We start from the raw sequence: 106,626 nt of genomic DNA, 5'->3' as shown, positions 1-106,626 counted from the left end.
TTAGAGGCGGTGTCTGTTTCAATGGGTCTGCAGTGTGTGTATATGATCTCCATCCTCACACCCTCTCCATGTAACACCATCACATTTAGACATGGGTAACATATCAGTAATTGGTGATGCAACTCCTTTGCCATTATTTCCCAATTCCCTAGTCTGTGTCATCATGTTTTACACTTTGGCCATGACATCATTTATAAATTATAGTTTATATCAGAATCAGAAAAGTTTGTATTGCCACAATAAGTACACTTATGTGGTGCATACATAAACAAACAAACATTAAAATAAAAGTAACAATAAATACAGAAAAACAAATATATACATACAAAGTTACTGTTGCATAAGAAAAAGGCTGAATGGGTTAAGTGCAAAATTTGCAAAAAATATATATAAACATTTTTTTTTTTAAAACAGGGCAAACTCCTGCAAAAGTCTGCACCAAGGTTCATATTTTTGTAACATTGTGTACATTTGATCCAGCTAGTTTGTGTTTCACATTGCAATGATTCGAGTGCACTAAAGAACTATACATGACATACTTACTTCTTGTCTTCATCACTTACCCTGAAATTCCACCAGGCGCAGATGCGTTGCATTCCGGCTGTGCCGTGGATTTGTTCCATCGTCCTGCACGCATCATACCACACTGGGAGCGTCTGCGTTTTGCCTGCCCGACATGCAGATTTCGTTGTCTTTGTCATTTTTTCTAGATATTTGTGCTTGTACTGTAGCACTTCTATTTAGTCCAGTTATGAACGACACAGATTAAAGACTTGTGACTGTGTTTCTTGATTGTCCGTGGTTGCTAATTTCTCCAATTTCAGATTTTTTTAGGGCCCGAGCACTGATGTCGGCTGGCGAAGGCCCTATTGGAATCGCTCGTGTGTTACGTGTGAATGATAATCTCAACCCAAATGCAGGCAGACGCAGAGCCAGCAGTGGGAATGAAACAGGGTTTATTGAAAAGTACTCAAGTGGCCTGTGTTGGTTCCGGATGGGTGTCTGGCAGGAGTGGAGTGGTAGCAGGAGTCAGGTTCCAATGGCAGCTTGAGGCACAAGAAACAGGATCAGAATTGGCAAACATACATGTATACTAGCAGGTAAGGTTTTGTCTGGAGCAAGACTAACTGTGGCAGTATCGTCTACGATCTGACGCAGAGTGGAGGAAGTACCAGGTATATGAAGCAGAGGTTGATTATGGCAGATGAGAGGCAGCTGGAGCGAGCTTAACATCGTGATCTTAACACCCGAGCACTGACATCGTCGGGGGCGAAGGCCCTATTGAATTCCAAATGTTTCTTCTTTCTTTCTTTCATGTTATTAGGGCATCATCGAGGGTGAAGGCCCTATTGAAATTCAAATGTTTTTTCTTCTTTCTTCTAATTATTCTACGTCTTTCAGCGCAGAAATGAAGTGCTTGGGCTACTCATAAAGTTGTGAAAATTGGTACGCATATCAGACCTTGCAATCTGATATGGGTCTCAGCCTTGGCTGTGGAAAATTGGCTCAATAGCGCCCCCTAACAGTTTTCAAAGTTGAAGCCCCATCCTTTAACTTTCACACAGATGCATGAAATTTGCTAGGTATATGTATCACATCCAGACATACAATAAAGCCTCTTGGGGCCATAACCTGAACCCAACAGGAAGTCAGCTATATTAAAATGAATGTGCAAATTATAGATTATTTGACTATTTGCAGACTACTTTAACATACTCCTACAGATGTAACCCAATCGATTTCAACATTGGTCAGTACAATATAAAGACCTTGCCAAAGCTAAATTGCGAAGCTTTTGTGCTTTTATCCAATGGTGTTGGTGTGGCTAGGTGTCAAATTACCATGTAACTCCAGTGTACGTTGTTCAATTGTGTACATTGTTAAATCTGCCCCAAAAGAGAACAGTCCTAAGGACATCTTTGAGCCAATATTGAGTTATAGACATAGCGCCACCTACTGGAAATGGGAAGTCAGCCTTGTGTGATGAAGATCATCCGATTTCCCTGACATTTACATGGTGTAGTGTAAACATGATATACAGCAACGTTACATATAATATGTGTTCTCTAGCGCCCCATAGTGGACACAGATAGTGGTACAAAATGTGAAATATGTCATTTCCAACGCTGTGCTCTCAATGGAGGGAATCAAGTCTAATTCTTGCGTGCAGTGTCTGACTGTCATGGAAATGTATGGCTGCGTCGACCGGCGACCCATTGGTACCCCCATCGTGTGCAAAGTGCGAGGGCCCATTCATCGCTCCTTGCAGCTTTAATTAGGGCCTGAGCACGAAACTTCAGAATTGGTCAGTATAATCTAAAGACCTTGCCAAAGCTAAGTTGCAAAGCTTTTGCGGTTATGTCCAACTGTGTGGGCGTTGGATTTTCATGTTTCGCCATTAAACAAGAAGCTGTTGTAACTTTACTTTACATTGTCCAATCTGCCTGAAACTTCACATGCTGTTTAAGAGTCCAGACCTGGAGACATTCACATTCCCATCTTCAGTCATGGTCATAGCCCCACCTGTTGGCAACAGGAAGTCACCCTTATGTGGCAAGCATCATCCAATCATCCGATCATCCCATCAGTACCCCCGACATGCTGGGAGGGGCAAGGGCCCGTTTATCCCTGGTTACAGCCTTGCAGCATTGTTGAGAAGCTAGGCACAGGAACTTTACTAAGGTCTTGAGGAGCTGCAGCATTTATTCAGAGACAAGCCTACACATTTAATACCTTAACTCTTTTGTGCTCCGATCACCGACAGCTAGAGTGACATTGAGATCAAAAAGTGACTGATGGTATGCCACAATGGCATAAACCGGTCACCTATCGGTTTATGCCTCTCACTACAGCGGTCGTCAGAGTGGTATACTGCTTTGTGTTCCACCGCCAGATACGGTTCCTAACAGCAGGTGGAACTGGTAAGCCACTTTCAGTGATAAATAGAAAAGTAATTTCATATATCCTTGAGGATGTACCCAACGTTAATATTAGAGCTAGCTTTAGCTAACATGGCTATAATTAACCTAGCCAATTGTAATCCAGCACGTGGCTCATATGCTGGATTTCAGGCTTTGCCCCTCCTCTCTGTGTTTTGGCGTTCTGAAAATTGGGGAAAAAAAACTTTGCAGCTTGCAAGCTAAAAAATGGCAAGTTTTAAAGAAAATTTGGATTGTGCAATAATGCAGGCCTGCTTGGTTCCTCCGGAAAATAATTGTAAACTTTTTACCAAGAATATGTTTACGGGATTTACTCTCTAACTGGAATGTTTTGAGAATGATGGGTTTGCTCTGGACAAAGTACACACTGGTAAGAGCAAATTACATTTAAACACGTATCCAGCTAAATTAAATCACTCACGCTACTGTATTGTGTGAAAAGTTAATTTCATATTTTATCTGGCCTTTTTTTGAAGGGACCAAAACAAGTTCCTAGGGCAGCTTCTGAAGCTTAGCGCCGCCAAAGACGATTGTGATTGGTTTAAAGAAATGCTAAACAATCTTGAGCATTTTTTCTTCTATCCCAGAATGCATCTGTGGTGTAGCCAGACCTTACTCCACAGCACTGTATATATATATATATATATATATATATTATATAGATACATTTGTGAGTCATACAGCACTCTCACAAGCTGCATTGGCCCCTGAAAGTTAATTTTTGTTTTGACAGAGTAAAATCAGAATTCAAAATCCACAATTTTTTGGGGGCTTTATTTTGATAGTAGAGATGAAGACAGGAAAGGGGGTCGAGAAGGGGGGCAACATGCAGCAAATGGCCAAAGATAAGAATTGACCCTTGGTACATGGGGTGCATGCTTAACAAGCTGAGCTACCAGCTTCTCTGAAGCTTTCAGCAGCATCTCACCATCATCAGTGGATGAGATTGTTCAGTTGTCATTATTTTACCTAAGGACTAGTAGACTACGCTTATAAAACAACGTGGTTACAACTTTTGATATCATCATTTTCTAAATGTATATTAAATTGGGGAACAGCCCTTTTCCTCTACTAGAAAATAATATGTAAGTTTTATAAGACATACATTTTTGAAAGAGGTATGTGTGAGGCTAAAATGAAGACAAAAATGATCGCCATCCACACAAGAATTTTAGCTGCAGTGGCAGAACCAATCTCTGTCCATATAAACCCTTGTGTTATCTTCCCATCGATCATGCATGCTTGTAAAGCATGTAAAGCTTAAAACATAACTTATCACCCAATTCTGTGTTACACCTTCTAGCTAACTTCATTCCAACTTATTCCCACTAGTTTTACACTTATGTTTGGAATTCATGGTCAATGAACCTCATTTATGTGAAATTCTACCTAATTTTTGAGTTAAAAAAGCACTAAGTTATGAATTATTTTGACTAATTAAAATCAGAGAAACGTTCATTTTGAAACCATTTCATTATTTCTAAACGCAGCAAATAATCACATCTGTGGTCTGGGAAGGAAATGGATTCTATTAAATTAAACACCCAAAATTCATTTATTTAAGAATGTAGTATGGAACCATCCTTGTTATTTTTGGGCAATTTGGTTTAAAAAAAAACAACATATTTATATATGGAGAAGTTTTGAATAATGGTCAAATTTGACTGGACAACATGAGGGTTAACACGTCTGACACATATCGCATGATCAGTCACAAACACTGGGCAAGTAAATGTAGGAAAAAAATATTTGTTTTTCAACCAAAACACAGTGTAGATATAGCCTCAGGTGAAAAATGTTTTAGAAGGGGTCAAATAGACCCCTCAGTACTTTCCTACGGGGCACTGCACTATAAAAGGGGGGCAATAAAACCCAGAATGGAAACATTTTTATTCTTGGTTCAAATTTTATTATCAGAAACTGCTGTTTTCAGCATCAACACTTTGTTGCTGCTAATAATATATGAAAAGAATAGAAATCCAAATCTGTAATTTGTTCATACGCTTTCCATAAAACACAAATAAGTATATGCAAGTGTATACTAAACACAAATGTTAAACATGTTCAAAACAGTAAAACATGTAAATATAATAACTAATTTCTGTACAGAACTTGTTTACATGCAGCTGTAATCAGTTCATTTGATTTTTGACTTCACTTCAATTAAAATAGCTGAAGAGGCTAAATGTTTAAATATTCACTACTATTATTATATTTCCGGATTTACTTGAAACAATTTATCAGAAAGCAATGATTAAATGAACTGTTCTCCAATTGCTGTAAATCAATAAATACACTTACTTCGTTGTCAACTCATACTGACAAGTTTTTAAACCCCAAAGCCCTCTCATACAGTAGTTAAAGGTACTCCAGTGTGGCACCTGATTTTGAATTAAAAGGAGATTTTAAAGCCTCTTGGCTTTCAAGATATTTTACAGTAAAGTCTTAAAAGTGTTTGTGTGTGTGTGTGTGTGTGTGTGTGGGGGGGGCAGGGGGGGGGGGGTTGGAATAATCTGAACAAATCAATCAATCAAAGTGTACATATGTTACAATTTAAAAAAAAGTTCAAAAGATTTATTTTTTAAAAGTAGGTGAGGAGGTGAGGGAGGATAGTAAAAATCACAGTGATTTTAATGCTGCTAGTTTTGTTGTTGTTTGTTCCCTATCTTAATAAGTAAGATGTGAATTGGAGTAATATTTTTGCATTGTTTAAAATGGTCTGTTAGATTTATCTTATTTGACTGTTGTTGTGAGTAGGACCTGATAAGCTTATAGCTTCTGCCTATCACTTTTCAAAACGGGACATGTGTTATGTTGAAAATGTATTATTGTTTTATTGTTGTACTATTTCTTTTTTTTTGTTATTCATTTACACATTGAATATATATTCTTTTAATTGTTCAAAATAAAGATTTCATTTCATTCAGAAAACAGATACATTTTAGAGATAATAACACATTTCTTTATATACTTCAGATAGAAAAGTGGAGTTTGTATTGAAAAGCATTCATCTCAAACTGTCACCGGCTCTTGTTGGGGAAAACTGAGCCTTTCCACCCACAGCACAGATTATGCATGAGGACGGGTCTAATGGTTTGATCCCTGAGTCCATAGATGAGAGCACTCAGACACCTTGGAAGGATACTCAAGAACACAAAACAAACATTGTAAATACGTAAAACGGTTAATCTCCCCACTGTTCTAGCAATGACTATAATAATGGTGGAGAACATGGAAGAAGTTAGAACCAGGCATAGCTGAATCAGGTGAAGCAGAAGCGTTTGAAGAACCTTTCTGGCTGATGCTTTGTCTGTTGAGGCAGACGTGGCTACAAGTGCTACACCAATATAGGAGCCGATGATTGCTAAACCCACTGACACAAAGAGAGTGCTGGCATACACTTTTTCAAAATCATTAAAGATTGGTGCAAAAAACAAGGCTTCTTTAGAGCAAAAGTCATTCATATGCGAATCAAAATGGAATTTTGTGAACACATGTACCAGCATAAAAACTCGAATGAGGATATTGATAAAACTGAAGGCCCACACCATAGCAATGGCCATGCCTGTGCTTCTCATGGTGAAGATGGTAGCATGCCTCATAGGATGGCATACAGCTACATATCTCTCAACTGACATCACAGCCAGGGTGAGAGGAGAGATTGACTCTGTGACAACACAGAGCAGAACAAGGAAACCACATGCATCAAAGGGAATTTTCATATCAAAACAAGCCAGTATGTAAAGCAGAAGGTTTGGTACCTGCTGAAAAGTGTCTGCAAAGAGCAAATTAAACAGCAGAATAAATCTGGATGTCTCACAAAACACCGGCTTACTCCTCAGGGTGAACAGCAAAACACAGTTAATGTAGAAAAAAGAGCAGATTGAGCTTACGATAAACAAGCCAAACAACATTACTTCTTGTGCATCTTGACCTGGATCCAGATTTTCAGTGACATTGGCCTTAGGCTGCACCAAATACACCATTATGGGACGATATCTGAAGAAAAGCTGTTTTAGCTTGCTGTAATTATACTACTATGCTACAAAGTATCATGTTCATCATGCAAAATAGGACAAACTTCTCCATCACCACAAATAGCTCCTCAGTGCAGAATCCCAAATTATCCATCGATGTTGAGCAGTCAAGTCAGGAGGTTAGAGTCCATGTTCATTTTCAAAAGAGCGAAGCTGATCTGGTGCTGTTTTTTCCTGCAGCGTACGGTATATATGCTTTGTCCTCAAGCCACCCCTTACAGGACATCATTACATCAGCATGGTCATTAGATTAGAAATGAATGATGTAATCTCTATAACACTGTCACATTTCCACTGCTTTCAATACTTTAAGTGTTTATTTTTGGCTTTTTCATTAATTTAACTTAACTCAAGTAGCTTTGTTAAAAAATAGTAAGTGATTAGAATTCACTATCGACTCTAAAGGTAGTTTTGTGTGGAGACATTTACAAACCATTCATGATATAATAACTAGATAATGCCACACAATTGTTTGACATTACAGGAAGTACTTATAAGTCTGTAATTTTTTAACAAAGGTAGCAGTAAATTGTGTTGCACCAGAACGTATTATGAAACTTAAAAACTGTACTTTTACTCTACACCCAATGCAGTTTGATTTATAATGGATCAATTTACTGCATTTCTACACACTTTAATAATATTCCCAGCTATTTAAAAGCAACACATTGTGATTAGGATGGCAAAGATGGGAGCAAGTGTGCATGCTAAGAAGTGTAGATGTGTTTGATCGGTGCTCCTCTTCACAAAATTGACAAAATTATTATTATACTGTGTTTTATTCAATTATAGGCCTAGACTGTGAGTTCACTTCTTTTATTGAAACTAAGTGCATGGAAAAGTCTGTAAATTCAGAAGGCCTTAGACAAAGCTAAATCTGCAGATTGTCAAGTCACCAAAGCTAATGCTAATGTTAGCAAAAGCTCACGTAACAATTCTCTCACCGTGTCAGAGAAACCAGACAACACTTATGCTATGTGCAAAGAATTATGCAAGATGTATGAGTATTTCTGCGCAGCATTCAGAAACACTTTGACATTATTGAAACCAACTTTCAGTTGCTCATGGCCTCACAAGCTGACTTTTGTGAGGCCATGAGCAACTGAAAGCTCCTGGCACCTATTGGAACTTGCTTTTTACAGCGTAGCCAACTAACCCAGGCTCCTAACTATCTTTTTTGTGATCTTTCATTTTGCTCTGTAAAGCGACTCTGAGTACCTAGGAATGTGCTATATACATTGTATGTATTATTATTTAAAATAAACTGGCTGATGAATTGCTGTGACTAGTGGTCAAAGGAGCGGCTCTCAAACATGGATAAACACATTCAATCTCCTATAAAGTCCTTACAATAAAAAGTCCCTCGTTATTTAATTTAAAAGCGTTTATTATGAGGCAGCAAAATTATAGAAAATTTGGGTTTTCATCAGCAGAAACAACACGACTTTTATACAGCTGAAAGACAACATGAAACAGTAAATTAAAGTTGATATATGAAAATACAAACGTCTTTCTTTGTGGTTCTGCAAAGACATGTTGAGTCTCGCAACAAATGCTTATTTGTGGAGGAGAAGCAGGGTCTGTCATTGCCACGGGTTGGCCGCAGTCAGCAAGATGTCAACGCAACCCACTTGTAGATGGTCCATCTCGGGCTAGACTTGGCACCACTCGGTTACATTACATAAGGACTGTCACATTATAACAGTTATAATAGGTAATTGTATCCCCTGTAACCCATCTATGATTTAAGATGGCCTCTGGCATCAGATTTGATCTTTCTCTGGATCTCCTCTGATGCCTGGTTGATAACTTTGACCCCTTACAAGTCAATGTGACTGTGTGTGTGTTATGGTTGAGTGTTAGGCAGTGCTTGAAGTGGGCCAGTATTCCCCAGTATGCAGTACTGTCACCTGTATATTTTACTGCCCTCTCCATATCAGGTTCTCTGGGTGATTCATTATGGCCTAAATAAACTGCATCACCCAGGGAGCACTAGGGGCACTACGTACCCAGGGAGCAGTATGTGATGCTCACCTGTTGCCGTTCTCCCCTGCCTGCTTTTCTATAATGGAGGCTAACCTTAGTTACAGGTTATGTTGGCCTGGCTCCAAAGAAGCAAAATAATAGAACAGAAATAGGAATAGTCAGGAGATGACACAACAGAGCTTTGAAAGTCAAATCCTATGTTACTAAATGCAGGCCGGGAGCAGCAAGCTAATGTTAGCGCCACTCCTAGCAGCAAATAACCTGTTGTTGTAACGTTAGCATCAGCAAAACCACCTGGGGCTACCTCCACCGCTAACGTAGCCAACTACGACATTAACAATAATGTAAGTCAAGATGAATAGCCCCACTATTTGTCAAAGGATCAAATGCTCCCAGACCAACTGGCTCATTGTCAAAGACAAAAATATTGCCATCAACTTGGAACTATAAGTTTCTATCTGACATTTTTGTCAAAATTGAGTTATTCACACATTTTTATTCTTAAACAACTCATTATCATTATGTGAGGTGTTTTTATAAGTTATATGGGTTTTGGACTTTTTATTGAAAAAACAAAAAAGGTTGTATTTTCAAATTCAAACTCTAACTTGGTTCTGCAAGCTTCTATTTGAGAACAAATCAGCACTTTAAATGCACACAAAAGAACCAATCAGGTTCTTCTTTGTCATGTGGCTGCACTGCTTAGGGACAGCGGCAAAAAAACATCAAATTGTGAGTGCTGACATAATTGTCTCATACAACACTAATTTTATGTTTAACACAAATTATGACTAAACTGTGTTCCTTCAAAAGCATTGCTTCTTTTCCTGTTTTGCAAGATAGAACCTGATAATTCTAAGATGAAAGTGATTTTTTAGGATTAAAAGGTTCTGCAATTGACCTTTTTCAAAATAACCCACTTACATATTTAATAGGAATTAGATATTGTACATTTAGGGTCATTTCTATGTATGAAAGAGATTTGTTTCACATGTCATTTTGCTGTTTAAAAACAAATATTTTGTAACTGGCTTTGTACATGTCATATAGAAAACCGGAGTGTGTCCTGAAATGCAATCACTTCAAACTGTCACCGGCTCTTGTTGGGGAAAACTGAGCTTTTCCACCCACAGCACAGATTTTGCATGAGGACGGGTCTAATGGTTTGATCCCTGAGTCCATAGATGAGAGCACTCAGACACCTTGGAAGGATACTCAAGAACACAAAACAAACATTGTAAATACGTACAATGGTTAATCTCCCCACTGTTCTAGCAATTACTATAATAATATTGGAGAACATGGAAGAAGTTAGAACCAGGCATAGCTGAATCAGGTGAAGCAGAAGCGTTTGAAGAACCTTTCTGGCTGATGCTTTGTCTTTTGTGGCAGACGTGGCTACAAGTGCTACACCAATATAGGAGCCGATGATTGCTAAACCCACTGACACAAAGAGAATGCTGGCATACACTTTTTCAAAATCATTAAAGATTGGTGCAAAAAACAAGGCTTCTTTAGAGCAAAAGTCATTCATATGTGAAACAAAGGGGAATTTTGTGAACACATGTACCAGCATAAAAACTCGAATGAGGGTATAGATAAAACTGAAGGCCCACACCATAGCAATGGCCATGCCTGTGCTTCTCACAGTGAAGATGGTAGCATGCCTCAGAGGCAGGCATACAGCTACATATCTCTCAACTGACATCACAGCCAGGGTGAGAGGAGAGATTGACTCTGCGACAACACAGAGCAGAACAAGGAAACCACATGCATAATATTGAATTTTCATACGAAAACAAGCCAGTATGTAAAGCAGAAGGTTTGGTACCTGCTGAAAAGTGTCTGCGAAGAGTAAATTAAACAGCAGAATAAATCTGGATGTCTCACAAAACACTGGCTTACTCCTCAGGGTGAACAGCAAAACACAGTCAATGTAGAAAAAAGAGCAGATTGAGCTTACGATAAACAAGCCAAACAACATTACTTCTTGTGCTTCTTGACCTGGATCCAGATTAGCAGTGACATTGGCCTTAGGCTGCAGCAAATACACCATTATGATATGATATCTGAAGAAAAGCTCTTTTGGCTTGCTGTAATTGTACTACTATGCTACAAAGTATCATGTTCATCATGCAAAATAAGGACAAACTTCTCCATCACCACAAATAGCTCCTCAGTGCAGAATCCCAAATTATCCATCGATGTTGAGCAGTCAAATCAGGAGGTTAGAGTCCATGTTCATTTTCAAAAGAGCGAAGCTGATCTGGTGCTTTTTTCATGCAGCGTACGGTATATATGCTTTGTCCTCAAGCCACCCCTTACAGGACATCATTACATCAGCATGGTCATTAGATTAAAAATGAATGATGTAATCTCTCTACTATATCTCTAATTTTTAACTGTTTTAATTGCTCTTCAATGTTTCATTTCTTATACTGCACTGTAACTTTTATTCTTGTATTTTATCTGTTTTAAATTTTTTTATCTGTTTTCATGTAAAGCACTTTGAATTGCCCTGTTGCTGAAATGTGCTATACAAATAAAGCTGCCTTGCCTTGCCTTGCCTCTATAACACTGTCACATTTCCACTGCTTTCAATACTTTATTATAAGATTATTATAATGTGTTTTATTCAATTATAGGCCTAGACTACGAGTTCACTTCTCTTATTGAAACTAATAAAATGTTCTAAAATAAATTATAAAATGTTCTAAATAAATTATAACATGTTCTAAGTAAATTATAACATGTTCTAAGTAACTTATAAAATGTTCTAAATAAATAGGATAAATAGGTCTGGTATTATTTTTACAACTGAAATTTTTTTTGTTATTACATTTGAAAAGTACCGAAAAAAGGTACCATTGGGTACCGAAACCAAATTTCAGGTACAGGTATCGGTACCGATAACAATGTAAACAGTACCCAACCCTAAAGATGAATAGCTTCACTGTTTGTCAAAGGATCAAATGTTGTATTTTTTGCTCCCAGAACAACTGGCGTATTTTAAAAGACAAAAATCTCGTCACCTTTAAATTGAAAGGTTCTATCTTACTTTGTCATCAATATTGTCAAAATGTAGTTATTCACAGATTCATATTCTGTATTAACTGTATATAATATTGTACGTATTAACCCTACCAACGCTGTAGCCTGTAACAGGAGAAACACGTTCTTTATACGTCTTATTTAATATCTCCAGATCAATACAGCGTAGAGACTTTTGTTTTTGTTTAGAAGCAGAGACATTTGCTGTTTCAACGAAGTCATTTGACAACTGTTGGCCATCCAGAAGCTTTTTTAATCCATCATGGAATTACAGTGACTTTGTAACATCAATAAATAACTAGAACTGCAAGCAGTTATGACGGGGTCCAAGCCTCCGATGCCAGTTGCCCCTGACGCCCCTGGAAGCTGCGCCACTCGCCCCCGATGACCCGGGGAGCTGCGCCAAAGCGGGACCTAATGCATTACGTGAGGGGGGCAAACATTGGTGAATACTGAGAGGTTTAATCCGCAAGGTCTGCGGTACGGTGTGAGCCGCAATGTCTGCGGTACATTGCTGTTGCAAATGTAGTGTAAAGGCAGATCTTCGCCAAATTTGGTACAGAGCATCGTAGTGGGATGTTGAACAATGATCTCAAGTTCTTTGTTGATAACATTTAATTTGGCCGAGATATGATATGATACGTGTGTGGTAGCTAGCTAGGAAAATTTGTTTGGTCGTCAAATGCGCATACTTTAACGTAGCAAAATTCCTTGAGTAACTTTTGGTCAGGTCCATCTGGAGATGCTACCTACCAGGTTTCGTGCTGATCCATCGCACGGTCTAGGACAAGTTCGAAAAAGTTGGTTTTGCGCATTGCGCGATGTTGCGAAAAAGATTTTAAGCAGAAATGGGTGTCGCCTATATCATGTGATTCAGCTTGATTCAAGGAACACGTGGATGTAAGGATTTCTAATGTGTGATGTGGGAGTTAAACGCAAAAAAAATTTATAGCGCCACCTAGTGGTCCACATGTGTAATTTTTGGTAGGTGTGGTCCATGACCCATTGTCCATCTACCCTGTAAATTTAAAGTTGTTCCCATTAGTGTAAGAGGTGAATCTAGATTTGGGTCCCGTAGGCCATGCCCACTTTGAGCCCTCAGTACCCCACTCTAGGGTTGGCCTCAGAAGTGTCCCTAGATGGTACCCATCAAATTTTGTAAAAATCGGATGAGCCGTTCATGAGATATAAACTTTTGGTACTTGTAGGGCCCCCTAGTGACCAATTCTCGTAAAATGCGTGGTGGACCTCCAGAGGTTCATGGCAAACAACAATCTAATGACTGTCGTTGATATAATTTATTTTGGCCGAGATATGGCAAAGTTGATGTTTTCATAGTTAGCTACACAAATTTGTTCGTGCGTAATATGCGCAATTTTTATCCTATTAAAATTCGTTTTATTAACTTTTTGTCAGGTCGGTCTGGAGATGCTACGGTCCAAGTTTCGTGCAGATTGGTCGCACAGTCTAGGAGGAGATCGAAAAAATAGGTTTTTGATAAATCACGATTTTTCACGCATACAAGTCTAGGCGGAAATGGGCGGGGCCTATATCACATGATTCAGTTGGATCCAGGGAACGCGTGGATATATGGTTTTTAAATGTCCGGTGTACGGTGTGGGAGTTATAGGGCCAAATGCATTTTTTCTGCTATAGCGCCACCTAGTGGTGGAAGTGGGTCAATTTTTGCTCCTGAGGTCCTTGCGGAAAAACGGCAACCCCCTACCATGTACGGTTTAGGCTGTAGTCGGAGTTTTAGGCGGAGAAGAAAAATAATGGAGGAGGAAAATCAGTAGAAAAACAATAGGGTTCCACAGCTCCACTGGAACCGCGTTGCCTTGCATACGCGGTTCCCATGCCCCCTCGGGCTTGGACCCCTAATTATTATTAAAAAAATCAACTTGCGTATGTTCGTCTCGCCATAGCTGTAGCTCATTAGCTGACAGCTAGCCCTTTCTATAGAGTCCTTCGGTGTTTTTGTATCCCTTCCAGAAGCTTAGTAATCTGGCCGGGAAGACAGGGACATTTCGGAGACTTTGCACAATAATTCCAGAGTGATACATCCATGTTTGAGAGGCTGTTTACTGTATTCAGTCATCTTTTTGTACAAGAACCGATGTAATCAAGTTAGCCGGGTTCTATCTTGGATAGTAATGTCTTGACTGACTCTATAGTCATATAACAATTATATATACATATAATATTATATATATCAATCTCATATCCTTCTTGACCTGGATCCAGAAAGGCTGTGACATTGGCCTTAAGCTGCAGCAAATACAACTTTATGGAATGACTACTAGCAAGCTATCATCCTTACAAACCAAAGTCGACACAATTCATCTTCCACCACCCTCCTGGCCCCTTCCCACCCACTTATTTACTTTGTTCAGAGTAATCCCTGATACCACTAGTGATACAGTGGCATAAACCGATCCCCTGCGTTTTATGCTGCTCGCTACAGCGGTCCGCTTGTGTTCTACCGGCACATACGGTTCGCTAGGCCACTGTCAGGGACAACCAGTAAAGTTATCTCATATATTCTTGCAGATGTACCCAATGTAGCTCAGCGCAAATTCTTTCAGGAAGACCTATCAAATAATCAGTCTCTCCTAAAGCGAATCAGCGCTTGAGGCGCTCTCCTTCTGATAATCCAATCAGGAAAGGCCAAAGATTCCATAGGCCAATCACAGCGTCACAACACTGTTTTAAAAGCGCTTTCTCTCCCTGTGCTATCAGCTGTCATTTCAGAAAGGCGTCGTGTTGTCAGTCGGACGGCTGTATGGCGCTCGTTCCCTTGCTGTTTTGTACCGTGCTCTGCTGTCTCGCTATGTCAGATTTCGAGTCTGATCCCGCATCGGACCCAGGTCCGGATCTCTTCTCATTGCCGGCGGCAAATCCAGCTTCTTTGGACGGCGTCCGCAGGAGCTCTCACCTGGCCTCTCTGCCCGTTCCTGTTTCAGCCGGCGCGGCGTCGGAAAGGATCATCCTGCAGCTTCAGGATCGAGGCATCGCGGCGGCTCCGGGCTTATCTTCTCCGGAGCTCCGAGAGCTGGCTGCTCCAAGAACTGGCTGCTCCAAGAGCTGGCTGCTCCAAGAGCTGGCTGCTCCGCGGCGGCTCACGGTTGGAAGCGATCTGCGAAGGCGGACGCCCCTCCTCGTGCCCCGCCGAAGAGGCGCAGTGCGGGTTCCCTCAGCCTGGCGGCTGCTGCGGCCATGCCAAGTGGGTCATCTGACACGGCTCTGATTCTCGGTTCTCTTCAATCCCTGGCCGGCTCTCTTCAGTCCATGGATGCAAGGCTGCAGTCCATTGAACGCTCACCCGCTTTCCTCGGGTCCTCAACCGCCGCCACCGCTGTGGCCTCCATGTCTTTGCCGGCGCACGGTTTTTCTCAGCCAGCCCCTACAGCCCCCGGAGAAGGCGACTTTTCCCTGGCCACCTCTGCTCCGGCCCCGTTCATAGGTAGGCCATATATTCCCGCTGCTGCCAACATTTCTGGGCGCTTGCGGGCGAAAAGGAAAAAATCATTACCTTAGATTCTGCATGCATGAAAGCGTCTCTCCCGCACGATTAATTGATGCGCGTTCGCAGCATCGCTGCGTCCCACTCTTCCGCTGTCTCCATCTCTAAACGTGAGTTGCTCTCCCTTCTCGGGCATCTCAATTTTGCCATGCACGTAATCCCACAGGGGCGCTCGTTTATTTCCCGGTTGCTGGACACAGCATCCTCCATCTCCCAATTGCACGATCGCGTGTCCCTAGATGACGGGTGCTGCTCCGATTTGCGTTTTTGGTCTCACCTTTTGGAGCATTGGAATGGGGTTTCCTTATTTTATGATGAGTTGGTGCATTCTTCTGACTCTCTGCGGTTTTTCACTGACGCTGCCCCTTCCGCGGGCTTTGGGGGATTTTTTCAGGAGCAGTGGTTCGCAGGCCACTGGCCTCCCAAATTTTTCCCAGTCCGATTCATCAGCCCTGCATGAGATCTACCCCATTCTACCCCAGCCTGCCGCGTCTAGGGGCATCACTGGAAGCGCAAACGCATCTCAGTCATGTGTGATAACCAAGCAGTTGTCGGTATAATCAATAGAGGGCGCTCATCGTATAGCAAAATCATGCCGTTCATGAGAAGCATCACATGGTCCGCGGTTATGAATAATTTCATCATCACCACCCGTCATGTCCCCAGCATTTTAACAATGTGGCTGATGCACTGTCTCGTTTTCACTTTCAGACCTTTCGAAGCCTCTGCCCATCAGCCAGCCCCGTCCCGGTAGAGCTTCCCTCTCTTCTAGAGCTAGCGCTGCATTAAATCTAAACCCCTTGCAACATTATCTAGATTCTTCTAGGATGTACATGAGGAAAGGACTAGCGGCTTCCACTCTTAAAACCTATGATTTTGCCTGGCATACTTTTTCTTTATTTTGTGTAATAATTTGTGTACCTCTCAGACCAGTTCTTGTTAAAAGCATTTGTGCCTTCATATGTTATTGTACCGATACTCGCGACTTCAAGGTGCAGTATACTTGTGGGTTGATTGCAGGTATCCAGTTTCACATAAAATGTTACGATCCATCGTTTCCAAGCCTCCTTTCTAATCAGTCTATAAATTGCTGTTGAAAGGCATCTCTAAAGCTCACCCTTCTTCCCCTGACTTCAGGCAGCCTATCACTCTCGGTATTCTACATAAACTAGTGTCGACACTCAGGATAGGGTTTTAGTTAGCTTTCTACGCATTTCTCAGAGGCGGTGAATTTGCTACTCCTTTTAAATCCTTCAACCCCGATAGTGATATCACTTTCTCTGATCTGGCCTTTCACGCTAATCATTACTGCTTACATCTTAAGCATTCTAAACGCGGAGGAGCTTTCTCAGTAGTTGTCGCCCGCACAGATACAGTATTTTGCCCATTTAAATCCATGTTGAATTATCTTACAGCAAGGCCTTCTACTAACTCCCTCGCGCCTCTGTTCATTATTTCGGGGGATTGTCCCTTGTCTAAAGGGTGGTTTAAGCAACATCTGGAAGCAGTTCTCCTCAAATCTGGCATTTCACCGCAGCATTATTCATCGCATTCATTCAGGATAGGGGCTGCAACCACGGCGGCCAGTCAAGGAATGTCTCGGACCTCGCTGCAAAGGCTGGGTCGGTGGTCTTCTTCGGCTTACTCTGCATACATTCGTCCTGACGTCGACGTTGTCCTCAACAATCAACGATCCCTAAAGCCGAAAACCCGGTAAGCTTGGTATAACCTGTGGCGGTGTTTTGGCATGTCTCACATCCATGAGCAATCCCGTTCATGTCGAACTAGAGATATAAGTGTAATGGTAAAAAGAAGATGGGTTATGTTTACTGCTACATTGCGTAAATGGTACGGTTTACGGGCCGAGTTGCCGTAACAGCATATAACCGGTGGTGGTGTAATTCTTCAGCTAGCTTTCACTTCGACCGGGAATTTTCTGTTCATATTGTACTTAAATTGATAGCCTAAATCAATAGATTTAATTAAAACTATACGGGAGCTATGTGTCATTCTATGTACCGGGCTGAGTTGCGTACCGGCGGAGATGCCGCGTATGCCGCCCCTAAGTGCCATACCGGCGGAGATGCCGTGTTGCCGGCCTGAGTTGCCGTACCGGCGGAGATGCCGTGTTGCCGGCTTGAGTTGCCGTACCGGCGGAGATGCCGTGTTTGCCGGCCTGAGTTGCCGTACCGGCGGAGATGCCGTGTTGCCGGCTTGAGTTGCCGTACCGGCGGAGATGCCGTGTTTGCCGGCCTGAATTGCCGTACCGGCGGAGATGCCGTGTTTGCCGGCCTGAATTGCCGTACCGGCGGAGATGCCATGTTTTACCGGCCTGAGTCGCCGATGACCGAAATACGGGAAGTATTTCGCATGCTGTTTCGGTACGGATCACTGTTTTTGCTTTTCTGTTTCAGATCCGTGCCACACAGAGGTAAGCTACATATTTTATAAATAAAATCGTATTTCATTTTTGTGTGTTTCCTTCATGTTCCAATTTCAGTCATGTTTTGGGGGTTACATCATGGTTCCCTACCCCTATATTAAATGTATTAATATATCAAATGTATTAATACAAATGTATTAATATAACGATGGAGTTCAATCTCCAATACTATGTTCAAATTATGCTCTTGTTCAATAAAACATTTTGCATATCTGCAAACAGTCTCTCCTGATTGAAATGTAGCTCAGCGCAAATTCTTTCAGGAAGACCTAAAGCGTCTCTCCTAAAGCGAATCAGCGCTTGAGGCGCTCTCCTTCTGATAATCCAATCAGGAACGGGCAAAGATTCCATAGGCCAATCACAGCGTCACAACACTGTTTTTAAAGCGCTTTCTCTCCCTGTGCTATCAGCTGTCATTTCAGAAAGGCATCGTCCCTCCTCCTCCCCTTCCACCTCCCGTTCTAGTGATTCTACAGGTGTCGCTCCAGTGCCTCCTCGGTCTGGTCTTCCGGCCTTCCCCACCGCCACCGGTGTCTGGATTCCATTGGGGGGTTACATCATGGTTCCCTACCCCTATATTAAATGTATTAATATATCAAATGTATTAATACAAATGTATTAATATAACGATGGAGTTCAATCTCCAATACTATGTTCAAATTATGCTCTTGTTCAATAAAACATTTTGCATGAAATGTTAATACTAGCGTTATACTTAGCTAACATGGCTATAGTTAGCCTAGCCTAGGTTTCATGAGACATACATTCTTTGGAAGAGGTATAATATGTGAGGTCTGAGGCTACATCTACAGTACTAGCTCCAGTAGCAGAACTCATCTCCATCCATATTAACACGTCTGACAATGCATATCACATGGCCATTTTCATACACTGGCATGTACAGTGTAAATAGGAAGCAGATTGTCTGATGTTACTCTGCGGTTGAAAATACAGAAAGTACTTCGGAGAAAGAACGACAACTGTGAAAAGTAGGACCAGGGAATTATTTGCTTCGACCGACAACAAGGTGGAATGTAGAGAAATACATATATTTGATTTTCAACCAAAGTATAGCGTAGATGCAGCCTGAGGTGAGGAATGTTTTAGAAGGGGTCTATGGGGTCACTGCACTGTAACAGGGGGGCAATAAAATCCACAATGGAAACATTTTGGTTCTTGGTTCAAACTTTATTATCAGAAACTGCTGTTTCCAGCATAAACACTTTGTTGTCGCTAATAATATATGTAGAGAACAGAAATCCAAATCTGTCATATTTGTTCATATGCTTTCCATAAAACACAAACAAGAAGATGCAAGTGTATACTAAACAAATGTTGGACATATTCAAAAAAGTAAAACATGGAAATATAATACCTTATTTCTGTACAGACCTTGTTTACATGCAGCTGTCATCAGTTCATTTGATTTCTGCCTTCACTCAAAAAAGAGGCAAAATGTTTAACAATAAGTTATTATCATTATATTTCCAGATTTACTTGAAACTATCAGAAAGCAATGACTAAATGAACTGTTTTTTAAACCCCAAAGCCCTCTCATAGTTAAAGGTACTCCAGTGTGGCACCTGATTTTGAATTAAAAGGAGATTTTAAAGCCTCTTGGCTTTCAAGTGATTTTACAGGCTTAAAAACGGTTCTGAGCAGTGAAGCCTCTTTCAATATCTTAAGTATGTAGGCCCTCAGATAGGACAACTGCAATGGATGCCAATTTCAGAAATTAATCGATTCAAAATCTGAAAATATTTGATTGTTGTTTGTACATACTTCTTACCAAATGAGAAAAAAGAGCCATTCAGATAGTAAACAATGTTGGATATCACGAGCACACCAATATACTGTATTTAACATTACACACACACAAGATCTGGTAGAATTTAAGACTGCACAAATAATCCATGAAGCAAAACATAAACAGCTGCCTGGAAACATAGAACTGTTCACATATAGAGAGGGAGCCTATGTCTTAAGAGGGGATTTAAATTTAAAACAGCAGTATGCCCGGATAAAGTTCAAAAGTATGTGTGTTTTATGGAATAGTGTGAACTATTCGATTAATCAAAGTGTAGATATGTTGCAATTTGAAAAAGGTACTAAAGACTTATTTTTGAAAAGTAGAGAGGTGAGGAAGGATAGTGAAAGTCACGCAGATGTTAATGCTGCTTGTTTTTTTTGTTGTTTTTTTAAATGGTCTGTTTGATTTATCTTATTTGACTGTTGTTGTGAGTAGGACCTGATAAGCCGATAGCTTCTGACTATCCCTTTACAAACGGGTCAAGTGTTACGTTGAAAATTAGTTTTTGTCATAGTTACATTTTCTTTTTTATTTGTTTAGACATTTAATATATATTCTTTTAATCGTTCAAAATAAAGATTTCATTTAATTCAGAAAACATATTCTTAGAGATAATAACACATTTCTTTATATATTTCAGATAGAAAAGTGGAGTTTGTATTGAAAGCATTCATCTCAAACTGTCACCGGCTCTTGTTGGGGAAAACTGAGCTTTTCCACCCACAGCACAGATTTTGCATGAGGACGGGTCTAATGGTTTGATCCCTGAGTCCATAGATGAGAGCACTCAGACACCTTGGAAGGATACTCAAGAACACAAAACAAACATTGTAAATACGTAAAACGGTTAATCTCCCCGCTGTTCTAGCAATGACTATAATAATGGTGGAGAACATGGAAGAAGTTAGAACCAGGCATAGCTGAATCAGGTGAAGCAGAAGCGTTTGAAGAACCTTTCTGGCTGATGCTTTGTCTGTTGAGGCAGACGTGGCTACAAGTGCTACACCAACATAGGAGCCGATGATTGCTAAACCCACTGACACAAAGAGAGTGCTGGCATACACTTTTTCAAAATCATTAAAGATTGGTGCAAAAAACAAGGCTTCTTTAGAGCAGAACTCATTCATATGCGGATTAAAGGGGATTATTGTGAACACACGTACCAGCATAAAAACTCGAATGAGGATATTGATAAAACTAAGGGCCCACACCACAGCAATGGCCATGCCTGTGCTTCTCACAGTGAAGATAGTAGCATGCCTCAGAGGCAGGCATACAGCCACATATCTCTCAACTGACATCACAGCCAGGGTGAGAGGAGAGATTGAGTCTGCGACAACACTGACCACAACAAGGAAACCACATGCATAATATGGAATTTTCAAATTAATCCAAGCCAGTATGTAAAGCAGAAGGTTTGGTACCTGCTGAAAAGTGTCTGCAAAGAGCAAATTAAACAGCAGAATAAATCGGGATGTCTCACAAAACACCGGCTTACTCCTCAGGGTGAACAGCAAAACACAGTTAATGTAGAAAAAAGAGCAGATTGAGATTACGATAAACAAGCCCAACAACATTATCTCGTATGCATCTTGACCTGGATCCAGATTTTCAGTGACATTGGCCTTAGGCTGCAGCAAATACACCATTATGATATGATATCTGAAGAAAAGCTCTTTTGGCTTGCTGTAATTGTACTAGTACGCTACAAAGTAATGCTCATCATGCCAAAAAAGGACAAACTTCTCCATCACCACAAATACCTCCTCAGTGCAGAATCCCAAATTATCCATCGATATTGAGCAGTCAAGTCAGGAGGTTAGAGGCCATGTTCATTTTCAAAAGAGCGAAGCTGATCTGGTGCTTTTTTTTCATGCAGCGTACGGTATATATGCTTTGTCCTCAAGCCACCCCTTACAGGACATCATTACATCAGCATGGTCATTAGATTAGAAATGAATGATGTAATCTCTATAACACTGTCACATTTCCACTGCTTTCAATACTTTAATTGTCTTTATTCTTGGCTTTGTCATTAATTTAACTTAACTCAAGTAGCTTTGTTAAAAAAATAGTAAGTCATTAGAATTCACTATCAACTCCAAAGGTAGTTTTATTTGGCGACAACATTTACAAACCATTCATGATATAATAACTAGATCATGCCACACAATTGTTTGACATTAAAGGAAGTACTCATGACACTGTAATTATTGACAAAGATAACAGAAAATTGTGTAGCACCAGAACGTATTAGGCAACTTAAAAACAGTCCTTTTACTCTACACCCAATGCAGTTTGATTTATAATGAATTCATTTTCTGCATTTCAACACGCTTTAATGATATTCCCAGCTACTTAAAAGCAACACATTGTGATTAGGATGGCAAAGATGGGAGCTAGTGTGCATGCTAAGAAGTGTAGATGTGTTTGGTCCGTGCTCCTCTTCACAAAATTGACAACATGATTATTATACTGTGTTTTATTCAATTATAGGCCTAGACTGCGAGTTCACTTCTTTTATTGAAACTAAGTGCAAAATTTTGTTTGTTATTCACAGATTCATATTCTGTATTAACTGTATATAATATTGTACGTATTAACCCTACTAAGTCAACGCTGTAGCCTACAACAGGAGAAACACGTACTTTATATGTCGTATTTAATATCTCCAGATTAATACAGTGTAGGTGCTTTTGTTTTTGTTTAGAAGCAGAGACATTTGCAGTTTCAACGAGGTCCTTTGACAATTGTTGGCCATCCAGAAGCTTTTTCAATCCATCGTGGAATTACAGTGAATTTGTAACATCAATAAATAAATATTTTAAATAAATTATTATTATTCCAAAAATCAACTTGCGTATGTTCGTCTTGATGTAGCTGTAGCTCGTCAACCGACAGCTAGCCCTTTCTATAGAGTCCTTCGGTGTTTTTGTATCCCTTCCAGAAGTTTAGTAATCTGGCCGGGAAGACAGAGACATTTCAGAGACCTTGCATAATCATTCCATACTGATAAATCCATGTTTGAGAGGCTATTTACTGTATTCAGTCATCTTATTGTACAAAGAACCGATCTAATGACGATCTAATGCCGGGTTCCATCTTGGATCGTAAAGTCTTGACTGACAGCTGGCTCGACCAATCACATCAAGTCATTCGGGGGCTCGAGTTTGTTCAGCCAATAGAGAGGCCTTACAGGAGGGCCTTATTTACTGTGTGTGTATTGGAAGGCAGAGGAGTGGAAGAAAAGAGACGCTAAAATGAAGCCAAATCACAGACAGATAATGCATTAGAGGTGACACAACTAACCTTTTTGGATAAAATCGTACGGTCTTTTCTGGAGAAAAAAATGAAAGAGTTTAGTTTTGTTTCCCCTGATTGCCAACACTTGGGAGAACAATTTTCAAAAGCCAAGAGGTTTAGTCATTATTGTTCTCTGTGTGATTTCAATACATTTCTGTGAGATTTCTTTTCTTTTGTCTCTATAGTCATATAACAATTATATATACATATAATATTATATATAACAATCTCATATGCTACTTGACCCAGACCCAGACAAGCAATGACATTGGCCTTAGGCTGCAGCAAATACAACTTTATGGAAGGATGTTGTACTAGCAAGCTATCATCCTTTCAAACCAAAATCGACACAATTCACAATCAGCCAGCCACCTCATCTTCCACAACCCTCCCAGCCCCTTCCCACCCACTTATTTACTTTGTTCAGAGTAATATCTGATACCACTAGTGATACAGTGGCATAAACCGATCCACTGGCGTTTTATGCTGCTCGCTACAGCGGTCCGCTTGTGTTCCACCGGCACATACTGCTAGGCCACTGTCAGGGACAAACATTAAAGTAATTAGGGCCCGAGCGCCGACAGCGGCGAAGGCCCTATTGAAACTGAAGGAATTATTATTATTATTATTTTCCCGGCAAATGAATTGGCTTTTTGAGGGGCTTAACATATTCAAAAACTCACCAAATTTGGCGGTCGCATCAAGTCTGGTGAAAATTTACGTATTTTAAGGGTTTCGGGAATAGGCGCGCAAAAATGGCTCGCTAGCGCCCCCTACAATGTTAAAAAAATTGAGCCCCTGCAGTGCGTTTAACGTAGACTCACGAAACTTGGTACACATATGTATCATGTCAAGATGTACAAAAAACGTCATTGAAGCCATACCCTAAGCACAACAGGAAGTCCGCCATTTTGATTTCAAAGTTCGAAATTAGTGCGATTTTGGCCATTTCCACATGTCGTACTTTAACGAACTCCTCCTAGAGATTTCATCCGTTCAACTTCAAATTCGGTCTGTGCCATCTTAAGACATTAAAGATGAAAAGTTGTTAAAAGAAAAACTTTTCGTCATAGGGCGTGGCTGTGGCAGGGCGGCCATTTTGTGCGTTTTGCCGCCGAAACAGGAAGTGGGTGTAACTCAAGTGTACGTTGTCCGATTGGCTCGAAACTTTTCAGGATTCATAAGAGTCCAACCCTGAGGACAAATAAAGGCCGATATTTACTTAAAGTCATAGCGCCCCCTAGTGGCAACAGGAAGTAGGCCCAAAAGACAAGGTGCTATACTTTAACGAACTCCTCCTAGAGATTTCATCCGATGTACTTCAAACTTGGTCTGTATCAATCCAACACCTTAAAGATGAAAAGTTATTAAAAGAAAAACTTTTCGTCTGACGGTGTGGGCGTGGCGTGGCGGCCATTTTGAGTGTTTAGCGATGAACAAAGAAGTTGTTGTAACTTGAGTGTACGTTGTCGTATCTGACCGAAATTTCTCACGATTGACAAGGGTCCAGGCCTGAGGACACCTACAGGCCAAATTTGACTTTTGGTCATAGCGCCCCCTGCTGGCAACAGGAAATGCGCCTTATATGACAAACATCATCCGATTTACATGAAACTTAGAATGTGTGGTCTAAATGTGATAATGAGCCGGCCCCTATAATATAACCACTTACTCAGGCCACGCCCCCTTTCATAACATTTGAACCGTTTAAGGTAGAGTCTTGTGTGAGGTGTCATTGAACTCAGCAGAGTTGCTTCTTCATTGGTGATGGTTTGGCCCGCCCCCTGTGCGTAAGCCACGCCCCCTTTCACAGCTAATAAACTGTATGGCGTAGAGTCTTGTGTGAGGTGTCATTGAACTCAGCAGAGAGTTGCTTCTTCATTGGTGATGGTTTGGCCCGCCCCCTATGCTTAAGCCACGCCCCCTTTCATAACAATTGAACGATTTAAGGTTGACCATTGTGTGAGGTATCAATGAACTCAGCAGAGAGTTACTTCTTCATTGGTGATGGTTTGGCCCGCCCCCTATGTTCAAGTCACGCCCCCTTTCATAAATGCTGACCCATCTAAGGTAGAGTCTTGTGTGAGGTATCATTGAACGCAGCAGGGAGTTCCCTTTTCATTGGTGACGATTTGCGGTGTCTGAGTGCCGCGCAAATGCACGGTCGCAAGGAGCGCGCGCAGGGGAGCGAGGGCCCGTCCATCGCTGCTTGCAGCTTTAATTTCATATATTCTTGCAGATGTACCCAATGTTAATACTAGAGTTATACGTAGCTAACATGGCTATAGTTAGCCTAGCCTATTGTAATCCGGCGTGTGGCTGGATTTGAGGCTTTGCTCCTTAGCTTCCGCTCTCTGTATGTTGGCATTCTCAAAATCCCTTTGCTATGGGAAACACCTTCGAGCTTGCGAGCTGCACACTAAAAATGGCAAGTTTTGAAGAAAATTTAGATCAAGCAAGAAGGAAGGCCTGCTGGTTTCTTTCAGGGAATAATTGTGAAGATTTAAGAAGAATATGTTTACGGCATTTACTATGTTACTGGGACGTTTTGGGACCGATTGGTGGGATTGCTGTGAAAGAAGTACACACGACGATACGCTGGTAAGAGAAAATTACGTTCAACCATGTATCCAGCTAATTTAAATCACTCACATTACTGTATTGTGTGAACAGTTAACTTTATTTAATATTTTATGTGGCGTTTTCTTTTGCGGGGTGCAAATGTTCCACCAAAACAAGTTCCTGCCACCATCGCTGCGTCCGGAGCTTAGCACCACCCAAGACGATTGGTTTGAAGAATTGCGAAACAACCTAGAGCATTTTTTTGTCCTATCCGAGAATACACCTGTGTTGTAGCCAGACCTTACTCCGCAGTGCTGTTAAGATAGGACTGGGCTCTCACAAGTTGCATGGGCCCCTGAAAGTATTTTTTTTGTTATACATAGTAAAATCAGAACTAAAGATCCACCAGTTTTCTCTGAAGCTTTTTGGGGTTTCATCAATATAGGGGTTACCTCTATTGGAAAATAATCTCTAGGTTTCATAAGACATACATTCTTTGGAAGAGGTATAATATGTGAGGTCTGAGGCTACATCTACAGTACTTTTCATTTGTAAGCAGTGTTTTGAGACAAAAATGATCTCCGTCCACACAATACTTTTAGCTTCAGTAGCAGAACTCATCTCCATCCATATTAACACGTCTGACAATGCATATCACATGACCATTTTCATACACTGGCATGTGCGTGCCAGTTTAAACAGGAAGCAGATTGTCTGATGCTACTCTGTGGTTGAAAATCATAGATTTATGAGTTGAAAATACAGATACCTATTCTATACCTAACGGATAAGATTAACTGAAGTGTGACGTCGTTTCTAAAGGACTCCGTTTGTGTCCGTCCACACCACAATGCAACCCCAGAGTTTTCAAACCAAAACGGGGGGAGCGGTGTTTCCAAATGTCTCCGTTTTAGAGGCTTGGAAACGAGGGAGTACTGTGGACACACTGTATAAGGGGGGCAATAAAACCAACAATGGAAACGTTATGGTTTTTGGTTCAAACTTTATTATCAGAAACTGCCAATCTGCCAATCCAAATCTGTTATTTGTTCATATGCTTTCATTTAATTTTCATTTATTTCATTTCATTTATTTTATTTATCTCGAACAATCAACAATGTTGCAAAACTAAACAAAAAAATAAAAACAATCAGAATTTAACAAAAAAATAAAAAAAATATATAAAAGGATTAGTTTGAGACGGAGCAGGCGGAAGCAAATAGCTTATTTGGTCCTGGCACTATTTCACAAAATCATATTAATACAAAGTACATAGGTATGCAAATACAGCATACAATTTGTCAGGTCTTACAATAATTTACAACAATACAACAATATACAACAATACCTTTACATTACAATTCCATTCCTGTGTTTCGGTCTATTCTTTTCTGTATCTGTATTCGCACAAGAGGTTGTTTGAACATACAATGTCCTCTTAGATGATATCCCCCATCTCTTTCATTAAAGATTGCGCATATGTTACCAAATAAATTATTTTCATTAACTATAAACATAAATTGTGCAGTTTTGAATGTAACAATGTCCATAAATTTCAGCAAATGTGAATTATGTGCAAATATGTTGTACGTTGCTTTTGTAGGTATTTCCCCATACTTCCACACAATATAACATATATATTAAAATAAGAGTGCAGTACAGAGTATGCAATGTATTTTGGTTCAATATGTATCTAGTTTTGCTCAATACACCAATACTCCTGGCCATCTTCATGCGCAGATATTTAATGTGGGGCTTCCAGCACAGTTTGTGGTTAAGTACAACACCCAGAAATTTACTTTCATAAACTCTTTCAATTGTTTCTTTATCAATTACTATTTTAACATCTGTATTTATAGTGTGATTTCCAAATGTCATGAATTTAGTTTTGTTCAAGTTTAAAGATAACTTATTTGAATCAAACCAAAGTTTTAATTTACTCATTTCATTTGTGACCATTTCCAGCATCTGCTGCAAGTTATCCCCACAACAACAACAAACTTCTGTCATCTGCAAAAACAATGAATTTTAGTGCCTTTGATACTAAATGTCATTTAGGTAAAGGCTAAACAGTTTCGGGCCTAAAACTGACCCCTGTGGAACGCCACAGGAAATACTAAGGCTCACTGATCGGTGATTACCCATTAGAACAAACTGACTCCTGTTTTCAGTATAGTCCTGTTTTTTATCCAGTTATGGGCCACACCTCTGATGCCATACCTTTCCATTTTTTTAACAGGATTTCACGATCAACAGTATCAAAAGCTTTTTTTAGATCAATGAAAATCCCCACTGGATAGTTTTTATTTTCAATACAATTTGTTAATCTTTCTACTAACTCAATAAGTGCCATAGACGTTGATCTACTGCATCTAAATCCATACTGACTGTCCATTTAGTAAATTGTTTTTGTCAATGAAATTATCTAGCCTTGTGACAAATAGTTTTTCAAGTATTTTTGAGAATTCAGTCAACAGATTTAAACAATGGAACGACTTTAGCTACTTTCATCTTGTCAGGAAATACTCCTGTTTTAAATGATAGATTTTATATATATATATATATATATATATATTTATTATCAGACAGTTTTTATTATATAAAGTTGTAAATATGTCTAAAAATAGTTCATATGCATTATTAAGGTCAGCTTCCTTGCTTACTTCCTTCCAATTATACTTTTTTAACTCATTACTAAATGCAGATATAGTTTCTTCAGTTCTTATTCTCCTGTATTTAGCGCTCCCTTTTCCCACTATAATTACAATCATGGGTCACAAAGATTGGCAGGTGGTCACTTATATAATTAATTGATATTCCACTTAAAGAGTTGCTTTCCATATTTGTAAAAATATATATCAGAGTTGGCACCATTACATGTTATTCTGGTTGGTTTTGTGATTTTTGGAAAAAGACTCAAACTGTACAATGTTTCAATGAATTCTTCCGTCAATTTGTGTTTGTTGGGATTTAATAGGTCTATGTTGAAATCCCCACAGATATAGTTGACTTTATGCTTTACTTTATTAAACATTTTTTTCTATTTTTTCTGTGAATATTTTAATGTTGGATCTTATATATTTATATAATGACTTATAATGACATTCTTCATTTTCTCCATACATCATTCAATTGAGATACACTCCATTATATCATCAGTGACTACTGCCATGTTTTTGACAAACCTTACAAATGAGACCTTTGTCAACAAAAAGCGTCACCCCCCTCCACAACTGCTTTCTCTATTCACATAGTTAAATTCCCTGTAACTCAAAATCCATACCCCTGTCGTCGTTAATCCATGTTTCTGATATGGCTATAATATTAAAGGGTTTCTTCAACTGTCCTAAATATTCCTTTATATTCTGGAAATTAGAATACAGACTTCTGCTGTTAAAATGAATGATAGATATGTTATATTCATGTTTAATATTATTATTGAAATGTTGCTCTGTGTAATAGCCACAGTTGTTATTTATGTTAACATGAGAGTTATTTTCAGGGTTATATTCTGTTCAAAGTCAGGTATACTTTGGTCAGTGTCAGAACATCTAGTATAATGAGAACTAATCATATTGTTAGACATGACAAAAAGCTAAAGCTTCAACAATGGAAAAGTAAAATAAAACACATGTTTCCATAAAACACAAAGAAGAAGATGCAAGTGTATACTAAACAAATGTTGGACATATTCAAAAAAGTAAAACATGGAAATATAATACCTTATTTCTGTACGGAACTTGTTTACATGCAGCAGTTATCAGTTCATTTGATTTCTGCCTTCACTCGAATTAAAATCACAGAAGATGCAAAATGTTTAACAATAAGTTATTATCATTATATTTCCAGATTTACTTGAAACTATCAGAAAGCAATGACTAAATGAACTGTTTTTTAAACCCCAAAGCCCTCTCATAGTTAAAGGTACTCCAGTGTGGCACCTGATTTTGAATTAAAAGGAGATTTTAAAGCCTCTTGGCTTTCAAGTGATTTTACAGGCTTAAAAACGGTTCTGAGCAGTGAAGCCTCTTTCAATATCTTAAGTATGTAGGCCCTCAGATAGGACAACTGCAATGGATGCCAACTTCAGAAATGAATCGATTAAAAATCTGAAAATTTTTGATTGATATTTGTACATATTTCTTACCAAATGAGGAAAAAGAGCCATTCAGATAGTAAACATTGTTGGATATCACGAGCACACCAATATACTGTATTTAAAATTACACACCTTAAAGTTTAAAGATCTGGTAGAATTTAAGACTGCACAAATAATCCATGAAGCAAAACATAAACAGCTGCCTGGAAACATAGAACTGTTCACATATAGAGAGGGAGCCTATGTCTTAAGAGGGGATTTAAATTTAAATCTGCAGTATGGTCAGACAAAGTTCAAAAGTATGTGTGTTTTGATTCGTGGGGGGGTTTTGTGGAATAGTGTGAACTAATCGATCAATCAAAGTGTGAATATGTTGCAATTTAAAAAAGGTACTAAAGACTTATTTTGAAAAGTACAGAGGTGAAGTCGCGCAGATGTTAATGCTGCTTGTTTTTTTTTTTTTTTTTTTAAATGGTCTGTTTGATTTATCTTATTTGACTGTTGTTGTGAGTAGGATCTGATAAACCTATAGCTTCTGCCTATCCCTTTACAAACGGGTCATGTTAGTAGTGTCATGTTAAAAATTTGTTTTTGTCATACATTTTCTTTTTTTTGTTATTTGTTTATACATTTAATATATATTCTTTTAATCGTTCAAAATAAACATTTCATTTCATTCAGAAAACATATTTTTAGAGATAATAACACATCTCTTTGTATATTTCAGATAGAAAAGTGGAGTTTGTATTGAAAACATTCATCTCAAACTGTCACCGGCTCTTGTTGAGGAGAACTGAGGTTCTCCACCCACAGCACAGATTTTGCATGAGGACGGGTCTAATGGTTTGATCCCTGAGTCCATAGATGAGAGCACTCAGACACCTTGGAAGGATACCCAAGAACACAAAACAAACATTGTAAATACGTACAATGGTTAATCTCCCCACTGTTCTAGCAATGCCTGTAATAATATCGGAGTACATGATAGAGGTTAGAATCAGGCAGAGCTGAATCAGGTGAAGCAGAAGCGTTTGAAGAACCTTTCTGGCTGATGCTTTGTCTGTTGAGGCAGACGTGGCTACAAGTGCTACACCAATATAGGAGCCGATGATTGCTAAACCCACTGACAGAAAGACAATGCCGGCATACACTTTTTCAAAATCATTTAAGATTGGTGCAAAAAACAAGGCTTCTTTAGAGCAAAAGTCATTCATATGCGGATTGAAGGGGATTATTGTGAACACACGTACCAGCATAAAAACTCGAATGAGGATATTGATAAAACTGAAGGCCCACACCACAACAATGGCCATGCCTGTGCTTTTCACGGTGAAGATGGTAGCATGCCTCAGAGGCAGGCATACAGCTACATATCTCTCAACTGACATCACAGCCAGGGTGAGAGGAGAGATTGAATCTGTGGCAAGACAGAGCAGAACAAGGAAACCACATGCATAATATGGAATTTTCACATCAAAAAAACCCAGTATGTAAAGCAGAAGGGTTGGTACCTGCTGAAAAGTGTCTGCAAAGAGCAAATTAAACAGCAGAATAAATCGGGATGTCTCACAAAACACCGGCTTACTCCTCAGGGTGAACAGCAAAACACAATTAATGTAGAAAAATGAGCAGATTGAGCTTACGATTAACAAGCCAAACAAATTTAACTCATATGCTTCTCGACCTGGATCCAGACTAGCAGTGACATTGGCCTTAGCCTGCAGCAAATACACCATTATGGGACGATATCTGAAGAAACAAAAGGCTCGTTTGGCTTGCAGCAGTTGTACTAGCAAGCTACATAACATACAAAGTAAAGTTTATCATGTAAAAAAAGTTAAACTTCTCCATCACCACAAATAGCTTCTCAGTGCAGAACCCCAAATTATCCATCAGTGTTGAGCAGTCAAGTCAGGAGGTTAGAGTCCATGTTCATTTTCAAAAGAGCGAAGCTGATCTGGTGCTGTTTTTTCCTGCAGCGTACGGTATATATGCTTTGTCCTCAAGCCACCCCTTACAGGACATCATTACATCTGCATGGTCATTAGATTAGAAATGAATGATGTAATCTCTATAACACTGTCACATTTCCACTGTTTCAATACTTTAATTGCCTGTCTTTTGGCTTTTTTATTAATGTAAGTACTCAAGTAGCTTTGTTAAAAAATAGTAAGTCATTAGAATTCACTATCAACTCTAAAGGTAGTTTCATGTGGAGACAACATTTACAAACCATTCATGATATAATAACTAGATCATGCCACACAATTGTTTGACATTAAAGGAAGTACTTATGAGACTGTAATTATTGACAACGATAACAGAAAATTGTGTAGCACCAGAACTTATTAGGCAACTTAAAACAGTCCTTTTACTCTACACCCAATGCAATTTGATTTATAATGGATCAATTTACTGCATTTCTACACGCTTTAATGATATTCCCAGCTACTTAAAAGCAACACATTGTGATTAGGATGGCAAAGATGGGAGCTAGTGTGCATGCTAATAAGTGTAGATGTGTTTGGTCCGTGCTCCTCTTCACAAAATTGACAAAATTATTATTATACTGTGTTTTATTCAATTATAGGCCTAGACTGTGAGTTCACTTCTTTTATTGAAACTAAGTGCATGGAAAAGTCTGTAAAACAGAAGGCCTTACACCTCAGACAAAGCTAAATCTGCAGATTGTCAAGCCACCAAAGCTAATGCTAATGTTAGCAAAAGCTCACGTAACAATTCACTCACCGTGTCGGAGAAACCAGACAACACTTATGCTATGTGCAACGAATTATGCAAGATGTTTGAGTATTTCTGCGCAGCATTCAGAAACACTTTGACATTATTGAAACCAACTTTCAGTTGCTCATGGCCTCACAAGCTGACTTTTGTGAGGCCATGAGCAACTGAAAGCTCCTGGCACCTATTGGAACTTGCTTTTCACAGCGTAGCCAGCTATACCAGGCTCCTAACTATCTTTTTTGTGATCTTTCATTTTGCTCTGTAAAGCGACTCTGAGTACCTAGGAATGCGCTATATACATTGTATGTATTATTATTTAAAATAAACTGGCTGATGAATTGCTGTGACTAGTGGTCAAAGGAGCGGCTGTCAAACATGCATAAACACATTCAATCTCCTATAAAGTCCTTACAATAAAAAGTCCCTCGTTATTTAATTTAAAAGAGTTTATTATGAAGCAGCAAAATTATAGAAAATTTGGGTTTTCATCAGCAGAAACTTAACACGACTTTTATACAGCTGAAAGACAACATGAAACAGTAAATTAAAGTTGATATATGAAAATACAAACGTCTTTCTTTGTGGTTCTGCAAAGACATGTTGAGTCTCGCAACAAATGCTTATTTGTGGAGGAGAAGCAGGGTCTGTCATTGCCACGGGTTGGCCGCAGTCAGCAAGATGTCAACGCAACCCACTTGTAGATGGTCCATCTCGGGCTAGACTTGGCACCACTCGGTTACATTACATAAGGACTGTCACATTATAACAGTTATAATAGGTAATTGTATCCCCTGTAACCCATCTATGATTTAAGATGGCCTCTGGCATCAGATTTGATCTTTCTCTGGATCTCCTCTGATGCCTGGTTGATAACTTTGACCCCTTATAAGTCAATGTGACTGTGTGTGTGTTATGGTTGAGTGTTAGGCAGTGCTTGAAGTGGGCCAGTATTCCCCAGTATGCAGTACTGTCACCTGTATATTTTACTGCCCTCTCCATATCAGGTTCTCTGGGTGATTCATTATGGCCTAAATAAACTGCATCACCCAGGGAGCACTAGGGGCACTACGTACCCAGGGAGCAGTATGTGATGCTCACCTGTTGCCGTTCTCCCCTGCCTGCTTTTCTATAATGGAGGCTAACCTTAGTTACAGTTATGTTGGCCTGGCTCCAAAGATGCAACATAATAGAACAGGAATAGGAATAGTCAGGAGATGACACAACAGAGCTTTGAAAGTCAAATCCTATGTTACTAAATGCAGGCCGGGAGCAGCAAGCTAATGTTAGCGCCACTCCTAGCAGCAAATAACCTGTTGTTGTAACGTTAGCATCAGCAAAACCACCTGGGGCTACCTCCACCGCTAACGTAGCCAACTACGACATTAACAATAATGTAAGTCAAGATGAATAGCCCCACTATTTGTCAAAGGATCAAATGCTCCCACACCAACTGGCTCATTGTCAAAGACAAAAATATTGCCATCAACTTGGAACTATAAGTTTCTATCTGACATTTTTGTCAAAATTGAGTTATTCACACATTTTTATTCTTAAACAACTCATTATCATTATGTGAGGTGTTTTTATAAGTTATATGGGTTTTGGACTTTTTATTGAAAAAACAAAAAAGGTTGTATTTTCAAATTCAAACTCTAACTTGGTTCTGCAAGCTTCTATTTGAGAACAAATCAGCGCTTTAAATGCACACAAAAGAACCAATCAGGTTCTTCTTTGTCATGTGGCTGCACTGCTTAGGGACAGCGGCAAAAAAACATCAAATTGTGACTCACATAATTGTCAGCACTCATACAACACTAATTTTATGTTTAACACAAATTATGACTAAACTGTGTTCCTTCAAAAGCATTGCTTCTTTTCCTGTTTTGCAAGATAGAACCTGATAATTCTAAGATGAAAGTGATTTTTTAGGATTAAAAGGTTCTGCAATTGACCTTTTTCAAAATAACCCACTTACATATTTAATAGGAATTAGATATTGTACATTTAGGGTCATTTCTATGTATGAAAGAGATTTGTTTCACATATCATTTTGCTGTTTAAAAACAAATATTTTGTAACTGGCTTTGTACATGTCATATAGAAAACCGGAGTATGTCCTGAAATGCATTCACTTCAAACTGTCACCGGCTCTTGTTGGGGAAAGCTGAGGTTCTCCACCCACAGCACAGATTTTGCACGAGGACGGGTCTAATGGTTTGATCCCTGAGTCCATAGATGAGAGCACTCAGACACCTTGGAAGGATACTCAAGAACACAAAACAAACTGTGTAAATACGTACAATGGTTAATCTCCCCACTGTTCTAGCAATTACTATAATAATATTGGAGAACATGGAAGAAGTTAGAACCAGGCATAGCTGAATCAGGTGAAGCAGAAGCGTTTGAAGAACCTTTCTGGCTGATGCTTTGTCTGTTGAGGCAGACGTGGCTACAAGTGCTACACCAATATAGGAGCCGATGATTGCTAAACCCACTGACACAAAGGAATGCTTGCATACACTTTTTTGAAATCATTAAAGATTGGTGCAAAAAACACGGCTTCTTTAGAGCAAAAGTCATTCATATGCGAAACAAAGGGGAATTTTGTGAACACATGTACCAGCATAAAAACTCGAATGAGGGTATAGATAAAACTGAAGGCCCACACCATAGCAATGGCCATGCCTGTGCTTCTCACAGTGAAGATGGTAGCATGCCTCAGAGGCAGGCATACAGCTACATATCTCTCAACTGACATCACAGCCAGGGTGAGAGGAGAGATTGACTCTGTGGCAATACAGAGCAGAACAAGGAAACCACATGCATAATATGGAATTTTCAAATTAATCCAAGCCAGTATGTAAAGCAGAAGGTTTGGTACCTGCTGAAAAGTGTCTGCAAAGAGTAAATTAAACAGCAGAATAAATCGGGATGTCTCACAAAACATCGGCTTACTCCTCAGGGTGAACAGCAAAACACAGTCAATGTAGAAAAATGAGCAGATTGAGCTTACGATAAACAAGCCAAACAACATTACTTCTTGTGGTTCTCCTTGATCCAGACTAGCAGTGACATTGGCCTTAGGCTTTAGCAAATACACCATTATGATATGATATCTGAAGAAAAGCTCTTTTGGCTTGCTGTAATTGTACTAGTACGCTACAAGTAAAGTTCATCATACCAAAAAAGGACAAACTTCTCCATCACCACAAATACCTCTTCAGTGCAGAATCCCAAATTATCCATCGATGTTGAGCAGTCAAGTCAGGAGGTTAGAGGCCATGTTCATTGTCAAAAGAGCGAAGCTGATCTGGTGCTGTTTTTTCCTGCAGCGTACGGTATATATGCTTTGTCCTCAAGCCACCCCTTACAGGACATCATTACATCAGCATGGTCATTAGATTAGAAATGAATGATGTAATCTCTGTAACACTGTCACATTTCCACTGCTTTCAATAATTTATTATAAGATTATTATAATGTATTTTATTCAATTATAGGCCTAGACTACGAGTTCACTTCTCTTATTGAAACTAATAAAATGTTCTAAAATAAATTATAAAATGTTCTAAATAAATTATAACATGTTCTAAGTAAATTATAACATGTTCTAAGTAACTTATAAAATGTTCTAAATAAATAGGATAAATAGGTCTGGCATTATTTTTACAACTGAAATTTTTTTTGTTATTACATTTGAAAAGTACCGAAAAAAGGTACCATTGGGTACCAAAACCAAATTTCAGGTACAGGTATCGGTACCGATAACAATGTAAACAGTACCCAACCCTAAAGATGAATAGCTTCACTGTTTGTCAAAGGATCAAATGTTGTATTTTTTGCTCCCAGAACAACTGGCGTATTTTAAAAGACAAAAATCTCGTCACCTTTAAATTGAAAGGTTCTATCTTACTTTGTCATCAATATTGTCAAAATGTAGTTATTCACAGATTCATATTCTGTATTAACTGTATATAATATTGTACGTATTAACCCTACCAACGCTGTAGCCTGTAACAGGAGAAACACGTTCTTTATACGTCTTATTTAATATCTCCAGATCAATACAGCGTAGAGACTTTTGTTTTTGTTTAGAAGCAGAGACATTTGCCGTTTCAACGAAGTCATTTGACAACTGTTGGCCATCCAGAAGCTTTTTTAATCCATCATGGAATTACAGTGACTTTGTAACATCAATAAATAACTAGAACTGCAAGCAGTTATGACGGGGTCCAAGCCTCCGATGCCAGTTGCCCCTGACGCCCCTGGAAGCTGCGCCACTCGCCCCCGATGACCCGGGGAGCTGTGCCAAAGCGGGACCTAAAGCATTACGTGAGGGGGGCAAACATTGGTGAATACTGAGAGGTTTAATCCGCAAGGTCTGCGGTACGGTGTGAGCCGCAATGTCTGCGGTACATTGCTGTTGCAAATGTAGTGTAAAGGCAGATCTTTGCCAAATTTGGTACAGAGCATCGTAGTGGGATGTTGAACAATGATCTCAAGTTCTTTGCTGATAACATTTAATTTGGCCGAGATATGATATGATACGTGTGTGGTAGCTAGCTAGGAAAATTTGTTTGGTCGTCAAATGCGCATACTTTAACGTAGCAAAATTCCTTGAGTAACTTTTGGTCAGGTCCATCTGGAGATGCTACCTACCAGGTTTCGTGCTGATCCATCGCACTGTCTAGGACAAGTTCGAAAAAGTTGGTTTTGCGCATTGCGCGATATTGAGAAAACGATTTTAAGCAGAAATGGGTGTCGCCTATATCATGTGATTCAGCTTGATTCAAGGAACACGTGGATGTAAGGATTTCTAATGTGTGATGTGGGAGTTAAACGCAAAAAAAACATTATAGCGCCACCTAGTGGTTCACATGTGTAATTTTTGGTAGGTGTGGTCCATGACCCATTGTCCATCTACCCTGTAAATTTAAAGTTGTTCACAATAGTGTAAGAGGTAAATCTAGATTTGGGTCCCATAGGCCATGCCCACTTTGAGCCCTCAGTACCCCACTCTAGGGTTGGCCTCAGGAGTGTCCCTAGATGGTACCCATCAAATTTTGTAAAAATCGGACGAGCCGTTCATGAGATATAAACTTTTGGTACTTGTAGGGCCCCCTAGTGGCCAATTCTCGTAAAATGCGTGGTGGACCTCCAGAGGTTCATGGCAAACAAGAATCTAAAGACTGTCGTTGATATAATTTATTTTGGCCGAGATATGGCAAAGTTGGTGTTTTCATAGTTAGCTACACAAATTTGTTCGTGCGTAATATCCGCAATTTTTATCCTATTAAAATTCTTTTTATTAACTTTTTGTCAGGTCGGTCTGGAGATGCTACGGTCCAAGTTTCGTGCAGATTGGTCACACGGTCTAGGAGGAGATCGAAAAAATAGGTTTTTGATAAATCACGATTTTTCACGCATACAAGTCTAGGCGGAAATGGGCGGGGCCTATATCACATGATTCAGTTGGATCCAGGGAACGCGTGGATATATGGTTTTTAAATGTCCGGTGTACGGTGTGGGAGTTATAGGGCCAAACGCATTTTTTTCTGCTATAGCGCCACCTAGTGGTGGAAGTGGGTCAATTTTTGCTCCTGAGGTCCTTGCGGAAAAACGGCAACCCCCCACCATGTACGGTTTAGGCTGTAGTCGGAGTTTTAGGCGGAGAAGAAAAATAATGGAGGAGGAAAATCAGTAGCTCCACTGCCCCACTCCACACTCCCATGCCCCCTCGGGCTTGGACCCCTAATTATTATTCAAAAAATCAACTTGCATATGTTGGTCTCGCCATAGCTGTAGCTCGTTAGCTGACAGCTAGCCCTTTCTATAGAGTCCTTCGGTGTTTTTGTATCCCTTCCAGAAGCTTAGTAATCTGGCCGGGAAGACAGGGACATTTCGGAGACTTTGCACAATAATTCCAGTGTGATACATCCATGTTTGAGAGGCTGTTTACTGTATTCAGTCATTTTTTTGTACAAGAACCGATGTAATCAAGTTAGCCGGGTTCCATCTTGGATAGTAATGTCTTGACTGACTCTATAGTCATATAACAATTATATATACATATAATATTATATATATCAATCTCATATCCTTCTTGACCTGGATCCAGAAAGGCTGTGACATTGGCCTTAAGCTGCAGCAAATACAACTTTATGGAATGACTACTAGCAAGCTATCATCCTTACAAACCAAAGTCGACACAATTCATCTTCCACCACCCTCCTGGCCCCTTCCCACCCACTTATTTACTTTGTTCAGAGTAATCCCTGATACCACTAGTGATACAGTGGCATAAACCGATCCCCTGCGTTTTATGCTGCTCGCTACAGCGGTCCGCTTGTGTTCCACCGGCACATACGGTTCGCTAGGCCACTGTCAGGGACAACCAGTAAAGTTATCTCATATATTCTTGCAGATGTACCCAATGTAGCTCAGCGCAAATTCTTTCAGGAAGACCTAACAAATAATCAGTCTCTCCTAAAGCGAATCAGCGCTTGAGGCGCTCTCCTTCTGATAATCCAATCAGGAAAGGCCAAAGATTCCATAGGCCAATCACAGCGTCACAACACTGTTTTAAAAGCGCTTTCTCTCCCTGTGCTATCAGCTGTCATTTCAGAAAGGCGTCGTGTTGTCAGTCGGACGGCTGTATGGCGTTCGTTCCCTTGCTGTTTTGTACCGTGCTCTGCTGTCTCGCTATGTCAGATTTCGAGTCTGATCCTGCATCGGACCCAGGTCCGGATCTCTTCTCATCGCTGGCGGCAAATCCAGCTTCTTCGGACGGTGTCCGCAGGAGCTCTCGCCTGGCCTCTCTGCCCGTTCCCGTTTCGGTCAGCGCAGCGTCGGAAAGGATCATCCTGCAGCTTCAGGATCGAGGCATCGCGGCGGCTCCGGGCTTATCTTCTCCGGAGCTCCGAGAGCTGGCTGCTCCGCGGCGGCTCACAGTTGGAAGCGGTCTGCGAAGGCCCCTGCGACGGTCCCTTTAGCTCGTCTCCATTCGCCGTTTTTCGCGTCAGTCCCATCGGCTGGCGGGGGTTGGCGCTTGGCTCTCCAAGGCAGACATCACCGACGCATTCAAAATAGTGCCCATTCACCCTTCGCAGTGGCCCCTCTTCAGTGTTAGGTGGGACTCTAAGTTCTATTTCGTGGTGCGTTTAACCTTCGGCTGCCGCAGCAGGCTCCCGTGCATTTTCAACCACGTTTCCGAGGCCCTGTGCTGGATCCTGCTTAACAGGGTGAGGGTGCCCTCGGTGCTTCATTTTCTGGACGACTTTCTTCTTGTAGACCCCCCCACGATGGCTCCGGCGCATCCCTGGGCAAACTGCGGCGCTGTTTTGGGTACCTCGGCGTCCCCCTGTCCGAGGCGAAAACCATCGGCCCCGCCACATGCCTGGAGTTTCTCGGCATTACCTTAGATTCTGTAAGCATGAAAGCGTCTCTCCTGCTCGATAAATTGATGCGCGTTCGCAGCATCGCTGCGTCCCACTCTTCCGCTGTCTCCATCTCTAAACGTGAGTTGCTCTCCCTTCTTGGGCATCTCAATTTTGCCATGCGCGTAATCCCACATGGGCGCTCGTTTATTTCCCGGTTGCTGGACACAGCATCCTCCATCTCCCAATTGCACGATCGCGTGTCCCTAGATGACGGGTGCTGCTCCGATTTGCGTTTTTGGTCTCACCTTTTGGAGCATTGGAATGGGGTTTCCTTCTTTTATGATGAGTTGGTGCATTCTTATGACTCTCTGCGGTTTTTCACCGACGCTGCCCCTTCCGCGGGCTTTGGGGGATTTTTTCAGGACCAGTGGTTCGCAGGCCACTGGCCTCCCAATTTTTCCCAGTCCGATTCATCAGCCCTGCATGAGATCTACCCCATTGCCGTAGCCTGCCGCGTCTGGGGGCATCACTGGAAGCGCAAACGCATCTCAGTCATGTGTGATAACCAAGCAGTTGTCGGTATAATCAATAGAGGGCGCTCATCGTGTAGCAAAATCATGCCGTTCATGAGAAGCATCACATGGTCCGTGGTTATGAATAATTTCATCATCACCACCCGTCATGTCCCCGGCATTTTAACAATGTGGCTGATGCGCTGTCTCGTTTTCACTTTCAGACCTTTCGAAGCCTCTGCCCATCAGCCAGCCCCGTCCCGGTAGAGCTTCCCTCTCTTCTAGAGCTAGCGCTGCATTAAATCTAAACCCCTTGCAACATTATCTAGATTCTTCTAGGATGTACATGAGGAAAGGACTAGCGGCTTCCACTCTTAAAACCTATGATTTTGCCTGGCATACTTTTTCTTTATTTTGTGTAATAATTTGTGTACCTCTCAGTCCAGTTCTTGTTAAAAGCATTTGTGCCTTCATATGTTATTGTACCGATACTCGCGACTTCAAGGTGCAGTATACTCGTGGGTTGATTGCAGGTATCCAGTTTCACATAAAATGTTACGATCCATCGTTTCCAAGCCTCCTTTCTAATCAGTCTATAAATTGCTGTTGAAAGGCATCTCTAAAGCTCACCCTTCTTCCCCTGACTTCAGGCAGCCTATCACTCTCGGTATTCTACATAAACTAGTGTCAACACTCAGGATAGGGTTTTAGTTAGCTTTCTACCCATTTCTCAGAGGCGGTGAATTTGCTACTCCTTTTAAACCCTTCAACCCCGATAGTGATATCACTTTCTTTGATCTGGCCTTTCACGCTAATCATTACTGCTTACATCTTAAGCATTCTAAACGCGGAGGAGCTTTCTCAGTAGTTGTCGCCCGCACAGATACAGTATTTTGCCCATTTAAATCCCTCGCGCCTCTGTTCATTATTTCGGGGGATTGTCCCTTGTCTAAAGGGTGGTTTAAGCAACATCTGGAAGCAGTTCTCCTCAAATCTGGCATTTCACCGCAGCATTATTCATCGCATTCATTCAGGATAGGGGCTGCAACCACGGCGGCCAATCAAGGAATGTCTCGGACCTCGCTGCAAAGGCTGGGTCGGTGGTCTTCTTCGGCTTACTCTGCATACATTCGTCCTGACGTCGACGTTGTCCTCAACAATCAACGATCCCTAAAGCCATAATCCGGTAAGCTTGGTATAACCTGTGGCGGTGTTTTTATTGGGCCACGGGTGGCATGTCTCACATCCATGAGCAATCCCGTTCATGTCGAACTAGAGATATAAGTGTAATGGTAAAAAGAAGATGGGTTATGTTTACTGCTACATTGCGTAAACGGTACGGTTTACCGGCCGAGTTGCCGTAACAGCATATAACCGGTGGTGGTGTAATTCTTCAGCTAGCTTTCACTTCGACGGGAATTTTCTGTTCATATTGTACTTAAATTGATAGCCTAAATCAATAGATTTAATTAAAACTATACGGGAGCTATGTGTCATTCTATGTACCGGGCTGAGTTGCGTACCGGCGTACCGGCGGAGATGAGATCTACCCCATGCCGCCCCTAAGTGCCATACCGGCGGAGATGCCGTGTTGCCGGCCTGAGTTGCCGTACCGGCGGAGATGCCGTGTTTTAGATGCCGATGACCGAAATACGGGAAGTATTTCGGATGCTGTTTCGGTACGGATCACTGTTTTTGCTTTTCTGTTTCAGATCCGTGCCACACAGAGGTAAGCTACATATTTTATAAATAAAATCGTATTTCATTTTTGTGTGTTTCCTTCATGTTCCAATTTCAGTCATGTTTTGGGGGTTACATCATGGTTCCCTACCCCTATATTAAATGTATTAATATATCAAATGTATTAATACAAATGTATTAATATAACGATGGAGTTCAATCTCCAATACTATGTTCAAATTATGCTCTTGTTCAATAAAACATTTTGCATATCTGCAAACAGTCTCTCCTGATTGAAATGTAGCTCAGCGCAAATTCTTTCAGGAAGACCTAAAGCGTCTCTCCTAAAGCGAATCAGCGCTTGAGGCGCTCTCCTTCTGATAATCCAATCAGGAACGGGCAAAGATTCCATAGGCCAATCACAGCGTCACAACACTGTTTTTAAAGCGCTTTCTCTCCCTGTGCTATCAGCTGTCATTTCAGAAAGGCATCGTCCCTCCTCCTCCCCTTCCACCTCCCGTTCTAGTGATTCTACAGCTGTCGCTCCAGTGCCTCCTCGGTCTGGTCTTCCGGCCTTCCCCACCGCCACCGGTGTCTGGATTCCATTGGGGGGTTACATCATGGTTCCCTACCCCTATATTAAATGTATTAATATATCAAATGTATTAATACAAATGTATTAATATAACGATGGAGTTCAATCTCCAATACTATGTTCAAATTATGCTCTTGTTCAATAAAACATTTTGCATGAAATGTTAATACTAGCGTTATACTTAGCTAACATGGCTATAGTTAGCCTAGCCTAGGTTTCATGAGACATACATTCTTTGGAAGAGGTATAATATGTGAGGTCTGAGGCTACATCTACAGTACTAGCTCCAGTAGCAGAACTCATCTCCATCCATATTAACACGTCTGACAATGCATATCACATGGCCATTTTCATACACTGGCATGTACAGTGTAAATAGGAAGCAGATTGTCTGATGTTACTCTGCGGTTGAAAATACAGAAAGTACTTCGGAGAAAGAACGACAACTGTGAAAAGTAGGACCAGGGAATTATTTGCTTCGACCGACAACAAGGTGGAATGTAGAGAAATACATATATTTGATTTTCAACCAAAGTATAGCGTAGATGCAGCCTGAGGTGAGGAATGTTTTAGAAGGGGTCTATGGGGTCACTGCACTGTAACAGGGGGGCAATAAAATCCACAATGGAAACATTTTGGTTCTTGGTTCAAACTTTATTATCAGAAACTGCTGTTTCCAGCATAAACACTTTGTTGTCGCTAATAATATATGTAGAGAACAGAAATCCAAATCTGTCATATTTGTTCATATGCTTTCCATAAAACACAAACAAGAAGATGCAAGTGTATACTAAACAAATGTTGGACATATTCAAAAAAGTAAAACATGGAAATATAATACCTTATTTCTGTACAGACCTTGTTTACATGCAGCTGTCATCAGTTCATTTGATTTCTGCCTTCACTCAAAAAAGAGGCAAAATGTTTAACAATAAGTTATTATCATTATATTTCCAGATTTACTTGAAACTATCAGAAAGCAATGACTAAATGAACTGTTTTTTAAACCCCAAAGCCCTCTCATAGTTAAAGGTACTCCAGTGTGGCACCTGATTTTGAATTAAAAGGAGATTTTAAAGCCTCTTGGCTTTCAAGTGATTTTACAGGCTTAAAAACGGTTCTGAGCAGTGAAGCCTCTTTCAATATCTTAAGTATGTAGGCCCTCAGATAGGACAACTGCAATGGATGCCAATTTCAGAAATTAATCGATTCAAAATCTGAAAATATTTGATTGTTGTTTGTACATACTTCTTACCAAATGAGAAAAAAGAGCCATTCAGATAGTAAACAATGTTGGATATCACGAGCACACCAATATACTGTATTTAACATTACACACCTTAAAGTTTAAAGATCTGGTAGAATTTAAGACTGCACAAATAATCCATGAAGCAAAACATAAACAGCTGCCTGGAAACATAGAACTGTTCACATATAGAGAGGGAGCCTATGTCTTAAGAGGGGATTTAAATTTAAAACAGCAGTATGCCCGGATAAAGTTCAAAAGTATGTGTGTTTTATGGAATAGTGTGAACTATTCGATTAATCAAAGTGTAGATATGTTGCAATTTGAAAAAGGTACTAAAGACTTATTTTTGAAAAGTAGAGAGGTGAGGAAGGATAGTGAAAGTCACGCAGATGTTAATGCTGCTTGTTTTTTTTGTTGTTTTTTTAAATGGTCTGTTTGATTTATCTTATTTGACTGTTGTTGTGAGTAGGACCTGATAAGCCGATAGCTTCTGACTATCCCTTTACAAACGGGTCAAGTGTTACGTTGAAAATTAGTTTTTGTCATAGTTACATTTTCTTTTTTGTTATTTGTTTAGACATTTAATATATATTCTTTTAATCGTTCAAAATAAAGATTTCATTTAATTCAGAAAACATATTTTTAGAGATAATAACACATTTCTTTGTATATTTCAGATAGAAAAGTGGAGTTTGTATTGAAAGCATTCATCTCAAACTGTCACCGGCTCTTGTTGGGGAAAACTGAGCTTTTCCACCCACAGCACAGATTATGCATGAGGACGGGTCTAATGGTTTGATCCCTGAGTCCATAGATGAGAGCACTCAGACACCTTGGAAGGATACTCAAGAACACAAAACAAACATTGTAAATACGTAAAACGGTTAATCTCCCCGCTGTTCTAGCAATGACTATAATAATGGTGGAGAACATGGAAGAAGTTAGAACCAGGCATAGCTGAATCAGGTGAAGCAGAAGCGTTTGAAGAACCTTTCTGGCTGATGCTTTGTCTGTTGAGGCAGACGTGGCTACAAGTGCTACACCAACATAGGAGCCGATGATTGCTAAACCCACTGACACAAAGAGAGTGCTGGCATACACTTTTTCAAAATCATTAAAGATTGGTGCAAAAAACAAGGCTTCTTTAGAGCAGAACTCATTCATATGCGGATTAAAGGGGATTATTGTGAACACACGTACCAGCATAAAAACTCGAATGAGGATATTGATAAAACTAAGGGCCCACACCACAGCAATGGCCATGCCTGTGCTTCTCACAGTGAAGATGGTAGCATGCCTCAGAGGCAGGCATACAGCCACATATCTCTCAACTGACATCACAGCCAGGGTGAGAGGAGAGATTGAATCTGTGACAACACAGAGCAGAACAAGGAAACCACATGCATAATATGGAATTTTCAAATTAATCCAAGCCAGTATGTAAAGCAGAAGGTTTGGTACCTGCTGAAAAGTGTCTGCAAAGAGCAAATTAAACAGCAGAATAAATCGGGATGTCTCATAAAGCACCGGCTTACTCCTCAGGGTGAACAGCAAAACACAGTCAATGTAGAAAAATGAGCAGATTGAGATTACGATAAACAAGCCCAACAACAGTATCTCGTATGCATCTTGACCTGGATCCAGATTTTCAGTGACATTGGCCTTAGGCTGCAGCAAATACACCATTATGCGATGATATCTGAAGAAAAGCTCTTTTGGCTTGCTGTAATTGTACTAGTACGCTACAAAGTAATGCTCATCATGCCAAAAAAGGACAAACTTCTCCATCACCACAAATACCTCTTCAGTGCAGAATCCCAAATTATCCATCAATATTGAGCAGTCAAGTCAGGAGGTTAGAGGCCATGTTCATTTTCAAAAGAGCGAACCTGATCTGGTGCTTTTTTCTTGCAGCGTACGGTATATATGCTTTGTCCACAAGCCACCCCTTACAGGACATCATTACATCAGCATGGTCATTAGATTAGAAATGAATGATGTAATCTCTATAACACTGTCACATTTCCACTGCTTTCAATACTTTAATTGTCTTTATTCTTGGCTTTGTCATTAATTTAACTTAACTCAAGTAGCTTTGTTAAAAAAATAGTAAGTCATTAGAATTCACTATCAACTCCAAAGGTAGTTTTATTTGGCGACAACATTTACAAACCATTCATGATATAATAACTAGATCATGCCACACAATTGTTTGACATTAAGGGAAGTACTCATGACACTGTAATTATTGACAAACAGAAAATTGTTTAGCACCAGAACGTATTAGGCAACTTAAAAACAGTCCTTTTACTCTACACCCAATGCAGTTTGATTTATAATGAATTAATTTTCTGCATTTCAACACGCTTTAATGATATTCCCAGCTACTTAAAAGCAACACATTGTGATTAGGATGGCAAAGATGGGAGCTAGTGTGCATGCTAAGAAGTGTAGATGTGTTTGGTCGGTGCTCCTCTTCACAAAATCCATCCATCCATCTTCTTCCGCTTATCCGGTAATGGGTCGCGGGGGTAGCAGCTCCAGCAGGGGACCCCAAACTTCCCTTTCCCGAGCCACATTAACCAGCTCCGACTGGGGGATCCCGAGGCGTTCCCAGGCCAGGTTGGAGATATAATCCCTCCACCTAGTCCTGGGTCTTCCCCGAGGCCTCCTCCCAGCTGGACGTGCCTGGAACACCTCCCTAGGGAGGCGCCCAGGGGGCATCCTTACCAGATGCCCGAACCACCTCAACTGGCTCCTTTCGACGCGAAGGAGCAGCGGCTCTACTCCGAGCTCCTCACGGATGACTGAGCTTCTCACCCTATCTCTAAGGGAGACGCCAGCCACCCTCCTGAGGAAACCCATTTCGGCCGCTTGTACCCTGGATCTCGTTCTTTCGGTCATGACCCAGCCTTCATGACCATAGGTGAGGGTAGGAACGAAAACTGACCGGTAGATTGAGAGCTTTGCCTTCTGGCACAGCTCTCTTTTCGTCACAACAGTGTGATAAATTGAGTGTAATACCACACCCGCTGCGCCGATTCTCCGACCAATCTCCCGCTCCATTGTCCCCTCACTCGCGAACAAGACTCCAAGGTACTTGAACTCCTTCACTTGGGGTAAAGACTCATTCCCTACCTGGAGAAGGCACTCCATCGGTTTCCTGCTGAGAACCATGGCATCAGATTTAGAGGTGCTGATCCTCATCCCAGCCGCTTCACACTCGGCTGCGAACCGATCCAGTGAGTGCTGAAGGTCACAGGCCGACGATGTCATCAGGACCACATCATCTGCAAAAAGCAGCGATGAGATCCCCAGCTCACCAAACTGCAACCCCTCTCCACCCCGACTACGCCTCGATATCCTGTCCATAAATACTACAAACAGGATTGGTGACAAAGCGCAGCCCTGGCAGAGGCCAACTCTCACCTGAAACGAGTCCGACTTACTGCCGAGAACCTGGACACAGCTCTCGCTTTGGTCGTACAGAGATTGGATGGCCCTGAGAAGGGACCCCCTCACCCCATACTCCCGCAGCACCTCCCACAGTATCTCCCGGGGGACCCGGTCATACGCCTTCTCCAGATCCACAAAGCACATGTAGACCGGTTGGGCATACTCCCAGGCTCCCTCCAGGATCCTTGCGAGAGTAAAGATCTGGTCCGTTGTTCCACGACCAGGACGGAATCCGCATTGTTCCTCTTCAACAACTTCTGACACAAGATAAATCAACACAAACAAAACAAGAGGAAGACACAACAAAGTGCGGCAGTGATCCACCACAGCCCCCACCTGAGCAAAGATTTGACCATGGAGGACCTCAGAGCGGAGACGAGAAATCTCAACCCCCTTCACCCGTCCAACACTCCTCAAACCCCCTTATCAACACCGATGATCCATCGCTCTCCCCATTCACCCTTTCCCCTGTTTCCCCCTGCCACATGTTGGGGTTCACTGACCGGATGGAGCAGCTGGTAGATGCTGGAACCAAGTTTACCCCACTCCCTTCTCCCATCACTCGCCCCCAGCATCAAACTGACCCTGTTTGGACTCAACCACTGAAAGTAAAACGCCAGGCACCTCTGCCCCCTCAAGGACGGCAGCTAACTCCTTCTCCCCAGACTGATAAGTATGCTTGTGTACAGAATGAAACAAGCTTTAACTGATATGTGCTGGGCCCAGGCTGCATGCCTAGTGGCACTCATGACTCTTTCCAGGACAAGCCTGGGCCCTGTGTATTCAATTCTTCGTCAATCTATGTTGTGATAGGTAATAGAAAAAGAATGGTGAATCCGCTAAGTAAGAAGAAGAAGCACTTAACTGCCAACTTAGCAAATTTAGCATCCATTCCTCGTCAGCCACAGCCTGTCCCAAAAAACGAGACAGATAATTATTTTAACACAATAACATTAGCCTTACTAAACGTCAGGTCTTTGGTGGGTAAATCACTTTTAATCAATGATTTTATTATTAAACACAATCTTGATTTTATGTTTTTAACTGAAACCTGGTTAGACCATAATAACAGTGCTGCTGTTCTCATTGAGTCAGCTCCCCCTAACTTCAGTTTTATGAGTGAGAATAGAGCGAATAAGAAAGGAGGTGGAGTCGCCATTTTGTTTAACGACTCGTTCCAGTGTACTCAAATAGCTTATGGAAACTTTGCTTCTTTTGAATATGTGGCTCTTCAGCTAAGGTCCCCCTCTCGACCTATATTTCTAATTATCTACAGGCCACCTAAATACTGTGCATCCTTCTTTGACGACTTTAGTGGACTGCTGTCTTTAATCTGTATTAACTTTGACTGTGTAGTTATTGCTGGTGATTTCAACATTCATGTTGACAACCCCCAGGATAGAGGGACAAAAGAACTGTGTTGTATTTTTGAGAACTATGGACTGACTCAGCATGTGACGGAGCCCACACACAACAAGGGGCACACTCTGGACTTGATTATCTCGAAGGGTTTGAACATTTCCAAGGTTGTGGTGACTGATGCTGCTCTCTCTGATCATTCCTGTGTTTTCTTTAATGGCACTATCTCTGTGCAAAAAAGTGTCCAAACAAAGTTAATAAGAAAACGGTATATCACTGACAACACCAGTGAAACATTCATTCAGCTTTTCTCGTCCACACCCACCCTCTCAGGGGTCTCAGTCACTGAGCTTGTAGACAATTTCAATTGTAAAATTACAAATGTTATTGATGCCATTGCTCCCATTAAGGTAAAAACTGTCTCTGATAAGAAAAGATCTCCATGGAGAAATGCCATACTGGTAAGAACAGAAAAAAGAGAGTGTCGAAAAGCAGAACGCAGGTGGCGAAAAACTAATCTCCAGGTCCACTACAACACCTATAAAGAGAGACTTCGCACTTATAATTTGGAACTGAGGAATGCAAGGCGGTCCTTCTTCTCGGACATTATTGCAAAAAACAATAATAATTCACGTGCTTTGTTTGCTACTGTCGATAGGTTAACAAACCCTCCAGTACCAGTAGCATCTGAACTTTTATCCACAAAGGCCTGCAATGATTTTGCCACCGTCTTCAATGACAAAATTCAGAAAATGAAACAAACAGTCAGTGCTTCCATATCGAGTACAGGGTATGTGTTGTCACAGTGTCCAGGCAAAACAGATTCCAATATGACCCAATTTCATATGATTAACCGTAAAAACCTAGAGGACATTATACAACATCTGAAAACCTCCTCCTGCTGCCTTGATATTCTACCAACGGGCCTTTTCAAAAATGTTGCAAATTGTTTGGCTACAGATCTTCTACAGATTGTAAACACGTCTCTTCTCTCAGGTATCTTCCCACAGGCCCTGAAAACTGCAGTCATTAAGCCACTCTTAAAAAAGAACAATCTAGACACGTCACTAATGAGCAACTATAGGCCGATATCAAACCTTCCATTTTTAAGTAAAATCATTGAAAAAACGGTTTCTCAACAACTGAACCTTTTCTTGTCACTAAACAACAGTTTTGATGCATTCCAGTCGGGTTTTCGACCACACCACAGCACTGAGACAGCTCTTGTTAAAGTCTTTAATGACATCCACTTAAACACAGATAGTGGCAAAATTTCAGTCTTGGTATTACTTGATCTCAGTGCTGCATTTGATACGGTCGACCATGACATATTACTAGACCGATTGGAAAACTGGGTTGGCATTTCTGGCTCAGTACTAAAGTGGTTTGAGTCTTATTTAAAGAATAGGGACTACTTTGTGTCTATAGGGAATTATACATCTGAGCATACAAATATGACGTGCGGAGTTCCCCAAGGCTCAGTTCTGGGGCCTCTCCTGTTTAACATCTACATTCTTCCACTGGCTCAAATTATGGAAAACAACAAAATAAGTTATGCAGATGACACACAAATTTATATAACCTTATCGCCAGGGGACTATAGTCCAATACAACAACTGACTAAGTGCATTGAACAAATTAACGACTGGATGTGCCAGAACTTTCTTAAATTAAATGAAGAAAAAACTGAGGTGTTTGTTTTTGGAGCAAAAGAGGAACGATTAAAAGTCAGCACTCAGCTTCAAACGATAATGTTAACAACAACAGACAAAGCCAGAAATCTTGGTGTAGTCATGGACTCAGACATGAATTTTAACAGCCACATTAAGACAATTACAAAGTCAGCCTATTACCACCTTAAAAATATCTCAAGGGTTAAAGGACTTATGTCTCAGCAAGACTTGGAAAAACTTGTCCATGCTTTTATCTTCAGTAGACTAGACTACTGTAACGGAGTCTTTACAGGTCTCCCTAAAAAATCAATCAGACAGCTGCAGCTGATTCAGAACGCTGCTGCTCGAGTCCTCACTAAGACCAAGAAAGTGGATCACATCACTCCAGTACTGAAGTCTCTACACTGGCTTCCAGTGCATCAAAGAATTGATTTCAAAATACTTTTGCTGGTTTATAAATCACTAAACGGTTTAGGTCCAAAATACATTTCTGATCTGCTAGTACACTATGAACCACCCAGACCTCTCAGGTCGTCTGGGACAGGTCTGCTTGTTGTCCCCAGAGTCAGAACTAAACAGGGGGAAGCAGCATTTAGTTTTTATGCTCCACATATCTGGAACAAACTCCCAGAAAACTGCAGGTCTGCTGCAACTCTCAGTTCTTTTAAATCAAGGCTGAAGACCTATCTATTTGATGTTGCCTTTCTTTAAATCTGATTAGTTCTCTGATACAGCGTGGCAAGGGAATAACAGAAGAGTCAGACGTCGGGCTGATCAAGAGTTAGAAGAAGTAAACTAACTAAAATTAGGCAGAAGGCCTAAATACAAATAGAATAACATACTCCAAGGGAGTCCCTGTCTATTTAGACACAGACTGCAGAAGGAAATAAGATAGTTTAAGAAAAAGTTCTTGACTACTGAAAGGTTTTTGTCTGCAGGGCTGTACCGGGTTTTTACAAGGTTTGCCGAAAAAAGAACCGAGCCTTGTGGTGACGATCACATTGTAAGGAAATAGTATACTAACTTCTGTTATTATGAGTAATGAAAGCTCAAAGCCGTGCCAGGTATCAGGGCCCATTGAGGGCGAGATGGTTGGAAAATATGGACCGGACTGCATGCGATGTCTGTTATATTGGTCTAAAGAATTTGAACTTCATTTCTTATACTGAAGTTGCATTGTTGACACTGTATGACAATCTATATAAGCATATAAAGAGAAATTCCTATTTTATCTGCTTTTATATATTTAACTGTTTTAATTGCTCTTCAATGTTTCATTTCTTACAAGTGACATTCTCTTGCAGAAACGGGCATATATCTGATTAGTTCTCTGATACAGCATGGCAAGGGAATAACAGAAGAGTCAGACGTCGGGCTGATCAAGAGTTAGAAGAAGAAAAATAACTAAAATTAGGCAGAAGGCCTAAATACAAATAGACTAACATACTCCAAGGGAGTCCCTGTCTATTTAGAGACAGACTGCAGAAGGAAATAAGATAGTTTAAGAAAAAGTTCTTGACTACTGAAAGGTTTTTGTCTGCAGGGCTGTACCGGGTTTTTACAAGGTTTGCCGAAAAAAGAACCGAGCCTTGTGGTGACGATCACATTGTAAGGAAATAGTATACTAGCTTCTGTTATTATGAGTAATGAAAGCTCAAAGCCGTGCCAGGTATCGGGGCCCATTGTGGGCGAGATGGTTGGAAAAATATGGACCGGACTGCTTGAGATGTTTGTCTTATTGGTAAAAATGGATACTGCACTGTAACTTTTATTCTTGTATTTTATCTGTTTTAAAAAAAATTTAATCTGTTTTCATGTAAAGCACTTTGAATTGCCCTGTTGCTGAAATGTGCTATACAAATAAAGCTACCTTGCCTTGCCTTGCCTTGCCTTCAACCTGAGGTTCGACTATCGACCGAACCCTCCTTTCCAGCACCTTGGAGTAGACTTTACCGGGGAGGCTGAGAAGTGTGATACCCCTGTAATTGGCACACACCCTCTGGTCCCCCTTTTTGAAAAGGGGAACCACCACCCCGGTCTGCCACTCCTTAGGCACCGTCCCCGACTTCCACGCAATGTTGAAGAGGCGTGTCAACCAAGACAACCCCTCCACACCCAGAGCTTTAAGCATTTCTGGACGGATCTCATCAATCCCTGGGGCTTTGCCACTGTGGAGTTGTTTAACTACCTCAGCAACTTCCACCAGGGAAATTGACGACAATCCCCCATCATCCTCCAGCTCTGCCTCTACCATAGAGGGCGTATTAGTCAGATTTAGGAGTTCCTCAAAGTGCTCCTTCCACCGCCCTATTACCTCCTCAGTTGAGGTCAACAGCGTCCCATCCTTACTGTACACAGCTTGGATGGTTCCCCGCTTCCCCCTCCTGAGGTGGCGAACGGTTTTCCAGAAGCACCTTGGTGCCGACCGAAAGTCCTTCTCCATGTCTTCTCCGAACTTCTCCCACACCCGCTGCCTTGCCTCTTTCACGGCAGAGGCTGCAGCCCTTCGGGCCCTTCGGTACCTTGCAACTGCCTCCGGAGTCCTCTGGGATAACATATCCCGGAAAGACTCCTTCTTCAGTCGGATGGCTTCCCTGACCACCTTTGTCCACCATGGTGTTCGTGGGTTACCGCCCCTTGAGGCACCTAAGACCCTAAGACCACAGCTCCCCGCCGCAGCTTCAGCAATGGAAACTTTGAACATTGTCCACTCGGGTTCAATGCCCCCAGCCTCCACAGGGATGCACGAAAAGCTCCGCCGGAGGTGTGAGTTGAAAGTCTGTCGGACAGGGGCCTCCTCCAGACGTTCCCAATTTACCCGCACTACCCGTTTGGGCTTACCAGGTCTGTCCAGAGTCTTCCCACACCCTCTGACCCAACTCACCAACAGATGGTGATCAGTTGACAGCTCTGCCCCTCTCTTCACCCGAGTGTCCAAAACATACGGCCTCAGATCAGATGAAACGATTATAAAATCGCTCATTGACCTTTGGCCTAGGGTGCTCTGGTACCAAGTACACTCATGAGCATCCCTATGTTCGAACATGGTGTTCGTTATAGACAATCCATGACTAGCACAGAAGTCCAACAACAAACAACCACTCTGGTTTAGATCAGGGAGGCCGTTCCTCCCAATCACGCCTCTCCATGTGTCTCCATCATTTCCCACGTGCGCGTTGAAGTCCCCCAGCAGAACTATGGAGTCCCCCACTGGAGCCCCATACAGGACTCCATTCAAGGTCTCCAAGAAGGCCGAATACTCCGAGCTCTTGTTTGGTGCATACGCACAAACAACAGTCAGAGTTTTCCCCCCCACAACCCGCAGGCGTAGGGAGGCGACCCTCTCGTCCACCGGGGTACACTCCAACGTAGCGGCGCTCAGCCGGGGGCTTGTGAGTATCCCCACACCCGCCCGGCGCCTCACACCCTGGGCAACTCCGGAGAAGAAAAGAGTCCAACCCCTATCCAGGAGTATGGTTCCAGAACCGAGACTGTGCGTAGAGGTAAGCCCCACCAGATCCAACTGGTAGCGCTCCACCTCCCGCACAAGTTCCGGCTCCTTCCCCCACAGAGAGGTGACGTTCCACGTCCCCAGAGCCAGCATCTGCTGCCCGGGTCTGGTCCGTCAATGGCCCCTGACCTTCACTGCCACCCATGTGGTAGCGCACCCGACCCCAGCAGTTCCTCCCACAGGTGGTGGGCCCATGGGTTGGAGAGAGAGGTGCCACGTAGCTTTTTCGGGCTTTGCCCGGCCGGGCTCCGTGGCAAACCCGGCCACCAGGCGCTCGCTGACGGGCCCTCCATCTGGGCCTGGCTCCAGAAGAGGGCCCCGGGCTTCCTCCGGGCAGGGTCACTCCATCTCTACCTCGTTTTTTCATAGGGTTTTTGAACCATTCTTTGTCTGGCCCCTCCCCTGAGACCACTTTGCCTTGGGAGACCCTACCAGGAGCACAAAGCTCCAGACAACACAGCCCTCAGGTTCATAGGGACACACAAACCTCTCCACCACGATAAGGTGATGGTTCCAGGAGAGGTCTTCACAAAATTGACAACATTATTATTATACTGTGTTTTATTCAATTATAGGCCTAGACTGCGAGTTCACTTCTTTTATTGAAACTAAGTGCATAGAAAATACAGAAGGCCTTACACCTCAGACAAAGCTAAATCTGTAGGTTGTGAAGCCACCAAAGCTAATGCTAATGTCAAAATTTTGTTTAGAAGCAGAGACATTTGCAGTTTCAACGAGGTCCTTTGACAATTGTTGGCCATCCAGAAGCTTTTTTAATCCATCCAATCCATGGAATTACAGTGACTTTGTAACATCAATAAATAATTATTATTCCAAAAATCAACTTGCGTATGTTCGTCTTGATGTAGCTGTAGCTCGTCAGCCGACAGCTAGCCCTTTCTATAGAGTCCTTCGGTGTTTTTGTATCCCTTCCAGAAGCTTAGTAATCTGGCCAGGAAGACAGAGACATTTCGGAGACTTTGCACAATCATTCCATACCGATAAATCCATGTTTGAGAGGCTATTTACTGTATTCAGTCATCTTATTGTACAAAGAACCGATGTAATGACGTTAGCCGGGTTCCATCTTGGATCGTAAAGTCTTGACTGACAGCTGGCTCGACCAATCACATCAAGTCATTTGGGGGCTCGAGTTTGTTCAGCCAATAGAGAGGCCTTACAGGAGGGCCTTATTTACTGTGTGTGTATTGGAAGGCAGAGGAGTGGAAGAAAAGAGACGCTAAAATGAAGCCAAATGACAGACAGATAATGCATTAGAGGTGACACAACTAACCTTTTTGGATAAAATTGTATGGTCTTTTCTGGAGAAAAATGAAATAGAGTTTAGTTTTGTTTCCCCTGATTGCCAACACTTGGGAGGACAATTTTCAAAAGCCAAAAGGTTTAGTCATTATTGTTCTCATTGTGATTTCAATACATTTCTGTGAGATTTCTTTTCTTTTGTCTCTATAGTCATATAACAATTATATATACATATAATATTATATATAACAATCTCATATGCTACTTGACCCGGACCCAGAGAAGCAGTGACATTGGCCTTAGGCTGCAGCAAATACAACTTTATGGAATGAGGGGAGTCACGTGAGTACGCTGAAGAACATGGCCGCCTAGAACGGAGCTCCCAAAAGAATAACCCAAAACCTTGAAATGTGATAGTTTACTCTAAAGTGATAAAAGTATGATTGAGATTAGATGGCAACGGGGCAAAGTCAACGGCCCCCTAGAATGCTGCGAAGTAATGCTAACAACATGGCGACAAACAAGAAGAATAAACGGCTTCGGCTGGTCCAGGTGGTGATAAACGAAGCATGGATACAAGCGTCCTCTCTGCTATGCAAAAATCGCTCGGAAAAGCTATGGACGAGCTTGGGCATGTTAGTAAGTTACTACTGGTATTGCAAGCTGATACTGACCAAGTTAAAAACGGACCTCCGCACGGATGTTAATGGCGTCATACAGCGTCTGGAGGCAGCTGAAAGTAGGATATCTGATTTGGAAGATGACAACGTTGGCCTTCGGCAAATAGTGGAGAGAAATGTCAAGAAGTGCTCAGTGCTTGAGGTGGCCCAGCAGGATGCAGGATACGACACGCAGGATGGAGAAGAACAAGAATGAATATGCCAAATGGATGATGAACTGTTTACAGGCTGCCCAATGACGGTTATACGCTACCTGGCTCTGTTTTTACCTGAGACATAAGGGAAGGGCGTGTTTAAATATGAAAGACCAGCATCATGGTAGGAGAGAATGTGTTCATACTGACCTGTGGGAAACAGTAAATAGGTAAATGTGCACGTTCTAAGTGGGGAGGTATAAGTCTGTTTACTGTGAATGATAAACGAAGACGGCACTGTGTTTCATCAAGGGGGGCTGTCGGTGGCAGTCCGATGTCACCTGTTGGAAAACGTTGGTGATAAGGATAGTAGTTTTGAATAATGGTGTGAGGGGGTTGGCGGGGGGGTTCTTTGGGTTGGTCATTGAACGCGACTCACAGACCAGTTGGGGTTGTTTTGGTTTTCTTCCTTCTCTTTTGGATAACAGGGAGGTAGGAGTGAAGGTTTTTGCATCTATGGTTTTTAGGTAGATGGTTTTTTTCCCACCCATGGATGTTTTTTTTCTTCTTTTTTTGGTTTGGTTGGTTTTGTGGAAGAGTGTTTTGTGTGGGAAAATCCCATTCTGAAGCACTCTCAATGGGTGTGGTCTGAGGTGCATAGGTTGATGGGGAAATCACAATACAAGCAGGGGTATTCTTCCTTATGGGATAATCCACGTATTGGGATAGGTAAACACTCATTTTGTTGGGATTCTTGGCAGAGGAACGGTATATGTGTGATTGATGATCTATATAAGGATGCAGTTTTTAAGTCATATCAGGAGCTAGTGGATCAATTTCTTTTGGAGGGGAGGGTTGGATTTTGGAAATATCTACAACTAAGGAGCAGTGTGCGAAGTGTGTTCCCACTTAACATATTATGTAACATATAACATTGTTAAGTATAGAGGAATCTAATATGTTGCAAAACCTTTTTGATTTGCCAAGTACGATGCATAGTGCTTCAACATTTTACAAAAATATAATGGAATTACAAAGTGTGAATACTGATAATCTTAGATTAATATGGCAAAGACATTTAGAATGTGAAATAGGTAAGGAAAAATGGCATAATATAGTTTACAAGGTTGGCTGGGCCACTCGGGATATTAGAAGCAAATTTACTCATTACAAAATCATACATAGATACTACTATACTCCTATGAAGCTTTTCAGAATGGGCTTAGTAGAAGACAAAAGGTGTTGGAAGTGTAAGGGAGAAAATGGTACATTTTTACATGCCTTTTGGGAATGTCCTGTGGTATTACCTTTCTGGAAAGAAGTATTAAGGAAACTGGGAGATTGGTTGGAAAGGTTACCGGAATCTCCACTTTTCTGTCTCCTGGGAGATAGCACACTTTTGCCACAAGGAGTCAACAAAGGACAGCATGCGCTATTAACCGCAGGCCTCATCACTGCAGCAAGGCTGATACTGAGGAACTGGAAGAGCACATAAACGCCGGGGCTCACAGATTGGACTCAACTGATGACAGAGACTGCATCCTATGAATATTTGATTGCCAGGAAGAACAATGTTAAAGGGAAGTTCCATTTAGTATGGGACTATTTCTTTTCATATATTTAGGGCTTGATACATTAAGCATGTGTTGAAACACTTCGCAGTTGATATAATCACAAACAATATAGTGGTACAGAGGGGTGTTGAGGGGTGTTGTCCTTTAAGTTTAGTTTCGACTGCCTTTTTGTGTTTTGTTTTTTTGTTTTTTGTTTTGTTGTCATTTGTATTATTATTTGTTGAAAAATAAAATATACCAATGGTATAAGATTTATTGCCAAAAAGCATTGTCACCACAGAGAAATAATCTACCAAACACAAATTTCCTCACTTTTTGTGCTAAGTTTATTTGATTTTCAACCAACATATAGCGTAGATGCAGCCTGAGGTGAGGAATGTTTTAGAAGGGGTCTATGGGGTCACTGCACTATAACAGGGGGGCAATAAAATCCACAATGGAAACGTTTTGGTTCTTGGTTCAAACTTTATTATCAGAAACTGCTGTTTCCAGCATAAACACTATGTTGTCGCTAATAATATATGAAAAGAACAGAAATCCAAATCTGTTATTTGTTCATATGTTTTCCATAAAACACAAAGAAGAAGATGCAAGTGTATACTAAACAAATGTTGGACATATTCAAAAAAGTAAAACATGGAAATATAATACCTTATTTAAGTGCTTGTTACTCACCTAGCTCTGGGGAGTTTACTCCCCGGAGTCCTTATGTTTCTTCTTCACCCAGAACATCGCCTCGGATTAGGGCGACACCAAGACCTGGGTCTTGGGTGCAGCTGTGGCTATGGACCTGCTACACCCTGCTACGCTCTGCGATTCCCTGCAATGCCCGGCTACGTCCTGCTGCGTCCACCGCGTCCACCCATGCTCTGCTGTGCCACGCTACATCCTGTACCGTCATAACCCCAACCGTCAGACACTGCCCACCAAGAGTCTGGGTCTGCCGAGGTTTCTTCCTAAAAGGGAGTTTTTCCTCGCCACTGTCGCAATAGCCTCTGCTAATGCTTGCTCTTGGGGAAACTATTGGAATTGTTGGGGCTTTATAGAGTGTGGTCTAGACCTACTCTATCTGTAAAGTGTCTCGAGATAACTCTTGTTATGATTTGATACTATAAATAAAATTGAATTGAATTATTTCTGTACGGAACTTGTTTACATGCAGCTGTCATCAGTTCATTTGATTTCTGCCTTTACTCAAATTAAAATCACAGAAGAGGCAAAATGTTTAACAATAAGTTATTATCATTATATTTCCAGATTTACTTGAAACTATCAGAAAGCAATGACTAAATGAACTGTTTTTTAAACCCCAAAGCCCTCTCATAGTTAAAGGTACTCCAGTGTGGCACATGATTTTTAATTAAAAGATTTTAAAGCCTCTTGGCTTTCAAGTGATTTTACAGGCTTAAAAAGTGAAGCCTCTTTCAATATCTGCAGTATGTAGGCCCTCAGATAGGACAACTGCAATGGATGCCAATTTTCAGAAATTTCAGGTGAGTATGTAAAGTAGGAGGAGCTTTCTCACGCTTGTCCTCTTCAATGTTGTAATGTCATCTCTCTGACACGCACACTACAAAATGAGCTCCAGAAGATTTGCAACTGAAGAAGTTTTAGCACTGATTTTGATGGTAATAGTGATGTAGAGGAAGAGGTTTCAGAGTCAGAGGATCTTTCAGAGACCATAAACAATGCTATCGACGATCCGGATCTTTCGAGCAACAATGTCTCTGGAGTCATTTCATGTGATATCTCGGCTGTTCCACAACACCAGAGCTGGTTGACGTGAAAGAGACAAACTAGCTGCAATCAGAGATGTACGGGATAAATGGGTCGGAATTTTACCTGTCTTGTACAATCCTGGTCCCCATGTCACTGTAGACCACATGTGTCAAACTCAAGGCCCGCGGGCCAAATCCGGCCCCTTGCAGATTTAGAACCGGCCCGTATATCAATTTGGGTTCACAATAAATTTTGGCCCACCTAGTTGTGCAGCAAACCAAAAACACAGGAAAGTGTTTTTTACACTGCAATTACCTGACATTCAAAGCAAAATATGGCAGATTTACCAACTGTGAGGCTCAGAAATTCCCCCAGAAGCAGAGAGTTTTCATATTCAGGCTGCGAAACACATGAAAAAAATTATCGTTTTGCTTGATTTGCTAAATTCTATGGCTAAGGAACTCTTTTGATGACTTTTGTCATTTTGTTTTCATGTCAACAAAAATGCGACAAAAAATGTCGGAAAAAGTAACAAATTTACAAAAAGGTGATAAATGTCTGAGAAAGCCACAAAAAAGTCGGAAAGAAAACAACAAAAATGAGGAAAAAAGCTACCAAAATGTTAAAATAAAAAAAAGAAGAAGTGACATGCAGTAACAAAAGCACATCATAAACTCTCCATGTCTGGCCCTCAGTGTGATTCTCTTTTTCCAGTGTGGCCCTTAGTGAAAATGAGTTTGACATCCCTGCTGTAGACGAAAGCCTTGTTCAATTCAGGGGGCGCTGTCCCTTCCGACAGTACATGCCCAACAAGCCTGCCAAGTATGGCATCAAAATATGGGCATCCTATGATGCCAAATCTAGCTATGCATGGAATATGGAAGTGTAAAACAAGCACCTTGTGTGAAATGCAAGAGTTACATCTACAGAAAGCACACAGTTACATTCTGCACATCATGTGGAGAGTAATGGAAATGTGAAGAGAATATTTTGAGAAAATGGGACACATTGGGAAGTTCAATGAAAAAAAATGTTTTGATGAGGAAAAAACGTTCACTAAATAATTGCTAAATATAGTTTTGGAATTAAAAATGATTTGCATTTCGCCTTTCTAAATGTTCATATAATGTAAAATAAACTTCTTATTGGTTTTACCTGATTCTTTGACTGTTTTAAGTGTATTTACACTGTACGGGTCATTTTGACCCGTAACATCATCAATGTAATTTTTTTTCAACATAATACGAGGGTTAAGACTGCACAAATAATCCATGAAGCAAAACATAAACAGCTGCCTGGAAACATAGAACTGTTCACATATAGAGAGGGAGCCTATGTCTTAAGAGGGGATTTAAATTTAAATCTGCAGTATGGTCAGACAAAGCTCAAAAGTATGTGTATTTTGATTCGTGGGGGGGTTTTGTGGAATAGTCTGAACTATTCGATTAATCAAAGTGTAGATATGTTGCAATTTGAAAAAGGTACTAAAGACTTATTTTTGAAAAGTAGAGAGGTGAGGAAGGATAGTGAAAGTCACCCAGATGTTAATGCTGCTTGTTGTTTTGTTTTTTTTTGTTCCTCATTTTTGCATTGTTTAAAATGGTCTGTTTGATTTATCTTATTTGACTGTTGTTGTGAGTAGGACCTGATAAGCCGATAGCTTCTGCCTATCCCTTTACAAACGGGTCAAGTGTTACGTTGAAAATTAGTTTTTGTCATACATTTTCTTTTTTTGTTATTTGTTTATACATTTAATATATATTCTTTTAATCGTTCAAAATAAACATTTCATTTCATTCAGAAAACATTTTTAGAGATAATAACATTTCTTTGTATATTTCAGATAGAAAAGTGGAGTTTGTATTGAAAGCATTCATCTCAAACTGTCACCGGCTCTTGTTGGGGAAAACTGAGCCTTTCCACCCACAGCACAGATTTTGCATGAGGACGGGTCTAATGGTTTGATCCCTGAGTCCATAGATGAGAGCACTCAGACACCTTGGAAGGATACTCAAGAACACAAAACAAACATTGTAAATACGTAAAACGGTTAATCTCCCCACTGTTCTAGCAATGACTATAATAATGGTGGAGAACATGGAAGAAGTTAGAACCAGGCATAGCTGAATCAGGTGAAGCAGAAGCGTTTGAAGAACCTTTCTGGCTGATGCTTTGTCTGTTGAGGCAGACGTGGCTACAAGTGCTACACCAATATAGGAGCCGATGATTGCTAAACCCACTGACAGAAAGACAATGCTGGCATACACTTTTTCAAAATCATTAAAGATTGGTGCAAAAAACATGGCTTCTTTAGAGCAAAAGCCATTCATATGTGAATCAAAGGGGATTATTGTGAACACATGTACCAGCATAAAAACTCGAATGAGGATATTGATAAAACTGAAGGCCCACACCACAGCAATGGCCATGCCTGTGCTTCTCACGGTGAAGATGGTAGCATGCCTCAGAGGCAGGCATACAGCTACATATCTCTCAACTGACATCACAGCCAAGGTGAGAGGAGAGATTGACTCTGCGACAACACTGACCACAACAAGGAAACCACATGCATAATATGGAATTTTCATATCAAAACAAGCCAGTATGTAAAGCAGAAGGTTTGGTACCTGCTGAAAAGTGTCTGCAAAGAGCAAATTAAACAGCAGAATAAATCGGGATGTCTCACAAAACACCGGCTTACTCCTCAGGGTGAACAGCAAAACACAATTAATGTAGAAAAAAGAGCAGATTGAGCTTACGATAAACAAGCCAAAAAATATTATTTCTTGTTCGTCTTGACCTGGATCCAGATTTTCAGTGACATTGGCCTTAGGCTGCAGTAAATACACCATTATGATACGATATCTGAAGAAAAGCTATTTTGGCTTGTTGTAATTGTACTAGTACGCTACAAAGTAAAGTTCATCATACCAAAATAGGACAAACTTCTCCATCACCACAAATACCTCTTCAGTGTAGAACCCCAAATTATCCATTGATGTTGAGCAGTCAAGTCAGGAGGTTAGAGGCCAAGTTCATTTTCAAAAGAGCGAAGCTGATCTGGTGCTGTTTTTTCCTGCAGCGTACGGTATATATGCTTTGTCCTCAAGCCACCCCTTACAGGACATCATTACATCAGCATGGTCATTAGATTAGAAATGAATGATGTAATCTCTATAACACTGTCACATTTCCACTGCTTTCAATACTTTAATTGCCTGTCTTTGTTTTTGGCTTTTTTATTAATTTAATTTAACTCAAGTAGCTTTGTTAAAAAATAGTAAGTCATTAGAATTCACTATCAACTCTACAGGTAGTTTTATGTGGAGACAACATTTACAAACCATTCATGATATCATAACTAGATCATGCCACACAATTGTTTGACATTAAAGTAAGTACTTATAAGTCTGTAATTATTGACAAAGGTAGCAGAAAATTGTGTAGCACCAGAACTTACTTGCCTGTTTGGCAGCCCAGCTGACCCGCCGCCTGGTCCCAGCTCAGCTGCCCCTTCGCCTGCCCGGCCTCCAGAGGGGCCCCGCCTTGGCCGACCTGCTTGGCCTCCAGAGGGGCCCCACCTTCACCGACCTGCTCGGCCTCCTGAGGGGCTCCGCCTTGGCCGACCTGCTCGGCCTCCAGATGGGCTCCTCGTGGCCGACCTGCTCAGCCTCCAGAGGGGCTCCTCCTTGGCTGTCCTGCTTGGCCTCCAGAGGGGCGCTGCCCTCGACGTCCTGTTCGGCCGTCAGAGGGGTTTCGCCTTCGCCGCCGGCCGCCTGAGAGTCCTCGATATTCTGTTCGGCCGCCAGATGGGTTCGGCCGCCGGAGGGGTTCTCCCTTCGCTGCTGTCCACAGTCCTGTTGGCTGCAGCCTTTTTGCCCAATGTCCCCGGTTCCCAAGTGCCCTCTCTCCCCGATTCCCGAGTGCCCTCTCTCCTCAGTTCCCCAGTGCCCACTGTACCCAGTTCCTCAGTGACCACTGCCCTCATTTCCTTGTTCGCCGAGTCCACGGCCCTCAGTATTATTATTTAAAATAAACTGGCTGAAGAATTGCTGTGACTAGTGGTCAAAGGAGCGACTGTCAAACATGGATAAACACATTCAATCTCCTTACAGTCCTTAAGTCCTTACAATAAAAGTCCCTCGATATTTTATTTACAAGCTTTTATTATGAAGCAGCAACATTTTAGAAAATTTGAGTTTTCATCAGCAGAAACTTAACTATCATAACTAGATCATGCCACACAATTGTTTGACATTAAAGTAAGTACTTATAAGTCTGTAATTATTGACAAAGGTAGCAGAAAATTGTGTAGCACCAGAACTTATTAGGCAACTTAAAAACAGTCCTTTTACTCTACACCCAATGCAGTTTGATTTATAATGGATCAATTTACTGCATTTTTATACGCTTTAATGATATTTCCAGCTACTTAAAAGCAACACACTGTGATTAGAATGGCAAAGATGGGAGCTAGTGTGCATGCTAATAAGTGTAGATGTGTTTGGTCAGTGCTCCTCTTCACAAATGTGACAAAATTATTATTATTATACTGTATTTTTATTTAATTATAGACTTAGACTGCGAGTTCACTTCTTTTATTGAAACTAAGTGCATGGAAAAGTCTGTAAATTCAGAAGGCCTTAGACAAAGCTAAATCTGCAGATTGTCAAGCCACCAAACCTGATGCTAATGTTAGCAAAAGCTCACGTAACAATTCTCTCACCGTGTCGGAGAAACCAGACAACACTTATGCTATGTGCAACGAATTATGCAAGATGTTTGAGTATTTCTGCGCAGCATTCAGAAACACTTTGACATTATTGAAACCAACTTTTAGTTGCTCATGGCCTCACAAGCTGACTTATGTGAGGCCATGAGCAGCTGAAAGATCCTGGCACCTATTGGAACTTGCTTTTCACAGCCTAGCCAACTAACCCAGGCTCCTAACTATCTTTTTTGTGATCTTTCATTTTGCTCTGTAAAGCGACTTTGAGTACCTAGGAATGTGCTATATAAATTTGATGTTGTTGTGGTTGTGGATGTTTCTGTTGCCTGTTTGTGTATTTCTGTTTCCTGTTTTGAATATTGATTTGGCATCATTCTGAGGATTGTTTATGTTTCTGTTTATCCTGTTTTGATTGTGTATTATTCTGAGTAGTGCATGTTTCTGTTTCCTGTTTTATTGTGGTCATCTGGTTTTCTGTCGTGTCTTGTCTAGTTTTACTTCCTGTGTTTTCCCGCCTGTCTGATTGTTCTGCCCCGCCCTGATGTGTTTCACCTGTTGTATCACCTGTCCCTTGTTTGCTCGTTACCTCGTGTATTTAGCCTCAGTGTTTCCATTGTCTTGTGTCAGATCATTGTGTTTGCTTGTGCCTGTCGTGTCGCCCCGTGTCAGTTCGTGGCTGGATCTTTCCCCCCTGGATTTCCTTTGGTCTCAAGTTTCTGGTTTGTTCTGCTCTTGTTTTTTGTATTCTCTGTTCTTGTTTTCTACTCTCTGGATTAGTTTTTGCCTGCCCCTCTCAGGACACCCTTTGTTAATTTGCACTTTGTTTTTGGACAAATAAATCTTCCAACTCAGACTTCTCCTGCCTGCCTGTCTGCTTTCTGCATTCTGGGTCCTCTTTCCAGTGTCCCCGACCTTTCCAGTGTCCCCAGGCTCCCCAGTGTTCCTGAGATCCCCAGTGTCCCTGATCTCCCCAGTGTCCCCGAGCGCCCCAGTGTCCCCAAGCTGTCCAGTGTCCCCGCACCGTCCAGTGTCCCCGAGCTGACCTGTGTACCTGAGGCCCCTGGGTCCCGGCTGGCGTGCAGCCCTTCAGATTCCCTGCTGGCGTGCAGCCCCCCAGAGTCCCGGCTGACTAGCAGCCTCCCTGAACGCCGGCTGGCTAGCAGCCTCCCTGAATCGGCTATGACCGCTCTCCCTGAACCCCGGCTGGCGTCCAGCCTCCCTGAACCTGCTATGACTGCTCCTCCTGTGACTTTGCCGGTCTCCGGCACCCCCGAGACCGCCCCAGTGACTTTGCCGGACTCCGGCGCCCCTGAGACCGCCCCAGTGACTTTGCCAGCGTCCCTGAGACCGCCCCAGTGACTATGCCCTTCCCCGGCACCCCAGAGACTTAGCCTTTGTCCTGCCCCCCAGAGACTTTGCCTTTGTCGGTCCGACCGACTCCTGCCCCTCGTGTCCTGTCGGCAGTCAGACCTACTCCTACCCCTTGTGTCCTGTCGGCAGTCAGACTTACTCCTGCCCCTCGTGTCCGGTCGGTGGTCAGACCTACTCCTGCCCCTCGTGTCCTGTCGGCAGTCAGACCTACTCCTACCCCTTGTGTCCTGTCGGCAGTCAGACTTACTCCTGCCCCTCGTGTCCGGTCGGTGGTCAGACCTACTCCTGCCCCTCCTGTCCGGTTGGTGGTCAGACCTACTACTGCCCCTCATGTCCAGTTGGCACCCAAGTAGTCCTCTGTTCCCGTTGCCTGTTTGGCTGACTCCAGCCCAGCTGACCCGCCGCCTGGTCCCAGCTCAGCTGCCCCTTTGCCTGCCCGGCCTCCAGAGGGGCCCCGCCTTGGCCGACCTGCCCGGCCTCCAGAGGGGCCCCACCTTCACCGACCTGCTCGGCCTCCTGAGGGGCTCCGCCTTGGCCGACCTGCTCGGCCTCCAGATGGGCTCCTTGTGGCCGACCTGCTCAGCCTCCAGAGGGGCTCCTCCTTGGCTGTCCTGCTTGGCCTCCAGAGGGGCACTGCCCTCGACGTCCTGTTCAGCTGTCAGAGGGGTTTCGCCTTCGCCGCCGGCCGCCTGAGAGTCCTCGATATTCTGTTCGGCCGCCGGAGGGGTTCTCCCTTCGCTGCTGTCCACAGTCCTGTTGGCTGCAGCCTTTCTGCCCAATGTCCCCGGTTCCCAAGTGCCCTCTCTCCCCGGTTCCCGAGTGCCCTCTCTCCTCAGTTCCCCAGTGCCCACTGTCCCCAGTTCCTCAGTGACCACTGCCCTCATTTCCTTGTTCGCCGAGTCCACGGCCCTCAGTATTATTATTTAAAATAAACTGGCTGAAGAATTGCTGTGACTAGTGGTCAAAGGAGCGACTGTCAAACATGGATAAACACATTCAATCTCCTTACAGTCCTTAAGTCCTTACAATAAAAGTCCCTCGATATTTTATTTACAAGCTTTTATTATGAAGCAGCAACATTTTAGAAAATTTGAGTTTTCATCAGCAGAAACTTAACACGACTCCTATACAAGGCAATGCAGCTTTATTTGCATTTGCGGCCAAAAAAAGCATCAATTTCTGACTCAAATTATTGTTAGCACTCATACAACACTAATTTTATGTTTAAAACAAATTATGACTAAACTGTGTTCCTTAAAAAGCGTTGCTTCTTTCCTGTTTTGCAAGATAGAAACCTATAATTCTAAGCTGAAAGTGAGTTTTTAGGATTAAAAGGTTCTGCAATTGACCTTTTCCAAAATAGCCCATTTACATATTTAATAGGAACTAGATATTGTACATTAAGGGTCATTTTAATGTATGAAATAGATTTGTTTCACAACTAATTTTTCTGTTTAAAAACAGATATTTTGTAAATAGCTTTGTACATGTCATAAAAAACCGAAGTGTGTCCTGAAATGCATTCACTTCAAATGGTCACCGGCTCTTGTTGAGGAAAACTGAGGTTCTCCCCCCACAGCACAGATTATGCATGAGGACGGGTCTAATGGTTTGATCCCTGAGTCCATAGATGAGAGCACTCAGACACCTTGGAAGGATACTTAAGAACACAAAACAAACATTGTAAATACGTAAAATGGTTAATCTCCTCACTGTTCTAGCAATGACTATAATAATGGTGGAGAACATGGAAGAAGTTAGAACCAGGCATAGCTGAATCAGGTGAAGCAGAAGCGTTTGAAGAACCTTTCTGGCTGATGCTTTGTCTGTTGAGGCAGACGTGGCTACAAGTGCTACACCAACATAGGAGCCGATGATTGCTAAACCCACTGACACAAAGAGAATGCTGGCATACACTTTTTCAAAATCATTAAAGATTGGTGCAAAAAACATGGCTTCTTTAGAGCAAAAGTCATTCATATGTGGATTAAAGGGGATTATTGTGAACGTATGTACCAGCATAAAAACTCGAATGAGGATATGGATAAAACTGAAGGCCCACACCACAGCAATGACCATGCCTGTGCTACTCACAGTGAAGATGGTAGCATGCCTCAGAGGCAGGCATACAGCCACATATCTCTCAACTGACATCACAGCCAGGGTGAGAGGAGAGATTGAATCTGTGGCAATACTGATCAGAACAAGGAAAACACATGCATCAAAGGGAATTGTCATATTAAAACAAGCCAGTATATAAAGCAGAAGGTTTGGTACCTGCTGAAAAGTGTCTGCAAAGAGCAAATTAAACAGCAGAATAAATCGGGATGTCTCACAAAACACCGGCTTACTCCTCAGGGTGAACAGCAAAACACAGTTAATGTAGAAAAATGAGCAGATTGAGCTTACAATTAACAAGCCAAACAAAATTAACTCATATTTTTCTGGACCTGGATCCAGACTAGCAGTGACATTGGCCTTAGCCTGCAGCAAATACACCATTATGGAATATCTGAAAAAACTAAAGGCTCCTTTGGCTTGCTGTAGTTGTACTAGCAAGCTACATAACATACAAAGTAAAGTACAGAAAAAAAGTTCAAACTTCTCCATCACCACAAATACCTCTCAGTGCAGAATCCCAAATTATCCATTGATGTTGAGCAGTCAAGTCAGGAGGTTAGAGTCCATGTTCATTTTCAAAAGAGCGAAGCTGATCTGGTGCTGTTTTTTCCTGCAGCGTACGGTAGCCTATATATGCTTTGTCCTCAAGCCACCCCTTACAGGAAATCACTACATCAGCATGGTCATTAGATTGGAAATGAATGATGTAATCACTGTCACATTTCCACTACTTTCAATACTTTAATTGCCTGTCTTTTGGCTTTTTTATTAATTTAACTTAACTCAAGTAGCTTTGTTAAAAAATAGTAAGTCATTAGAATTCACTATCAACTCTAAAGGTAGTTTTATGTGGAGACATTTACAAACCATTCATGATATAATAACTAGATCATGCCACAAAATTGTTTGACGTTAAAGGAAGTACTTATGAGTCTGTAATTATTGACAAAGATAACAGAAAATTGTGTAGCACCAGAACTTATTAGGCAACTTCAAAACAGTCCTTTTACTCTACACCCAATGCAGTTTGATTCATAATGGATCAATTTACTGCATTTCTACACCCTTTAATGATATTCCCAGCTACTTAAAAGCAACACATTGTGATTAGGATGGCAAAGATGGGACCTAGTGTGCATGCTAATAAGTGTAGATGTGTTTGGTTGGTGCTCCTGTTCACAAATGTGACAACAGTATTACTATTATTATTATTATATACTGTGTTTTATTCAATTATAGTCCTAGACTGGGAGTTCACTTTTATTGAAAATAAATGCATGGAAAATTCTGTAAATACAGAAGGCCTCATCAGACAATGCTAAATCTGCAGATTGTCAAGCCACTAAAGCTAATGCTAATGTTAGCTAACGCTCACATAACAATTATCTCACCCTGTCGGTGTCAGGGTTGTGGGCTAGGACCCAAATGCAGAGATGCGAGCAGAGGCAGCAGTAGAAATAATAATAATTTAATCTGAACACAGAGACTTACAAACGTGTAAGCAAGAGACAAATCCAAAAGAAACAGGAACTCAGAAGGAAATGGGTAAAAATGCAGGAGAACAACAAACAAAGAAATCCAGGAACACGGAAATACAGCTTACACACAGGAATAGAACCACAAGGGCCGACGACAAAAAAAGAAAAAAAAACAAATGACAATCCACCAACAACAGACACAGAAAACAACAAGGGACAGGTGACTCTAGGGCTGGGGAACAGGTGAAACACATCAGACAATCACAAGGGTGGGAAAACCAAAAGACAGGAAGTACAATGAGACAACACATAAGGGAACAGAGAGACTTCAAAATAAAACAGGAAATGGGAAAACCAACAGAAAACATGAAACCAACTTAACAAAGAAACTTGACACACGGACTAGATGAGAAGACCGTCTGCGAAGGCGAAACCCCTCTGAAGACCTGGCAGGCCAGCGAAGGCTGAACTCCTCTGAGAGCCGGGCAGGCGAAGGATCAGCTTGGCTGGAGCCAGGTGACGGGTCAGCTGGGCTGAAGACAGGCGACGGGTCAGCTGGGCTGGAGCCAGGCGATGGGTCAGTGGGGCTGAAGACAGGCGACGGGTCAGCTGGGCTGGAGTCCACCAACAAGGCAACATCAGGAGTCGGCCGGACCACCGACAAAACACAGGGAGCAGGAGTCGGCCGGACCACCGACAAAACACAGGGACCAGAAGTAGGCCGGACCACCGACAAAACACGGGGGGCAGGAGTCGGCCGGACCGCCGACAAAGCACTGGGGTCTGGAGTCTCTGGGAAGCTAGGCACCGGCATAGTCTCTGGGAAGCCGGGTACCGGCATAGTCTTTGGGTTGCCGGAGATCGGCATAGTCTCTGGGGTGCCAGAGACCGGCAAAGCCTCTGGAGCAGTCTCTGGGGCGCCGGAGACCGGCAAAGCCTCTGAGGTGCCGGGCAACGGCACAGTCCCTGAGGTGTCGAGCTCCGGTGCAGTCTCTGAGACAACAGTCAACGAAGGCTCTGGGAGATCAGTCATCGAAGACTCTGGGAGAGCTGTCATCTAAGACTGTGGACGTCAGCTGAGACTCTGGACGACTGGACGTCAGCTGAGACTCTGAACTGCTGGTCCACTCTGGAATGCTGGTCAGCTCTGGAACGCTGGTCAGCTCTGGAGCACTGGTCAATTCTGGAGCACTGGACAACACGGGCTCTGGCTTGCTGGACAGCACGGGCTCTGGTCCACTGGACAGCATGGGCTCGGGGCCGCTGGACAGCATGGGCTCGGGGCCGCTGGACAGCATGGGCTCTGGCTCGCTGCACAACACCGAGGGCTCCGGTCCGCTGCACAACACCAAGGGCTCTGGAGGACTGTTCATCAGCTGAAGCTCTCGAAGGCGGGTCCGCTGAGGCTCTGGGAAGCTGCACATCAGCTGGAGTTCTGGACCGCTGCACTTCAGCTGGGGTTCTGGAAAGCTGCACGTCAGCTGGGGTTCTGTAAGGCTGCACGTCAGCTGGGGTTCTGGAAAGCTGCATGTCAGCTCGGACTCTGGAAAGCTGCACGTCAGCTTGGACTCTGGAAAGCTGCATGTCAGCTCAAACTCTGGAAAGCTGTACGTCAACTCGGACTCTGGAAAGCTGCATGTCTGAGGCTCGGAAGGCTCACACAGGCTTGGAGACAGGAAGGCTGGTTGGCTGCTGAAGTTCTGGAAGGCTGCCAGGCTTGGAGACAGGAAGGCCAAATTCCTGCTCCGTAGACAGCCAGCAAGCCTCCATGAGGTGCCTAGCAAAGGCGGGGTCCTCTTCATGAACATCGCAGGAAAAATGTATGAGGCCCTCACCGACCAAGTCATAGTGTGAAAAAGTGGCACAAACTCCATAACTGCTGGGTTCATATTTGGTTGGTGGATACGGTCAGGGTTGTAGGCTAGGCAGCAGTAAAATTCATTTATTTACAGAAAATTCTGTAAATACAGAAGGCCTCAGACAAAGCTAAATCTGCAGATTGTCAAGCCACTAAAGCTAATACTAATGTTAGCTAAAGCTCACATAACAATTATCTCACCGTGTCGGTGTCAGGGTTGTAGGCTAGGACCCAAATGCAGAGATGCGAGAAGAGGCAGCAGTAGAAATAATAATAATTTAATCTGAACACAAAGAGACTTACAAACGTGTAAGCAGGAGACAAATCCAAAAGAAATAGGAACTCAGAAGGAAATGGGTAAAAATCCAGGAGAACAAAAACACAGAGAAATCCAGGAACACGGAAATACAGCTTACACACAGGAATAGAACCACAAGGACCAACGACAAAAGACAATTGACAATCCACCAACAACAGACACAGAAAACACAGGGACTAAATACACAAGTAAACGAGGGATAACAAGGGACAGGTGACACTAGGGCTGGGGAACAGGTGAAACACATCAGACAATCACAAGGGCGGGAAAACCAAAAGACAGGAAGTAAAACGAGACAACACATTAGGGAACAGAGAGACTTCAAAATAAAATAGGAAATGGGAAAACCAACAGAAAACATGAAACCAACTAAACAACGAAACTTGACACAGGGACTAGACGTGACAGTCGAAGAAACCAGACAAAACTTATGCTATGTGCAAAAAATTATACAAGATGTTTGAGTATTTCTGCGCAGCATTCAGAAACACTTTGACATTATTGAAACCAACTTTCAGTTGCTCATGGCCTCACAAGCTGACTTATGTGAGGCCATGAGCAACTGAAAGCTCCTGGCACCTATTGGAACTTGCTTTTCACAGCCTAGCCAACTAACCCAGGTTCCTAACTATCTTTTTTGTGATCTTTCATTTTGCTCTGTACAGCAACTTTGAGTACCTACGAATACGCTATATAAATTTGATGTATTATTATTTAAAATAAACTGGCTGATGAATTGCTGTGACTAGTGGTCAGAGGAGCGGCTGTCAAACATGGATAAACACATTCAATCTCCTATAAATTCCTTACAATAAAAGTCCCTCGATATTTTATTTAAAAGCTTTTATTATGAAGCAGCAAAATTTTAGAAAATTTGGGTTTTCATCAGCAGAAACTTAACACGACTCCTATACAAGGCAAGGCAAGGCAGCTTTATTTGTATAGCACATTTCAGCAACAGGGCAATTCAAAGTGCTTTACATAAAAACAGATGAAATACGAGAATAAAAGTTACAGTGCAGTATAAGAAATTTAATATTAAAGAGCAGGTAAAAACAGTTAAAACTATAAAAGCAGATAAAATACGAGATTTTAGGCTGCTAGTATGAGACAATGTATAAGCCGTTGCTCTATACACGTAATCCACCCGCAATCCTTGCCGATCCCAGAAAAGGCTGGTCCCACTGGTCTTACTTTTTAATTCTCTTTATATATACAGCTGAAAGACAACATGAAACAGTAAATTAGTAAGTTGATATATGAAAATACAAACAAGGATGGAGTAAAGAAACCAAACTTCAAACCACAGAGATAATGTTAGAATCTACAAAAGCACTGAGAGCTGACTTTTAAAACATCTTTCTTTCTGGTTCTGCAAAGACATGTTGAGTCTTGCAACATATGCTTATTTGTGGAGGAGACGGGGGATCTGTCATTGCCACGGGTTGGCCGCAGTCAGCAAGATGTCATCGCAACCCACATGGAGATGGTCCATCTCGGGCAAAACTTGCACAACTCGGATACATTACATAAGGACGGTCACATTATAACAGTTATAATAGGTAATTGTATCCCCTGTAACCCATCTATGATTTAAGATGGCCTCTGGCATCAGATTTGATCATTCTCTGGATCTCCTCTGATGCCTGGTTGATAACTTTGACCCCTTACAAGTCAATGTGACTGTGTGAGTGCTTGAAGTGGGCCAGTATTCCCCAGTATGCAGTACTGTCACCTGTATATTTTACTGCCCTCTCCATATCAGGTTCTCTGGGTGATTCATTATGGCCCTAAATAAACTGCATTACCCAGGGAGCACTGGGGGCACTACGTACCCAGGGAGCAGTATATGATGCTCACCTGTTGCTGTTCTCCCCTGCCTACTTTTCTATAATGGAGGCTAGCCTAAGTAACTTTACATTAATCTTACAATTATGTTGGCATGGCTCCAAAGATGCAACATAAGAGAACACGAATAGAATCAGGAGATGACATAACAGACCTTTGAAAGTCAAATCCTACGCTATTAAATGCAGGCCGGGAGCAGCAAGCTAACGTTAGCGTCACTCCTAGCAGCAAATAACCTGTTGTTGTAACGTTAGCATCAGCAAAACCACCTGTGGCTACATCCACCGCTAACGTAGCCAACTACGACATTAAAAATAATGTGAGTCAAGATGAATAGCCCCACTATTTGTCAAAGGATCAAATGCTCCCACACCAACTGGCTCATTGTCAAAGACAAAAATATTGTCATCAACTTGGAACTATAAGTTTCTATCTGACATTTTTGTCAAAATTGAGTTATTCATACATTTTTTATTCTTTAAAAAATTATTATGGAAGATGAAATAAAAGTGAGTTTTTAGGATTAAAAGGTTCTGCAACTGACCTTTTCCAAAATATCCCATTTGCATATTTAATAGGAATTAGATATTGTACATTTAGGGTAATTTTTTTTATGAAAGAGATTTGTTTCACATATCTTTTGCTGTTTAAAAACAGATATTTTGTAAATAGTTTTCTACATGTCATATAGAAAACCGGAGTGTGTCCTGAAATGCATTCACTTCAAATGGTTAACGGCTCTTGTTGAGGAAAACTGAGCTTTTCCACCCACAGCACAGATTTTGCATGAGGACGGGTCTAATGGTTTGATCCCTGAGTCCATAGATGAGAGCACTCAGACACCTTGGAAGGATACTCAAGAACACAAAACAAACATTGTAAATACGTAAAATGGTTACTCTCGTCATTGTTCTAACAATGGGTGTAATAATGGCGGAGTTCATGATAGAAGTTAGAACCAGGCATAGCTGAATCAGGTGAAGCAGAAGCGTTTGAAGAACCTTTCTGGCTGATGCTTTGTCTGTTGAGGCAGACGTGGCTACAAGTGCTACACCAATATAGGAGCCGATGATTGCTAAACCCACTGACAGAAAGACAATGCTGGCATACACTTTTTCATAATCTTTAAAGATTGGTGCAAAAAGCAAGGCTTCTTTAGAGCAAAAGCTATTCATATGCTGATTAAAGGGGATTATTGTGAAAACATGTACCAGCACAAAAACTCGAATGAGGATATTGATAAAACTAAGGGCCCACACCACAGCAATGGCCATGCCTGTGCTTCTCATGGTGAAGATGGTAGCATGTCTTAGAGGCAGGCATACAGCCACATATCTCTCAACTGACATCACAGCCAGGGTGAGAGGAGAGATTAACTCTGTGGCAAGACAGAGCAGAACAAGGAAACCACATGCATAATATGGAATTTTCATTCGTAAACAAGCCAGTATGTAAAGCAGAAGGTTTGGTACCTGCTGAAAAGTGTCTGCAAAGAGCAAATTAAACAGCAGAATAAATCTGGATGTCTCAAAAAACACCGGCTTACTCCTCAGGGTGAACAGCAAAACACAATTAATGTAGAAAAATGAGCAGATTGAGATTACGATAAACAAGCCAAACAACATTATTTCTTGTGCTTCTTGACCTGGATCCAGACTAGCAGTGACATTGGCCTTAGGCTGCAGCAAATACACCATTATGATATGATATCTGAAGAAAAGGTCTTTTGGCTTGCTGTAATTGTACTAGTACGCTACAAAGTAATGCTCATCATGCCAAAGAAGGACAAACTTCTCCATCACCACAAATAGCTTCTCAGTGCAGAATCCCAAATTATCCATCGATGTTGAGCAGTCAAGTCAGGAGGTTAGAGGCCATGTTCATTTTCAAAAGAGCGAAGCTGATCTGGTGCTTTTTTCCTGCAGCGTACGGTATATATGCTTTGTCCTCAAGCCACCCCTTACAGGACATCATTACATCAGCATGGTCATTAGATTAGAAATTAAGGGTGCTCCGATCAGGATTTCTGGTGCCGATCACCGGGTCTATTTGAAACCTTCTATTTATCATGTCATATATTTATCATATATTCATTTTAATATTCTTAACAACAATGCATAAGTATTAAAATCAACAGAAGATAATGTATTGTGAATTGTCAACGGTTTACTTTTATTGACAGGAAACGTTCAACATTCCACTTCCTCTGTTAGAAACACACCTTAAACAGCTTAGAGCTTAACATAGAGCTAAAGCCTTATTCGGAATAAATTACAAAACAACTGTCAGTGTGTTCTTCAGTGTGTCTTTAGTGTGTTCTGTGCAGGGTGTGGCCACTTACATTTTTTACCAGCCACTTTTTCCAGAATTCAAATTTATAAAAGAGAGTGCACTATCATATTTTGAATTGCTTTATTAATTATGTTTTATTATTAATACATATTTCATTAATATAATGTATTTATTATGTGTCAGTAGCTTGTTGATCTTTACATTGTAAGTTAATTTCCTATCCTGGCCTGGGACACACATTCAGATGGTTTGATAAAGGACTTATTGGACTTTAACTTATCATTGATTTTACAATAACGAGTGTAGCTCATGGATGTATTAAGTGTAGCTGTCCTCAAGTTAGGTCATCCTGTACGTCTCATCTCCGGTTTTTCCTGCATCCACCGTGTGTGTGTGTGTGTGTGTATGTGTGTGTGTGTGTGTGTGTGTGTGTGTGTGTGTGTTACAATTATGTTGGCCTGGCTCCAAAGATGCAACATAAGAGAACACAAATAGAATCAGGAGATGACACAACAGAGCTTTGAAAGTCAAATCCTATGTTACTAAATACAGGCCAGGAGCAGCAAGCTAATGTTAGCGCCACTCCTAGCAGCAAATAACCTGTTGTTGTAACGTTAGCATCAGCAAAACCACCTGTGGCTACCTCCACCGCTAACGTAGCCAACTACGACATTAACAATAATGTGAGTCAAGATGAATAGCCCCACTATTTGTCAAAGGATCAAATGCTCCCAGACCAACTGGCTCATTGTCAAAGACAAAAATATTGTCATCAACTTGGAACTATAAGTTTCTATCTGACATTTTTGTCAAAATTGGGTTATTCACACATTTTAATTCTTTAACAACTTATTATCATTATGTGAGGTGTTTTTGTAAGTTATATGGGTTTAGGACTTTTTATTTTAAAAACAAGAAAGTTTCTATTTTCAAATTCAAACTCTAACTTGGTTCTGCAAGCTTCTATATGAGAACAAATCAGCACTTTAAATGCACACAAAAAACCAATCAGGTTCTTCTTTGTCATGTGGCTGCACTGCTTAGTGACAGCGGCAAAAAACATCAAATTGTGACTCACATAATTGTCAGCACTCATACAACACTAATTTTATGTTTAAAACTAATTATGACTAAACTGTGTTCTTAAAAAGCATTGCTTCTTTTCCTGTTTTGCAAGATAGAACCCTATAATTCTAACTAGAGATGCACCGATTACAACTTTCTAGGCCGATTCTGATTTCCAAATCTTAGCCGATTTCATTTTTTCTAACCACTTTACAGCACACACAAATAATTATTTTCTATCTTTTCTTTAATAGAACAATTTACATTTTGCATAGACCATAGAACATTTTTTGAACAGATAATCAATTGCTATAAAATAGAACTATATAAATTACTCCTGGTGTGGGACATTCACACACATCTAAAGTGTGATATTATGGAAGAACCATTTCTTTTCACATCCAATATCCAACTAAAAGAATGTGATATATTTAGCAAACTAAACTTCTGTATGTATGAAAACAGGAAAAACAGGTAATGGCAATAAAATAATATATAAATAACAAATAAAAAATAAAATAAATATAGCCTTGCAGTATAAAGATATTTCTCAAAACACACACACAGGCCTGTTTGAACGTCAACAGTAACGTTACCTGAAAACAGCGTGTAGTTCCTTTTTTTAGCAAGTTTGCTTTATGTGTCATTGTGCATAAATATGAACAATACCGTTGCTGTCAATGGGTTTATCTGCTAACGTTAGCTACCGACGGTTACCTCAGAACAATCCAGCAAATAGACGGTACCCTAGTGCCGTTACCTGAAACAGATGATTTAACGTCACCGCTCATTTTACACACAGTTTAGCAACAAAACTAAACGCTGAGGGAAGATTACTACGTTTTTCATGTTGGTTTTGAGCGCTATGCATCCCCACTAACCTGGAAAGCATTTTAAACAGTAACGTTAATACAGCGTGTTGGAGGAATACAGCGTCTCCTGCAATGAGAGAGAGAGCGGCTGACCGTTCGCCTGAGATCAGTAGAGCAGACGGCTCTGCAGAGTCGTGTATAATTATGACTTTATGACATTTCATAAACAGCTGATGGAGCGGCGGTGCATGCGCCCAAGTCAGACACGTAACTATGGGTAACAAAAGACATCGCAACTTTTATCGAAATTTTTTACAAAAGCTCCCTCGAAATCAGGCATTTTGGGCCGCAACAATCTCAAAAAAAGGCCGCGAAATCCTGGAGGGACTGCCCTTGTGTGTTTTTTCACGTGTTATGGTGCGCATTCACTAGTGTATTTTTGTTGTTGTGGTGGTGCGCGTAGGCTACTCCTGATTTTGTTAGTCATCTCATCTCTTATATGCTGTGTCTCTATGATCCTATCCTGTGCTATTGATAGTAGCCTACTCGTGGACATTGCGCCGTCATCACGTGCTGTAGTAGGGGGGCCCACCTTGATAATCCTGCATAGGGGCCCGGTGTTGGGTCATTACACCACTGGCCCGAGTGCATTTGACCTGCATAAAATCGGCATATGTCAGACTGACCTGCCGGTCGCTGGTCATGGCCGATCACTTGAAAATCGGCCAATTCCGGTCACCGGCCGGTCAATCGGTAGATCTCTAATTCTAAGATGAATGTGAGTTTTTAGGATTAAAAGGTTCTGCAATTGATGTTTTCCAAAATACCCCATTTACATATGCTGTTTATAGGAATTAGATATTGTACATTTAGCATCATTTTTATGTATGAAAGAGATTTGTTTCACATGTCATTTTGCTGTTTAAAAACAGATATTATGTAACTAGCTTTGTACATGTCATAGAAAACCGGAGTGTGTCCTGAAAAGCATTCACTTCAAATGGTCACTAGCTCTTGTTGGGGAAAGCTGAGGTTCTCCCCCCACAGCACAGATTTTGCATGAGGACGGGTCTAATGGTTTGATCCCTGAGTCCATAGATGAGAGCACTCAGACACCTTGGAAGGATACTCAAGAACACAAAACAAACATTGTAAATACGTACAATGGTTAATCTCCTCACTGTTCTAGCAATGACTATAATAATGGTGGAGAACATGGAAGAAGTTAGAACCAGGCATAGCTGAATCAGGTGAAGCAGAAGCGTTTGAAGAACCTTTCTGGCTGATGCTTTGTCTGTTGAGGCAGACGTGGCTACAAGTGCTACACCAACATAGGAGCCGATGATTGCTAAACCCACTGACACAAAGAGAATGCTGGCATACACTTTTTCAAAATCATTAAAGATTGGTGCAAAAAACATGGCTTCTTTAGAGCAAAAGTCATTCATATGTGGATTAAAGGGGATTATTGTGAACGTATGTACCAGCATAAAAACTCGAATGAGGATATGGATAAAACTGAAGGCCCACACCACAGCAATGACCATGCCTGTGCTACTCACAGTGAAGATAGTAGCATGCCTCAGAGGCAGGCATATAGCCACATATCTCTCAACTGACATCACAGCCAGGGTGAGAGGAGAGATTAAATCTGTGGCAAGACAGAGCAGAACAAGGAAACCACATGCATCAAAGGGAATTTTCATATTAAAACAAGCCAGGATGTAAAGCAGAAGGTTTGGTACCTGCTGAAAAGTGTCTGCAAAGAGCAAATTAAACAGCAGAATAAATCTGGATTTCTCACAAAACACCGGCTTACTCCTCAGGGTGAACAGCAAAACACAATTAATGTAGAAAAAAGAGCAGATTGAGATTACGATAAACAAGCCAAACAAAATCTTCTCATATGCTTCTGGACCTGGATCCAGATTAGCAGTGACATTGGCCTTAGCCTGCAGCAAATACACCATTATGGGACGATATCTGAAGAAACAAAAGGCTCCTTTGGCTTGCGGTAGTTGTACTAGCAAGCTATATAACATACAAAGTAATGAAAAAAAAGTTCAACTTCTCCATCACCACAAATACCTCTTCAGTGCAGAATCCCAAATTATCCATCGATGTTGAGCAGTCAAGTCAGGAGGTTAGAAGCCATGTTCATTTTCAAAAGAGCGAAGCTGATCTGGTGCTTTTTTTTCCTGCAGCGTACGGTATATATGCTTTGTCCTCAAGCCACCCCTTACAGGACATCATTACATCAGCATGGTCATTAGATTAGAAATGAATGATGTAATCCCTCTACCGCTGTGTGACATTTGTTCCACTGCTTTCAATACTTCCATTGCCTGTTCTATTTTTGGCTTTCAATTAATGTACCTAAACACAAGTAGCTTTGATTTACATAAAAAAAGGAAGTCATTATAACTTGTTAACCCATCTAAAGATAGTTTTATTTGGAGACAGAATTTACAAACGGTTGTATTGCATTGTGTAGCACCAGAATTGATTAGTCAACTTGAGATCGGTCCTTTCACTCGACACCCAATGCAGTTTGATTTATTATTAATATATTTTCTGCATTTCTACATGCTTTTATGATATTCCCAGCTACTTAAAAGCAACACATTATGATTAAGATGACAAAGACGGGTGCTAGTGTGCATGCTTAAAGTCTGACAATACAGAAAGCATATGCCTCTGACAAACTAAATCTGCTGACTGTCAAGCCACCAAAATCAGTGTTCATGTTAGCAACGTAACAAGTAACAATTCTCTCAACGTATTAGAGAAACCACCGGACAAAACTTATGCTTGGTGCAAATAAGTATGCAAGGAGAGTCATTTCTGCGTATAATTAAAAAACGACTGACATTTTTTAAACCATCTTTCAGTTGCTCATGGCCTCACAGGCTGACTTACAAGCCTATATCAGTCCCTCCAGGATTTTGTGGCCTTTTTTTGAGATTGTTACAGCCCAAAATGTCTGATTTTGCGGGAGGTTTTGTAAAAAAAATTGCGATAAAAGTTGCGATGTCTTTTGTATTTATGTTTCAATGAAGTTGCGAGAGTCAGTGAAAATTGCAAAAAAAAAAAAATTTGAATAAAATTACTCTGGGCTGAGATTTCCTAGTAACCTTACCAAAAAGGCTCAGGATGCTGCAAATGCTTTTAACACAATCCAACCCCACCTGCTGGTGAGAAAATTGGTGCATTTGGGAGTAAATCCCCAATTGATCTTATGGATCTATAACTTCTTGACAGGCCGCAGTCAGCAAGTCAGATTTAACTCATGTATATCATCTTTAAAAACTATAAACACAGGGGCACCACAAGGGTGCGTTCTGTCGCCTATTCTATACACATTGTACACCAATAATTGTCAAGCCTCCTCTTCAGCCCACACTTATTTTAAATATGCTGACAACACAGCACTGGTTGGTTTTTTAAAGTCTGACATTTCTTCTGTGAATGGATTCCAAAGGGAATTACAGGGTTTCACTCAGTGGTGTTCTGATAATTTTCTTGAAATAAATGTGAAGAAAACAAAAGAGATGGTCATAGATTTTTAGTAAAAATACAATAATAGCCACCCCTTCTAAGATCAATGGTGAACTAGTAGAGAGGGTCTCAACCTACACATATTTGGGAGTTGAAATTGACTCTAAACTAACTTTTAATGAATGTGCACTGAATAAAACTAAGAAAATGCACCAGCGGATGTTTTTCTTTATGAAACTAAACACTTTTAGATTAGACAGACATATTCTTGTAATGTTAAAAGTATCCTCCAGAGTGTTCTGTCCTTTGGCCTTATCTGCGTGTCTGGCAACATGCATGTTAAGGACCAAAGGAGACTGCAGCGCATGATCAAGATGGCCAGTAAGATCATAGGACTTCACCAGGTGTCGGCAGCCCAGCTGTATAACGAGCTTATCTTAAAAAAGACTGACCAAATCCTTAATGACCCCACTCACCCTCTTCATCATACATTTATGAGAAGCAACAGGTCATCTGGTAGAATTTTACAACAGAGAATTAAAACAGAAAGGTACAATAAATCATTTGTGCCTACAGCGATCAGATTGTATAATGACCAAGCACATCGCAAGCACTTTAATCCCGCACTGGCACTTTAACTGGATGGTAGATCTCAATTTTTAATGTTTCGTAAACGTCAGATGTTGGATTGTCTTTGTTATTTCTGTAGTGTTGTTTATTTTTTGTATTGTCATTGTTGATTTCTGTCATTGTCATTTCTCTAGTATTGTTATTATTTTCTCTATACATGTGTATTGGCTTGTCTGTGGTGTCTATATGTTTAGAGAATATGTTGTGACAAGGGCGTGTAATGAATAACCACATGAATTTCCCCTTGTGGGATAATAAAGTTTACCTTGACCTTGACCTTGAAATGTTGGTATAATATGAAAATGGCTGGTGGATTTAAGACAAAAAAAATTTATTTATTGAATTAATCAAATTTGAACATATATGTCAGTGGCTTGCTGATCTTTACATTGTTAATTAAATTCCTAACCTGGCGTGACCTTTCATAAAGTACTTATTGGACTTTAACTTATCATTGAACTTACAATAACAAGGGTAGCTGTCCTTTTTTTAAAACCCCAAAAAAATGGCTTCTGAAATGACCGAGACCTCAGGGTGCTCTGTAGCCCGCTCCCATTAACCTTTTTTCGGCTAAATTTAACTGTAAAGACCACTAAACTTAACTGTCACGTGACCACCCAGCAGTTTACTTGTTTTTTAGGATATCATAGGAATTGGTGTGCATACGTTTTCGTATGAACCCATTCATGAGAATGCATTGAACAGGGCTGTGGGGGTATCTCAGACCAAAAAGTTGAGAACCACTGTTCCTTCCTTTTGCTCAAATTTGGATTTGACATCTGATTGCCATGTGTTGTATATATATGTAGTATTAAAAAATATAATATATAATTGTAGCTCGCCTATAAGATGTTTACATTAGTTTTATCAATGTAAAAACGTATTATTCTAATATTATTCTGCTTTATCATTTAATGTCCTAAAGAAAAGAGAAAACAGCAGTAGATGCAAGTCAGTAAAAATTTGACTCCTGCTAAACTTTCCAACAAATTAGGTGTCTGGGGAATACTCTGAGGTATCACTGAGAGAAATCCCCACAGCTGACCCGATCCCCTGATAACTCATTTATACAGATTTAATATTCAAACCCTTACTCATCATCATCTCGTCATTAAATATTGATATAATTAATACCTCCAGTGGGTGTTTATCAGTAATCTTAATGATGTGTACCTTTTGTGGAGACAAAGTATGGCAAAGTTTAACAAGTCCAAAGTAAATGGAGAAAACTTTAATCTTCAATGTCTGTACTCAAGTTTGAAGTTGCATGCAGCTGGAAATAAACATATAAATTGTGTAAATAATGTTTCACATTTTGAGCTTCTTTTGACAGGAGTTTTATGTTAAACCTGTTCTCCAAGCATAAAGTGGGGCTGGAACTGACACCAACATCTCTGTTGCCACTGAGATTGTTCATTCCCCCTGGTTGCCAACATACAGAAGTGCATAGTTAGGTATAGTTTCCAAAGTAGTCTCCACAGCACTGTGGAGTAAGGTCTGGCTACACCACAGATGCATTCAGGGATAAAGGCAGTGACACACCAACCCGATTATCAGCCGTCGGACAGTCTGGCGAGGTCAGTGACTTGAGTCTGTTCAGTGTGTTCTGTGCTGTCGTCTGTCCGAGGAGCTGTCGGCCTTCATTTTGGCCAACCTGACTTGTTGCGTCAGAGAGCGGGCAGTCGGACTCCATGACCAATCTGATTGGTGGAGTGCTAACTCGGAAATGACAAGCGGGATGAGCGTGACTAAGCCTCTCAAAATCTGATGAAAGTCTTTTAAAGTGACCTTTGTCGATCTGAAATGAAGACAGATTCAGCAACTGCATGGCCTATTTCTCGCTTAAAATGTTTTCAGAAACACGTTTCGGTGAACTATTTTCGTAAAATATGAGATTGTATTCCGAACGAGCCGCCATTATGCCAGGTTGAAAAATCCGGGAGCAGCCAGACCCACGTGATGCGTTCGTCTAATCAGCTGCTGGTTTTCATTTTTTGGGCGACAATACAGATTAGCGCCGCTTGCTGTTATGGAGACGTATTACATGCTCAAGTCGGCGTTGCTTCGGTGTGTTCTGAGGCACTTTTTGGACCTCGGGGAGCCGACTGATCAGTCCAACTGCCTTTTCTGCCGACGGTCAGCTGTCGGGTTAGTGTGTCAGGGGCTTAAGAGAAAAAAAAGCTCTGGGTTGTTTGCATTTCTTTGAACCAATCACAACCCTCTTGGCCGGTGCTCTGGACGCAGCAACAGTGGCTCTGCAAAATAGTCTCAGAAAAGGAATATTCACACCGCAAAGAAAATGTCACATACAATATTAAATTGTTCACGTAATACAGTAATGTGAGCTATTTAAATTAGCTGATACATGGTTAAACCTCATTAGCTCTTACCAGTGTATCTCCGTGTGTACTTCATCCACAGCAATCCCACCAATCGGTCCCAAAATGTCCCAGTTAGAGAGGAAATGCCCTAAACATATTATTTCTAAATCTTTACAATCATTCCCCGAAACAACCAAGCAGGCCTGTCTTATTGCACAATACAAAATGTCTTCAAAACCTGCCATTTTCAGCATGTAGCTTGCTAGCTTGAAGTTTGTTGTTTTCCAAAGCAAAGGGATTTCGAAAACGGCAACACACAGAGAGCAGAAGGTGAGGGACTCGCGCCAGATGTCGGGCAGTAATCCTGGAAATGTACTTCTGTTGATCCAGACTATTTCCAAGTTAATATAAAGCATATATGTTATCTAACTATAATTTGAGGAGGTTTGAGGAACCTTTGTGCATGCGTCTCCTGTATGGCAGTACAGCAGCGGCGGCAGACGGCTCATTGATTGCTACAAACGTCGGTCTCCTGAGTGAAAGCCCTGTGTTGTTTGACCCATCCACCACACCAACCTCCTTATGTGGGTTTTCGGACTTTAATACTACTCTCTACTGTTGTCTCTCTTAATACTACATAATGTTACAGCGCCACAGTAGAGCTGCTGCTATGACCAGTGCGTCACATACAGAAGCTAAAGGTTGATGTAATGAAATTGATGTGTTCAATGGACCCTCCTCATTTCCGCTGAACATAGAGATACAAGTTTTGACTTGATATCGTACTTTCAGGAAAGTGCATTGGAAAGAGATTAATGAATTCTAAAAGTGTGACCACTCCTGTCTTAATTTCAGAACCCCAAAGCAATAGTGGTGCATAGAAGTTTGACATCACTTTCAGAGTTCTTTGACCTTCTGGCGAGCAAAGATCATTCATAGAAACTTTCTCCAGCTGGTTCGGTGTTGGGCGGTCTTCTCTGCATCCTTCCAGGATGATGTTTTTTTCGTTATGCTCAACAGACATTCTCTAGCTGTTCTTGGGCCTTCAGGCTTTCTTTCCCTTGTGGGTCCCAGGTCGTGTTGGAGGGTGGTGCTTGTCTTGGGCAAACACCTTTCCTTGCTGTATGTTTTTCATGAATGTTTCTGTAATTGTTTGTGTTCCACTAAGTGGATGATTGGTCCACCTAGCTTTACCAGAGCCCCGTTAGCCAGCATGTTTCCGGGTGCATCCAGGCTGGCCTTTATGGTAACCGTAGTGGCACGAGTCACTAAACCACTCAACGTACTTCACCGTGCCTGGCAATCCCGTACTTAAGCTGTTTCCACCTCTCATAACTTACACGAAGGGTTGGATTTTAAAAGGTTTTGTTTCTTCAATGAACTCTGAATTTGCACATGTGATCCTCTAGATTAAGACAAGATTGATGAGACTTTTCGTATATTTTTTTAGAGTGGATTGACTCTTTTCAAGTTCATATTGAACATTGATAAATGCACACTTTCAAGAAAAAAAAAAAAGAAAAAAAAGATTCCTACCTTAATATTGAGTATGTTTACATGCACATTAATATTCCACTATTATTCCGAATATGACAATATTCCCAAGTTGATACAGGTCATTTAAACAACATATTCTTGGTTGGATATTCAAAATAAGGCCTTCTCACCAAATATAGCATTTTCCAATTAAGACATTTGGGATATTACGGTATTATTTGGGTTTTAGAGGCATTCTTTGGACACGTATATAGCCCATTCGGAATATGTGTCTCAATCGGGGGGTTTTAACCACAGTTTACGGCCTCTTCCCTGTTTACGGCATTCAGTCAGCTCTGTGCGTTGCTATAGTTGCTGTACACAAACTAACCAGCCAATAGTTTGCAAGCTGCAGACCCGATAAGAAGGAGAAACACAGCTACTTTTAAACATTATCGAAGATTTGGATATCAACAGGTTTTTGAATATGAGCCGATCTTTTCAAGAAGCTGGTTGAAGGAATGAAAGAGGGATGCTGTGTTCACATGCTCCAACAAGTCCTCCACCGCTGGTAAACTTTGACAAAATCTTATGTTGCATGGCTACATGTAAACAGGAATATTAGAATATTCACTTTCATTAGCCATGTAAACAGCTCAGTCAGAAAATCGTCTTTTTCGGAATAAGGGCAAAAAACAGAATATTATGTGCATGTAAAAGTAGTCACTGACCCCTGACATATTAACTGTAAAAAAGCTCAAAGAAAACTGTAGAAGTTCATTTGGCTTCTGCCAACAACTTTTTAATGTAGAGACGCCGGTCGTCATGTCTTGGGACGCGTTTCCTTAAATCTCATGTGCCTTTTGCTAAATCTAGAATGTAAATATTGTTGTGGCAGCGTTGTTTTTCAGCTGCTGAAACTCTCCTGGTAGCTCATTTAGACACATTAAATATTCAAACCCTTACTCATTAATGTTTTCAGTAAATATTGACATAATGAATGATTCCTGTGGGAGTTTATCAGGAATCAAGGAGAAGGGATGACGTGTACCTCTGTGGAGACAAAGTATGGCAAAGTTTAACAAGCAAAAATAAGTAAAGTCCAAAGTAAAAATAGAAGAAAAACAAAATGTAACTCTGATCTCCAATGTCTGAAACTAAAACTTCTTTGTAAAAAATTGTGCTTAACCATTTAAAGCTGCACTTGATAAGATTTAAAAAAAAATATATTGTTTAGTTTATATTATTTTATCGGATATGGATATCACAGTAGCATTAGAGATGCACTGTGTTAAGTGTTTGTAGTGAAATGCTTATTTGCAACACCTGTTCTGTAATTGGACTGCAACAAAGAGGAACATCTCTTCTCCATTTCCTTTTCATTCTTTCTTTTTCAACAAGGTGCAAAAGCGCATATGGTATACTTTACAGAGTAATATAAAGTATATATAATTAGTTGTTAACAATTATATATACAAAGTTTAACAAATGACAAAAGAAATATACAAGTTTGTCCACAATTCAAATCCAGTGCCATCTGTCTCCCTGGAAGTGATTTTTGAGTTAGGGTGACATCACAGTAATTTGGTTTTTAAGGTTTTTATTTTTATTTATTTTTATTAGTGGTGTTTTTTTTAACATCATAATGGTGGCATGGCGGCATACACCTTAAACCTTGATTTGTAGAAACTATTAAAAAAAAATTATGAAACTAAAACTAAAGAAATAGAGTGTATCAAAGAAGTTCGCCAAAGAAGAATGATATTTATTCATGCAAGGAGTTTTTGCAATTGAAGTTTAACATTGACCTTAATGAATATACATTCTGAAATTAAGGAATAGAAACAATTACAATGTCTTATTCATTCTGGAAGGATTTCCACAATTGGACTTCGGTTACTAATCTGAATATGCCAGCCCTAATTTATACTAACATTGAAAATGTTACTTGGATCCAGGAGGGGGTCGGTGATGTCTTTGAGGTGTGAAAGCACAAGGCGCTCAAAGGACTTCATAACCACAGAGGTCAGGGCGACGGGTCTGAAGTCATTAAGTCCTGTGGTCCTTGGCTTCTTGGGAACAGGGATGATAGTTGAAGCAGGCTGGCACGTGACATGTCTTCAGCGAGGTGTTGAAAATGTCTGTGAACACTGGAGACAGCTGGTCAGTGCAGTGCTTCAAGCTGGATGGGCAGACGGCATCCGGTCCAGCAGCTTTCTTGGGGTTCTGTCTCCTGAACAGTCTGTTGACGTCTTTCTCATTGATGGAGAGAGTCGTCACTGAGGTGGGTGGGGAGGTGGAGGGGGGGACCTTTAAGGTGGAGGTGATGCACTGTAGCTGGAGCTGTTGGGAGGTGTCGCGGGGGATGGTATCTTGGAAGACCCTTTGTTGGGAGGTGTAAGGGGGATGGTTACAGGATTGACCCACTGTCTATAAAAGCGACAGTAGAACTCGCTAAGGTTGTTGGCTAGGCGTCGGTCGTTGGTGGAGTGGGGGGCTATGGGCTTGTAGCTGGTGATCTGTTTGAGCCCTCTCCAGACAGAAGCAGAGTCGTTCACTGAGAACTGGTTTTGGAGTTTCTCAGAGTACCGTTGTTTACCCTTTTTCACCGCCTTGCTAAACTTGTACTTCGCTTCTTTAAAGGACAATTCCGGCGCAAAACGAACCTAGGGGTTATTAACAGATGTGTACCCACTCTGTCGCTCTCTGGGACATGTTTTCATGCTAATCGAATGAATTTTTAGCTTGAAAGACGCTAGCACGGACCGCCGATTAGCTTTGAACGCTAGTATTCGGGGCACAGGGAACGTAAAAACAAATCGCTATTTATACCACTAAAAAGGCTCAAAATATCACCAAACTTCAACGGTAGCATTATGAGGGTCCCTACATGTTAACCGAAGCATTGAGAACTTTGTAAGTGTACAGACAGTTTATTGAACGAAGAGCTGCGGGAGCTCCGTGAAAGGGCTACGAGAGAGAGAGCTACCGGTAGTCAATGCCGCAACACAGCCTCGTACTTCGGGAAACTGGTAGTGTACCTGCGGACATTGTGAAGCTATGGCCACCGAACAGGAGTGTCTGTGTTGCAAGGAGTGGGACCTGTTGCATCGCGATGCCCAAGAGACGCAGTGTTTTGTACAGTCTGAAGATTTCCCCTTTCTGATAAACAGGGCTGTACTTGAAACTTTTTCGGCAAATTTCGGCGACCCAGACCGGAGGGACCAGATGGACAGTTATCCACTGAGTAGGTACACTAGACAAGTTATGCAGAGTGCGATTATTTCAGATATATTGAGCAAATTGCTTTTGATTTTAGTTTGCATCGCCAGCTGTAAGTCATGACTGGTTTCCAAGACGGCGGCGGTATGTAAACATGAACGCAAGTGTCTTTATAATCTATCTTTTCAATAAACTTGTCTGTACACTTACAAAGTTCTCAATGCTTCGGTTAACATTTAGGGACCCTCATTATGCTACCGTTGAAGTTTGGTGATATTTTGAGCCTTTTCAGTGGTATAAATAGCGATTCGTTTTTACGTTCCCTGTGCCCCGAATACTAGCGTTCTAAGCTAATCGGCGGTCCGCGCTAGCGTCTTTCAAGCTAAAAACTCATTCGATTAGCATGAAAACATGTCCCAGAGAGCGACAGAGTGGGTACACATCTGTTAATAACCCCTAGGTTCGTTTTGCGCCGGAATTGTCCTTTAAGTCTGTCTTTGTCCCCACTCCTGAACACCTCTGCCTTATCCAACCTTAGCCTTCTGAGTTTGGCTGAGAACCAGGGTTTGTCATTGTTGAAACTCACCCTGGTGCATGATGGAACACAGCAGTCCTCACAGAAGCTGATGTATGATGTCACAGCCTCTGTGTACTCATCCAGACTGTTGGTAGCAGTCCTGAATATGTCCCAGTCAGTAGAGTAGTCAGTAGAGTCCAAGCACGTCTGGAGATCCTCCACAGCTACACAAAGGGTTGAATTGTAAAAGGTTTTGTTTCTTCAATGAACTCTGAATTTGCACATGTGATCCTCTAGATTAAGACAAGATTGATGAGACTTTTTGTATAATTTTTTTTATAGCGGATTGACTCTTTTCAAGTTCATATTGAACATTGACAAATGCACACCTTCATGAAAAAATGAAAAAGATTCCTACCTTAATATTGAGTATGTTTACATGCACATCAATATTTCACTATTATTCCGAATATGATAATATTCCCAAGTTGATACAGGTCATGTAAACAACATATTATTGGTTGGATATTCAGAATAAGGCCTTTTCACCAAATATAGCATTTTCCAATTAAGACATTTGGGATAATCCGGTATTATTCGGGTTTTAGAGGCATTCTTTGGACAAGTATACAGCCCATTTGGAATATGTGTCTCAATCGGGGGTTTAAACCACAGTTTACGGCCTCTTCCCTGTTTACGGCGTTCGGTCAGCTCTGTGCGTTGCTATGGCTGCTGTACACAAACCAACCAGCCAACAGTTTGCAAGCTGCAGACCCGATAAGAAGGAGAAACACAGCTACTTTTAAACATTATCAATAGGGTTGGGCATCGTTTGGATTTTAACGATTCTGATTCCAATTCCGATTCTGATTCCAATTCCGATTCTGATTCCAATTCCGATTCTTCCTTTCGATTCCGGCTCTTATCGATTCTCGATTCCGATTCTTTGAGGGGTGGAGTTGAAACGGGTCACATGCTTATTTCATAAATAAGAGTAAAGTTTTATTTTAATTCAGTGGTGGTTTCCAGTTTTACCGGGCTTTTTCAACATAAAATAAAGCCAGACTAGAGCGCTGCTTACTGTGCTCCAAGGCTGCAACACAACAAGCGCCTGGTCGCTACGGAAACCAAAACTTGCGCATGTTAAATTTGGAATCCATGATCAGATTTGAAACCAAATCCTCCAAACGATTCCAAACAATTCCAATAAAGAAACGATTCCACTGGAATCGTAATTTTTGAAACAATTCCAAGGAGGAATCGGTTCTCGATGCCCAACCCTAATTATCAAAGACTTGGATATCAATAGGTTTTTGAATATGAGCCGATCTTTAAGAAGCTGGTTGAAGGAATGAAAGAGGGATGCTGTGTTCACATGCTCCAACAAGTCCTCCACCGCTGGTAAACTTTGACAAAATCTTATGTTGCATGGCTACATGTAAACGGGAATATTGGAATATTCACTTTCATTAGCCACGTAAACAGCTTAGTCGGAATATCGTCTTTTTCGAAATAAGGGCAAAAAACAGAATATTATGTGCATGTAAAAGTAGTCACTGACCCCTGACATATTAACTGTAATGTGCTTACCGAATATCTACAACTAACAGATGAGTGTTGAAATGACCACTATAATGTCTCATACTGCACATCCTGTAATGATCAATAGATACTGGCTCAAAGAAAACTGTACTTTAATCAATCTTAAAATCCTTTGAATTATATTTAAAAATACAAAATAACTATGTATGTGTGCATAGTTCATTTGACTTCTGCCAACAACTTTTTAATGTAGAGACGCCGGTCGTCATGTCTTGGGACACGTTTCCTTAAATCTCATGTGCCTTTTGCTAAATCTAGAATGTAAATATTGTTGTGGCAGCGTTGTTTTTCAGCTGCTGAAACTCTCCTGGTAGCTCATTTAGACACATTAAATATTCAAACCCTTACTCATTAATGTTTTCAGTAAATATTGACATAATGAATGATTCCTGTGGGAGTTTATCAGGAATCATGGAGAGGGGATGACGTGTACCTCTGTGGAGACAAAGTATGGCAAAGTTTAACAAGCAAAAATAAGTAAAGTCCAAAGTAAAAATAGAAGAAAAACAAAACGTAACTTTGATCTCCAGTGTCCGAAACTAAAACTTCTTTGTCAAAAATTGTGCTTAACCATTTAAAGCTGCACTTGTTAAAATAAAAAAAATAAAAATGATTAAGTTTATTTTATTTTATCGGATATGGATATCACAGTAGCATTAGAGATGCACTGTGTTAAGTGTTTGTAGTGAAATGCTTATTTGCAACACTTGTTCTGTAATTGGGCTGCAACAAAGAGGAACATCTCTTCTCCACCTCCTTTTCATTCTTTCTTTTCTAACAAGGTGCAAAAGCGCATATGGTATACTTTACAGAGTAATATAAAGTATGTATAATTAGTTGTTAACAATTATATATACAAAGTTTAACAAATGACAAAAGAAATATACAAGTTATACATAATATAATATAAAAAAAATATTCAAATCCAGTGCCATCTGTCTACCCGGAAGTGATTTTTGAGTTAGGGTGACATCACAGTAATTTGGTTTTTAAGGTTTTTATTTTTATTTATTTTTATTAGTGGTGGTTTTTTTTAACATCATAATGGTGGCATGGCGGCATACACCTTAAACCTTGGTTTGTAGAAACTATTAAAAAAAAAACCATGAAGGAGTGGCCAAAGTGGTCAAAACTCTAAAAACTACAGGCTTGTAATTCACACCTTCCAGAGCACTCTGGATCCCCATTCGGTCAACGGCCCCTGAACACAGCATGAGGTCGGGGCCTATAAAACCTTCGGACACACCTTTTTCCATTGTCTTCCACTGGTGGCTCACACTGCTGAAGGAAGCACACAAGCGCTTGTGCTAAAAACTTCCATTTCTAAACAAAGTGGATTTAATGAAGGGATCCTGGAAACACACGTTGTGTTTCAACGCTGCAGAGAGAACAACAACGTTCTCTAGAAGAAAATCGGACACGGACACCGTTGTTTCTTCAAAGTCGACTCTGGCTTGTTCCCGCTGCCCTGGGGATCAGAAAGCTTTTCTCCGCGCCCGTTGACGAGCGGCCAGATTGCGTTCTGTTTTTTTTGTGGAAAGCTATGGACAGACACGAACGGACTGAACACACAGTAAGAAGGCTTAAGGTTTTCTGGGCAGAGGAATAGTGTGTTTTATTAATGTGTAGAGGCTAATGTTGCCATTGTTTACCATTAATGTGATCGATTAATAAGCGCTACTGGTGCACAGTTGATTTATTAATCTATGATTGTGACCGCTGAGTCAAATCTATTTATCTGAATGTACTCTGATCACGGTGCATTTGTTATGTTGTGTTGAATATGTAGCTTGTTCAGGCTGTAAATGCTACTTTTGCTTCTCCCACTGCTGAGGAGTATAGTTACTGTTCGGCAAGATAATAATCTCCGTCGGTCCGTCTGTTCACAGTCGCCTCGCGGTCTGTGTAGACCGGCGGAGCCGTGTTATCTCTGCGAAGAATCAGCTGTTTAGCACACCGGAGTGGTTATAATGAACATCCCCTCAGTCAGACGAAATTCTCAGAGTCTGATTATTGATTGGCCATTGATAATTTTGAAGTTAATAAATTCTACTATATTTTAAATAGCAGTTGTCTGTGATTATTTGTGTACTTATTGTAATAACCAGCTGGTTAAACAGATTGTTGCTTGAATTCACCCTTCCCTTTGTCCCTTTAGAATATACCAGATAGATTAACCAAGTTAAGATCTATTTTTTAAAGGGAACACCACCTAATGAGACTGTTTCACAGTTTGATTATTGGTCCCTGACTACCAGGGTGGTGCCCCGTTTTGATTGTTTGTCATTTTGGTGGAGTTATGAATACACATATATATAGATATTTGCCAATGATTGAATCTACGAATTACCAACACAGTTTATGATGAAAGATTCCAGGTCAGGAGAACAATGCTGCTGGATCACTGTCACGTCGTTGCACCAAGCGCTGTAGAAACAGATTCCTCCACCTTTAGTTTTGCCGGAGAGGTCCGTGTCTCTGTCCGCTCTGTAGAGTTGGAAGCCTGCCAGCTGCAGCGCAGAGTCCGGTATTAATTCACAGAGTCACATCTCCGTGAAGCACAAAACAGCAGATGAAGAAAAGTCCTTGTTTTTCCCCAACAGCAGTTGTAATTCCTCCAGTTTGTTGGGCAGTGAACGCACGTTAGAGAGAAATATGCCCGGTTACGGTGTGCGTAATCCTTGCTGGTGGAGACACACCAGCGCACCGGCCCGTTTCCCTCTCCTCCGGCGTTTCACTGCATGAGCAAAGGTGAGCGCACCTTTGACTAGAACGTCCAAAATGTCCAGTGAAGGGAGAATAAAAGTAGGAAATAAGTCCTCTGGCGTTGTTCCCCTGATGTTCAAGAGCTCTTCTCTGGAGAAAGAGATCCGGGTACCATCGCAAAAAACAAAGTTAAAACACAAAACAAAACAAAACAACGCGCACAAACACACCGAGTCAACCGTCTGCGGCGTCATCTTAGGCTATGTTTACACGGAAACGATCTGAAGAGAAAACGCAAGTGGCGTCGCGTTATCACTTTTTATTCCGTGTTTATACGAGCGTTTTTGGGGGAGAAATCTGCGTGCATATGGTGACGCAAAAGTGTGTGATATTCGATGTAGTATGCACTCCAGGCGGCTAGGTGGCAATGTGAAACACTGACACACAACAACACCAAGTCCGCGCACAATACAACATGGCGAAGCGAACAGCAAAAGCTGACAATTTTGTCTGGACAGACGAGGAGGTGGAGTTATTGCTCCAAACAACCTTAAATTACAAAGCCACAAAGGCACAACAGGGCGTAAACTGGGAGTCCTGCCAGTGACAATATACAGACATATGGACCGAATGTCTTCAGCAGTATCCTGTACCTGGAGGAACTTCATATCCACACGAGAAAGACGCTATTTGTAAAAGTCAGATATCAAAGCTGAAAGCCATCCGGATCAAGTATAGGCAGGCTATGGATACCCAACGGCGGAGTGGCCATGGGCGAGTAATCACTCTATATTTTGATTTATGTAACGAAATATGGGGTGTGTCGCCAGCATCCACAGCAATAGAGGCTGGTGTTGAAACATCAGAGGTGAACGACACCGTGGACACTAGTAGTGAGTCAAACGCGAGCATCTTATCACCTGATATGCCAAACACAGAAGAATCAATTGTCAGCCCCCATACCTCAGTCCAGAAGCGGAGAAATCTACTTCAGGTATGTTTTTGTTCATTAAGCCTACATACACCATGCCCAGTGGTGTAGTCTACGTGATACGCAGCTATACGCAGTATACCCACTAAGCTCCAGGATTTCCATATACCCACTTAAAAATGTCCAATGACATGTAACAACATACTTTCAATTATAATTTTGTCATCTGTGTTTTCTTTTTGTCATCGCATAGGCTAAATAAAAAGATATTTCCCCCATAAATAAAGATAAAACTCCGTAAAAATAAATAAACAAAAGTGTGTCAGAATGTCTTTGACGCTGAAAATTTTCCTGGGGGAGGACACCCAGACCCCCCACTATGATATGCCCCCCCATATATATACAGTACAGTATACCCACTACAATACATTAGACTACACCACTGACCATGCCATACAATTTATCATTGTCAATACCAAAGATATCATTAGCTAATGAATGTTAATACTTTCCCTCTGCTCTTTTCAAGGCAAGGCTCGATGGCCATAAAGGTGAAAGGCTCCAGAAGAAACTTCGGGTGGATCCAATGCAGACCGACCTCGACATAAAGAGGAAGATTGTAGATATCTTGGAGAAGGCTGAAAGGAGCAACAGCAATAGGCTGGACACAATTGCAGAGGCTCAAATTAGAATAAGCAATAGTTTTGATGTCCTTGTGAGACACTTGACATCTCAGCCACAAGCAAACCGTGCCCCACCTGACCACTACAACACAGCACAGCTCATTGCCCCTGCACATCCATACACACCATCACCCATGGGCCCTGCACATTCATACACAGCTCAGCCCATGGCCCACGCACATTCGTACACACCACCACCCATGGGCCCTGCACATTCACACACAACACAACTGATGGGCCCTGCACCTCCATCCTACTACAGACAATTACTGCTGGGGGAACACTCCGATGAGGAAGAAACTGAACTTGTTTTTGTGCAGTACCTGACTACTGTTTAAGCACTTAACACATTATTTCTCAACCACTGGGCAGAGGCCCACTAGTGGGCCGAAAAGTGATATGGGTCACAAAGTTTTGTAAATGTCAGGATAACTGTACAAAAACAATTCATGTTTACAGTATCATCAGAGGCGTTACTTCTGTTAACAATATTTACCAGGCTCTGTTGTGTTGCAAGTATGGAGTAAAAAAAAGAGACCCCGTGCTTTAGTTAATATGGCACTTTATTATTCATTGCATTGTTGGTTTTTATTGTCTATTACAATAAAAACAAAGTAAAGAACAAGTTTGCAGCTTGAACAAGCAGATGTTGAAACACACCTGAGATTAAACACTGTTCATGTGGACTAATCAAGTAGACTAATAACTGAAGGAATACAAGTTAGGCTTGTTAGTTGAATCAAAAAGTCATTTTAACAATGCTGTGCTGTATGTGAATACACAGTAGGTATACTGATCTGTATAAAGTACGGAGTCCTCATGGACCCATTGCTCACCTTGCTGTAGAGAATGTACAGCCAGTAGTCAGCTACCTTGGTCATTGTCCACACGTGCAGAGTCTAGTCCATAGGCCACTAAGGGTCAAGGTATTTGGTGAGGGTTCTCCTCACTCTCTTTCCACTTCCCTCATTACAGTCGGTCAGATAGCTGTTTGTCTGGGTGGGAGGCTGCAGATCCCTGTCATGCTCTATGGCTTCCTGTTCAACATGGTGATCCACAGTGTCGTTACAGGCCTCGCAGTAGTTGTGGAGGACAAAGCAAGCGTAAATAACACTTGGCAGGTCAAGGAGATTTATGTCCATGGGCCGCCTCAGGGCTGCAAACCTGGCCTTTAGCCGACCAAATGCACATTCGATCACCATACGGGCCTTACACAAACAAAGTCCAAAGTACTGTTCTGATGGTGTAGAGCCTCCATTTGAGTACTCTTTCATAAGGTAAGGGAGAAGGGGGTAGGCAGGGTCCCCCAAGAGAAAGATAGGTATGGGCTCCTCTCCATCCACTATCTGCTTTTCGAGTGAAGGTATCTTCCCAGTCTTGAAGTAGGTGTTCACTTTGGAATTGGCGAAGACGCGCGCATCGTGGACACTTCCAGGCCATTTTATGACCACATCCATGAATCTGTAAGGCAAGCAAATAGCATCTTTTAATTCTAAGTGCTTTACAATTTTATACAATGACAATACAGTGAAACATACATGGGATATAGAAAGAGCACAAGAGTGCTTAAACACCTTGATTAGGCCTACCTGTATTTGTGGTCGCATACAGCTTGGACATTCAGGGAAAACTTGCCCTTCCTGTTTATGTAGTCCATGGCGTTGACGGCTGGCTGTTTTATTTCAATGTGAGTCCCGTCTACCGCTCCCAAACATTGGGGCATTCCATGATCCTGCAGAAATCCGGAAATTAGCTCCTCTGCCTCGGGCACAGTAAATGGCAACTGTATGTATATCAGACCGAGGTGGGCAGTTATGGCTTTGCATGTTTGTCTGATGATGACCGACACAGTGGACCGTGATAAGTCGAAGGCGTTCGCGTTTTTTCTTAGCCATCCCTCGTCGCTTAAATAATACAATGTGCAAGCTACCTTTTTGAAGACTCCAACAGGTGCTCTCATGTTCGTTATTTCACCGTTGATGTAAGGACAAAGTTCTTCACTTAAGGCGACAAGACAATCTTTGGACATACGGAAGTTTTCACGCCATGCATGGTCATCAACTTCTCCTTCCACAAAGTTGTCCCACCATTTACTGGTTCTCCCAGGTCTCGTCCAAAGCCAGCCGGGTTGCCTCCGATGAATTGGTGCATCAACAATTTGATGGAGGTAATTAATGTGCCTTCTCTGATCAGTAATACTATCTGTGAATATTTCGTACAACTGCTGAAAAGACTCTTGTATGTTTATCAGAGCTGCTAGGGCAACTGGAAGGTCCGACGTATGGAAATAATCCGACATGTTCATTGTTATTTTCCTGTACTGGCGCATGCCTGTGACGTAAACGTGTACGCAATGAGAGCCACCGTGAGCAGATCGGTGCCTTCACTGTCTAGCAGACTTTTGCGGTTTTACCCTTTAGACGGGAACGTGACGGTGGAGCATTTTTAAGATTTCCACTCTGGAGGGTGGTTTCACTTTTTTAAGTTTTTAAGCCCCAAAAACGCCGTCGCCATCTAAACGAAAGGCACATCTAATAAAATATTTTTACGTTTTCACCCGCGAGCGTTGTCGTGTAAACGGGGCCTCAGATAACAACAGCTATCATTCAGGAAACTCAGAGTTGTTGTCCTGGCCGAACAACAGTTTTTACTGTCTTTATAACGAAGTCGCGCAAGATAGCACCATAAACAAAGGAATATAGAATATATGTGTCTCTCACCCATTCTGATGCTCGGATATGGGCGATGCTTTTGAAATGTCCTTAATCCTTGCCGGTGTTCGTGATGCACCCTTATCTATTAGAGCTAACGTTATAGCCTAAGCTAACATGACTAATGATACCAGATTACACTTATTTTTGGCATGTTTAACTTAGGCTATTAGTAGGCTATAACGCGATCACATTAACGTTACATTAATACACCACGTCATGAATCATTATTTCTGTTTCTGGAATAATCTGACTGCTGGCCAGGCACACAGCCAGGGTGCAATTTGTGAAAAAAGCAGAGGTGGGGACGTTTTTCCCTTTCAATACCATGGGTAGTGCCACTCGGCCAGCCATGCCGAAACACTTATTCATGACTTCAATATTCAATGGAAAATGAGCTCATATAGTACAACGTGGTGTCAACATAAAACATGCGGCGAAACAAAATACTTTAGCCCAGGACATTTGCTCGTTTCTCATGAGTGTTTTAATCCAAACAACAATCTTTTTCCTATATTTAGTAATTTTAGTGCCTGACTTAACTGTCATCGCCATGGCCCCCGAAAGGACCATTATCTGGCGGTGCAACGTGACATCATGACTTTGCGTAAACATACGGCACTTTCCTAAAGCCAAGAGGCGTGTTATCTGTACGCATTTTCAGCTGTCGGCGTGTATGTTTACGTTGTATACAGCTGACTGCAATCTGCAACGTCTTTCTAAAGCCACGTGAAGAAAAAACGGTTGGGATTAGGAAAAGAAGAACGGGGTTGGGTTTAGGAAAAGAACAAACATGGAAAGGAAACATCACATGAGGGACACAAATGAAACGCCACATGCCGGACACGATCCCCGGTCTCCTGGGTGAAAGTCCTGTGTTTTACCCATCCACCACCCCAACCAACCTCCTCACGTGGATTTTCGGCCTTTCATACCCCAATTCACACGCAATCGCAAGGTAATGTAAGTCAATGGAGGCCAAACGGCGTTGATAAACATGCGAAATAGCGAGTATGCGTCTTTATAACACGTAAATCATGGCATATGAATTGCCGTGTCATACATACGCCACTTCATGGGCGGTGTACGTAGCTAGTCACCTGTTGGCTATCACACAATAATGTTAAACTGTTCACGTTACAGCGCTTTACTTAGTTTTAAATACTTATATTCCTATATTGTAATGGTCTATTGGTGAAGTAGCATTGGTCACTTTGAGGGGGGATACATTTTGTCTAGTGATAAAAATTATTCAGCAGAGGCATCGATTCATAGACCAGAAAGGGGGAAATCCCTTGCATCCCTCCGCTCACATTCATGTTAGCTAAGGCTAAGGTTAGCTCTAATGTTAGCTGCATGGGTTCATACAACGGCAGGGATTTTAAGGAAAAACTGTTCTTCGGCCAGGACAACAACTCCAAGTTTCCTGAATGATAGCTGTCAATCGAGGTAAACTAAGGAGGTCCGTGGGTGGGATAGGTTTGAAAGTGACCAATCAGAGGAGGGCCAGTTCCTCCTTGGTTTCTGCCCCCAAAATGTCAAAAGTCAGTTTCATGTGGGGCGTTCAGAAATCAACTTCGCGAGCAGAGTTTACCACCAAGAGCGTGTATGCCCTCCTCCGCTCGCACAGGAGAGACTTGCAGGTGCGTGGTGGCTGCTTTCTGCGCGTGCTGCTTAGTTTTATACGTGCAGGTGCCATCCTTTCCCTCTCCCTATGTTAAGTTTTACGCTCGCAGCTGCCAGTTCACTCTCGATTGTTGAACTAGTGCATGAAGAGTGATATCTGCCAGTGTGAAATTATATAATTTGCTCGTGGAGCATGTTTTATTGCACTCCCGAGATATGACATAATCCTGATGCCATACGGACATGTGATGGTGTCACATGAAATGGGTGTGAAGACAGAGCTCATACACAGTATATAAGTGTGGACAAACCTCATAGACCAGCTTTGCTCACATGGAAGCAAGCACAAACCCTTAACCTGCTAACTGTCGAGAGGGGAAAATGTACGTGGAGTATTTGAGATTTTTCATGTGAACTCAATAGGCATGTCTGCTGACGTTGGATCTTAGTTGTCGTGGAAATACAATCTGGAAGAAATTCATTGCATTCAATAGGTGACTGTCTTAACATGTCGTATGCAAATCAGTCTGTGACCAATGTCACTGCTGAACAGCAGTATCAGGGGTTACTGGAAAGATTGTTATTCTCCACTGTGACTACAGTGCCGTGTTGTGTGTTTCTCTACATTAATGGGACCATGTTATTCACATTGAGGAGTAAAACTGTTTTTCGTGAGACCTCACGTTACATTCTTCTGTTTATCCTCCTTTTTGCAGACACTGTACAGATGGCACTGAGTCAGTTACTTTACATAGTGGCTGCTTGTAAACTAAGGCTAACATATCCTTTATGTGGTGTTCTCACCATGCTCGCTGATCTCACAAATGAAATCTCTCCTCTCACACTGGTGGTGATGTCTTTGGAGAGATATGTAGCTGTGTGCTACCCACTGAGGCACTCTACCATCATCACCATCAGAAACACAGAATTGGCTATCATTGTGGTTTGGGTCTTCTGTTTACTAAATACACTCATACGAGTTATTTTACTGTTAGATTTTCCATTTATAGACCTAGAGAGCCTGGAGATGAAAGATTTTTGCTCTCATATATCCATGTTTCTTGGCCCAATGTCTGATAATTATGATAAAGTGTACACTTGTGTTCTGTTTGTATCAGCTGGTGTGGCAGTCACTTCCTCCTATATTGGTGTGATGATAGCAGCCAGGTCAGCCTCCACAGACAAAGCTTCAGCTCTAAAGGCTCGTAACACACTGCTGCTGCATCTGGGGCAGCTGGGCCTCAGTCTCTCCTCAACCATTTACAACCCCATCATCATAGCTCTTTCGAGAATTGTAACAAGGATAGTATTTGTGCGTGCCCAGAATGTTTTATATGTGTGTATTTTCATCTTGCCCAGATGTCTGAGTTCTCTCATTTATGGCATAAGAGATCAGACCATCAGACCTGTCCTCATGAACCGTCTATGTTGTCGACTGAATCTCTCAGTCATCTCAGTCAAGGCTAAGGTCTCACCCTAGACTTCATGAAAAGGATCAGGCTTTTGTATTTGCTTGTAAATGTAGTTTTAACAACCCTAGAAGAAGCATATCCTTGATTTAGCAAGAAACAAATTGAAAACTCCTGTAGTTTCCCAGTGTTATTTTTCAAACCTGGAACCTGATTTCCTATGTATTACATGTAATGTATAAGCGAGTAATGTGGACAAAAATCATTAACATTGGTCTAGTATTGAGCGAGAACGCTGTAACCGGCAGCCCCAGTCAGGCAGCAATGTAATCAAATGCAAATGCTCACCTTTCATTTCCCCAATTCTATGTCTCATTTCAGTGGCGTCAGCAGTCGTGATCCTGTACGCACCCTGTGTACATTTTTTTGTTTATGCACCTCTGTTGTTGTTGTTGTTGATGTTACCATATATATATATATATATATATATATATATATATATATATATAAATATATACTGTGTCTGTGTCCAGGTTCTGTATGCAGGTTTCTGCCTAAAAGGAAGTTTTTCCTCGCCACTGTTGCACCAAATGTTTGCTCGTAGGAAATTGTTGGGTCTTTGTAAATGACAGTAGAGTAGTGGTCTAGACCTACTCTATCTGTAAAGTGTCTTGAGATAACTCTTGTTATGATTTGATACTATAAATAAAATTGAATTGAATTGACTATACCCTAGCTGAGCATTTATATGTAACAGAGGTTTGTGTGAGTATATGTTAGAAACAGAAATGGAGATTTAATGAATGGAATGGAAATAAAAAGGATGGCTTAGATTAGGATATTGACCTAAACTGGTAAATATATGTATTTTTTAGAAATCTTGGAGGCAGTTTTTGCTTCTCCATTACATGCAGTCGTGCAAAATAGGATTTTTTTTTTTTTAATTCAGGGAAGGTTCACTGAGAGGAAGCCTCTCTTTTTCAGGAACACCCTGATCACATTCACACAGTTACACATTCATACGGTACCTGGAAGCTGTCGGGGTTAAGGGCCTTGCTCAAGGGCACCTCAGTGGGGCTAATGAGGGAGGGACAAGCGCTGCTCTTTCACTTTCCCCACCCAGATTTTATCCTGTTGGTCTGGGGATTGAACCCACGGCCTCACTTCTCTATCCTTTAGGCCGTGGCAGACTTGTGTACATCGAGGCCAGGGTACTACAGATGAAAAACAGCCTTTTGGCTAATTCTGGCATTTTTACTCATGTTTAATTATGCATTTTATTAGTGTGCACTGTCCCCTTCTTAAATAAACTGACTCAATTGAATTGTTGGACTATGTGAACACAGCGTCCCTCTTTCATTCCTTCAACCAGCTTCTTGAAAAGATCGCCTAATATCCAAAAACCTGTTGATATCCAAGTGTTTAAAAGTAGCTGTGTTTCTCGTTTTCTTTTGGCCATGCATCTCTACCGCACACCTGCAAACTGTCGGCTGGTTGGTTTGTGTACAACAACCATAGCAACGCACAGAGCTGACCGTAAACTGTCACAAACTACAGTAAAATCCCTGATTGAGACACATATTCTGAATGCTCTGTATACGTGTCCAAAGAATGCTTCTGAAACCTGAATAATACCGACATATCCCACAAGTCTTAGTCGAAAATTCGGATAAAGGCCTCATTCTGAATACACTGAGGCACTCTTCGATCGTCACAATCAGAAACACAGCAGTGGAAATTATTGTGGTTTGGACATTCAGTTTACTAAATACACTCACAGGAGTTACTTTACTGTTAGATTTACCATTTGAAAACCTGGAGAGCCTGGAAATGAAAACTTCTTGTGGTACATTTGTAATGTTTCTTGGCCCATTGTCTGATAATTATGATAAAGTGTACATTTGTTTTCTGTTTGTATCAGCTGGTGTGGCAGTCATGTGATGATAGCAGCCAGGTCAGCCTCCACAGACAAAGCTTCATCTCGTAAAGCTCGTAACACACTGCTGCTGCATCTGGGGCAGCTAGGCCTCAGTCTCTTATCAGCACAACTCATTAATTGTAGCCATCTCAAAAGTTGTTACGAGGATAGTGCTTGTGCAGATCCAGAATGTTTTTTATGTACTTATCATCATTCTCCCTAGGGGCCCTATCTTGCACCCGGCGCAGCGTACCGCAAAGCCCGACGCAAGTGTCTTTGCTAGTTTAAGACCGACGCAGTTGTCAGTTTCCCGTCGAGCGCCCGCATCGTTTAAATAGCAAATGCACCTGCACCCATCTGTGGCCCATGGGCGTGCTGGTCTTACAGGGAGGTGTGTTCAGGTGCATTCTGGGAATATTGCTATCTTGAGGAAGTGGGAAGTGATCGCACCATTGACCAACAAAAACCAGAGGCCTGTACTACGAAGCGAGATCAACATATCCTGGATTTCTTTCAGTTACCCGGCTTCACCTAACCTAACAACCGCGGTCCCGCATAACCTGTATCACGACGCTGGTTAACAACTAGTTCAGTCAACCCAGGATTTCCCAATCCAGCGGCGCGTGTGTTCACATAAAAGAGGCGGTGTTTGCACAGCATGACCAATCGCAAACATCTACCAGAGCCGCATATTTTAAACAAGAAGACCAAACTATAATTCTACATAAATATGAAGAACACAGACATGGTTTTACAGGCAAAACGCAGGAACAAAAGCTGGCAAAAAAGCCAACGCTGTTATGCGTAAATCACAACGCTTAGCTTATCAATATCCAGTGGTGTAGTCTACGTGATAGTAAGCTCCAGGATTTCCATATACCCACTTAAAAATGCCCAATGACACGTAACAAAATACTTTCCATTATATTTTTGATATATTTTGAATTGTCATCTGTGCTTTTTTTCTTCACATAGGCTCAATGGAGGTATTTCACCATAAATTGGTGCATAAAAGTATCGGAATGCAGGAAATGAAGTCGTTGATGCGTAAAACTTCCCAGGGGGAGGACACCCAGACCCCCCACTATGATATGCCCCCCTCCTCCCCCAAAAGGCAGGTTCTGGCCAATATACAGTACAGTACACCCACTACAATACATTAGACTAAACTGGTCACTTCCCCATCAGTAAGGCACAAGATCTGACTGGAAAAAAAAGAGTGTATTACACTTTTGCTTTCCATAAACTGTCGTTGCTTCAGGCTTTTATTTCAGTTGCAACCCTGGCGGTGGTATGCGATCGTGAGAGAAAAAAACAACAACATAAAAACATAATTTAAACCGATGTGCGCATTGGCAACACACGGCTCAAGAAGCCAACAAATAGCCTATACGTAATTCCCTCCGCTGAAAATCTATATCTTTCATAAAAATACCCATCAGGGAATGTTAACGGGGTTGTCGGTCTCTAAATGTTTTAACTTTTATGAGCGCACCTCTCTCTCTCCGCCCACCGAGCTCCACCTGATCTTCTAAGAACGGTGACGCCGTTATCAGTCGACTATTGATAGGTCAGTAGGCGGTGCTTTTACACCGGTTGATCTCTGATCTCCAACATAACCTGCTTCCGACCAGGTTAGGTGTTCAGCATACGTTACCACGGCGATTGAACCTGATCACAAGTGATCCACCTCCGTAGTACAGAAAACCCTGGGTTGAACCTGAAGTTAGCTCGTTAACGCCAAATCTCGCTTCGTAGTACAGGCCTCTGGTCTAAAGTCAATAACTCAGCATTTCATTGTTATTTTAACAGCAAATTAGTAAAATGTGTTATGGTTTGGACATTTCTGTTGCCTGGTGTTGTATATTTCGGTTTCCTGTATTATTATTTCTGTATGTTTTCCTGTGTTTGTATATTTATTCTGTATACTTCTGTTTAGTCATCCCCTTGTTTATGGTGTTTACCCTGTCCTGACTGTGTTCTGTGTATTGTGTGTTTTTTGGTTAATTCCTGTGTTCTCTGTTCTCTGCTGTGTTGTGTCGAGTTTCTGTGTTTAGTTGATTTCATGTTTTCTGTCGGTTGTTCCTGTTTCCTGTTTTATTTTGATAGTCTGTTTTCTGTCTTGTCATGTCCAGCTTTACTTTGTGTTTTCCCGCCTTGGTTGATTGTCCTGCCCCGCCCTGATGTGTTTCACCTGTTGTCTCACCTGTTCCTGGTTTGCTCGTCTCCTAGTTTATTTAGCCTCTGTGTTTCCCTTTGTGTCTTGTCAGATTGTTTTGTGTCCTTGTGCCGTCAGTTTGTGTGAGTTTGTGTGCTTCTCCGTATCTGTTCTGGTCTGTTTCTACCCCTCCTGTATTTCCCTGGTTTTTGACTCCCTTGGGTTTTTTTTGGATGCCTTTTCTTGTTTAGGAATTGGTTTTTGCCTGCTGCTTCATCCAGGACTCCCTTTGTTCATTTTTGTGTTTTGCCTAATAAATCAGACCTAATAAACCTTCTCCTGCCTGCCTGCCTGCCTGCCTCTCCCTGCATTTGGGTCCTTTAATCCCAGAATCGTAACAAAAATGCTCCTAGGCTTATGCACAGCGCGCACACTATGCTTGTTACACACACAGGGACGCACAGCAGCACACACACATGCAAAATATTACAAGTAAATATATTACTGTGCAAATCCTCCATATTAATAGCAATGCTCCAAGGTCCAAACACGCCTGGCTTTTAAAGGGAATGGGAAATCAATCAATTGACAAACTGCAGAACTTTCCTGACAGGCTTTCAACTACAACAAGATAGACAGTTTCAGCTCCCAGTGTCTTTTAGGATAGATTTTAAACTTCTTTACTTGTTTATAAGGCTCTTAACCCTTGTGTTGTCTTCCCGTCCACCGTGCAAGTTTTTGTTTTTCTGGGTCAAAATTTAAAATTAAAACTTTTTTTTCAACGTTTTGGTCGTCGCTGTTCCTGATGTTTTTGTCACTTTTTTCAAAGTTTTTCTGATGTTTTCCAGTAGAACTACATGAAGCAGGTAATTAAAAAAAAATCTGGCTCCTCTGGCACCACCAATTCTTTTTATTTATTATTTTTGTATGTTTCCTGTTGTGGTTATTGTATTCTGTGGTCTGTGTATATTTTGTTGTGTTCCCTGTTTTGTATTATGTTCCGTTTCCTGTTTTATTTTGATAGTCTGTTTTCTGTCTTATCATGTCCAGTTTTACTTCCTGTGTTTTCCCGCCTTTGTTGATTACCCTGTCTCCCCTAATGTGTTTCACCTGCTGTGTCACCTGCCCCTCGTTACCTCATTACCCAGTGTATTTAGTCCTTGGGTGTTTCTCAATCTCAAGAATGCAAAGAATGGACTTGTGTTCTTTGGGAGAACGTTCTTGCTGGTTGTTCTTGGAAGAATGAACTCACAAGTTCACAAGCACAGAAAACGCCGTTAACAGTTTGAGACGATGCGTTCTTCCTGTTATTGCTCAACACCCCCAGCACAGAGGCTACCTGCAATGCTCCAAACAGTTAGAAATAAAAACCACAACAATATAACCACTTTGTATTAGTGGTTATAATAGCTCCGGACAAGAAAACCTCATAATGCTACAACTATTGCAATAATATTGAAAATTAAAACTAATTGAGCTTTAATTTTATTGTTTATGGTTTAGCTCAAATACCCCTTATTCAAAAGAGTGGAACGTGATCCCTACTATTATTAGTGTATAAGTTTAAGACAGTTTAAATTAAAGTAGGCATATGCACTGGTGAGTCCTATGTGTTCCTATTAGTGTTATGTGGAATTATCGTTTCTATATTATTGTAGTGCACTGTATATGCCCAGGGACAACAGATGGAAATCAGCAATTAAAATGATAAAGGTTGGTGTCTCCCCTTTAGTCTACATAACATGTCATAGCATGTTACCACTTTATGTACAACTGTTCATTTATCATACAGACTGAAACTCAACTTCTAATGAATCAGAAAACAAATACACCAAAAAAATATGAACTAAATACTAAATCTAATGTATAGCCTATGGCATAATTTAAACAAGTCTCCCGAAAAGAAACAGGTATATCTCTCTTCCCCGCCTCTGCCTGCTGCGCTGTGTGTGTGTGTGTGTGTGTGTGTGTGTGTGTGTGTGTGTGTGTGTGTGTGTGTGTGTATGTGTGTGTGTGTGTGTGTGTTTGTGTGAAGCTGCGGTGTAC

General features: G+C 41.4%; 10 protein-coding genes and 2 pseudogenes across 10 annotated transcripts; 2 read left to right on the top strand and 10 right to left on the bottom strand.

Moving 5' to 3' along the window:
* Positions 1-5,959: 5,959 nt before the first annotated feature.
* LOC116055014 (odorant receptor 131-2-like) lies at positions 5,960-6,925 on the bottom strand. Its single transcript, XM_031306768.1, has one exon. It carries the CDS (start codon positions 6,923-6,925, stop codon positions 5,960-5,962), a length of 966 nt encoding a protein of 321 aa, XP_031162628.1.
* Positions 6,926-10,052: 3,127 nt separating this feature from the next.
* On the bottom strand, positions 10,053-11,018 carry LOC116055015 (odorant receptor 131-2-like). Its single transcript, XM_031306769.1, has one exon. It carries the CDS (start codon positions 11,016-11,018, stop codon positions 10,053-10,055), a length of 966 nt encoding a protein of 321 aa, XP_031162629.1.
* A 9,454-nt stretch (positions 11,019-20,472) lies between these two features.
* On the bottom strand, positions 20,473-21,438 carry LOC116055016 (odorant receptor 131-2-like). The gene has a single exon (XM_031306770.1). It carries the CDS (start codon positions 21,436-21,438, stop codon positions 20,473-20,475), a length of 966 nt encoding a protein of 321 aa, XP_031162630.1.
* A 9,085-nt stretch (positions 21,439-30,523) lies between these two features.
* LOC116055017 (odorant receptor 131-2-like) lies at positions 30,524-31,489 on the bottom strand. The gene has a single exon (XM_031306771.1). It carries the CDS (start codon positions 31,487-31,489, stop codon positions 30,524-30,526), a length of 966 nt encoding a protein of 321 aa, XP_031162631.1.
* Positions 31,490-34,636: 3,147 nt separating this feature from the next.
* Positions 34,637-35,598, bottom strand: LOC116055019 (annotated as a pseudogene).
* Positions 35,599-39,199: 3,601 nt separating this feature from the next.
* On the top strand, positions 39,200-40,653 carry LOC116055020 (annotated as a pseudogene).
* A 3,977-nt stretch (positions 40,654-44,630) lies between these two features.
* Positions 44,631-45,596, bottom strand: LOC116055021 (odorant receptor 131-2-like). The gene has a single exon (XM_031306772.1). It carries the CDS (start codon positions 45,594-45,596, stop codon positions 44,631-44,633), a length of 966 nt encoding a protein of 321 aa, XP_031162632.1.
* Positions 45,597-61,165: 15,569 nt separating this feature from the next.
* Positions 61,166-62,131, bottom strand: LOC116055022 (odorant receptor 131-2-like). Its single transcript, XM_031306774.1, has one exon. It carries the CDS (start codon positions 62,129-62,131, stop codon positions 61,166-61,168), a length of 966 nt encoding a protein of 321 aa, XP_031162634.1.
* A 4,784-nt stretch (positions 62,132-66,915) lies between these two features.
* LOC116055023 (odorant receptor 131-2-like) lies at positions 66,916-67,881 on the bottom strand. Its single transcript, XM_031306775.2, has one exon. It carries the CDS (start codon positions 67,879-67,881, stop codon positions 66,916-66,918), a length of 966 nt encoding a protein of 321 aa, XP_031162635.2.
* A 5,853-nt stretch (positions 67,882-73,734) lies between these two features.
* LOC116055024 (odorant receptor 131-2-like) lies at positions 73,735-74,700 on the bottom strand. Its single transcript, XM_031306776.1, has one exon. It carries the CDS (start codon positions 74,698-74,700, stop codon positions 73,735-73,737), a length of 966 nt encoding a protein of 321 aa, XP_031162636.1.
* Positions 74,701-78,179: 3,479 nt separating this feature from the next.
* On the bottom strand, positions 78,180-79,142 carry LOC116055025 (odorant receptor 131-2-like). Its single transcript, XM_031306777.2, has one exon. It carries the CDS (start codon positions 79,140-79,142, stop codon positions 78,180-78,182), a length of 963 nt encoding a protein of 320 aa, XP_031162637.2.
* Positions 79,143-99,603: 20,461 nt separating this feature from the next.
* On the top strand, positions 99,604-100,575 carry LOC116055026 (odorant receptor 131-2-like). The gene has a single exon (XM_031306778.1). It carries the CDS (start codon positions 99,604-99,606, stop codon positions 100,573-100,575), a length of 972 nt encoding a protein of 323 aa, XP_031162638.1.
* Positions 100,576-106,626: the final 6,051 nt, after the last annotated feature.

The sequence above is a fragment of the Sander lucioperca genome, chromosome 13 (assembly GCF_008315115.2).
Source record: "Sander lucioperca isolate FBNREF2018 chromosome 13, SLUC_FBN_1.2, whole genome shotgun sequence".
Classification (NCBI taxonomy): Eukaryota; Metazoa; Chordata; class Actinopteri; order Perciformes; family Percidae; genus Sander; species Sander lucioperca.
The sequence above is the reverse complement of the archived record's forward strand: the minus strand, read 5'-3'. Positions and strand labels throughout refer to the sequence as shown.

Bases quoted from the DNA above. Each gene is read 5' to 3' on its own strand.
- LOC116055014 (XM_031306768.1), bottom strand. From the start codon at position 6,925: ATGGTGTATTTGGTGCAGCCTAAGGCCAATGTCACTGAAAATCTGGAT.
- LOC116055015 (XM_031306769.1), bottom strand. From the start codon at position 11,018: ATGGTGTATTTGCTGCAGCCTAAGGCCAATGTCACTGCTAATCTGGAT.
- LOC116055016 (XM_031306770.1), bottom strand. From the start codon at position 21,438: ATGGTGTATTTGCTGCAGCCTAAGGCCAATGTCACTGAAAATCTGGAT.
- LOC116055017 (XM_031306771.1), bottom strand. From the start codon at position 31,489: ATGGTGTATTTGCTGCAGGCTAAGGCCAATGTCACTGCTAGTCTGGAT.
- LOC116055021 (XM_031306772.1), bottom strand. From the start codon at position 45,596: ATGGTGTATTTGCTGCAGCCTAAGGCCAATGTCACTGAAAATCTGGAT.
- LOC116055022 (XM_031306774.1), bottom strand. From the start codon at position 62,131: ATGGTGTATTTACTGCAGCCTAAGGCCAATGTCACTGAAAATCTGGAT.
- LOC116055023 (XM_031306775.2), bottom strand. From the start codon at position 67,881: ATGGTGTATTTGCTGCAGGCTAAGGCCAATGTCACTGCTAGTCTGGAT.
- LOC116055024 (XM_031306776.1), bottom strand. From the start codon at position 74,700: ATGGTGTATTTGCTGCAGCCTAAGGCCAATGTCACTGCTAGTCTGGAT.
- LOC116055025 (XM_031306777.2), bottom strand. From the start codon at position 79,142: ATGGTGTATTTGCTGCAGGCTAAGGCCAATGTCACTGCTAATCTGGAT.
- LOC116055026 (XM_031306778.1), top strand. From the start codon at position 99,604: ATGTCGTATGCAAATCAGTCTGTGACCAATGTCACTGCTGAACAGCAG.